This window comes from Enhydra lutris, unplaced genomic scaffold (genome assembly GCF_002288905.1).
Source record: "Enhydra lutris kenyoni isolate GAN:26980312 unplaced genomic scaffold, ASM228890v2 scaffoldscaffold2, whole genome shotgun sequence".
In the NCBI taxonomy this organism is placed as follows: domain Eukaryota; kingdom Metazoa; phylum Chordata; class Mammalia; order Carnivora; family Mustelidae; genus Enhydra; species Enhydra lutris.
Window position 1 is genome coordinate 22,936,829 of NW_019154086.1, and position 144,179 is coordinate 23,081,007.

Below are 144,179 nucleotides of genomic sequence, written 5' to 3' on the forward strand. Positions count from 1 at the left end.
GATCATGACCTGAACTGAAGGCAGATGCTTAACCAACAGCCACCCAGGCACCCATCAGAAGAGGCATTCTAAAAATGTTTTGATCAGTAGTTCTGTCATTGAAATTATGAGAGAGTGTCCCAAAGGAACAAAACCGAAGAACTACTTATTCGATTATGTAGACTTTGATGTTACAATAGCCTTCCATTTGGTTGCTCCTGTTCTGATGCCCTCCCTCCTCAAGTTTTTGAGCAAACCTTCTAAATTTATTTTCTGTTCTTTTATCTAAAACTTCCAGTGACTCTCATTATCTGGAGAATAAATTCCAAATACCTTAACTTTGCATTTAAAGCCACTTGTTTTTGGGCCTCAGCCTTATTTCCAAATGTATGCCTACTTTCCCCCCTCCATGTAAACCCACACATCAACCAAATGGAACCAGTTATTAGTCCCCATTCAAAAGCTGTTCTTTCTTATAGTGTGGAGTGTTCATCCCATCCATATCTTCTTCTTCTTTTTTTTTTTTTTTTTAGTGAGGGAGAGAGGGGGAGGGGCAGAGGATGAGAGAGAGCAAGAATCTTAAGCAGGCTCGATGCCCAGCATGGAGCCTATCCCGGCACTCCTTCTCACAACCTGAGATCATGACAACTGAAATCAAGAGTCAGACACAACCAACTGAGCCACCCCAGTGCCCCCTATATCTTCTTATATAAGCCCCCCTTCTCCTCAGAACTCCACTTTAAATGCTAGCCAGCTCGAATTTTTTCCTTTCTCTCACTTATTATATTATTACATCTTGTTTTATGGCCTTTATAATTTTTACCCTATTTTATGGCTTTTATATATAGTTTTTATACGCCCTTTTTGACTCTTTGCCATTTGAGCCAGAAAACAAATCTCCCTGGGCCTTGATTCCTTCATGTCTCTCAGCACAGTGCTTTGCATATAGCAGAGACTTAGTAAATATTAGTGGAAGTTGTGAATATGTAGTAACACATATATACACTAACAATATCAAATGGTAAAGAGTCTGGACTCTATGGTAATGCCTCATATTTCTTTGAGAACGTTCAGAATTTGGAAATTTTTATTGGTATAAAAATCCAGTAGTTGTGCATGTGATTCAGTAATTCAGCATTACAGAATAAATTATTATAGAAACATGAATAATTGGGATATTCAGGAAATAGGGTGTTCTGAATAATTTAATTTTCTGGTTAACTTGGAGTTGGGCGGAAAATCTTTTTTGTTTCATTTCTTGTTAAAAAATTCTTTCTAAATATGCTAATTTCTGGTCTTGGGCAAAGAGCATCATTAAAATTTTCTTTGATGAATGAGGATATTAGAATGCCTTTGGGTAGTTATTACATACCTTAATTCTCATTTTACATTGCCATATATGTACAAAAAAGTTTTGAGTTTGGATTGTATCTCAAAAGTTCTTTTCTTTTCCCTATATTTAGCTATGGATATTTGGATGGGAGCAAAACCTAATATGTATTTTTATACTCCTTACTATAGAAAGTGCCGGAGAATGTTCTTTGTCTTAAAGAGTGCATTCTTCACTTTCAATTGACTATTTCCATAGTCTTTTGCTATATAATTATTGATAAAATTTTAGTTCCATTAGATATGTTATATTTATAACTTTGTTAATATATAAATACTTATAAAATTTATATTTAGCATATATACATTTATTGTCTAACCTTTAATTCAGCTTTTTCCTTCATAATGATCTCTGTTTTTAAAACTTGCCTGAACTATATGTAGTTTTGAATTTGTAATTTATCAGCTTACTCAGGCATAATTCTTTTATCTGTTACTTTTCCAGAAGTTTTTGCAAATCACAATGATTTTTATTTACTATTAAGACAGTGAAAAAAAAAAAGACAGTGATCATGAACACCAAAGATTTTATAGTTTTTCCATGGGGAAAACCTGGAAATTCTGTAAAGCTGAAATACAAGTAAGTGTGTGTTTATTACTTAAATAGAAATAATTGTTAACATTTCTGTATGTTGTAATTTTAAGTATTCTTTTTATATGAGGCAGTTTAGACTTAAATTTGTGAATTATTATCTCCATTTTCTTTACCTTGGTGTATTTTTATCTATAAGAGAGTAGGTTTGACATATTATAAATCCACAATAGTTTTTAAAATAAGGACTAAAATTATGTCACAAAACTGAAGTGAGAAGTTATAAATAAAATCTGGGTTTGTTGACTATTAAAGCCTTCTAATAAAGTTATAAATAGTTTGTGACCCTTGTTCGGAATTAAAAGGAATCACCCCGAAGAAACTGAAAGACACTGAAATTTAGGGATGCTAATTGGGCCAAGAGATCTTAAACAGAGAAGGTACTAACTATCCCAGCACTTTGCCTACTAAGAGACAGTATATTAAATTCACCTTTCTTAGGTGGGGCACCTTCTGTCCTGGATTGCCTTGTGGATGCATTCAACTAAAACCAAGCCATTCTGGGTATCCTGGGAATTTCATAACATGGCAGGAATACTGGAAATGTCAATATACTGTTTCCCTTTGAGGTCATCTAGAGTCACAGGAAATTGCCAAGGCCTTCCTTTCAAGTATCAATAAGGGCCAGCTGGTTTGGATTCAGGACAGACTGTAGACTTTTAATTTTAGTTTTGAGTTCCATGGATGAGATCAATAGTCTTGTGGTTATTCAGTGTCTTCAGAGCCTTCCTAATTCTTCCTTCACTTTTGAGATACTATGTGTAAGAGCATGTGTAAGCTGGAAAATGTTACACAAATATATGGGATTCTCAGCACAGTTGACCCTTGAACAACACATGGTTTAGGGGCACTAACCCTAAATCACTAAAGTACATTAAAAAAATCCATGTATAACTTTTGACATCCCCAAAACTTAACTAATAGCCTAATGTTGACCGGAAACCTTATGGATAACATAAACAGTCAAATAACACATATTTTGTATGTTGCATGTTTTATATACTGTATTCTTTCAGTAAACTAAGCTAGTGAAAATAAAATATTATTAAGAAGATTGTAAGGAAAAGACAACAGTACTGTACTGTATTTGTAAAAAAAAAAAATTTTGTGTGGAAGTGGACCCATACAGTTCAAACCCCTTGGTTATCTGTATTAGTTTTACCATTTTTTGGTGGGAGGGGAGCTATCCAATTGCTACTATTACCAAATTTGCTTTTTTTGTGTAAAAAGAAAATAGGGCATACAAAATTTGATTTTGGTCATGTTTCCAGTCTGTGTTTATATACCTATAAACCATTTACCCAAACATTTATTAAGTGCATGCGTTCTATACACTGTGCTGAAGAATGGTGAATATGAAAGTAAGAAGACAAAACCTTCGCTCTCAGGTAGCTTGTAGAGGATGTGAATAGATAAAGTCATATTTATGAGATAGTGTGAAGTGTAGTGTGATGAGAAAGCACAGTGGGCTATGAGAACATGGTCAAAACTACTGGATTAGTGGGGAGGAGGTCTCCAAGGTTCCTCTGAATGATGCAGTTAGTTGGGTAGTTACTGGGAGAGACTTGGGCAAAGGCACAAAGACCATATTGTCTGGAAACTTTCAGACATATCCAGTGATGTATGGAACAGAGACTTATAGAGCAAAGTTGGAGAGAAGGGCAGGGTTGTACAGATAATAAATTAATTTGTGTGCCACACTAAGGAGTTTGGAATTTATTTTGGAGGTAAGGTGGGGGGGATCACTGTTCCATGGCCTGCAGGTCTTCTTGATCCATCCATGATCAATAACCTACAGAAGCTATGACAGGAACACCCACTCTATGGTAATTGCTCTGGAGATCCATTTGTTCCCCTTTCCTTATTCTCCTTGTCCCCCTATTTTCATTTGATACTGTCTTAATGATTATCTTAACCTTGTTTGATGTATTGGTGCTCTCCAACATTTGTCTTCCTCTTTCTCAGCCTCTAACTCATTTCAGCAGGTTGTTTCTGGCCCTTGGATTTGGTGGGTTGACCTGGTCTCTGAAGGATCAACCCTAGTTTTCCTCAGTGGTCCTGCCTGCCCCCTGGCTCTGAGTCTGAGGCTGTCTCCGGAAGGAACCCTTGTCTTGTTTCACAACCATAGCATCCCATCAACTTGACCACTTGGTCAGTAAGCCAGTCTTTTTTTTTTTTTTTTTTTTTAATTCTCATCCATTTCCTCTACCACAGTGGGGTCTTCAGAAACATTAAATGTTTTCTAAGTAAGTGAGTAACACAATCACATTTGTGTTCTTGAACCCTTTTTCTGGAAGCCATGTGAAAAGTGTTCTGGGCCATTGAGACTTTGGGCAGGGAGACCAGCTCAGGTATCAGTCCTGAACTGTGTCCCCATCCCATACCAAAGTGATCTAAGCATCATTATCCTTCTGGTTGCCAGAGTAAGAAACCTAGGATTATCTTAGATTCCTTCTTTGTACCTTCCCTGGTGAGTCAACTGCTTCTGGTCAGTCTCCAAGTCCAGTTAATTTTATTTCCTCATATTTCTCAAGTGCTCCCATTTTTCTCTCCACTGTCTCTATCCAGTCAGACCAGCGTCATCTCTCTATTATTAGGATTACCAAAATAGTCTACCAACTGGCTACCTTGCCTTGCTTTTGAGCCTTGCACCCTCTAATTTCCCATTCTGCAATCAGAGCGATCTTTCTAAATAAAATGCAAGTCTGATCAATTCTCTTAAAATCCTTTGGTGAGTCTCATCACTTGTAGAATACAAATCCTTGTCATGGTCTACATGGCTCTTCATGATCTGGCTATTCTCCACCTCAGCAGTTCCATTTCTTGCTACTTTTCCCATCCTGCACATAATGCCTGGTTACATGGAACCTCTTGCTTCTTGACCCACACGTCACCTGTATCCACTTGTGCTCACACTTTTCTTTCTTCCTGGAACACTGCTCTCACCATTTCTCTTTGACTGGCTAGGTCCTTTCATCCCTTAGGGCTCAGCTCAGACTTCTCTTTCTCCTGGAACTGCTCTTGTAGGCCCATTGGCTGGGTATGTGCCCTGTGCCCTTTCTGTGTGTTCAGGTACCTGCAGGTACATCTCCAGTGATAGCACCATTATAAGGTGTTTCAATTACCTTCAGGCATGCTGGAAGCTCTACTGGGTCTCATCCCCTTTCATGTACTGTCACATATCCTGTGCCTGTTTGTTTTGGGGGCTGAAATACTGCTTGTGGAGCAGATATAATGAAAATAGTGCCTCCCCCTCAGCATCTTTGACAGCTTCTCTGAACCCTCTGGCAGCCTTTGCCTCCTTTCACTTTCTGTTTATCTCCCTGGATAGTGTATACTTGGGCATGGATCTTTGGCCCCCTTGCTCCTTGGTGCCTGCTTTTATAAATTAGTTCCCTTTTCTGATTTTCATTATTCTTATTTTTCAACTACTCGCCATTAAATCCTTGGGGGTATGCACACTACCTGAATATGGACAAACACTAATGTAGTAATAAAGGAAGAGATTTAAACTCATGATAGATAATAAAAGCTAGAGAACTAGGTTGGCATAGGCCTATGGAAGACGGAGTCAGTGACTAATACTGACAAGAGATGAGAACTGTAAAATGAAGAAAATGGTTTGTGTCAAAAGTTTGATGAGCTTCAGATATTATTATCAAAATCTCTTGCACAGGAATCTATAAGATGGCTCCTCTCTTTCTTCAAAAAACTTCTTTTCTTATTGTTTTCCTTCAGAGGAAACAATAGGTGGTGTTGGCCCAGTTCCCATTCAGTCCTTTTGATGGCTCCTATATCAAGACCATCAATAGATGCCTTCTTCCTAATAGGCTCTGCTCTTTTTGTTTTTTCTTTGTATTGTACTTATACAATACAATAGAGGTAGAAATTTATTGAAGGTTTCTAAGATGGTCAGGTCAGCAAAAAATGCGTATTCTGTTTATGGAGAAAAAAAAATGGTTACTTTAAACCATATGCCTCAAACTATTTGAATTCTTTAGAGGAAAGACAGTATGAAAATTAGAACATATTTTTTCTTTTGCATTCTATTTGTATAGCATAGATATTTGTGCATATGTGAAGGCAAAGTTCATATGGAAAGTGAATTATGATTTGAAGCATCTAACACTGTAATAGGAAAAACAAAAATTTGAGATTTGAAGAGATGTATACATCAAGGAGAATGTTAATGGAAGTTATTGCTAACTTGAGAAACCATATTTCACAGAATGCAAAGGAAGTAATTAGAATACCTTATCACTTACTGTTCATAATTTTAATTAAAGGCAAAAGATGATATAAAATTATTTTGTCTTTGTTTGTTTACCACAAATGAACATTCTGCGTTTAACTCTTACTCAGAAATGCTCAGGAACTGAGGATGGAGAAGGTCCAGTTAGAACTGGAGAATCAACAGATGGAAAAGAAGCTACAGGAATTCCAATCAGCCCGGAGTAAAGAAAAGGAAGAAAGAGAGTAGGTGACATTTTTAGGGAATTTGAGAGGAATAAACTAACTTGGATAAAGAATTACGTCATATATTAATATATTGTTCCAAAAAAGATCTGCCCTGAATGAATAATTTCTGGCTTTTCCTGATGAACAAATAGTATTAAATTTCTCCTACTTTTTCTTTATGTCTTTTATGATGTAAGACATGTTGCTTTTGAGAATTACCATTACTTCTGTTTCCTTTGGACCTTATTTGGTCTTACACTTCCTTATTTCTCTTTTTACATGACTTGTGAACCATTAAAGTCTGGGATGTTTAGCACAGAAATGCAGAAGTTGGCCTTTGCTCTCATAAAGCTGCCATCCATAGGAGACTGTGTTTGTGTTTAAGGTCATTTTTACTTAAGAAAAGACTTTTTGGGGACAGGAGTTTACATGTTCATCTATAAGAACCATTCAAACCCTCAAGTATGTTTAAAATATTTTTAGACAAATATGTTTTAGCTGAAATTTTATTAATGAGCACTCTCTAATATTGTACTTTGTATCTATACTAATTTTACTGGGCATTTTCCTTTATTATAAAAGTGATAAGCGTAGATTATAAAAGTCAAACAGAGCTGATGGTTATGTAATGGAAATTATTTCTTCTTAGCTGTAGGCTGAGTCTCAGACCATTTGTAGCTCTGCTTTTAACAATTAAGTTTTTTTTCCCCACAAGTGTCTTATCTTTGTGTAAGTTTGTGTGTGTGTGTGTGTGTGTGTGTGTGTGTATTTGTATGAATGTGTATTTGTGTATTTCTCACATATCTTTTACATTTTTACAAGTGAGGTTATCTATAAAATGATTCATACCCTATTTTTTTTTTTTACTTAATACATCTTAGCACTCTTGCCACATCAGCATGCAATTGATCTCATTCTTTTAAAGGCCACATATTTCTTTGTGTATTTTTCAGATTTTTATTAAATTTTCTCAGTTTTGTAGCTGTAAGTGCTACTGTGAACATGCTTCTATGTATATTTTTGCTTACACATGCAAGAGTATCAAAGGGTTAAATTTTAGTTCAAAGTGTATGTGCAGTTTACATTTTGGTAGATACTAGGAATATTGTTTTTCAGATAGGCTTTAAAAATGTATAACTTTCTCCTATGAGGATAACAGTGCATGTCTCATGTGCTTTGGCTGGTACTAAATCTCACCAGGCTTTTTGTATATTAAATTTGCTTTTGTTTTGTCTTATCAGATATCCAAGTGATATTATCAAATACCCATGCAATACCTTCTGAACCATTAAATAAAATTCAAATGTTTACTGTAGCATCAGTAGTATTTATCTTTAGAATCTGATTCTTTGAAAAATATTCATGACATATGCACACACCTTTTCTAATAACAGATTAATCAAAGATCTCAATGTCATATGTCATCCCAGGTGATAAAGTATATTGCATATTTTGATGCTCCTCTTTTAATGATCCAATGAACTTAGTTTGCACTTCTCAATGGCTCATGAAATATTTGTGAATCAGAGTTCCTGAAATTAGCCTCAAGAGAGGGTTTTCATTAGCTGAGGAAACTTTTCTAGATGTTTTTAAAAATGTTCTAAAGCTTGACTGAGTTTTCAGAAGAGGTAAGTGTTCTTCTAAGGTCACATAGATAGTAAATGCCACTGCTAGAATGAGAACCTGCCACTCACTGATCAGGAAGATAGAAGTCTAATGTTCCGACCTTGACTTTATTATTTATTGTCTGTGTGACCTTGGGGAAGTTTTTGTCTCATTATTTTTTAAGTGAGAATTGGACTTCTGCCCTGCTGACTTCAGAAAATTTTGTGAGTTTCAAAAGTGCTTTGAAAACTGGATATTAAACAGTTTGCCTTCTTTCTCATCTCTGTTACTTTTCAACATGGGAACTGATTTGTAGTCTTATACATGGAATTCATCACTAGTAGATCTGCCAAATATTTTGAGTATTATTTTGCTTCCTTTTCCTCTTTACATTTGTAGACACTTAGGTTTTTAAAACTGTACAACAATCTGTAAAGTTTCCTATAAATCAGTAAAGCTATCTTTAATCATCACAAATGTCTAAAAAATGAAATTCTTCATCCGTGTTTGGACATTTTACTTTTATTCATTTCTTCTCAACAGTTCCAAATATGGTAGAGCTATATTTTGGAATTGCTGAGGATATCGTGGCATTATTGATATTTCATTTTCATTTTGTGGTGGTCTGTTACATGTTAATGATTGAATATCATTTCTTGAAACAGGGAAAATATATTTGTTTTCATTAAAAGGAGAAATGTATTTGGTAATTACATTTTGTCTTCTGTTTATATATATTAAAGGTCAAGTGGATATCACTGGAAATCTGGACGAGTGGGAAAATTGGATAATCAATCACACACGATGTCACAAAATAAAGGAAATATTATTAAGGTAAGAAAATACCATTGGGCTCTCAGGGAATTTACTCAGTGAAGAGATATAAGTTAATTTTTCAGAACTTGTATTCCCTTCTATACTTAAGAAACCTACTATTCTTATTTTAACAACTGCATATTATTGGATTTTGATTAATTCTTATGGGTTAATTTATAGCTTTCATTATTCAGATATATTTTGTTTTTCATCGACAAGATGATTTTCAAGAATTCACCTTGAATAGAATTTTTCTAGACTGATTTTTTTTTATACAGTTCAATCAGTTCTGGTTTCAAGCATGTGAGATACAACTATGTAGTTTTATATTAAGATGAAAACTAAGTTATTTGATGTAACAAAGGACAGACTTTTTTCTGTCTTCCTATAATCACATTTGTTTAATAGTATTCATGTTTTGCTTGAATAATTATTATTCATATACTATTGAGTTTATGTGTGAAGATACCCAAGGAAAAAATGTTTTCAGGTTTCCCAGCTGTAGAATTGCTTTAGCTTTACTGTGTATTATAAAATATAACATTACCTTATATTTAAGATTAAAACAAGATGAGTGACTTTATGTAAGGAAAGCTGTTTTGTTTCTGTATTGTTTAGTACAAGATCCGTGACTTCGTAAGTCTTAACTTATATAGCTTTTTCTCTTTTATATACCTATCATTAAACTTTCTTTGGACCAGTTGGCATCTATAAACATCTTACTTGATGCTTCTAACCTTTCTGGTTTCAAAAAAGCCTTTTATTCTTTAGTGTCATTCTCTTCTTGAGATACGTTTCTTTAATTTTTGGATTATAATCCACTTCCCATTTCTCATGATCTTTCTGAGATAGTGTTCCATGTTTTAGATGTTATTGAAATATAATATAATAAAAATGCTGACTCTGTGATTATTGACCTATTTATTCAATAACAATTATTAAGTGCCTCCTTTGTCACATAGTGATTATCCTTGTTCTCAAGGAGATCCTCATCTAATGTAAAAGATGACGTACATATGAGAATAGGAAAAGTCAGTATGTCATTTTTGTTATAACCATTTAGTGTATAAACCATCTGTGTTTGGGAAAAAATACTTTAGTTTTACAAATAGTTGAGAGTCTTCTAGATGTCTTTGTAAGGAAAAAATGAATAAATCATAATGCCGGGCCCCACAAACCTCATAATTGAGTCAGATGTGAAAGCAAGGGAGTTTAGGGAGCTCTGGAAGGTGGGGTTAGAAAGTGAGCTAGGGCAGGAGGGAATAACAGAGTTCAGAGTCTTGACTCTTTCACTGTGGGAATGGAATTCCCTGACAGCTTTTGAGCAGGAAGACAGCAGAATTAAGGTGATGATTTATGATGGTTGATTTTGTTTAAATATCCAGGGCATTAGGAGTTTATAAATAGAGGATAGAATAAGTCATATTGAAACTATTTTCATCATGTCCCACATCAATAAACAATGTATTTTGATCATGAACTTTTCTATACATGAACTTTTCATTTATTTATAAATAGAATTTATTTATAAATATGATAGTTTACTAATATATCATGTGTATTATAAAACAAATTGTGGACATTATTTAAGGATGACACAAACTTCATTTCTACCTTCTGGTCTTTTCCTGAGCTCCCTCAGGCATGCATACATGCTACTTTGGAGGCCACTAATATAGATAGTAGCCTCCGAAGTATAAATAGGCAGAGAAACTATTTAGAAGACTAGTAAAAGAATCTAGAGGTCAAATGAGAAGAGTCTAAATTAGAATGTAGCAGAAGAAATATGAAGGAAACCATGGAACCAAAAAAGCAATGAGAAAGGAAAGGTGGAAGTCAAATGTATAACTGATATCAGGATGATTGACAATGAGGTAGAATAAAGAAAGAAGCTGAAAAAAATTGGGATTTAGAAATCCCTTTCCCCCTTCTTCTTTCCTTCCTCCTTTCCTCCTGCCGTCCCTCCTTTCCTTCTTTCCTTTCTTCCTTCCTCTTCTTCTTTTCCCAGCTCTATTGAGGTAACTGACGATTACAATTTTAAGATATTTTAAAGTGTAACAGCATGATGATTTGATGTATGTATACATTGTGAAAAGATTTCACCCATAGCTATAATTAACCCATCCCTACCTCACATATTTACTCCTTCTCTTCTTTCTTTCATTTTACTTCCTTCCTTCCTTCCTTCCTTCCTTCCTTCCTTCCTTCCTTGTTTTTCTTTCTAGGACATTTAAGTTCTACCTAGCAGATTTTGAGGATTTAGAATTTTATTTGACTTCTAATATGTTAGTTGAAGCCAAGAGAGTAAATATGCTTCCTAAGAATTTATAAAAGGGAGAAGAAGGGTATAAAGGATAAAGCTCAGAAAGGGCAGGTATGAAGGATAAAGCTCAAGGAATATGGAGGTAAAAGAGAACTTTAATATTGATAATCACTATTTTATAGCAGTCAACAGTTCAGCTGCTTTTCCTGTTTTATCTCATTAAGTGCTTATATTGCTCTTGAGAGGCAGTTGTTATTTTTCTAATTCCAGATGAAGTAATTTAACATCAAAAAAGTTCACTTGCTCAAGGTCAAGCGTCAGGGCCAAGATTTGGAATGCAGGCTTTCAAGCTGGTGCTAAGGTGATTTGCCAGCTCTCCGGTAAAGGGAGCTTGAGAAGAGGAAGAATGGTAGAACCCAAGTAATGTATTTTCAGAGAAAATGAAAGTAAAGGAGGGTGTTTTGACTGTGATTTTAGACCAGTGTTTCTCAACAGGGGTTAGTTTTGCCCCCTAGGAGACATTCGGCAATGTCTGGAGACATTTTTAGTTATCACCACCAAGACGGTTTCAGGTTTTTGGTTAATGAATGTTAGTGGCTGTAGGCCAGGAGTGCTGGTATGCATCCTACAACGTACTGGACAGCCTCGCCACCAAAGGATTATTTGGCCTAAAGTGTCAATGGTATCAAGGTCAAGAAACCCTATGTTCATCCATACTGACTAAAATCCTGACTCATTTCATTAGCTCTGTGATTTTAGGTGAGTCACTTAACTTTTCTGAGCGTCTGTTATCATATTTGTAAACATACAATATTTGCTAACTACTTCACAGAGTTTTAAGCAATGTTAAGATTATGTGTGTGAAACCAATTGTAACATTGGCTGAAAATGTTTGTGGAGAATTAGAATTTTTAAAAAACATTGAATTTGATTTGATATTAGATGGAAAAATATCAGTTGGTTACAGGAAGAAAGGTGGGTGGCAGTGAATAAAGTCTAATGCTGCAGTGAGCATGAGAATGTTGGGTGACATCTCAAGGATTAAACGGGATCAAGGAAAGACTTTATTACAGTTGGCCCTTGAACAACATAGATTTGAACTGTTTAGGTCCACTTAATAAGCAGATTTTTTTCAATAGATGTATGTCAGTACTATAAGTGTATTTTTTCTTCCTTATGACTTTCTAAATACCATTTTCTTTTCTCTAGCTTACTTTATTGTAAGAATACAGCATATAAACATATAACATACAAAATATGTGTTGATCAACTGTTTATGTTCTCTGTAAGACTTCCAGTCAACAGTAGGCAGTTAAGTTTTGGGGGGGCCAAAAATTGGTGCCCCAACCCCCATATTGTTCAAGTGTCAACTGTATATTGTTTATTATAATCAGAAACATGTGAGCCAGTTTGTAGCTGAGGGATGGGACTCACTAGTGGGGGAAATGTAGAAGATGCAAATGAGGAAGGTGCCAGTTGCTGGGGTGTAGTCTTTGAAATGATGGTTCCTTAGGTAGGCCTTGGCCAGTGGAAGAAGGACACACTGCATCTGGTTAGAAAGACAGAAGACAAAACAGGTGGCAGTAAAGGTAATATTTTAGAGGTTGCATTTGACAGGAGGTGAGGCAGGAAGCTGTGGAAAGATTTTAATGGGAAAACCTCAACATTTGTAGTAAATTTGAAGGCAGGATCATCTGCTCACAAAAAGGAGGGGGAATGGGGTGAATGTGAGTCTTTCAGAATGGGGAACATTTGAGTCATGTGGGAGTCATGATTGAGGTTTAGCACAAAATGAATAAGTAGACTGCTGAAGAGCCGTAAGAGCATGGATTTGTAGGGGACCCAGTCAGGATTATTTCATCACAATGGTAGGTAGATAGAGTAGAGGTCTAAGAGGAAGGAGGTAGGGTGATCATGTTTAGCCCTGAATAGCTCTGAGTCTGGGCTTTTGAAGGTGTGGCCTTTCAGATTGCTGCTAGGTTTAAGGTTTGGTCATAATGGTCAGGTGGCTGAAGAGGCACTTAGATGTTCATAGTAGTCAGCATGGTGGAGGGTTTTCAGCATCAGAGTGTCAGGTGAACATGGACATTGAAATCTCTATGATCATCACTCAGAACTGTGATGGAGAAAAATACTGAGCAGATTACTCTAGTTCAGGTGGAAGAGGATTGTGGATATTAATGAAAGTGGTCCGTGGATGGTAAGGACCTTCAGTAGAGGCATCATTGCTGAACGATGAGATCAGAGCGATATTCTGGAAGCAGCACTCAGGACCAAACAGGGAGAAAGATTTTCTTCTCTCCTGGTGAGTACAAGGGAGTAGAAATGGAGCTAGTTCCTCTGGAGAGTTCTTTGGAGAAGGTTGTATCTGAAGCAAGGTGAGTCCCATTAATGGGAACTTTTGCAAGAGGTGTTTTTAGGAAAGGTTTAAGTCATAGGATAAATGACTATTTAATAAGGGCTCTATGGACTAGCGGGAAACCAGGATATAAGGACAAGCAGTAGAAAAATGGAAAAAAGTTATGTAGCTAATTGTATTAAGAATAAGAATATTTGAAAAAGTTGCTCATGGGAGGATGTGGGCCCAGCATGGCAGATTAGGGCATTGGTGGGAGTTTGGAGGCATTTGTCAATGCCAAGGAGGCTGATGATGACAGCATAGTCTGACTTCCAGGGCCCATATGATATGTCTGTATAGTACAGCCATTAAGCTTCCCTGACCCTCAGTGTACCCCTTCAGTATTCTCTGGTGGAGGCATAAGTGGGTTAATAAGGCATAGGCTTCAGGATATCAAATTACTGATGTTTTAGATATACATGTATGTACATATACATACATACGTGTACATATGTGTATATACATATAGATGTGTGTGTGTGTGAGATGTAATGTGTGTATCCCTGGTCCAACCCTACCTGACCCTAGACTCTTCCAAACAGATGAAAATCAGACTTAGGAGGAAATTCTAGCTGCCTAAAAATAACAGCCAGCAGTTTGTTCACTGAAGTATTTTTATGCAGTTTGAATCATTTCAAGTAAATGTGGCCATATTTATAGAGCTGAAAAATATTTACAATAATAAAAACAAATTATAAAATTTCCCTAATAATCGGTTCAATTTGTTTTGGCATAGCCATCCTGCCAAGGTTGCCTATAACCACCTTGACCATGTTGCAATTCAGATGTATCATTAAGGTAATAATAATGGATAATTTTGTTATGAAAAATGAGATTAAATTATCTGTAACTTGTAAAACATTTTCAGTTTAAAAATAAGAGTGTGATTCACATAAAAGTTGGTTATTTCAATCCCATTTTCTTTTCTGCTGTGTTTGGTACATAGCATCTGAGCAGCTACTTGAAGAATGTGAACAAAAAATGCCCTTTTGAAGCAAAACCACTAGATTCACTGAGAATAATTATGCCTAAATTTTCAAAGATGACTGCAGTTGGTACAGCCGTCGACATAGAGGCAACTGTTTTTCTCATATTCTCATGTACAAATTGGGCAATTGAGCATGCAAATTGAAAATTGAAAACTAGGCATGAATTGACAGGGTCCGTGTAAATGTGCGCCATTCCTCCATGCTCATTTGTGTACTTTGAATGTTGGTTTTAATAAGATCAAGGCAAGTATATACAGTTAGTGAGTCCATTTTATGTCTTAAAATCTTAAGATCCAAGGATTTTAAGTGACTATTTGAAACATCTAAAGGCGAAGCTTATTTACTCAATATTTTGTCTATAACTTCAGACTGTCAGGGATCACAGCTAATATATTGAAGGTTAAATCTATGATGCTTTAACATGTGGTTCTCCAAATTAGACAAATAAGATAATATTGGCTTCTACAGTTATGTAAGCAGAGTGGCTCAGTCAGAATTCAGTTTAGATTTAGTCTGTACAAATATTAGGCTTTGTGTGTTTCAGAAAGTTCAGAGATAGAAAAGGCTTACTGAGCCTTTACAGTGTTTGAATACTAGTGCTTTCCTAAAATAGTTTCCTGAGGATATATAATTATTTTTGTTCAAAACATAATTTATGGCATGTTTTTAAAAGTGGTTTAGATATTTCCCAAAGTTCCTTTTTTTGGGGGGGGTAATTTGCTCTTCCTTCAAAGTTTTATATAAGTTTTAATCATGATTTTCTATTAATTTTATATTATTCTCTCAAATGTTTGTTTTGCTCAAGATGCACTGAAATTTTATGGGTCTCTACCATTTTTGTTAGTAACTTAAACATTCTTTGAATAAGAGAATATATACCTGACAAATAATATCCATTTCATTAATACAGTTTTCTGCTGGAAAAGTGAAATTAAAATTACTGAAGGAGCAACTTCAAGGTAAACAGTTTACCACTGTGTTATTAGATGCTAAAGCTATAACTTTTCTTTTTCATTTGAAGTACATAGATAATTAAAATGCTAGAATTGTTTGTGCTATATAATGATTCTAAAACCCAAAATGATGACTCTCATGTGAGGTTTTGATATTCAAATCCGTTTTATTTATTTTTGGGGGAGGGCAGCCTTATTTTATGTTAAAAATGTCAACTTAAAATATGAATATAATAATAACATTTTCCAAACTGAGGACTTTGATAGTACTATTCTGTGATCTTACTTATATAATCTTTTAACCAGGAAGATAATTGAGCAGTATAAAATTATATATTGAAATTCTACTTAGGAATCTAAAAGAATATTGAAAATAGTTTTATATTTAATTAATTATTTCAAAATAGCAAAACCCAAAAATCAATTTTGAATTCACAGTAAATCCAAAAGAAGTAAATTTTTTATGAGGATAAGTACATTTAATTTGAATGGATAAGATAATTTGGTAGAACAAATTCTAGAAATACATGTAACATTTATTATAGAAGGTTGTTTTCTGTGAGCTTCATTTAATTTAATCCGGAGATGGGACAGAATGCCATAGGGATTCTATCAAGAGCATAGTTTTTGACATTCTGTAATTTCACTTATCTAATTCAAGTGAGTTTTAAGCAGGATGGGTATGGGCACTTATGTGGGCCCTGAGATCACAGAGAGCTATGGGGGAGGACTATGGTTTCCACAGTTTACTGGGAAGAGTAGACTTGCCTGCACTCCATTCTTACTGGGGAATTAATATTTAAATACTCTTTGAGAATTTAGAAATGTGCTTAAGTTCATTACTTTATCAGTCAGAAAACTAATTGGCCTGACATTTTTCTTTTCTTCCAGATCCAGTGAAACCACAAATTAATTATAAGATGGCCAATCCTTCTGAAAGTAAAAAATCCAAGATAAAAGGGAAGGTTTGTGGACAGTGTGAGAACAAAGCTGCTCTGCTGGTATGTGCACTATAAAAAGGTACTAGAACCTAACTTTCACATGGCCTCACTCACCTCTCCCAAGTTGACCTGCTTTGGGAGCCAGATACTTTTCCTTCGCTGCTGTTGCTAAAGGTGATGTGTGCATGCCGCCCCGTACAATGCACTGCATCTCATCCTCTCATTCCAGTTTAAGGATATCACCTTCCTCCTTTCCTCTCCCTCTTGGATCATGCCAATCAGCACACAAACATGTTGCAGTGCTTTCCAAAGCAAAACTACACCAAAAGTTCTTCTATGACCACCACATCTCCCTCTGCACCTTTGTTAGTAAAACTTCTAAGGAGGTGTGTACACTTGCTCTCATCATATTCTCTCTTCCTATTTTTTTTCTCTCTCTCTTTTTTACTGAGGTATAATGCACTTACTGTGAAATAGACCTTAAATGTACAATTAAAAGGCTTTTGACAAATGTTTACACCGCTGTCAATGTAAGAGAATACCCCTGAGAGTTCTCTTGTGCCTTTTCCAATTAATTTCCACTACAAAGCCAACTGCTCTTGTGATTTTTAGCCATACCTTTAGTGGCACCTATTCTTGAACTTTATGTAAATGGAATGATAGGGTATATATTTTTCTGTGTAAGGCTTCTCTTGTTCCACATAGGGATTGCCGATGTTATTACATTTATTAGTAATTTGTTCATTTAAATTACTGAGTAGTACTCCATTGTACAATATACCACAATCTGCTTATTCATTGACATACTGAATGACAGTTGGGTTGTGTCCAGTTTTTTACTACTGTGTTTAAGGCTGCCTTGGATATTTATGTGCAGGTCTTTTTATTTTTTCCTTCAAACAAATGATGTTTATTTTTTTCTCCTTAAAAGTTATGAAGTGAAATTGAAAAAAAGAAAAAAAAAAAAGCCCCCAAATGGTTTCCAACGGTTCTCTAACCTCTCATTGTTGCTGATTTCATGAACTTAAAAAAAAAAATTATGGCAAAATATGCCATAATTTAAAAGTTACCATTTTGGGCGCCTGGGTGGCTCAGTGGGTTAAAGCCTCTGCCTTCGGCTCAGGTCATGATCTCAGGGTCCTGGGATCGAGCCCCGCATCGGGCTCTCTGCTCTGCAGGGAGCCTGCTTCCTCCTCTCTCTCTGCCTACTTGTGATTTCTCTCTATCAAATAAATAAAATCTTAAAAAAAAAAAAAAGAATTAAAAGTTACCATTTTAGCCATTTTAAGAGTACAGTTCAGTGGTGTTAAGTACATTCATGTTGTTATTATGCCATCACCACCATCCATCCACAGAACTCTTTCCATCTTACGGAACTGAAACTCTGTACTAATTGAACAATAATTCACATTCCCCATTCCTGTCAGCCCCTGGTAACCATCCTTCTCCTTTCTCATTCTTCTTTCTGTCTAGGAATTTGACTATTCCAGGTGATTTGTATAAGTGGAAGCTACTATATTTGTCCTTCTGTGCCTGGCTTATTTCACTTAATGTCTTCAGGGCTCATCCATATGGTAGCATGTGTCAGATTTTCCTTTCTTTTCAAGGCTGAATAACATTCTATTGCATGTATATTCCACATTTTGTTCATCCATTCATCCATCAGGGGACACTTGGGTTGATTCCACTTTCTGACTATTGTGAATAATGCTGCAATGAACATGGGTATAAATATTTGTCCAAGTTTCTACTTTCAGTTCTTTTGAGTATAGGCCCAAAAGTGGAATTGCAAAATTCCCATTCTTTCTTGAACCCTGTGTATTCAGAATTGGGTCTATGTCCAGCAACTGCTGCTATCAAGTTCACCGATGACATCCATATTCTTAAATACAGTGGCCAATTCTGAGTTCTTATCTTAATCTATCAGTAATATTTGGTACAGTATTCCTCTTTTCTTTTGTGACTCTTCACTTGGCTTCCTCCAGGACATAATTCTCTCTTGGTTTCATTTTACTTTGCTAGCTGTCCCATCTCAGTCTTTTGTTGGTTTTCTGTATTCTAGACCCCTGAATGTTGGAGTGCCCCAGGACTTAGTCCTTAACCCCCTTCTCTAGTCCATCTATTTACCCTTTTTTTTTTAAGATTTTATTTATTTATTTGACAGAGATCACAAGTAGGCAGAGAAGCAGACAGAGAGAGAGGGGGAAGCAGGCTCCCTGCTGAGCAGAGAGCCTGATCAGGGCTTGATCCGAGGACCCTGGGATCATGACCTGAGCCGAAGGCAGAGGCTTTAACCCACTGAGCCACCCAGGCACCCCCATCTATTTACTTTTGATAGGTAATTTTGTCTACTCTCTTGGCTTTAAAGACCATCTCTACATGGATGGTATCCAAATTTACATCTCTTGAGGTGCCTGGGTGGCTCAGTGGGTTAAGCCTCTGCCATTCAGCTCAGATCATGATCTCAGGGTCCTGGGATGGAGCCCCACATCAGGTTCTCTGCTCAGCAGGGAGCCTGCTTCCCCCTCTCTTTCTCTGCCTGCCTCTCTGCCTACTTGTGATCTCTCTGTCTCTGTCAAATAAATAAATAAAATCTTTAAAAAAATATACATCTCTTATTCATCTCCTCCCCCTGAACTTTTCCAACTCAGACTGCTTACTCAACAGCTCTACTTGGTTGTCTAACAGTAATCACTAACTTAGTGTGTTCAAAATTGAACCTTTAGTATCTCTCCAACATATTTTCTTTTCCACAGTCTCCTCAGAAAAATGGTCAATTCAAATGTTCCCTGCCCCAGCAGCCCTTTGTAAGGGAGGAACAGCTGAGTAGCCCTGAATTTTTTGGAGCTTCTCCATGCAACCACATTACATTTATTACCTCTTAATATGTACTTATGTGTTTATTTTCCACCTACCTATGTCAAGTTCATGAAAGTAGGGATTTAGTTTTGTTCACTGTTGTATGCCCGCCACCTAGAATTATGGCTGCAATTTAGGAGGCACTCAACAAATATTTGTTGAAAGAATTCATTTTTTTTTCTGTAATAAAGACTTCAGATATATCTTCCTTTCAGTTGGTATTAAAAGTACTCCAATATCTGATGTAATTTAAAATATTATACGCCTTTGAGAAGCAGTTTCCCCCCCAATAATTTAATGATTATAACAAATATTTGTAGATGACTGTAATGATATTTGTTATAGGTTTTGGAGAATTTGGCCTTCATCATTTCTGATTTGAGACTCTGTTACTGTCCTTATTTCATGGCAGTTTTAATTGGTCTAAGAGAGTTAGAATGCTGTAAGTCTGATAAAGAGATAATAGCAATGTTAAATATAAAACCCTGGCTCTTGGTACAATGCTCTTACTATTACATCATGCTGTCTTCTTATTTGATGTAATGATGGACAATAATTTAAGAAATCTTTACAAATTGTATCTATCCAGAAATGTTTAAAAAATACAAACAATGTTAATATTCCTGAAGTTGGAAGTATGAAAGCTAAAAGGAACTTACTGGCTGAACTGAATTGTTGAGGCCCACTGTTCATGATCTGAGCAAAGTATTTATGTAGGAGCTGTCAATATTTCTTGTGAATCCTGTTCTGTGTTGAGCATTATTTAAAGACCATCAAATTTGAACAACATGACATACGTAGGTAGGTAAATTTGACCTGGAAATAAAGGATGTTTTTCCAAAGAGAAGGAAAAACAAGAAGAGGACATTCCAGACAAGATAAACGGCACATGCCTTGTCTGGAAAGCAGACGAGAGTGATGATGTATGCAGTGATTAAAAGGCTGATTTGCTTGAAAACCGTTAGAAATAGAAGCCATCATTTAAATCCTACACAGTCTTGAAGATTTTTGCTAAGATTTTAAGAAAATATGTTGGTTGATTTGAAGTGAAAGTAATGACCCATGATTATTTGTCAAGCACCACAATAAGTTATTTAAAAATTCAAGTTAGGCATATCTAATGAAATAGACCGTGGTGATGGTGAACTTAAGGTTATCTTGTATTCTTAGCATCCATCATTCTACATGGTAATGCTGGTGTGTAGTGAGATTAAACCTTCTAATAAATTATGATAGGGCCTGCATCAGGGTAAACTGTATATGGGAAGTAGAGGTTAAGAGCTTGCATTTTTGATCGTTTGAATCTTGACTTTACCTTTTATTAGCTATGTGATCTTTAGAAAATGGCCTAATTCCTCTGTATTTCTGTTTTCTAATTTGTTACAATGGGATAATAGAGGTAGTATAGTCTATACCTCAGAGTTACTGAGAATAATGGTTAATGCATATGAAGTAGTTAGCATTGTGCCTGGCACATTGAGAGGAGACAGTAAATTGTGTGTTTTGTTGTTGGCACGTTTTCATATCTCCTGATGCATTCACATACATTGATGGTAAAAATAAAATCCCAAACCTCCAGATTCCTTATTTTTAAAAGAAATTCCGTAGCTTTAGGCTGTTTGTACATGGCAAAAGTGAAATGGATCGTTAAAAATTACATATTAATTTGGCAAATGTAGATAATTTAATTAAACTCAAAGGGATTCTAAAGGCTTAGCACAACTGATCTAGGCTTGATCAAATTAAAAAGATATTTGCTAAAACTGCACTTGGGTATTCCATCATTGAAGAAGTGTCTTTGGCGGAATGGGGTCCTTATCTACATTTTTAGTACTTTCTGCCAGTTATACAAACTGCCTAAAAAGATTTTCCAGTTAGCGGTCATTTTAACCCAATTTAAATCCAAATATGCTTGTATAACAAAATATATAAGCTTACTCTGCAATTCCAGCTTTGATCTTCTAGTCTACAACATCCGTTTGGCTACTTTCATTAAAAATCTGTTGTTAACAAATACTTGGCTTAGAATTCTAAGTTCAAACTGATTTTCAGTATTCTATATTACATTGTAACGACAGTTCCAATATGTCTAAAAAGTTTATTAAACTATTAGCAGATATGTTAATAAAAATTATGCAGAATACATTTGGAAATATACATCAATACAATAGTACTGCCATGTGTATATATGAAATTACAGCTTTATATTTGGTTGTGCACTTAAAAATTATGGATCCAGATAATGTTTTAATCATCATTTCTGTAAGAGACTGTTGTTCTTCAAACATGAGTCGAAAGGGTGGGACTAGTTCTGCTATTAGGGATAGTGTTTATTTTTCCTTCACTTAAATAAAAAAATCAGTTCTGTATAGCTAATCACATTTGAAAACGATGCATTTGGATTATGATAAATACCTCCCAAGCAGTCATTTGTCACATTGGGTTTTATTTTATTGCAGATTTTATCAAGGTTTTTCAATAAATGATTAGTGTTATGATTAATGGTCAATGTGATTTTTAATAATTTGGGTCATGAGCAAGCTTGAGTTTTCAGCCAGACTGTGGGATTAAAATCCTGGCTCCATTAGCTGTGTGACTGGGCACATTCCCAATCATTATGTTCCTTTATTACTCCCTCTTCACAATGGAGATACAATGATCATGTTAATCTTCTAGGGTTGTTGGGAGGATTCAGTGATGAAACATATGAAACCGTTTGAACAGTGAGTTAGTGTTCCATAAATGTTGTGGATACTGTTATTGTTATGGGATTCTAGCCTTCCTTTTCAGTTTCATTAGTTTTATAAAATGTCTTACTCTTTTTACCTTTGGTGGTTGTTGTTGGTGTTGTCCTAATCATCTTATATTTAATAAATCTGGTCACATTATTGCAGGCAACTGTCATCATATGGAGACTTGTAATACAGTTTTTTTTTTTAAAAGTAATGGTCTCCTGTTGGGTTTTTAATAAGTGTTTACTTTTCTACACCCTGTACATTCTGGTGCCTGTTACTTGGTGCGTGGTCTACACACCAGCAGCTGCATGGACGTTACCTGGGTTCTTGTTAGAATGCAGGATCTAGGTCCCAATCTGGACTTCCTGAATCAGTCTTCACTGCAACAGGATCCCAGGTGATTCATATGTGCAAGAGGGGTCACTGTATTGCACATTTCAGCCAGCCACTCCCTAGTCTAGAGTAGAAGAGCTTGGTCAACCTCTCCCCAATCTGCCCTAGCTGCTTTCTGCGTAAGATCCCTTGACAGGAGAAGAGAGGGTGGAGGAGAAGAATGGCAGTGGGCATGCAAAGTGGAAGGAGAGGAAATGAAAAAGAATCAAAGGGAATGTGGGCTCTGTGACATAGACTTTCTGACATCATCTCTCCAGACCCTGTGCTTCCTTACTTATTTGTGCTGCTGGCATTCTTAACGTGGCCCAAACTCAAGAAAATTAGAGGTCTTAGCCATTTGGGCTGCTTTTTCTCATGTTGTATAGGCTCACATTGAAGTGGCTGTACAACTGCCTGTAGTACTTTCAGTCGCAGTAAAAATTCCATTTTTTTTTTCTTTTTACTCTCAGTCTTGCTCAGCACCATCATAGGTACAGGTATATCCCATCAATTTATTCATAAATTAAAAAAATTTCATTTTAACACCATAGAGAATTTGAAAGATAAATATAAAATTGTCCATAATCATTTTGCCAGTCATAAGAATTGCTGACATATTGATGGGGTTCTATCCTGTTCTTTTTCTTATACTTACTTTCCTTTGAGGAATCTTCTAAGCATACTTCTCAAACCATATTTTGAGAATCACCAGTGAATTAGTACCATTGAAAGAAGTGTGTGGGGATTTCTGAAGACAAACAGTATATGCATTGTGCCATGTAGATCAATAGAGAAAAATTAAGGAACTCATAAAAATGAAGTAGTTTTGACCCAGAGAGAATGCCTGCTTAGTTTTTACCAGGTCAAGAAGTTTGGTCCCAGGTTGCTGATGTTTTATGACTTACTTGGAATTGTATATACATATATACATCTAACACATATATCTAAAAGTTACTTGCAGCTATTATATTTATTTTCATATGACGGTAATTAGAGTTTACAAATTAGTTTTTTGGGTTAAATTGTTCCAGTTTCCTTGGGCTTCTCGATTCTGATGACATCTAGGCATGAAATTGGAGAAATAAAGATAAGAATAATGACTTCTTTATGCAAATGTTTTCTCAAGGTCATATTAATATAAGATTGTGTGATATTTTAATGTCTTTTAAGGTATGCCTTGAATGTGGAGAAGATTATTGTTTGGGTTGCTTTGCTAAAATTCACCAGAAGGGGGCACTAAAACTCCATAGAACAACTCTTTTGCAGGTATGACTTTTAAAAATGCTTTACTTGTACTGTATTTATAAAATGTTTCAACCAAAAGACATTTAAAACATGTTTAATTATCTAGAATTTAGGACGAATTATATTAATTTATAAAATTCTATTATGTACAGTTTTTTACTTATATCTTAAAATTATTTTACTGAGTGTTAATCTGGGTTCAATTTTGCTATTTAAACTGTGTTTTAATATAGTTCCTGAGACATGAGCTTGATTAGAGTTTTTAGATCATGCATTTTATCTGTGAACTTGACATTTAAAAATTAGACAGTATTTTTATCTATTGTGGTTTCAAATGAACACATGGTTTGCTTTAAGTATTATTTCTATATAGTTTATAAATAGAAATCTCTACTGTTTCCTTTTCATGTTTTTTTTAAATTAGTCTTGTATTTGTCCTCACCCATTATCATTTAAATAAGCTTATCTCTCAGGTTTCTACTTTTCCTCCTACATAATAGAAGCTTTTATTTTTCCTCATATAGGCATTGTTCTGTGAAATGCTCAAGTTCAAACCCTGTCAGATGGTTTAAAAATTCTAATACTTAAATAAGAAATATGGTTAAATATAGATAGGACATATTATACTGGTTACATTTCACAGTGCACTGATTTGTCATAGATTTCATTCATTATGCAGCAATTTATTCAACAAATATTTATTGACTATCTTTTAGAAAGCAAGGTCTGTGCTAGGCAGTACCTTACACAGATGAATGACACTAGGATTCTGCTCTTAAGGACCTAAGTGAGAACCAAGGACCTTGTGTAATGGGTTAAAGATTTTACTATCTTGTAGGCAAAAGGAAGGAGATGATCAGATCAATATTTAGAAAGAAACTGGTAGGTTTCAATTTTTACATGACACCTCAGCATAAATATTGACAACTCTCAAAGATGCTGATGACCCAAGTCATAATAATCACAAAACATAAAACAGACCTTATTCGTATCAGTATTTACCAAAGTTACTTACTTTTCAGTGACTACTCAGTATTTAGAGTTTCTTAGCAGAAATCATGAGAGAAAAACAAAACAAAAATAACCAACCACCTGTTACTCTCCTGTCTCAGGAAGGTTTATACAACTGGACAGTTATAGAATTGTAAATTAATGTCTATAAAAGTGAAACTAATTGTTAATATAGAACTAATGTAGAATTTAAAGACACTCCACTTTAAGGGTAGAGTCTAATTCCCTCGCCCACCAAGCGCATATTAGTAATATTTGCTGGTCTGGAAGATACAAAGAAGAATGAGACATGGATCGGAGGTATTCTCTCCTCTCCCTCCCTCCTTCCCCATCTCTATTCCTCTCTTTCATGTCTCTCTCCCTCTCGCTCCCTCTCTTTCTTTCATACACATCACACACACATATACACAATTTCAAAAGACAGACTGTGCTGTGATATGGCTTATTGTTATCTAGAGACAGATATAATATGGGTCAAATCATGCTTACTAAAAGCAATGCAATATAGTGTATGCTTTATAAACATTATGTCATTAAAATCTATGTCTTTTATGTCTTAAAAAGAAGAATGTCATCTTTCTAGATGGGATTCTCATGTAATTCTAGTGTGGAATTGATAGGGAAGAGAGAATTAATACTTATGAATATATACTTTGTATCATACACTGTTGTTATATCCTACCAGCATCACATTTTCTAGCTTTGATTGCAGGGGAAGAAAGGTTGGTGAGCCAGAAATAGTAAAATGGCATTTAAGTTCCTAGTGAATCTCAAGTTGTGGAAGACACATTCATCTCTAAAAGTTAACAGAAGTGAATTTTATGACAGGTGTGAATCAAAGAGCATAGCAAGTGACAACAAATCCTTGAGATGTCTCTTTAAACACAGGGGTTCCTTTATGTATGTATTTTAAAGTTAAATACCATAGAGAACTATGTATTTTCCATATTCATGTTAGTCCTCTGTGTTGCCCTACAGTCTGTGAAGACAAAAGTTGCTACTTGATGCTATTTCGAGGATAGTTCTTGGAAGTTCATTGCCTACTGGGGAAATCAAATTAGGAGGCTAAACTTAGAGAAAAGTATGGGGAGACTACGCATGTTGGGAGCTGAACATATATTGTTCCTCTTTTTATATAACAACATTTCACTTACCCAGATTGCTATGTAGTGAAATACCTTGAAGATTTTTTCCAAATAAATCAGGTAAATTTGACCTTTATTCATTGAACAAAAATTTAAATTAAAAAGAGATTTTTGTTTTAAGGAAGCTTTCAAAATGTATAACATACTCCCTCCCATCTTAGTAAAGATTACGGTGAATACAGTCTCACTGTATTTTGGTGACTCCTGCTCATTGTTTTGCCCACTAGCTGTTACAATAGTTTATTAGTTAATAAGAGGCCTTGGCCAGCAGATGTAGTAGGTGGAGCTATACCTTCCTTCTAAGAGGTTTGCTCTGATTAGTATTTCATTTTTCTTCTTTATCATGGTCTTACTAATTCTCTGCTATCACTTCTTGCTCTTAATCAATTGTCCCGTTAGCTATCTGGCATTTTCTTCCTCGTTCTGTTCTCTGTTTAGCCCTTTAATTTTTTTTTTTCCAGTCATCTTGTTTTTTTCTCCTTGTTTTCATCATTCTCCCTTGTTTTTTCCCATCAGTAAAGGTTCTTGCTGCTGTTGTTCCCTGGCCTGAGGATCATTGGTCAGCAGTGAATGGTGTCTCTCTCTGTTTAACTCTCATTAACCAGTCATATAGTATTTTTACCTTTCCACTAATTTGGCAACTGTCAAAGCCATGAGATTTTTTTGTTGAGTGTTGAATTCATGCCAAATTTGAGAAGTTAGAGCAGACATTTGATACTTGACTTTTAAGCATTACTATATAAAAAGCAAGCTTTCTAAGCTAATGGCTACTCTACTTTTATATTCTTTAACCTATGCTGACATTTCTGGTTATTTTAGAGCACAGCCAAATTTGATTGCTGTAAACTGTTTCAGCCCCCATCCTATAGCCCAGTGAGTCTTTATATAGTTCACAGTCAACAGGGACCATTTTGTACTGCATATATTCTTTTACTTAAGAGGTAAATCCTTGAAAAAATTGAAGGCAAACTATTACCATTTCCATGTTGACTGATATTGGAATTTCAAAGGGTCTTTCTTTTGATTTATGATTGATTTATACTTGGCAGTGATTCTAACACAAGTTTTTTTCTTTTTTCACCTCTCCAATCTCTGTTAAATAGTTAATTATCTGCAAAATAAAGTGCAAATGCATGAGGAGAATTACTAAGGATGAAAATCCTATTTCTACATTTAGAATGATTTGCAATACTTTAAGGATTGAAACAAAGTTTTTTCAGTGAGTAAGCCTCACATTGATGAAAAATAAGGTCTTAATCTATCAGGCATTTCTATTTCCTTTTACCAACATCCGATCAAACACAAGAGACAAGGTTAATCAGAGATAATAGAAGATAGGAGGGAAAGCAACCAAAAGGTATTCCATTATGAAATACTACATGCACAAAGGGAGGTTGGATTAGGTACATCACTAATAGATTCTGGTATGTGTGTTTTCTTAATCGGAATGGAGATTTTTCTTAGCTGGGAGGGAGAGATTTGGGAAGGGGGATGGTTATTAATGAGTGAAGAGATAATTGAGGTAGTATTTCCATGTTTTCTGGTATAAAGCATTTATATGCAGCCTCTTTACCTTTTTTTAATCTCCAAAGAAAGGTATGTCTATGTAGATATAATAGAGTTATATGTTTGCTTGAACATACTTGTAGGAAAGTAATCATCAGGTAGAACTTCAGTTATCATCAGAATGCTATTTATGGTAGTTTTTTCTTTTAGTTGACAGTGACCAGTATCAGCTTACAGGCTCACACTGTCATTGTTCTGTTAATGTTAGGAATAATACAGTGTTTTTAAATCATAGCTAGTCATTTGGACAATATCATTATTACTAAGATGATCTTAATGGACCCATTTTAAATGCTGTGTGTACACAGTATTTATAGATGCCATGGTGTGCTACTGAGATCCTCCTCTTCAGGATTGAGATACTCACTTCCTTAGCTACCTGGAGTAATTGCCTATAGGTGGATCATATTTGGGCCTCTTCTTGGGAACTGCTCTTGCCCAAAGAGAAGTGCCACTTCCAAGCTTACACTCCATTCCTTGAGGCAGTCATTTTCTGGTCCAATTTCTGGTCTACGTGAGGGTACAAGTTCCCAGGAGCAGACCCTTGCCTCAGTTGAGAATAGCTGATGGGCCATCATAGCTTCAACTGTCAATCGCATCAAATTCAGTTTTCCTCTTTCCCTAAATTTTCCTCTTTTGTCAATCATACTTGTTCTTTTCAAAGAATTTCCCACTAAAAGTTAGGCAGGCAGATCTCAGAATTTGTTTCCTGGGAGCCTGACCCATGACAATATCCAATTCAGAATGGAATTATAGAATTTTTAGCCCAACTTTAGAGTGCGCTGCAATTTTTGGAGGTCAACGTATAATATCTCTTTTTCTTCATTTTTCAGATTGTGAACCAAGTGAGAAATAGATATTAGAGTGAAGACATAGAAATCTAAATATCAATTTTATTATTGCTACAATTAAAATTACTGATTGCCACAGTCAGCTTCCCAATTCTTCCTGGAATTGAACATTTTTTTACCCCACTCCCAAGTGGTAGACATTTCCCTTTGCCAGGGCAGGATCTACCCAGTAAAACTTCTTAATGGTTATCTAGATTGCAATGTCTCCTTCTCCGGACAGGCAGAGCTCAGAGAGAAAACCCAGAAGGGGCAGCAGTGAACATGCTCCTTTCCTTCTCCAAAGTCTCAGCAATAAGATAGATACGTAGGGATGAAGAGTAAATATTCCCTTAAAAAAGAATTATCACAAATTCTTATGATTTTAAAGTTTAGGTAATGTAAATGTCTTGTATAAATTTGCTATTTATAAATATTAGTTAATATTACACTTAAGAAAAAACAAAATACCTAAAATATATATAAACAACTGAGCCATGGCATGTTTTTCTCCTATTTCTTAAGTATGAATAGTGTTATTAACAAAGATTCCTTATGCTACAAGTTTGCATTTATTACCCTTCTATATGATTATCACTTTGTACTTCCTCTATCAAAGGGTTTTTTAAAATTATATTCTTATCAACCATACACTCTTTTATAGCTTCTGATAAATTTCAAATCCTGTGAGGAAAGAGACTATTTCTATTTTGTTCATCACCGTATTCTCAGTGCTTAACATTATACCTGGCCCACATAAATCAAATTTTTGAATAAATGGCAACATGAATGAGTCCCCAATGATATGATCAAGCTCCTGAAATAATTTGAAACTGTATGTTAAGTAGCAAAATTTTATTATTCTCTGAATTTTGAAAACCAAAGATTGGGTAATTAAAGGAATTTATGGTATATTAATGTGTTCTGTGGGTGAAGGGCCAGCAAAAGCCTTTTAAGTCTGAGTGTTTGAACTTTAATTTCCTAGCTGTATCCCTGGGAAGAAGATAAAGGTAGTGATGTCAGCTGTGTTCCTAGACAACATATTTATGGTAAACATAACCCCTGATTGGCAGATTGCCTCCAAATGGGAGAACTATAAATACTTCAAGTAAGCCACAGCTCCCGGAGTGTGGTGAGCTTTGTATCTATGCCTTCTGCTGGGGGCCTCTGGAAGCCGTGCAGATGGGGATTGACTGGTGGAAAATAAAGCTCCTAAGCAGGTATCATCCTCACCTATTCAAGCTGTACTTGTGCGTGAATTTCTGCAAGACTCCCACCCACGAACAACTGGTGCTGTCCTATTAGTAAAGTGCTGTCCCTGTTCTTACCCTTCTCAGCGGACCGATGCCAAAACTGGTCAGATGACAGCCTTGTGAGCCTGAAAGTTTGGTTAACTCAGGCAGACTCCTTGGTGAGCATTACAGTTTCAAAAAACAAAATGGTGGAATGCCCAAAAGATAAATGAAGAACACTCGTGCAGCATTGTTGACAAGAATATTTTGAAAACAGCTTCCTTGAGATACAACTTGTTGTATCTCAAGGATGATGTTGTATCTCAAGGATTGATGAATTTATGAATTCATCAACTCAATTCAGTAGATTTTAGTATATTCACAGATAATGTATAACCATCAGCACAATTAATCGTAGAACATTTTCATCACCTCAAAAAGAAACCCCGTACGCTTTTGCTGCTACTCCCATCTCCCAATACCCTCCTTCCTCCAATCTCCTGGCAACCACTAATCTACTTTCTGTCTCTGTAGATTAGCCTATATTTCATATAAATTGAGTTGTATAATATGTGGTCTTTAATGACTGGCTTCTTTTACTCAGTAAAAATAAAAAGTTTTCAAGGTGCATCCACATTGTAGCATGTGTCAGTACTTCATTTATATTTAAGGCTAAATAACATTCCGTTGTATACATTGATATACCATATTTTGTTTACTCATTGTTTGATGGACATTTGTTGGTTACAACTTTTGGCTATTATGAATAATGCTGTTATGGACATTTACGTACAGGTTTTTATATGGACATATGTTTTTATTTCTCTTAGCTATTTCTCTACCAGTGAAATTGTTAGGCCACAGGGTAACTCTGTCTTTAATTGTTTGAGCAACTCCCAGAGGGTGTTCCAAAGTGGCTGCTCCATTCGACATTCCAGTCAACAGAATTTGAGAGTTCTGATCTCACTGTGTCCTAGCCAACACTTGTTTTTGTCTCCCCCCCTCTTTTTTTTCTAGCATACAGTGTTATATTGCAGGTGTACAATCTAGTACTTCAACAGTTCCATACATCCCCCTGGGCTCATCAAGACAAGTGCACTCCTTAGTCCCCGTCACCTATTTCCCCGTCCTCCCATCCCTCTCACCTCTGGTAACCATCAGGTAGTTCTTTGTAATTAAGAGGCTGTTTCTTGGTTTATCTCTTTTTTTCCTCTCTTATGTTTTCCCTTTGCTTGTTTTGTTTCTTAAATTCTACATATGAGTGAAATAAGGTATTTGTCTTTCTCCGACATTTCACTTAGCATTATACTTTCAAGCTCCATCTTTGTCTTTGCAGATGACAGTATTTCATCCCTTTTTTTCCCCCAAGTTCTTACATAAATTCCAGTAAGCTAATTCAGTGTAATATTAGTTTAGGTGTTGAATTTAGTGATTCACCACTTCCATACAACACCTGGTGCTCATCAGGACAAGTGCACTCCTTAAGGCCCATCACCTATTTCACCCATCCCTCCACCCCCTTCCCTTCTGGTAATCATGAGTTTGTTTTCTATAGTTAAGAGTCTGTTTCTGGGTTTTCCTCCCCCCCCCCACTTATGTTTGTTTGTTTTAGTTCTTAAATTCCACATATGAGTGAGATCATATGGTATTTGTCTTTCTCTGATTGACTGACTTTACTTAGCATTATACTCTCTAGCTACCCATGTTGCAAATGGCAAGATCTCATTCTTTTTATGGCTGAGTAATATTCCATTGTATATATATATAGCACATCTTCTTTATCCATTCATCAGTCAGTAGACACTTGCTCTTTCCTTATCTTGGCTATTGTAGATAATGCTGCTGTAAACATAGGGATGCATGTATCCCTTTGAATTGGTGTTCTTATATTCTGTGTATAAATAACCAGCAGTTTCATTGTTGGATCATAAGGTAGTTCTATTTTTAACTTTTGTTCTTTGGAGAAACACTGACAAGAAGTTTTCTCTTCATTTCTTAAAGATTTATTTATTTATTTGAGAGAGAGAGAGAGCACACACGGGGCTGGAGGGCCGGGGGAGAGAGAGTTTTGAGGAGACTTTGTGCTAGTGTAGAGACCTGTGTGGGGCTTGATCTCACAACCCTGAGCTCACCACCCTGAGATCACTCCTGAGCTGAAACCAAGAGCTGGAAGCTTAACCAACTGTGTCACCCAGGTGCCCCTACAAGTTTTGAGAAGACCTAGGGATGGACAGTTAATAGGCAACACTTCAGTGAAACCACATCTATGATGACTTGTTCAATGCTAGTATTAAGAAAAGCTAAAGAAGAGAAAAAGGTGACATTTGAAAGGGTATGGAAAAGGGAGAGTAGGGCTTCTGTTACTATCAGGGAGGAGTTGGAAGAACATAAGTGGTTTAGGGAGTATGTTACAAAATCAAATGACAGATGGAGTAACAGATACGGTGGAGAAGGATACAGTGCAAGGGTTTAATGCAGATGTGGTTCAAACTAATATCAAAGGGAAAGAAGGGTGTTTCTATAATATTTATACTACAGAACTCTTTAAGATAAAACTCATATATGTAAGCTCAGAAACTTGTAGGGTTGTTGTGAGGAACAAATTAAATGACAACAAATATAAAAGTATTCTGCTTATAGCAGGTGCTCCATATATTAGGTTTTATTAGTCAGGATGTAGTACTTGGAGAAATTCAGCACAGTTCCTACATTCTAAATTTAGAACCTGGAAAACAAATTATATTCATAGTAATGAATCTAAAGAATTAATGAAAAGGTTACCTTCGGTTTTAGGGTTATTTTTAAAATCATTATAGTAATATATATTTCGGGAGGCTCGTGAACAACCAGTGAAGTAAAGTTTTAGAGAAAAACAGACTTTCTCATTATCTGAATAGAGAATAATAGAATCTCAATTTTGGAGGGGACCATAAAAATTATTATTCTAACCACATGTCTGAACCTTTAATCAATCACATTGTTATTGAATATTTGAGGAGCCTTTATAATTTGCAGGTGCTAGTAATGTTCTTAAAATTTTTTTCATGGAATCTGACAAGTTTTACAGTATTTTATGTTCATTGGTCTTTATAGGATAAAAATGTTCAATTGTGATGTAATAGCACTACTATATGTAAAAACCAAATATGACAAATTATTGATTGTTATTTGTTAGGAAGCTTATTCTGCTATGCTAAAAAATCTATTATTCAGAGCACTGCATATAAAATCATTTCTTTCTCATGTAGCTCAATATGAGTAATTACTGAAAGCAGCTAACTCATCTGGATGCATTAGACATGTAATATTAGTTGAAAACAATAGTAAGCACTTGCCAAAATAATTAATATAGTGCATAATTATACGGCATCAAAACTGCAAATAGAAAGATTGCAGGTGTGAATTTCCTGTGTTATTTTTTTGTTGCTATTCTGTCTCACTTTTAAGATTGCTATCTAAGTAGAATTTTTAAATGTTAATAAAACTTGAAAAGCACAGTTATTTAGACCAAGATCCCATTTTATTATTTTTCTGGATATCAAGTGATTTAACAGTTTTCGACAATATGTTTTCTTTTATATACATATGCTTTATTGCCTTATTTTAAAATATTTTCCTGGATGAAGTGTGTTTTATTTCATGATTTTCATATCACTTTTGACACTATTAAATATTGAGTCTGGATTACTTTTATTTGACATTTACTATCCCTTGAATAGTAAACCACATTTTTTATTTTTTTAATTGAAATAAAATTGATGTGTAACATCATATTAGTTTCGGGTGTTCAAAATAATTCCATTTTTGTATACATTACAAAGTGATCACCTCAATAAGTTATCATCTGTCACCGTGCAGTTAACCACCTTCATCCATTTTATCCAACCCCCTTCCCTCTAATAGCCATGTATCTCTTCTCTGTATTTATGGGTTTTGTTTTGTTTGTCCATTTGTTTTGTTTTTTTAGATTCTGCATGTGAATGAAATCATGCAGTGTCTGTCTGTCTGACTTATTTTGCTTTGCATAAAACCCTCAAGGTCCATCCATATTTTCACAAGTGGCAAGATTCCCTCCTTCTTTGTGGCTGAGTAGTATTCCATTGTGTGTGTGTATAATATTATAAATACATACATACATACACATATACATATATGTATATATATACCACTTCTTCTTTATCCATTCATCTAGTAGTAGACACTTAGGTTTCCATATCTTGGCTATTGTATATACTGCTACAGTCAATGAAAGGGTGCGTATATATTTACAAATTAGTGTTTTTGTTTTCTGTAGGTAAATACCACAAAGTGGAATAGCTGGATCCTATGATAGTTCTCTTAGTAATTTTTAAGGAAACCTCCATACTGTTTTCCATGCTGGCTATACCAATTTACATTTCCAGCAACAGTATATGAGGGTTCCCTTTCTTCTACACCCTCGCCCACACTTGTTTCTTGTCTTTTTGGTAACAGCCATTGTAACAGATGTGAGGCCATACCTCATTGTGGTTTTGGTTTGCATTTTCCTGGTAGTGAATTTGAATATCTTTTCATGTGCCTATTAGCCATCTGTATGTCTTTGGAAAAATTTCTGTTTAGATCCTCTGCCCATTTCTTAATCAGATTCTTTAGGTTTTTGTTTTGCTTTTTGTTTGGTTTTGTTTTTTGCTCTTCAGTTGTTTGAATTCTTCATATATTTTAAATATTAATCCCTTATTGGTTATATGATTTGCAAATGTTCTCTTCCATTGAGAAGGTTGCTGTTTCATTTTGCTGATAGTCTCTTTTGATATGCGGAAGGTTTTTAGTTGGATGTAGTCCCACTTATATATTTTTGTCTTTGTTGCCTTTGCTTTTGGAGTCATATCCAAAAATTGAAAACCAAGCCTGATGTCTGGGAGTTTACTGTCTATTAGCAGTTTTATGGTTTCAGGTTTGATATTCAAGTACTTAATCTATGTTGAGTTAATTTTTGTGTGTGCTGTAAAATAATACTCTAGTTTCATTCTTTTGCATATGTCTGTCCAGTTTTCCCAACACCATTTATTAAAGAGACTGTCCTTACTCTCTCTGTTGTATATTCTTGACTCTGTATTATAAATTATTGACCATATATGTGTGGGTTTATTTCTGGGATCTCTCTTCTGTTTTATTTCATCTACAGGCCTGGTTTTATGCCAGTACTATACCAGTTTGATTACTTTAGCTTTGTAGTATAGTTTGAAGTCAGGGAGCCTGATATCTCCAACTTTGTTCTTCTTTCTTAAGATTGGTTTGATAAATCTCAAATCTTTGTTATTCACGGTCTTTTGTTGTTCCATATGAAGTTTAGAATAATTTGTTCTAATTCTGTGAAAAATATCATTGGTATTTTGATGGGGATTGCATTTAATCTGTAGATTGCTTTGGGTTGTATGGACATTTTGACAATATTAATTCTTTTAATACATGAGCACATAATATCTTTCCATTTATTTATGTCTTCAAATTCTTTCATCAGTGTTTTATAGTTTTCAGTGTATAGTTCATTTACTTCCTTGGTTAAATTTATTTCTAAGTTTTCTATTCAATTTCATGTAATTCTAAAAGGGATTGCTTTCTTAATTTCTCTTTCTGATAGTTTGCTATTAGTGTATAGAAAACAGATTTCTGTATATTGATTTTGTATCTTACTACTTTACTAATTTCATTTATTAATTCTGATAGATTTTTTTAGTGGAGTCATTAGGGTTTCCTATATATATAGTATTATGTCATCTATAAATAATGACCATTTTATTTCTTCCTTTCCAATTTGATTGCTTGTTTCTTTTTCTTTGCTATGTCTAGGATTTCCAATGATCTGTGAAACAAAAGTGGTGAGAATGGGCAGGTTTGTCTTGTTCCCAGTCTTAGAAGGAAAGCTTTCAGCTTTTTACCATTAAGTATGATGTTAATTTTGGGTTTGTCATATATGACCTTTATTGTTTTGAGATTCTTTCTTTCTTTCTTGTTGATAGTTTTTATTATAAAATTTCTTACTTGTCTTCCTTGTTGATAGTTTTTATTATGAATGGATGCTGAATTTGGTCAAGTGCTTTTTTTGGCATCTGGTAAGAAGACTGTGATTTTTATCCTTCATTTTGTTAATGCAGTGAATCATGTTGATTGATTTGCAGATGTTGAACCATTCTTGCATCGTTGGAATAAATCTCACTTGATCATAGCATATGATCCTATTAATGTGTTGTTGAGTTTGGTTTGTTAATATTTCGCTGAGAATTTTTAATCTATATGCATTAGGGATATTAGATTGTAAATTGTAATTTTCCTTTTTTGTGGTATCCTTGTCTGGTTTTGGTATCGGAGTAATGCTGACCTCATAAAATGAGTCTGGAGTATTCCTTCCTTTTCAGTAATTTAGCAGAGTTTGAGAAGTATTAAGTCTTTTTTTTTTTTTTTAATATTTGGTACAGTTTATCCGTGAATCAATCTGGTCATAGACTTTTGTTTGTTGAGAGTTTTTTGATTACTGATTCACTCTCCTTATTCTAGTAATCTATTTAGGTCTTCTGTTTCTTCATGATTAATTTTAGAAGATTATATGTTTCTAGGAATTTATCCATTTCTTCTAGGTTGTCCAATTTGATAGTGTAAATTGTTCCTAGTATTCTCTTATGATCTTTTATATTTCTGTGGGTAAGTTGTATCTTCTCTTTCATTTTTTATTTCATTTATTTGAGTCCTTTCTTTTTCCTTGATGATTCTAACTAAAGGTCTGCCATTTTGTTTATCTTTCAAAGAACCAGCTTTTAGTTTCATTGATCTTTTCATTTTTTTCCCTCTATTCATTTGTTTCTGTTCTGATCTTTATTATTTTCTCTATCCTACTAATTTGAGGCTTCTTTTGTTCTTTTTCTAGTTCCTTTGGGTGTAAAAGTTTGTTTATTTGTAATTTTTGTTTTTCTTGAGGTACACCTGCATCAATATGAACTTCCCTCTTCGGATATATTTGTGATTTTTTTCATGTAATTGATTTCTAATTTTATACCACTTAGTTGGGAAAAAAATGCTTGTTATGATTTCAGTGTTCTCAAATTTATTGAGACTTATTTTGTAGTCTAACATGTGATCTATCCTAGAGAAAGGTCCATGTGTACTTGAGAAAAATGTTTATTCTATTGCTGTTGGATGGAATGTTCTGTGTGTATCTATTTAGTATATCTAGTCTAATGTTTCATATAAGACTGATGTTTCCTTATTGATTTTCTATCTAGATGACCTATCCACTGGTGTAAGTGGGGCATTAGATTCCCCTAGTATTATTTTATCACTGTTAATTTCTTCCTTTAGGTCTGTTAATACCTATTTTATATTTAGGTGCTCCTATGTTGGGTTTACAAATATTTACAAATATTATCTTGTTGGATTTTCCTCTTTATTATTATATAATGCCTTTCTTTGTATTTTACTACAGTTTTTGTTTTAAAGTCTGTTTTGTCTGATGTAAGTATAGCTACACCAGCTTTTTTTTTTTTTCACTTCCATTTGCATGGAATATCTTTTTCTGTCCCTTCACTTTTAGTCTGTTCATGTTGTTATTTGTAAAGTGAGTCTCTTGTAGGCAACATATAGATGGGTCTCTTCTTAATACATTAAAATCATTTTATGTCTTTTGGCTGAAGGATTTAGTTCATTTACATTAAAGCGATTATTGATAAGTATGTGCTTATTGACATTTGGTAGTTCTTTGGCTGTTTTTGTGGTTTTTCTCTTTTCTTTTCTTCTTCTTTTATACCCTTCCTTCTCTTGTGTTTTGATTATGTGTTATGTTTGGATTCCTTTATCATTGTCTTTTGTATATCTACTATAGTTTTTGCTTTGTGCTTACGATGAGGTTCACATATAAGATTATATATGTATATATGAGCATGTATATCTACATATATGCATGCATATATATTTCATAGTATTTTTAAGTTGATAACAACTTGAGATTAAAAGCATTCTAAAAACTCTAAATTTTTATTTTCCTCCCATACCATTTTATATTTTTGATGCTATATTTTATATCTTTTTATTTTCTGTATCTCTAACTAATTATTGTAGTTCTAGTTAACTTTACTACTTTTGTCTTTTAACCTCTATGCTAACTTTATAAGTGGCTAGTTTGCTAAACTTTATTATATATTTGCTTTCTCCTGTAAGATTTTTGCTTTCATATGTTTTCTTATTATTTAGTTAGTGTCTTTTATTTTCAGCTTAAAGAAGTCTCTTTAGCATTTCTTGTAAGGCCAGTTTAGTAGTGATGGACTCCTTTGGCTTTTGCTTGCCTGGAAAACTCTCTCTCCTTCAATTCTGAATGATAGCCTTGCAGGTTAGAGTATTCTTGGTTGGAATTTTTTCCTTTGAGCACTTGGAATATATCATGACGCTATCTTCTAGCCTATAAAACTTCTGATAAAATGTAGTTGATAGTCTTTTGGGGGTTCCCTTGTACATAACAAGCTGTTTTTCTCTTGCTGCTTTTAAGATTCTCTCTATAACTTTTGACATTTTGATTATAGTATGTCTGGTGTAGGTTTTTTGATTTATATTTTTTGGAACTCTCTGTACTTCCTGGACCTAGATGTCTGTTTCCTTCACAGGTTAGGGAAGTTTTGAGATATTCTTTCTTCAAATAAGTTTTCTGCCATTTTATTTTCTTTCTCTTCTCCTTCAGAGACTCCAGCATATGACTGTTATTCTGCTTGGTGTGTATGTCCCATAAGTTATACTTTTCTAATTTGTTATTGTTACTCTTTTTGGGAGTTTTCCACTGCTCTGTCTTTCAGATTTCTGATCCATTCTTCTTTATCTAATCTGCTATTGAAATTTTCTATTATATTTTTCATTTCAGTTATTGTACTTTTCAGTTCTTCAGTTCTATTTGGTACTTTCTCATTTTTTAAAAAATTTTTGTTGAATTTTCCCTGTGTTCATCCACTCTTCTTCTGAATTTAGTGAGCATCTTTATGACTATTACTTTGAACTCTTTATCAGGTAAATTACATACTTATGTTCCATTGGGAGTTTTACTGTGACTTTATCTTGTTCTTTTTGTTTGGAACATATTCCTCTATTTCCTTGACTTGCTTCTTTCTCTGTGTTTGTTTCTGTGTATTAGGTGAAGCAGCTACCTCTCCCAGTCTTGCATGACCTTGTGTAGACGAGGAACATTATTGTTCAATCTTGCTTTAGTTCTTGGTTCTTTTGAACCATCATGATTATCTAAGCAATCTGATTTGTTCCTGATAAAACCTAGTTCTTGAGGTTGTTCCCAGCCCTGCCAGTGTTCCAAAGGGAGGTGTCTTAGCCAGGGAGTTTCAAGCCTACATGAATCCATACCCTCAGGCAGCAGCTTTTAAGTATGCAAATATATACAGTCCTTTGGAACCACAGTTGCAATCCTGCCAGCCTCCAGACCAGGCAATTCAGAGCCAGCCCCTTCATGGCAGTTGTAAAAATCAAGGCTTTAGATGAGATATGAGCTTCCTTCTAGGAGCTACTAGGTGAGCTGTAGCAAGGTCCAGGGAGAGTGCAAAGCTGGATCCCCCAGATACATTCCCTGAGAGCTTCTCCATAGTCTCTATATGTATGGTAAACTGATGCCTAGCCTTCAGGCTAAAGCTCCAGAACAAGTAAATAGGCCTTTTTTCACAAAAAGACCATTTCAGTCTGCTTTCTGTGCAATGCCTTCCGGTTGATAGCCTGCCAAGAACTTTCTCTTTGATTGTTTTAGTCCTTTGAGGCCCTGTAGCACAGATCCAAGCCACCAGAGCCAGGTGTTCAAGGGGCAGCCCTGTATGGACTGTGCATACCCACCCACTGGCTTCAGTGGGGCCATAGGAGAAGTTGGCACTAGTACAAGCTCACTGACTTCACTGGGGCCACAGGGAGCATGGAGCTAGGGCAAGCCGCCCAGCTCTAGGTGGGAAAGCTTGTGGGTGGAGCCTGCCTGCAGGATGTAGAGAGACCACAGGAGTGTAGGGGGTGGGCAGGCAAAGCCTGCCAGCTTTAGGGCAGAGGTCAGGAGAGGAGGAAGCCTGCTCATTTTAGCAGGGCTGTGGTGAGAGGGTGGAGCAAGCCCACCAGTGCCAACAAGATAGGAGCAGGTAGAGCACAGCAATGGTGCCTGCCATTACTTCCTTCCCCACAGAAAGTCCTACCAGATTACTGTGTCTTTAAGAGATACTTGAAGATTAGCTAATGAATCTTCACATATGGTCTAGGTGCTTTTCAAACCGTTGCTTTTACTTCTCAGGGTGAGTCTGCATGCAAACCCTTTGACAGTAGAGTTTCTGTTCCCTTAATCTTTTGGATCGCCTGGATATAAACTCCATTGTTTTTCGGAGCCAGACATTTTGGCGGGGGGATGGGGGGCGGGCAGCGGCTCTCATCTTTCTGGTATAGATCCCAAGGGCTGAGATGCCTGATGTAGGTATAATGCCGTACTTCTCAGGGAAAAATTCCATAGTTGTGAGATCCTTCCCAATTGTGGGTCAGCATGCCAGAGATGAGGATTTTGGCAACACTGTATCTCTGTCTCTCCTACCTGTCTTAACATGGTCCTTTTATCATTTGTTCAGCTAGTTTCCAGGTCTTCAGGTCTTTTGTAGAGGGAATTGGTCTATATGTAGCTATAGATTTGGTGTGTCCATGGGAGGAGGTGAGATCAGGATCTTCCTGTATGGCTGTCCTGAATTGCTCTCTCAGTAAACTGCATTTATAATCAGGAGCATGTGTCCAGGTCCTCATTTATTTTTATTATCTCTTTATGTGTAAAGGGAGAATACCAATACATAAATCTTTGATTAATAAAATCTGTGGTTTTCATTAAACTTTCAGAGAGAAGGTAAATCCAAGGGTCCTTTAAGTTCTACTTAAAGTTATACTTAAATGATGCTAGAATAAGCAATAAATTTTAGCCACATGAATTTTGCACTTCCAGAATTTGATTTTTATTTAGCTTGCAATAAGCAGGGTTTTTTTTATACCATTGATATTTTTGTACCCATCATGCAAATACTCACGTTTGTTTTTAGAAAGATGATGAGCAGAACTGTATTTAAAACATGATTCTGTTGTGAGTTGCCTCACTGCAACATTCTTTCATCCTGTAAATATTTAGTTTTCTCCTGTTTCTTCATGTATTTATATGGGAACTTTTACCCAAATTGTTTTTCTTTTCCAGTTTCTATTAGATGGAAATTCCCATCTTTGCTTCTCTGCCTTTCTAGTTGCTCTAAAGTTAACTCTTTTTCTCTTTCTTTTGATCCCCACAATAGATGAAACCTTTGATAAAATCATTTATGGATATTTCCTTCTTCAACTTTCATAGAAAATGCACAGTTGACTCTATGGTAAAGCCTATTTTTAGGGAACAAATTTGAACTAAGATAATCTGTAAAGATGGTTTCATCAGACAAGCAGGACAACAATTTTCTGTAGAAATAAAAGATATTTCCTTTATATATAAAGATATATATATCTTTTATTATATATTATTATAATACTTATATAATTATATAATTATATGTGTGTGTGTGTGTGTGTGTGTATGTGTGTGTGTGTGTATGTGTGTGTATATATATATATATATATATATATATATATATATATTCCCTTGAGCAACCCAGGTGCCCCAATGGACTTATTGCACTTTATCCTAGATCTTTGATAATTTGAGGAGTTTATCTTCTTGTTGTAATTACTAGTCCTTCTTTTCTACATATCTCCAAACTCAGATTTAATCTCATTTGTTAATTATTGATGGTAGTTAGCAGGATCCTTATACTGTCATCATGAATGTGTTCAATGCAATGTATAAAGAGAAAATATGCTGGCAAAATAATCTGTGGAAGTTTCTTTAGATAAATAAATCTTTTTTCTTAAAGATTTTATTTATTATTTGACAGAGAGAGAGAGAGATCACAAGTAGGCAGAGAGGCAGGCAGAGAGAAGAGGGGAAGCAGGCTCCCCCTTTCTGAGCAGAGAGCCTGACATGGGGCTCAATCCCAGGACACTGGGATCATGACCCAAACTGAAGGCAGAGGCTTTAACCCACTGAGCCATCCAGGCACCCCTGGATAATAAATCTTAAGCAAAAGTGTATATGATTTTTAATGAAAAGGTTTATTTTACTGTAAATATAGTTTTTTAGTGTACATGTGTTTCTGCCGTAACATGATATATGATTTCTGAAAAACTTCCAGTCTGGAAAATAGTAACCCTCCTAATAACTTCAGGAAAAATTAGGGGAAGGCCACTCAAATCCTATGGCACTTTGTAACCAGAGCCCTAACAAAAACAGTTAACAATCCTGCAATACCATTAATATACACACCTTGAGGACTTGTGCTTTCTTCTCTGTGATGTAGATCCTGGATAGAATTAACTGCTAACAGATCATTTTAATCAAAATGAAAAATTGGAATCAGACTGTTACTTCCTTTATGAATCCATTGTTTTAAATCAGCTTCTTTATCTACACTCACATTTTTTCCAGATAACTTAGTGGAATGGAAGGTTGTTAAAACCATTAAAATAGTTCTGCACAAAGGGGAAGATTTAATACAGATTTTCAGCTTTTTACTTAAGGTCTTCCTATATTGCTAAAGTTTGGGTTTTAATGGTGAAATAGCTTGCCCACAATTGTCTCAAAACAGTAATGTGTTGGAAAAGAGAAACTTAATAAAACTCCACGGTTCTACTGACATCATTCCCCTATTTACCATTTGCATTTGAGGTAATTCACATCAAAGAAACCAGAGAAGCTTTATGTGGGAAAATATTTTCAATATTGGAGGAAAGTGTTTTCTCAAAATCCAGGCCAAAAAATTTATATATAAATATATATATGAAATATAGCATATAACATATGTATTTTTTAAATTCCCCTTGGTGTGTAATTTGGTCTTTCTGAAATAATTTTATAGTTAACAGCTATCCAAGTTCTACCTATATTCAACAGTCAGTGCAACCTATGAATTCATAATGGTTCTTAAGTTCTGCTTAACACAGTTTTTCTTGTATTTATATGTGTGTATCTGTATCTATTTGCCTACCAATACAAATGAAATAACAGGTTTTATTAAAAGCCTATGGTTGCAATAAATCTCTTCTAAAATCTTGCAACTGGAAAATCAATGGAAATTAACACCATGAAAAGAGACATTTCAGCATTTTTTTTCTTCCAAATTTAGGAAATAACATAGGTTTAAATTACGTGTGATCTTCTTTGAGCTGAAACTTCTGGATCACCTAAGAGGCATGGCTATGTCAACAGGATTATTAATATTTATTGCTGGATAGCCAGGGTTTGGGATAATGATGGTACTTAGAGTTTTGAAGCACTGACACTACCATAAAGCATATCGTTTTTCTAACTAAACTAAAACTTTTACTCTTGGACCTAAACTTCTACAAGGCGCCATCCACTCCAAAGTGCTATAAAATATCAACTCTCTTTACTTTTGATTAATGATACATTGTCAGAGTGATGAATTATTCTAGAGTGTAATTTGAAAGATAATATCATTCTAGGGAGAAAAAAGTTCAGGTAAGAATTTAGAACAGTTACCAGATGAAATCCTACCATCACACAGTATAGTGAAGGATTGGGGGGGGAATCTGGAAATACTGGCAGTAAATCACATTCTTTGGCTTTAGTTTAAGCTTCTATCCCACAGTGAGATATATGATTTACTATTGCCCTGAAGGCTGTTTTGGTTTGATTTTTAAACATTTTTAACATGTAGAAAAGTTGCACAAGTAATTTTATTCATTTTCGGTCCCCCCATTTTCTCTTGCTACCTATTAGTACTGTTATGTATAAATTTTCATATTTAGCAGATGGAAATATAATTATCTTTGAGTTTTTAATTTTGATAATACCTTAATAGATAAGGTACAGTATTTGATACTTAATATGCATAGTTAACTATTTTGTTTTGTAACAACCTTAACATTCTTGTTCATTGGTTACTTACTACTTAAGATGATAGTTGGTGTATTATTAAGTGAAAGATAATGTATTTTGTGTTGCAAATCTAGGTGTGTCCATCTAAGCAAAGACAAAAGACTGCAGGTGGTTACCCCTGTGAAATACCACTCATTAATTGGAAGGAATGTCTATTTGTTACTTTTTAATATGGTGGTATTATGACTTATTTTTACTGGGTTTCTGTAATTTTTAAGAAAAAATATTGCTAATTGAAGGCTAGGTCTATGTTAAGTGTTTCTGGATGAGGATGCTCTTGAGTATTTTGGGCAGGAATGTTTTTCTTGAGCTACACCATTCCTCAGATTTCAGAATACTCATTAAACCTGGTTATCACCCATTAAATATCAGTAATACTCTACAATGAGTGTGAAAACCCAAAACACCTTCCCACACTTTGAAATTTCCTTGCTCCAGTTAGGAAGTACTGATCCATATATTAATTAGGTCTCTTTGCAGTAGTTTGGGACCAAGACTTGTTTCTTTTTTTTTTTTTTTAATTTTTTTTTTAATTTTTTTTTTTAATAAACATATAATATATTTTTATCCCCAGGGGTACAGGTCTGTGAATCGCCAGGTTTACACACTTCACAGCACTCACCATAGCACATACCCTCCCCAATGTCCATAATTCCACACCCCCCCCAAGCCCCCTCCCCCCATCAACCCTCAGTTTGTTTTGTGAGATTAAGAGTCACTTATGGTTTGTCTCCCTCCCAATCCCATCTTGTTTAATTTACTCTTCTCCTACCCCCTTAACCCCCCATGTTGCATCTCCTCTCCCTCATATCAGGGAGATCATATGATAGTTGTCTTTCTCTGATTGACTTATTTCGCTAAGCATGATACCCTCTAGTTCCATCCACGTCGTCGCAAATGGCAAGATTTCATTTCTTTTGATGGCTGCATAGTATTCCATTGTGTATATATACCACATCTTCTTTATCCATTCGTCTGTTGATGGACATCTAGGTTCTTTCCATAGTTTGGCTATTGTAGACATTGCTGCTATAAACATTCGGGTGCACGTGCCCCTTCGGATCACTACGTTTGTATCTTTAGGGTAAATACCCAGCAGTACAATTGCTGGGTCATAGGGTAGTTCTATTTTCAACTTTTTGAGGAACCTCCATGCTGTTTTCCATAGTGGTTGCACCAGCTTGCATTCCCACCAACAGTGTAGGAGGGTTCCCCTTTCTCCGCATCCTCGCCAGCATCTGTCATTTCCTGACTTGTTAATTTTAGCCATTCTGACTGGTGTGAGATGATATCTCATTGTGGTTTTGATTTGTATTTCCCTGATGCCGAGCGATGTGGAGCACTTTTTCATGTGTCTGTTGGCCATCTGGATGTCTTCTTTGCAGAAATGTCTGTTCATGTCCTCTGCCCATTTCTTGATTGGATTATTTGTTCTTTGGGTGTTGAATTGGATAAGTTCTTTATAGATTTTGGACACTAGCCCTTTATCTGATATGTCCTTTGCAAATATCTTCTCCCATTCTGTCAGTTGTCTTTTGGTTTTGTTAACTGTTTCCTTTGCTGTGCAAAAGCTTTTGATCTTGATAAAATCCCAATAGTTCATTTTTGCCCTTGCTTCCCTTGCCTTTGGCGATGTTCCTAGGAAGAAGTTGCTGCAGCGGAGGTCGAAGAGGTTGCAGCCTGTGTTCTCCTCAAGGATTTTGATGGATTCCTTTCTCATATTGAGGTCCTTCATCCATTTTGAGTCTATTTTCGTGTGTGGTGTAAGGAAATGATCCAATTTCATTTTTCTGCATGTGGCTGTCCAATTTTCCCAACATCATTTATTGAAGAGGCTGTCTTTTTTCCATTGGACATTCTTTCCTGCTTTGTCGAAGATTAGTTGACCATAGAGTTGAGGGTCTATTTCTGGGCTCTCTATTCTGTTCCATTGATCTATGTGTCTGTTTTTGTGCCAGTACCATGCTGTCTTGATGATGACAGCTTTGTAATAGAGCTTGAAGTCCAGAATTGTGATGCCACCAACTTTGGCTTTCTTTTTCAATATTGCTTTGGCTATTCGAGGTCTTTTCTGGTTCCATATAAAGTTTAGGATTATTTGTTCCATTTCTTTGAAAAAAATGGATGGTACTTTGATAGGAATTGCATTAAATGTGTAGATTGCTTTAGGTAGCATAGACATTTTCACAATATTTATTCTTCCAATCCAGGAGCATGGAACATTTTCCCATTTCTTTGTGTCTTCCTCAATTTCTTTCATGAGTACTTTATAGTTTTCTGTGTATAGATTCTTAGTCTCTTTGGTTAGGTTTATTCCTAGGTATCTTATAGTTTTGGGTGCAATTGTAAATGGGATGGACTCCTTAATTTCTCTTTCTTCTTTCTTGTTGTTGGTGTAGAGAAATGCAACTGATTTCTGTGCATTGATTTTATATCTTGACACTTTACTGAATTCCTGTACAAGTTCTAGCAGTTTTGGAGTGCAGTCTTTTGGGTTTTTCCACATATAGTATCATATCATCTGCAAAGAGTGATAGTTTGACTTCTTCTTTGCCGATTTGGATGCCTTTAATTTCCTTTTGTTGTCTGATTGCTGAGGCTAGGACTTCTAATACTATGTTGAATAGCAGTGGTGATAACGGACATCCCTGCCGTGTTCCTGACCTTAGCGGAAAAGCTTTCAGTTTTTCTCCATTGAGAAAGATATTTGCGGTGGGTTTTTCATAGATGGCTTTGATAATATTGAGCCAAGACTTGTTTCTTAATTGCTAAAGGCCTCATTGATGTCTCTCATTGTATGGGGCTAAGGATGATGCAGCTGAGTTATATTCAGAACCAGAACTGGAAATTGCAAAGCTATTGAGATACATGTCAGACTTCTTCTTCCACTTTCAACTTTATTTTTTCTTTGTCTATCTACTTTATTCTTTTCTTTTAATGAATAAATTATGAATTAGATTATAGAACATCAGTGACAGAGAGAACATATATTGCTTTCTTGATTCCAAATCTAAGTTCTCATGAATTCAATGAAGACTAGATGCTTACTTATTGTCCAATGAGCCATGGTCCAGAGGATAGAAATATGTTAAGTGATTGTGTCTCACATGGTGGGGTTGGTGCAGAGGAGCACTGCTGTGGATCAGGGAGAAATCACATAGAATGGGACATTACTGGAAACTAAGTATTCACCTTAATACAATTCTCCACTACAGTGAATCACCCAGTGATTCAGGAAGCTACTTGTCTATTGATTTATTTTTTAGTCCAGACTCTTTTTATTGAGTTTTAATTTATACACTCTGAAATTCACATTGTAAGTGTACAATTCAATGATTTTTTTAAGGTAAATTTACAAACCTGTGCAACAATCTTGCAGTTGAGTTTTAGAATATTTCTATCACAATAAAAAACTTCCTGGTACATTTGTGCAATCGACCGTTGCTCCTACTTCTAGTTGCTCTAGGCAGCTACTGGTCTGCTTCTGTTGGTATAGATTTATCATTTCTAGAAATTTCATATAAGTGGAATCATTCCTATGTGATCCTTTGTGTCTAACTTCTTTCACTTATCATAACATTCTTCCACATTGAGAACATTCTTCCACATGTTTGTTGTAGGAGTTCATTCATAACATATTTGTTAGCTTTTCAAGGAGATACCAAACTGTTTCCTAATATATCTGTAACATTTTACATTTCCCACCAACAATGTATGAGGGTTTCATTTTTCTCCATATCTTTGCCAAAACTTAGTATTGTCAAATGTGTTTTGCATTATAGCTATTCTGTATGCGTGATGATATCTCGTTGGAGTTCTAATTGCATTTCTTTAATGACTAATGATGTTGAACATCTTTTCATTTGCTTATTAGCCATCTGTATGTCTTTGTGGAAATGTTGATTTAATTTTTTTGGCCATTTTTAAAGTCGCATGGTTTGTGTTTGTTTGTATTAGTGAGGTTTAAGGGTACTTTATACATTCTGGATGTAGGTCCTTTTCAGATATATGATTATCAAATATTTTCTCCTAATCTAGATATCTTGATTTTTAAAATGAAATTTAAAAAAATACTAATTCTGGATTTTTTGCATTTCCATATACATTTTAGAATAAGGCTGTAAATTCTAGGATAAGATTGTCAATTACTATAGAAACCCCAAACAAATGCAAAACCTGATGGAATTTTGTTATAGAACATATGGCATCCACAGATCATTTGTTTTTACAAAGCCTTAATTTATCAATTGATTCTTTTATGGATCATGTTTATGATCATTTTGTTTGTGTATTCATACATTGATGGATGCTTGGGTTACTTCTACCTCTTGGCTATTGTGAATAGTTCTTCTATGAGTATGAGTATGTAGATACTTCTTTGAGACCCCACTTTCAATTATTTTGAATATGTATGTAGAAAGGGAATTGGTATATCATGTTAAGTCCATTTTTAATTTTTTGAGGAATTCCTTTTTTTTTTTTTTTTTAACTACAGCTGAACTATTTTACAATCCCATTAATAGGACACAAGAGTCATGCACCTGGGTGGCTCAGTTACGTGTCTGCCTTCAGCTCATGTCATGATCCCAGAGTTCCAGGATAGAGTCCCACATAGGGCTCCCTGCTCAAGTCTGTTTCTCCCTTTCCCCTTTACCTTTCTTGTACTCTCTCTAGTTCTCTGTCTCTCAAATAAATAAGTCTTAAAAAAAAAATAATGCACAAGGGTTCTAATTTCTCCCCCTGCTCACCAACACTTGTTATCCTTTGTTTTTTTGATAATAGCCAACCTAATGGGTGTGAGATAACATCTCATTGTTCCATATACATAATACATAAAAGCTTGTCAATTGTTACAAAGCAATATCCTGATGGGATTTTGATAAAGATTTTGTGTAGTACACGGATTGATTTGGGGGAAAATTGCCTTCTTAACAATATTGAGTCTTTCAGTCTCTGACATGATTTTGTTCCATTTATTTATTTATTTATTTAAAAAAATTTTTTTAAAGATTTTATTTATTTATTTGACACAGAGAGATCACAAGTAGGCAGAGAGGCAGGTGGGGGGTGGTGGGCAAGCAGGTCCCCACTGAGCAGAGAGCCCGATGCCGGGCTCGATCCCAGGACACTGAGATCATGACCTGAGCTGAAGGCAGAGGCTTACACACTGAGCCACCCAGGTGCCCCTTATTCCATTTATTTAGATCTTATATAATTTCTTTCATCAATGTTTTATACTTTTTAGTGTTAAATCCATATACTTTTTTGTTAAATGTTTTTGTAAGTATTTTGTTCTTTTTCATGTTACTGTGGATACTTCTTAATTTTATTTTTGGGTTGTTTATTGCATATATATATATAATTGATTTTGAGTATTGATCTTGAGTCTTGTGAGCTTGGTAAATTCACTTATTATAGTAGCTGGCTTTGTTTGTTTGTTTGTTTGTTTGAGATACCTTAGGATTTTCTACATGCAGGATCATATCCTTTATAAGTAAAAAATAGTTTTACTTCTTCCTTTTTAATCTAGATGGTTTTAATTTTTTTTCTTGTTTTGTGTTAACTAGAGCCATCAGTAAAATGTTACATTGAAGTGGCAAGTGTTTACATCCTGATGTTGTTCCTGATTAAGGGCTTAACATTTACTCTTTTTTACCAATAGTTGTGATGTTTGCTATAGGTTTTTCATAGGTGCTTTTACCATGAGGAAGTCTCTTTGTATTTCTTGCTTCTTGTTCCCTATTTTTATTGAAATGCTCATGTTGTTTGGTCTTCTATTAATATGCTTTTTTCTACAATACTTGATTTTTAGATGTCCAGTTAAGGAGGTGTTACTGGATATAAATTCACTTGGTCATGACTCATAATTTATGTATTGGTGGAACAGATTCGCTAATATTTTGTGAAGGAATTTTGCATGTAAGTTCATGTGGGATATTAGTCTGTAGTTTTATTTTCCTGGAATGTGCTTGTCTACCTTGGTATTAGAGTTGTATTGGCCTCATAAAATGAATTTAGAAATATTTCTTTCTCTTTTTCCTGAAAGTATTTGTGTTAGATTGGTATAATTCCTTACTTAAATATTGGGTAGATTTTACCAGTGAAACAATCTGAGTCTGGGATTTTTTCATGGAAAGATTTTGAATTATTAGTTCAGTTTCTTTACCTTATTGTTCTATTCTAATTTTCTATTAGTTATGAGTAAGTTTTGGTGATTTGTGTTTTTTGTTTAATTTATCCATTCAATCTAAGTTGTCTGATTTATTGGCATAAGTTTTTTTTTTTTAAGATTTTATTTATTTATTTGACAGAGATCACAGGTAGGCAGAGAGGCAGGCAGAGAGAGGTGGGGAAGCAGGATCCCCGCTGAGCAGAGAAACCGATGGGGGCTCGATCCCAGGACCCTGAGATCATGACCCGAGCTGAAGGCAGAGGTTAAACCCACTGAGCCACCCAAGCACCCCACCTGGCACAAGTTTTTCAATTCCTTTATAATCTTATAATATCTGTAAGTCTATATTGATCTTCTTTCTTTCATCACTGGTTTTGTTAATTTGTATTTTACTCATTTTGGGGCAGTTTAGCTAAAGGTTTATAAATTTTCAAGTCTTTTTAAAAATGTGATTTTAGTTTTATTGATTTTTTAAAATTTTTGTTTTATTTCATTGATTCTGATCTTTATTTTCTGGTTCTGACCGGCTTTTGGACTTTTTTTCATTGATTTTTTTCCCCCTACTTTTTTGAGTGAGGGTCAGGTTAGGTTATTGGTTTTAGATATTCTTCCTTTCCAAAGCAACCATTTAAAACTATAAATTTCAGTCTAACCACTGCTTTAACTGCATTTTATGTATTTTGATCTGTTATGCTTCCTTTCTAATCAATTCAAGATTATTTACTAACATACCTTGTGATTTGTTTTTTTATCCGAAGGTTATTTAGAAACAAGTTGTTCAATTTCTAAATATCTTGTGATTTTCCAAAATTATTTGTTGCTGATTTCTAATTTTTTTTTGTTGTTGAGGTCAGAGAACATATTTTCTATGTTCTATTTTCTAGAACATGTTTTCTACTTCAAACCCTACAAATTTATTAATACTTTTTTTATGTGGAGCATATGGTCTAGCTAAAGAATGTTCCATATGAGCTTGAGAAACATTCATATTCTGTTGTGAGGTCTAGGGTTTCTGGCGATCTATCTTTCTTTTGGTAGAATTTAATTAATTAATTTATTTATACGATTTTATTTATTTATTTGACAGAGAACACAAGCAGGAGGGACCACAGGCAGAGGCAGAGGGGAGAAGCAAGGCTACCTATCAGTCAGGGAGCCGGTGGGAGGCTCAATCCTGGAATCAGGACCCAAACGGGAGGCAGATGCTTAACAGACTGAGCCACCCAGGCGCCCCCTTCTGATGGACTTAATACCTTTCATCTTTACCACCTTTTCTTTTAGTGTTTCTTGTTAGGGTGGATCTGCTAGTAATGAATTATCTCTTAATTAGTCTATTTGAGAGTAATCTTTATGTTTGCTTTCGTTTTTGAAGGACAGTTATCCTAATATAGAATTATTTTTGGCAGTTTTTCCTTTTAGCACTTTGTGTTATTCTATGGCTTTTGATCTCCATTTTTTTTTCCCAGATACAAAATCAATTTGTTATTCATATTTATGTGTTCTTATATGTGATGAGTAATTTTTCTCATCTATTTCAAGATTTTCTGTTTATCTTTGACTTTTAGTAGTTTGGTTATGAGTTGTCTTGGTATGGATCTCTTATATTTATCTTTCTTGGGGCTTGTTGAGCTTCTTGGATTTTTAAAGTAATAATTTTTAAGTTTGGGACCATCATTTTTTCATATATATTTTTCTTCTCATTTCTCTCTGATACTCTCATTAAATGTGTGTGGGATTCTTGATGTGGTCTTGTAGGTCTGTAAGGCTGTTTTCATTTTCTTTAAACTTTTACTTTTTACTCTTCAAATTAGATAATTTATCTCTAACTTTAAGTACACTGAATTTTTTTCCTTTTAAAATATTTCATACTCTAGGTCATAATCAAGAATTTTCATTTGGTTCTTTTTTATGATTTCCATTTTTAAATAGCTCCTCTATAACTCTCTCAGAAATTTTCAGAATCATCCCATTAAATGTTTGAGTAGTCCACTGCTCACCTTAATTGGGACCAAAGCCTCGGGCTGTCAGAGCTGTGGGTTTTTCCCCATTCGTTTATAGTCAAATTTGCTAGTTCACTCATAATGCCACTATAATTTTAAGATTCTGCCCTCTGCCAGGAATCAAACACACTCCTTGTTCAGTCTTTCCCTAGTAACATTGGCCAACTTGGGAAGGGAGATACAAGAAACAGCCATAGATTTTTGCTGAGTTATATCATAGTAGTTTTTCTTGAGTAAATATTTCTCAACTTTTTGTTAGCTTTTGGTTGATTTCAGAGTCCTGAAATAGTTTTTTTTTTTTTTTTAAAGATTTTATTTATTTATTTGAGAGAGAGACAGTGAGAGGAAGCATGAGCAAGGAGAAGGTCAGAGGGAGAAGCAGACTCCCCATGGAGCTGGGAGCCAGATGTGGGACTCGATCCCGGGACTCCGGGATCATGACCTGAGCCGAAGGCAGTCGTCCAACCAAATGAGCCACCCAGGCGTCCCCAGAGTCCTGAAATAGTTTTAAAAAATTTATCCAGTATAACATTTGTTTTATGGGGATAGAATTATTTGCTGACCTCTTCATTATACCATAGTCAGGTGTTCTATCTTTCTCTATTGAATTGAATAAGAATTCTATTTTTGGGGTATTTGAACTATTTCTCTTACTTACAGGGAAGTATTATATTGTGATCTAGATAAAATGGTAGCAATCATTTGGATGCACTATTTTGTGTCATCACTCTGGTAGGTGATTTTCATACAGGATGTATACTTTTCACAACAGCTTTGTAAGGTACATAATGTCTTCATCTTATAGGCTTAGAAAGATAAGTGATTTCCCCCTTTATGCTATTATTAACAATGCCTTTGATTTTGTCTGTGTTGACACTGACTTAGATAGCTTCAGTATAGGGGAGGAATGTTCAAATAGAATATTTAGTCATTTTTATCTCAGTAAGTCAGTGAAATTTGATTCAACCAACATTTCTCAAGTACTTAACCAGTGTCAAGCAATGTTCTAGTTGCAAAGTGTGAAGGATGAAGCTGCAGGGAGGAAAGGCAAAAGAAGGTGATATAAAGCATGGATAAGTTAGAATAAGACATGGTCCCCTCTCTCAAGGAATTCATAATCATGAAAGGGAAGACAGATGTATTCAACCAATTGTAACTCAACCGAATGGTATAATGCATGATTCTTAAACTTAGTGAACATTCAAATTACATGGTAAGGCACAGATTCTGTTGCAGTGGTTCTGAGCGGGACCTGAGATTTTGTATTTTTAGCAAGTTTCCAGTTGATGGTGATGCTGCTGGTACATAGATGACACACCGAGGAACAAAGCTCTAGTACTGATGTGAGCAAGGATCTATAAGGGCCCTTAGAAAATACATAAGTTTTGCTGCAGTTAGTTGAAGAAGAAAACTCATTTCAGAGAAATTAAATAATTTGCCCTTCTGAACTATTTTTTATAATGCCATTGAGATACATTGGAACTGGGTAATACTTGATCTGGGCCTAAAATGATAAACAGAATTATAGCAGGAAAGCTAGCCATTAGAAAGGAAAACTTTGGCAAGACGTAGAAGTAATATGTTCATGTGTGTTTTTAATAGGAAACACATTTAAAACATCCCCCCCTCCCCGGTGAAACAGAATACCCAGTTAGGAGTAGTTCCAAATATGAGGCTATATATTGGTGGAATCCTTGCTGAAGTAGAAGAACCCCCAAATCTCAGTAGCTTAAAACAGTAAAAGTTTAATTTTTACTTACCTAAATCTCAACATGGATGTTCCTAAGACATCTCATTTTAAACCTCTCCCTCCCTCTTGATTTAGGGACTTTAATGTGTAGCACCACCATCTTAGATATGTTATTTCCAAGGTAACTATACATCCATCTAGCTGGCTTGTTGAACAGGAAAAAGGGTAGTTTCTTACCACCTTGCCAGTAGAAGTAATATTCATTACTACCTCTCACATTCTGTTAAGCTATCATAAACTCCACCTAGATTATATATTCTTCTCTGGAATAAGTGGGGAAGATTGGATTTGGAGAACAGGAAATTGCAAATCATTAACACATAAATGATATATTTTTCACATACCTAGGAACTTAAAAGTATTGTAAAATAGTATGTTATAGCAGTATGGTAAATTTCTAATCTTAATAATTTTGTTAAATCTTATACCTCTTAATTAAGAGATAGATATTTTAAGTGTGTTCTATAATTCTACTCTTATAGGATACGTCTAATTTTGTTTTTTGGAAGTTTTGTTTTTGCAAAGTTCATATGCCTCCCCAACCTGACATTGCAGATAGTAGATGAGACAAGTAAAAGAAGAATCTGTTTCTCCCTTCAATTTTCTAGTGCTTAGTCAAACATGAAAATAAGAATAAGTTAGAAACAAAAACTAAACAATGTAATTCCCACATCAGCAATTATATACATAATTACAATTTTTTTGTAAAGGAAGGAAAAATGTTCATATCTATGGAGATAAAATCTAATATATTTTAAGTCTTAGGAAATAAAAAAAGTAAAACACATTATCTGTATTAGTGTAATTCAGTAGGGTAAAGAAATTAGGCTGAAAGAAGGAAGATCTTGGTTCTAACTCAAGCTGCAATATTTTGTATTCATTTGGCTTTGACATAAGCTTTATGAGCTTGAATTTCCTTGTCTATGTAATGGGGATCATAGTATCTGTCTCTTCCCCTGCATGCTTATTTTAAGAGTAAGAAAAATGTATATACACTTACAACTGAAAAAAGTAGTATTTATTTTTTAAATTAAAAACATTTTTAAGAAAAGTAATATTTAAATATAAGATGTTCTAAGAAAGAAAATCCCTGTAAAATTAATAGTTGTTTTTACTACTTTTAAGAATGTGTAAAATGACAAGTAGACCTTCTAATCACCTTTGAAATCAATAGATCTCTACTCTAGGAAATTTAAAATCAGGCTTATATTGGATTACTCTGTTTTAAAAATACTTGTTTTGGTAAAGCATTACCATTGGCTTGAATTTCTTTTAAAAATGATTATATAAGTCTGTATAGGCTTTTTGATGATCACTGGGAAAATTTAGATCAAATATCACTGATATCTCTGCATAAAATATGTATATATAAATATGCATATATCACATTAGTCATTTTTCATAGATAATCCATTAATTCAGCATGAAATAACACTAAATAATTTGATCTTCATTGGTTTATTCTAGAATGAGTTTGCAGTGAATCTTAACAGATCTGTAAAAGGTCATAACAGGAAAGATTCAGTATAATCTTAGTCATTTAAATAGGTAACTAGATAAAAATGTAAAAATAGGAATATTTCCATGAGAAAGTACAAATAATTATTTCTAATCCCTGCTGAAGTTACTCTCTGTCTTGAGGACATTTGCTAAAGGAGTACGACCTATTGTTTGTCTTTCTAATACCAGGTTTTCAGAGTTTCACCCTGTAGTTTGCTTGGTTCAAGGTCACATGCAACCCAGAATCTGCAGAATCCTAGGGCAGATCAGAGTAGTTGCTGATAGGAGACCTCTCAGAGAACAGGGACTTTCTAGGAGTTGCCCATTCCTTTTTAGCTACACTGAAGGCATGGGGAGAGGTTTTTGAAGTCTTTTTCTCAGTCATTTATTTTAATTCTGCAGTTCTTCTTTCCCCCTCCCCTTATTTTTACCATATGTTATATGCCAGGCACTGTGGTGCCTGAAAGATTTAAGAAGACAAGATTTTTTCCTTCTTTGAACTTATATGGTATGATGGAATAGATAGACACCAAAAGGGAATGTACAGTCAATATTGTATGGGTTACTAGAGATCTACTTTGGGTCTGAAGAAGGTACAGAGGATGGGCACCTCACACAGCTAGAGTGAGGAGGACAAAGAAAGGTTCCTAGACCTGTGGGAGTCATTTGGGATGAATCTAGAGGGAGAAGTAGGTGTCTGCCAGGCAAAGAAGATGGTAGAGGAGGGAAATCCTTTCTGGTTAGTGAAACTCATGGGCAAAGATACTAAATGAGGAACAACTTGGAGTTTACTAGGAACCTTCAGGTAGAGGCACTTCCTGATGTGCACTTTTGAATAGTTAATACTTTCCAAAGATGTTTTATCACCAAGGGATACTCATTACTGCTTATTCAGGCTCCTACTAGATTAGCTATATTTAGTTCTTTAGCTATGTTGTACAAAAATAACACATCTATCTATTTGGGGTTGACATAGTAGAAAGGCTGTGAGTCAGAATTAAACACACCTGGGGTCATTTCCCAGCTCTGCCACCCACTCACCATGTGACCAGGCCTAAGTTATTTAAACTATAGGAGCTTTCATTTCTTTATTCTTAAAACAGAGACAAAAATAGTAATGTTTTAGAGTTGACTTGAAGATTAAATGATATGTTTTTAAGATACTTGGGATAGTATGAGACCAAACTAGCTCCTTAGTAGATGGCAGCCGTCACTATTATATTGGTTGATATAAATGTCAATTTGTATTTTGAAATATTAAATAAAATGTGTTAGATTTTAGTAATCATAGAATAATAAAAAATGCAATTTAATGTATCTAATTTACTTAGACTGACGTATTAGTCTTTTTAGTCCTATTTCGTTTCTTTTTTAACAGGCAAAATCTCAAATATTATCCACTGTATTGGATGCTGCCCATCGGTTTATCAAGGAAGTTAATCCAGATGAACCCAAAGGGAATAATCATTCTCCAGAAGAGATTAATAAAAGTGAGAACAAGCCCAAATCTCTTCTACAGGGGATCCACTCTGGGGTAAGCTAAAGAAAATAGAGTAGACATTTTCTGTCATACATGATCATGGAGACTGTCATTCGTAGACTTAACTAGAGGCATACAGTTTTGTGGATTATTCCATCACGTTGTTTAATATTTGAATTTTTTTAAGACTCAAAAACATCTTGACTGTAAAAATCCTTTCTTTAAGGAGACTTCTTTGATTCCACTGAAGACTGTTTTTTTTTATGAATGATTGTTTGACATGTTGCTTTCTAGTCATTGGGGCCATTTAAGGAAATGAATGAGTATTTGAGAGAAACATGAAAAAAAATAACACAATGAAATATAACAATTTTATTTTAGTTAGGATTTCAGAGAGGCTAAAAATACAAAACCTTGCCAAGTTTGTTTTGTTTTGTTTTTGTTTTTGTTTTTTTTTTTTTTTTTTTTTTTTTAGGTGATGGGCAATTTTACAATTATTTAAAATTGGACTTACACTAAATTCTGGTCATTATTCAGATTGACTACTGATCCCATGATGTTCTAGATAAGCTTTCATCAGTTCATGTCTATATTTTGTAATGGACATGTAATGATTCTTTAGCAAGAAACAAACTTCCTTGAATTTTGATCTATGTTATAATCCTCATCCTTTTAGATGCCACTCACCTTTCCACTACAGTTCAGAAATAGTAACAAACATGGCCAGTCACACAACTTCTTACTTGGTGACAGGGTCAAGCTTGAACTTCAGTCTCTTGAGTTCTTAACCCATGCTCATGGAACAAAGAAGAAAACATGCTTTATGCGTATAGGACCTCTTTCCAGCAAAGAAACTGTGCTTGAATTGTCCAGGAATGTCAGTGTTTTTACATGGATTTCACTTTCTAATAGAGCTGTCAATGGTGATTGTGAAGAATCCCTGAATGAGTTATGGCCTTGTTATCATAATAGTGATGCGTTGAAAATGGACTCTGTGCCAGACATGGTCCTACATATTTTACAAGTATTATCTCTTTCTGTCCTCTCTTAATTTTTCCCTACTTTTTCCAGATGAGAAAATTAGTGACAAAGATCAGTTTTTATAAATTGCCCAAGGTATAAACGAAACTTAGATTTAAACCTAGACTTTATGACTCCAAATTATTTGCTTTTAGCCGCTACACAGAGGCTGTGGCATTAAGGGTTTCTCCTTCCTGCATGCCATTTTATGTAATTTACCTAATTGTTAAAAATAGTGATAGATCAACAGCTAACATTTGTTAAACACCTAACACTAGGCATTGTGCTTAATCCTTTCATTGCCTTATCTTATCCAATAATCACAACAACCATATAAGTTTTGCATTTTTTATTACTCTATTTAACAGATGACAAAGGCAGAGAGGAACTTAGTAACTAGCCCTACTAGAAAGCTTATGCCTTTGCCTGTGCTTTTAATCCCTACAATAATGCTGCCTCTTGTCCCCATAGGTGACTGTATATGCTAGATAGACCCTCTCTACTTCTCCTCCTAACTTAAAAACTACTAATTCAGTGGTTTCATCCAGGAGTGCACATCAGAACCAACTGGAAAACCATTAAAGGAACACACACATGATCAAATTCTGCCTCTCTTTGGGTGGGTCCACAGGTGTGATTTTAACAACTGCTCAGTCATGGTGGTGTAAGTATTCCAGTTGGACATCACTGCTATCAGCCCTTAAGTGAGCACCTGTACTCAGTGCCAAAGAGCAGTGGCTCTCTAGCTGTAATACATAAAATATCAGAAGCACTGAGTGAGTTTGCTAAAATGTGACTTTTCTTCTAGAAAGTGGGGATATTAAACCACATCTTGCAAGGATACCATGTGGCTTAGAAGGATAATGAATATTATCCACTGAATTCCATATGCTCTTTCAAATTTCCTATTCCCTTCAGAATTGGGTAGAATCATGTTAGGTTTTGAGTTGGAAGTGGCATATGAGAGAGTTCTGGGCTCAAACATTTGAAAGCCGATGTCTAGTCCTCTGATTTTTCCTATCCTGCCATTGCTGTGAGGAAGCCAAGTATTCCAAAAAACATAGCTATAAAAAGCGGAATTCTTATATCTCTGACTCATTGGTTGGAAAGGAGCTGCTCTGGACACCTGCTGTAATCCCTGCATACTTAAACCATTTTGTATTAAGCACTGAGTTTCCAGTGCTTCTTCATTAGTGCAGCATACATACATATGTGCAGTCACACTGTTTACTGGATACCTATAAATACCTCCCACAAACTTGGCACTTCTTTTCTTTCTTTTTTCCCTCCCTTCAACCCTCCCTCCATCCCCCCTCCCTCCCTCCCTCCGTCCCTCCCTCTGTCCCTCCATTTCTTTCTTCCTCCTTTTTTTAGAGATAGAGAGTGTGAGTGGAGGGGGTAAGGACAAAGGGAGAGGGAGAGAGAAAATCTTAAGCAGACTCCATACCCAGTGTAGAGCCCAACATAGGGTTTGATTCCATGACCCTGAGATCATGACCTGAGCCAAAATCAAGAGTTGGCCACTTACCAACAGAGCCACGCAGGTGACCCTAAAACTCAGTACTTTCAAACCAAATTTACCTCTCCTCCAAAACCTATAGGTGTCACTGTTGATGACAGCCTATCTTCTTGCTTTTCAGGTGAGCCAAGAACCATCATTTTCTGTAGTCCTTTCTCTTCTTCCTCTGCACATCCAATTGGCTACCATGTCTCATGCAGTCTACTGTCTAAAAACTCACTTGAATACTTGGGCCCTTCTGTCCTTACTGATCTTCCAAATATGGAAATTAGCTTTTTCTTGAAGTACAAAATGTTCACTACATGGAACCTGGATTTCATTCTCTCCCTTTCTAGAAGCCAATAGTAATTCCCATTTTGTATGTATGTATTTCTTTTCACAACTAATAATATGCTGCTCTGCAAATATGCTTTTTATAAAATGTTTTGATATTCACATAAGTACATTCTATAGCCTTCTCATTCTATGGTGGTTATAAAACACCCTATTTATTAGATAAAAATGACTTTAAAATGTAAGTTTAAATTTTAAAATTTCCACTGACTAGCATTTACATTATTTTGATCTTTTGCCAATTCAAAGTAGAATATAAAGAGTGATTTTGAAAAATATTTTTGCATATATATATGCAATATACTTTGTGCATGTATATATATGTATATATATATATACATATATATATACATGTTTGTGTATATATACATGTCATGTGTTTGTAATGTTGATAGATATTACCAATTAGCTGTAATATTTTAACTGGTTTGGTTTCTTTGCATCCAAACTCACTATTCCTTAATTTCTCTTTCTCCCAAACTACTGTGTAGAAGTCTACAGTGACTTTGACTTTCCATTATGTGTAAGTTTAACTTCCTCTGTATGCAGGCAGGATCCTTCATGATTGGACACAGATTATATTTTCTCTTATCCTACTTTTTACTACTTCAGTGTAAACTACTAATGGCTCCATGCCACTGTGCTGTTTGACTCCATGTTTTGGCATATATACCGTCCCCTCTCTCTGGAATACTGTCCCTACCACTTTTTACCCATACAACTCTTGCTTATCTGAGTTAAATAACCTGTTTCTTGCACTTGTTTCTGTTGTGGACTTTTAAACCCATGTTTCTGTGGCCAGCAGCTGGCACAGTGACTTAAGATTCCCAAATGCCTTTTGTTTATATTCAAAAATTTGGACACATATTTAATGCTCTTTTCTCAATTATACTCTAACAGTCTGCCTGTTTATTTTGTAATCAAGGGGTGAACATAGAGAACTCACTTTTGTATCTAGAATGTACACAATGGAGATTTAGCAATTTGATCAGTGTAGGTAAATCCACAATGCTAATTCAGCATTGGTGTGGACTTTATTTTGCCTTATTTTCCTAATTTGGCCGTTTTCTCTGATCCTGTGTGTAACTACCAAATCCTACCTTTATTTTCTTCTGTGCATTCACAGTGAGTCTATATTTTGTGCTGAATTCATCCTTTCCTCTTATCATTATGCCAAGAAGCATGTGATGCTTCATATGTATTAATTAATTTGTTCATTCTTTCAACTAACTTTTAATGAGCACCTACTTTGTGCCAGGCACTGCTCTTGGCACTGAGAAAAAGAAAAAATCCCTGATCTCATTACATTCTAATGGGGAGAGATAGGCAATAAACAAACAAACATGTAGACTAAATTCACACAGAGATGTTTTTCAGAGAAAAAGAGAGCAGGTAAGGGAATGGAAGGTGGGGGTAAAGGAGCTATATTTGTAGGGTCATCATTTGAACACAGACCAACTGTAATGAGTGGAATGGCTATGTGAAAATATGGAGGGAGGGTCACTCCAGGTATTGGATGTGGCTAGTGCAGGGCCCTTGAGTGAGAATGTGTTTAATGGGCTCAGCACTAAGAATGTAAACATTCTTGATGAATGAAGAGGGGAATTGAAGGAAGTATAGTAAAAAGGCAGGGAAGTACATGGTCTGCAGAGCCTTGTAGGTCCTATTAGGAACTGGGGGTTTCAAAGAATCATTGGAAGGTTTTGAATATAGGAATGACATGATCAGATTCACATATTAAAAAAAAAAATCTGCTCTCTCTGCCATGGGAAGTTTGCTGGTAGCAGATTGAAGTAGGGGGATTAGGTTCATGGCTATTGCCACTCCCCATGGGGAACACTGGTGAATAACATGATGATAAATCCTCAGTCATGCAGGCTCTAGTTTTAATAATTTTTGAAGGGACCATTTCTAATTGTCCATACTGTTTTAAAGAAATCAGTAAAGCATATGTGTAAGTACAACTTAAAAAATTCCATTTTAAAGTTAAAAAGCAGTGTATGATTCAAAATGCCTAATAATTAATGCTACCTATATTTTAAGATAGGGAAATTTTAAAAAAGCACACTTAGATGCACTTTTAATTGGTTTAGGTAGAAGTTCCAACCACAAAAAGAGCAGAATGTTCACATCCAAAAGATAGGCTCCTCTGTGAAGGGTCATCTGATGAAGAAGCTTCTGCCCAGTCCTTTCCGGAAACTTTAAATCAGTGGAGAACTGGACATCAAGATGACAACGAGAAACAGAACTCACCTGCAGCAAAAGCAGGTACAGCTACTTTTATCAAATGAATGTTATAAAATAAAGTTGGATTTATCTTATTTATCTCCATTCTCTGTGAATATAAATGCAGTGTTTAAAAACTGTTAGCATTAGGATAACAGTTTAATATAACTCCTCAAAGGAGCATTCACTGTACAACCAAGGGTAAGTGGTTTAATATTTATAGAACCCTGACTTGAGCACTGGGGAGATTTGTGTTTGTTTCCTATGTAAATTCAGACTGCCAAATGAATGCAGAATTGGATGCTTTCAGCTCCCCCACTCCTGGCAGAATGTTTTTGTCAGGACAACTGTTCCTTTATTGAACTGTAGTTAAATATAAAACAAGAGGATCTGTGAGATAGAGAAGTAAAGAATTTTTTGTATGTGTCTTGAAAAAATATAGTTCAAGGACCGCGGTGAACTTAAGGGGGAGAATTGATTTATCTTTTTTTCCCCTCCTGTCCAAAGGAATATTTTTTGTTTATATTTTTCCTTGATGATTTTGCACCCATATTCTAGACATTGAAGATTGGGTGACTGAGGCACATACTGTTTCTGTTTTATGATATGAGGGAGAGGAGATGCAACATGGGGGGTTAAGGGGGTAGGATAAATGTTTTCCAGAATCTTTTGAGAGATATCATACTTCTCAAACTGTTTGATTAATTAATTTTATTTCTCAGAATCTTATAGAGACTTCCAGTTGCTTTTCACTGAAAATAAAATGTGAGACAATAAATTTCAATCATGTATCTTTATTGACAGGATCCAATTTATTATTTTTACTTCATTTTTTTCCTGTGCAGGAATTCTCCTGATTACTCATTTTTTATATTTTTATTCATTTTTAAACATTTTTTATAATTCCTGACATCAAGGTATCACATACCATTTTCCAATTAGAACTGGAATTTTTTCTAAATAATTTTCTCTTTGAAATATTTCCCTACCCTTGTTCATGCTGCATCAGTTTCATTAATACTTCCAAGATTTTATTTGTATACTCTCTTTGTAGCATATATCTTAATATAATTCTCATTGATTGTGTTATTTTATGTTTTTTTATTTGAACTTTCAAGTTTTGATGTATTTTTTACTTTTTAGCTCTGAAAGGGAAAAGTCTTCTATACAAATATCTTTTGATTGTCTACTTTGAAAGACTTAAAATAATAAAGGGACAGATATGATAAATCAGATAAGATCAGAGAAGAAAAAACTTTGTTTTTCATAGTGGTGATAACTATATTATAAGAATAACATAATGATTATTTTGCATGATTTTATTATTACAAAAAGTTAACCAAAAAGAAAATGAGAATAACCTAATTCAACCATCTAATCAATGTTAACATGTTGGTATGTTTTTCAATAGACACAGTTGCACCATCACACACAAGTATAAATGGGGTGACACTATTAATGCTATTTGCAACTTTTTTGCTTAGATTCTATCATCGACAATGTTACATATAAATACAGTTATATGTCATCATTTGTAACTGTTGCATAATACTCTGTATGCCAAGATTTACTTAATCAGGATTTTATTGATGGATATTTTGTTTCTAATGCTCACTATGGTAAAAATAAGTTATAATGACCATCTTAGCTCTTTGTGTACTGGTACGATTACTTTAAAATAAATTTTTAAATGTAGAAATACTGCGTCAGTGATTGCTGAAGAGAAATCATTAAGATGAGGACTTCTGTTGATATGATATGTGATTTTTCTTGCCCCGGAGTATTGTATATATGACTGTGTGTATACCATATGTATATGTTTGTCAATATTTTTCTTTTCCTGACATATTAAGTATATAGAAAAGAACATTTACAAAATTTGTGTAGATTCTGGAGAAAAACAAAGCAGTAAGCACCTGTTCTCTCTCTTCTTTCCTCTTCTCTAAGAGATTGTCACTAACTTAGATTCTGTATTTTTCATTTAAAGAAAAATTTCCTTGTAGTTTACTGTATTTTGTGTATCTCTAAATAATATGTTAAATTTGCATGTATTTGAATATTACGTAAGTGGAAAGCTAGTGTATATATTCTTTTGCAGCCTGTTTCACTCACTATTATTTACTGAACTTTACCCACGAAGATGTGCATAGTTGTATTTTATTCATTTTTACTGCTTAATATTCTTCTGTTATAGGAAGTTACCACCATTTACCTGTTTAAATGTTGATGGGTTTGGGGGTTGATTCCTATTTTGCCATTATAAACAATGCCGGTCTGAATATCTTTGTATAGGTCTCCTGGTACACATGCACACGTTTCTAGGATGTCTTTTCCTAGAAGTGGAATAATTGGGTCATAGGCTGCATATGTCTTTGACTATACTAGATAAAACTGAATTATTTACCAAAGTATTTGTATCAGTTTATACTCCCACCAGTAGATAAGCAGTTTGGTTACCTCCCATTATCACCAATGTTTTGTCAGATTTTTAAATTTTTGCTGCTCTGATAGAGATGAAATGGCATATTTACTTTGTGTAACTCATTACAAGTGATACTTTTTATATGCTTCTTGGCCATTTAACTTAGTAACATGCTTTGAATTTTCAAGTTTTCTAGTTATTTGTTATTGACTTTAAAAAAATATATTTATTTTGTATTTGACAGAGAGTATGAGCCAGGGGAGGGGCAAAGGGAGAGGTAGAGGGAGAAGAAGACTCCCCACTGAGGAGGGAGCATGACTTGTGGGGCTAGTTCCCAGGACCCTGGAATCATGACCTGAGCTGAAGGCAGATGCTTAACCAGCTGAGCCACCTCGGTTCCCTTCTGTTACTGATTTCTAACTTCATTTCATTTTAAGTGAACTCCAAAGTCTTATCTCCTTCAGTGTGAAAGGCACGTACTTAAAATGGCCTAGAAGTTTCAATGTAATCTCAAGTCTGTTATCTCTGTGATCCTGTTACTAGGCTTGTTCTGTTTCAGCTACACTGGCTGTCTGACTGTTCCTCCAACACCTACTCCAACACATCAAAACATATGTTTACCTTAAGACTTTGGCACTGTCTATTGAGAAAAACACCCACCATCCCATCAGTATGAATACTGGGGCATCTCACACAAATTCTCTCACAAAAGGTAGCCAGAGACACATGAAAAAATGCCATCAAACTAAAACCCAAGTTATGTAGCTTATGTGGCACTTTTCAGAGAGACATGTTTCATAGAACCATGTGTCCTAGAATTGTTTTCTGTAAGCAATTCTAAACAAGGGCTATCCTGTTAAATGCATTAAACAGGTAAGAGTGTGCTTCCATTAATATCACTAATCTATTTGCCAGTAGGTTCAGTTATTAACATATTCACAAGCAAATTAACTCAGGTTACCCACTGACTTTATTTCCAGGGGATGTACCTTTGGTAATGGGAGAAGAGTGAATCACAGGCCAGATGCTTTATCCCCTTCCTCCTCATCAGCTGATAGATCTGGGAGTTATCTCTCAGATAAGTGGCTCCTCTTTATGCCTAGTCAGAGAAAAAAGTGAGTCCTCATTTTTAGTTTCAGATTTCCTATCAAGACATATTTTGTTTGGCACTGGAAAGGAGGACCCGTAGTGGAGGGATCTCCTTTTGCTCACAGGTTAGTGCATTCTGGAGTGTTTCTCAGAACTTCCTCCAATTACTTTCTTTGACAAAGCTCCACTTTTAGGGGAAGAATATGGGTAGTGTGGCTTGAATTCTTTTGGTTCTTTCTATTGCTGGCATTTGGCTGTTCTGGAAGCTAATCTTTAAAGGCTGTGGGGTATGAATTTGGAACAATTCTTTAGTTTCAGTCTTCGAAACTAATTTTTCTCTTCCTTACTACTTCCCTTTCTTCTCCTTCAGAAGTTTTTCTTCTCCTCTTATGGTCAGTTTGGAGAGAGGGATGGTATCCAAGAAGGTGGAGAGACTGGTAATCCTGGATTTACACTGCTTTCTTTCCCAGAAATCTCCATCAGTTTTAAATATCTCTGAATAGTGGTTTTAATTTAGTAGTACTTCAGAAACATCTTAAGCATCTGGAAGTGAATTGCCGTGTAGATATAAATTCATGAAGACAGTTGTCTCCTCCAAGTGCCATTCTGAGTTATTTATTTTCTGTTTCCCATAATGTGTAAATATTATTGTCAGTGGCTATGATACATACCTTTATGTGTCTTTGCATTTATAGAATATATAATGAATCTGTTCATATTTATCATTGAAGAGAATTGGTTCCTTTTAAAAACCTTATGAATCATAAGATTCTTTCATTTCAAGGGATTATTGAAGAAAACTGTCTATACAGTCATTTAATAAATCACTAATAGTTAACATTTTGCATTAATTAAGCCTAGAACTATTGACTACAAGCATATTTGCTTCAAAAATGGTGAGTTTTTTATCTTGAGAGATTTAATTTATAGATTAGTTTACATTAATTTTGTACATTATATTTATTTTTATAGACTCATTGGAAGAATGTGAAGTACAAACTAATCTGAAAATTTGGAGAGAACCACTCAATATTGAATTTAAAGAAGACAGTCTATCCTATATGGAAAAGTTATGGCTTAAAAAACACAGGAGGTATTTTCTGAAGCTTTGTATTATTAATAAGAAACATAAATGCTATTTATGTTCCTGGCTTGTGTGACATGCTTTTTTGTAGCAATTATATATGTGTGCTTCACATTTGCGTAAATAATTTTAAATTTTTTTTTTAATTTTTTTTTTTTTTAAGATTTTATTTATTTGTCAGAGCGAGAGAGGGAGAGAGAGCGAGCACAGGCAGACAGAATGGCAGGCAGAGGCAGAGGGAGAAGCAGGCTCCCTGCCAAGCAAGGAGTCTGATGTGGGACTTGATCCCAGGACGCTGGGATCATGACCTGGGCCGAAGGCAGCTGCTCAACCAACTGAGCCACCCAGGCGTCCCTGCGTAAATAATTTTAAAACAATATTAAATCCCTGTGAAGCTTCTTCTATTCTAATAAGAATTTAAATTTTATTTATGTATGTTATGCACCATTAATTTAGAGTTTGCTAGGAGAAATGCAAATATGTATGTGAAAAAAAGGTACAAATATGGTATAGAATTTAAAAATGATAGCAAAAATAATGTGTAATGAATGATTATTTTGAAAAGGTATTACTCTCATTTTTTTACATTAGCATAAACTTTTGAGGCTCTACTTTTTAGAATCTACTTTTAAGTTAATTAGGCCTTTAATATTATAGCTTTATTAATAGTATTCAGTTATTTTATTCAAAGACTATGTCATTAGATGTGCCATTTCATCAATTGTTCAACAGTTAAATTGTTAAATCTCAGACCAGAATTATGACTGAGTACATGCTAGAGTCATTCACATTTTTATGATCAAATAAGATCCATATTGGGAGGTACCTTTAAAGTCTCACTTTTTCCTATAGCAGGGCTGCTCACACTTTATTGTGCCTGTGAATCACGGGCAGACTGGTAAAATACAGATTCTTCTTCAGTAGGTCTGGGTGGGACCTGACGCTCTGCATTTCTGAATTTCTAACAGCTCCCAGCTGGTACTAGTGTGGGTAATTCTGGTCTCTGAACTGCATTTTGAGGACCAATGCGTTGGAGTGCCAATATGTTGAAGGTACCTGAGGAACGGTCATCAAGCTCTTGCTTCACCATCAATCATATAAAACTCTCCCCTGAGAAAGCACATTCCATCGTTGGAACTTTCTGCCTGCTGTAGGATCTCCTAGTGAGCTGTAATTTGTGTCTGACTGGTTTCGAAACATGGTCTCAACTTTACCAGTTAAGCCAGTATAGAGCAAATTGAATTCTTCCTTTCCATGGCATTCCTTTGGATTTTTGAAATCAACCCTCATATCTTCCTTGAAGCTTCTGTTTGATGACAGGTTACTATCTACTTCCATGTCCCTTTAACTGTTTTTCATGTGACATATTTAAATTTTTTTTTTTTTTAATTTTGAAATAAGGCATACCAAGGAGTTGTAAAGCAGTATTAAGATTTCCCACATATCATTCCTTCAGCTTTCCATAATGGCAACATCTTAGATAACCATAGTGCATGTATCAAAACCAAGAAATTAACTTTGATACAATATTATTAATCAAACTACAGACTTTATTTGGATTTCACCAGTTTTTCCATCGTCATCCTTATTCCTCTTATTCCTGTATCCAATGCAGGATCCACATTGCCTTTTTTTTTTTCTTTCTTAATCATAGCTCCTTATCCATTACACTTCCTTAGTCTTTCCTTGTTTTTCCAGACCCTGATATTTTCCAAGAGTATTTGCCAGGTGTTTCATAGGATATACTCAATTTGGATATGTCTGTTTTTTTTTTTTTTTCATAATTAGATTGAGGTTGTGCATTTTGAGGAAGGTTAACACAGAGAGGATATGCCCTTCTTAGTGTGTGGTATCACAGAATCATACTGTCAGTGTATTTTACTACCAGCATGTTAACTTTGAGCCCGTGGTTAATGTGGTGCTCACCGAGTTCCTCCACTGCATACTCACTCTTTTCACTTTGTAAATAATGTCTTGGGTTGTTACACAGAGTAACAGGTAGCCTATGAACACAAACATTCACATTTCAGTTTTTAATGATGGAAAGTCCAGGAAAAAGGTGCCAGCAGATTCGGTGTCTGGAGAGAGCCAGCTTCTTGATTCACAGATGGCCGCCTTCTCACTGTATCCTCCTGTGACAGAAAGGGCAAGGGAGCACTCTCAGGTCTCTTTTATAAGGGCTTTAATCTCATTCATGAGAGCTCTATCCTCATGAACCCATCACCTCTGAAAGGCCCACATCCTAATATTATCACTTTGGGGTTAGGATTGCAACATATGAACCATTCTGAACATAGCTCAGCCCTGCTCCCTGCAAGGTTCATCAGCCCTCTCACATGCAAAATATATTCATTCCATCCTAAGAGCTCCCAAAGTTTTACTTCTTCTAGCATCAACTCAAGTCTAAAGTCCAAAGTCTCATCTAAATATCATCTAAATCAGATATAGATAAGATTCAATGTGTGAGTCATTCTGAGGCAAATTGCTAACCGTGAACCTATGAAATCAAACACATTATACGCTTCTAAAATATAATGGTGGGACAGGCATTGGATAAATATTTCCATTCCAAAAAAAGAGAAATAGGGTATAAGAAAGGAGTAGCAGGTTCTAAGCAAGCCTGAAATCCAACAGGGCAAATTCTATAAAACCTTAAGTCTTGAGAATTATCCTCTTCATTGGTGTTCTGTACTCCAAGGCCCATTGGGGTGAAGGTCCCACCATTCAGACACACTAGAATGGGGGTCCTGCCTTCCAGACACACTAAGGAGTGCCCCCATAGCTATGCTGTGCTGGGGCTGGGACTCCCAAGACATTGGGTGTCTCTGCCTCCATGGTTTTGGGTGGTCCCATTCCTATGATGGCCCTGTGTGGGGTCACATCTTGTGGCTCCCTTGGGCTAGAATCATGTGGCATTTCTAGTTCGGAGTTATAGGGGCTTTCTTACCCTCATAGTTCACCGGGCATTGCCCCAACAGATGTTCTTGGCTGTGTGGCCTGGAGCTTTCTGTGCCTGCAATTGAAGGGATAGCCCTGATGATTTTTGAATTGCCTTTGGAGGTCATTTTTCCATTGTCTCTGATGAAAGTCACAACTTCTATCTGGGTGATTCTGATTAATCTCCATTTCAGATGGCCCTTTGGCCATTTACTTCTTGTTATCACCTGAATAGGCCCTCTCATTCTTTTTCAATATATATATTTTGAGAATATTCTAAATATTTAAGTTTGCTTATCTTTTGGTTAATAATTCTGTCTTTAAGTCATTTCTTCCTTCTTACTTTTTACTATGAGCAGTCAAGAGAAACCAAGCCTCTTCTTCAACACTTTGTTTAGAAATCGCCTCAGCCACAGAACCAATTTCATCACTCATGAGTTCTACTTTAAATAAAACACCAGGACAAATACATAGTTTAGCCAAGTTCTTTGCTACTTTATTAATGAAAATTGCCTTTCCTCCAGCATCCAATAATATGTTCCTTATTTCCATTTGGTATCTCAGTAAAATGGCACTTACCATCCATATTTCTACAGACACTTTGTTCAGGATTCCTTAGGTATTCTGTAGGGAGAGTGAGGCTTTTCCTCTGTTCTCCTCATTTTGAGTCCTCACCAAAATTGTCTTTAAAGTGCTTTCATAACACTATAGTTTTTTTTTCTAGTATGAACTTTAAACCTCTTTCAGCCTCTACCCATCAGTGAGTTCCAAGGCTGCTTTTACATTTTTTTAGCAACATCCAACTTCTGGTACCAATTTCTGTCTTTGTGCATTTGGGATGTTGAAACAGAATATCATAAACTGAGGTGCCTTAAAAAAAAACCATTATTTCTCAGAGTTCTGGAGGTTCGAAGTCCACGATCAAGATACTGGCAGACTCAGGGACACCTGGGTGGCTGTTGGCTAGGGATTGGCCTTCCGTTCAGGTCATGATCCCAGGGTCCTGGGATTCAGTCCCACATGGGGCTCCCTGCTCAGCAGGGAGCTTGCTTCTCCCTCTGCCTGCCACTCCCCCTGCATGTGCAGGTACATACTCTCTCTCTTTTTCTCTCACAAATAAATAAAATAAAATCAATTAAAAAAAAAGATACTTGCAGACTCAGAGTCTAGCGATGGCTTGCCTTGTGGCTCATAGGCTCTTTTTGCTGTGTCCCCACATTGCTCTTTTGGACCTCTTCTATAAGGGCATCAGTCCCATGTGGGGGCTGTACTTTCATAACTTACTCACCTCCCAAAGAACCCACCTTTTAGTGCCACCACATTGATGTTAGGATGTCAGCATATGAATTTTGGGAGGGGGCACATTCACATCATAATAACTAATACGGGTTTTAGGGGAGATACCGTGAGATGATATAAAATGCTGTTTTTCCTTAAACTTTCCTCTACTAATTTTAGTATATCAGTGGATTTTGCCGGAAGCAGAATATCTGGGGATTTTCTATTTCCTTCATTTCTTCTATATTTACTAATTAGAATCCTTCAAGGAAGAATATTCCTTCCCCCTTCCATTTATTTATTCTGTTTATTTGTGTAGACTCCGGATATGTGTTTTATTTTTTGGATTAATATCCCATACTATTGTTATTTATTTTGTGACTCAAATGGTTCTTGTCTTGACCACTGAGAGCTGATTTAGTTTGACTCCTCTCTGCTTTCAACGTGGTCTCATCCTTTTTTGTTTGTTGGTTGGCTTGCTTGTAACATCTCTTTATTTTTCTGACACTCAAGATACATTTCTGTGCCCTAGGCCAGAAATAATTTTTCCAAATAATCTTGATTCTTTTTTTTTTTTTTTGAAAATGGATTCAGAAACCAAGATCTGGATTATAGGTATGCTCATGGCTACAAAGGTACCACAGAGCCTAGGTCTTCTCAGAGAACATCTAGGAAATATATGTAGGTATACTTACCTACTATAAACATAGAGCCAAATTTATTTCTGTATCTATCTACCTGAGTATTTATTAAAGTAAATGTGAGTGTACTCATATCTCTGACTCAAAACCAGCATCACATTCTCCCTTTGCTTATTTGTAGTTTCTTTCACCTACAGTAAGAATCCTGGCTTTCATTATCTATGATATATTTATTCATTTATCATCCTGTGTGTGTGTATATAAATATGTATATAGTATACTACTATATATGTGTGTGTATGTATATACATATATATTACACTACGACACACTCTTTGTGCAGTGCTTTTTATCTTTAGCCCACAGTATACAGTCCAAATCTTTTCCTTCAAAGTTGCTGAGGCCATGGCCCTCATTTCTTTCTCACCTCCTTTAGAGTAGTTCTGCCATTCACTCAGTTATGTCCAAATGCTGAGTACTTTTTAAAATTTGAATAGCATAAACTTGTATATGATTCTGTGGGTTTTTACAAATGCCTGGAGTCAAGTGTTCACCATAGTATCAAATAGCACAGTTCCATTGCCCCCAAATTTCCTTTTGCTTCCCCTTTGTACTCAACCCTTCTTCCCCAACACATGGCAACTTGCCTTTTTCTGAATGTCATGTAAATGAGAGCACACAATATGTAGCCTTTTGTGTCCTTTACTTGGCAAAATGCATTTAAGAGTCATCTGTGTTCTTCAGTGAATCAAAATCCTCCCCCGTAATTGGGGGAGAATTTCATCATCCTGATGTACAGTTTATCCATTAATCTGTTGAAGAACATCCTGCTGATTTCTAGTTTTTGGCAATTATGACCAAATCTGTTAGAAACATTTACAAATAAGCTTTTGTTTGAATATAAGTTTTTAATTCCCTGGGTAAATACCTGTGACTAGGATGGCTAGATCATATGGTAAGTGCATGTTTATCTTTATGAGAAACTGTCAGACCATTTCTGCAAAGCACAATTTGTGTCCTTTCCCACAATGTGTGAATTCTGGTCGCTCTCCATCTTTGCCAGTGCCTGGTAATTTCAGGGTTGTTTGCTTGTTTTATCGTTTGTTTGGTGGTGGTCATTTTCATAGGTGTATAGTTGTATCCCCTTGTGGTTTATGTGGCAGGGTATTTAAGTTCATTCATATACTCTTCTGATTATTCCTGTACAACTGCTGTCCAAGCTGTCTATATCTCTTATAAAGTGTAATGCCCATAATAGTCTTTTTGGTATGAAACTCAGTAGTGTGTACCTGTCATTTAGTCAGTCTTCAATAAATATCTATTTAAATTTTGAGGAAAATCTGGTGAGGTAGTCTTATTTTAAAAGATGTTTACCGTTGGGGTGCCTGGGTGGCTCAGTGGGTTAAAGCCTCTGCCATCAGCTCAGGTCATGATCCCAGGGTCCTGGGATCGAGTCTTGCATTGGGCTCTCTGCTCAGCAGGGAGCCTGTTTCCCCCCTCCCTCTCTCTGCCTGCCTCTCTGCCTACTTGTGATCTCTGTCTGTCAAATAAATAATAAATAAAATCTTTAAAAAAAAAGATGCTTACCCTTTATTTATGTGGCATGATCTTTCAAACAAGCATTGGTGCCAGTGTCCCAATATCCAGACCTAGGTCACCTAGGTCACTGACTACCTAGTTGTTTGTTCATGGGCAAATCTGATAAAATATTTTGGTCCACATTTTTCATCTTCAAAATTTCGAGTCTAGAATAAAGAATCAATAGTTCCAATACTCTGTTGTCTAGGTTCTATAAGCCTTTGGTTCAGGGTTTTGCTCATTAAATAAGGTAAATTTTTACTTTAAAAGGAGTCCTGGATAATTGTACATTCATGTGCATTTGTGATTGAGTTTTTTGTATAGTATATTTGTGTCAGACTGGAAAGAGGTTTCTGGTGGCCAGGTGCCAGTTTGTTTTGACCTTTACTCTTTAATATTTTCCATCACTTAATTAAATTATAGATGTAAGATGTCATGCCCATCAAATTTGTTAAGACACAAAGCTGAATAATATAAATATTTAAATAATATAAATATTTTGGAGTGTTCTGATATGTACATTACATATATTGCCCATAATAGTCTAAAATGCACTTAGCCATAGACTGCCGGATTATCAAATTTTATTGCCTTTGCAAATTAGGAGAAAGGTTATATAAAGTAGTGGTTAAGAACATTGACTTAGGGAGGTGGACTCCTTGGGTTCAAATTCCTCTTCTGCTTTTACTACCTGAATGACTTTGAACACTTTGATTTACTTCTTTGTGCCTCAGTTTTCTCATCTGTAAAATTAAGATAATACTGGTACCTACTTAATATTACCTATTAATATTTTAATACCCCAACTTAGTTAGAATAGAGCCTGGTAAATTTTAAGCTTTGTATCAGTGCTACACAGAATTATCATTAAGAGGGCCCTGACTTTTACATGAGGACTCCTTGAACTGGCATGGTCTGGAAGGGCTGTAGCTACTTACATTCTTGATTGAAAAGTACCACCTTCCTGATAATTTGGGAATACCCTCTGGAATTAGATGCATAATCTTGACCTCTGAGAATTCCTGTGTTTTGTTGCCTTCTATATGAGATGGCCACATCAGATCTCGTTAACTGGGTGATAAATGTGACAGCCAGAACATATTGCATTCACATTGTGGAAGCAGATTTTATCATCCTACTGGCTTGGTGAAAGTTTAGAAGAATATCTTTAGGTTCCCTTAGTACCTATCAACATGTTATGGAGGCTGTGATACAACACACATTCGTAAATTAGTGTTTTTTAAAAAAGATTTATTTGAGAGAGAGAGAGAGAGAAAGAGAGAGAGAGAAACATGAGAGGGCAAGGGATAAAGCAGATTTCCCACTAAGCATGGAGCCTGATGGAGGGCTTGATCCCAGAACCCTGAGATCATGACCTGAGCTGAAACCAAGAGTTGGCCACTTAACCAAGTGAGTCACCCAGGGGCCCCCATAAATTAGCTTTTTAAATAGTGTAGTATGTTTCATGGGCTCCATGTGGCTTCTGCAAGAATGCTGACTTCTATCATAACTTTGATTTTCACCCTAAATGAATAATAGTAGGACAAGCAATTGAGAAATCTTGTGTGGGGGTTCCTGGGTGGTTCAGTTGATTAAGTATCTGCCTTTGGCTTAGGTCCTGGTCGAGCCCCATATCCATTTGCTTGCTCAGCGAGGAGTCTGCTTCTCCTTCTCCCTGTGTTCCTTCCCCTGCTTATGCTCTCTCTCTCTCTCTCTCTCTCTCAAAAAATAAATACATTTTGAAAAAAAAAGAAAAATCTTGTGTGATCTTAATTTAATTTATAAAATTATTTTAGTAGATTAAGATTCTGTTATACAATCATACTTCTGTGAATTAGAGGCATAGCTTTGCTTTCATCATTAATTTTGTATACTCACTTGTTTGTGAAATAAATCAAGATCTCATCTGGGAAAATTTCACATAATAGATTTTAATCTTACAATTGCTTCTTTCTTGTTTTGTAGAACTCCACAGGAGCAACTTCGAAACATGCTACCAGATACATTCATACCTCAATGTAAAACAGTGAGTGAGGCACAGTGTTCCCAGAATGAAAGTGATGAAAATAGTGATGGTTAGTTCAGACTTGTTTGATATTCTCTAATTTATCATTTCAAATTTTACACACTAAGCATTAGTCAGCATCCGCATTTATTTATTTATTTATTTATTGCTGTATTATCTTCAGTTGGACTATGCACCCTTTGTCTCTAGATCAGAATCAAGCACACTCCTCTTCCCATTCCATAGATTTACTTTGCCTTAATTATATCATTTTATTTATTTAAACATTGAATGTTAAGAAAATGTGTATTTTAACTTGAGGTGGGGAAATTGATAACATTTACATATTAGTGTAGATGCACAAGAGAACATTATTCTTTTATTGTTGACTATATAACATAGTCAACTATTTGAAGATAGGGAATTATCAGGTAAAGTATATTCTTTAAGATATTATTTCCTAATCTTATATCCTAGTTGAGGAGACCAAAGTACAATACCCAGCGCCTTTTCTGCCAGTAGAAGAACTAAACATAGAGAGACCTGGGCCATCTCTAAAAATAGTTGAACTGGATGATGTAAGTGCATAATGACTACTCTGTTACCTAACAAGAAATTCAAAACACGTAATTACAACTATGTATTATATTTAAGAAGACTTTACTCATAATTCAACATTGTTTGGAAGGAAGTTTATAAGAGTTTGAATTAAATATGTTGAAAGGAGTAAAACAGTATTATTTTTAGTGTAGGCAGTACATTTCTGAGCTGTACTGATACTGTGCCATTTTTGGAAGTGTGTAGTGTGGGAAATGTACTACTTTTAACTTATATAAATGTAGTTTAGTGTTTGTTTTGCTTAGATATTTATGTTATCAATCTTTTTAAACAAAAATTAGTCTCCTAATATCGTATCTATTTAATATAACTTGTATACATGTTGTTTCTTGAAGCCATCTAATATTATTTTCTATTTAAAGGAAAAATAGTACTAAGATTTAAGGGATTTAGTATAATAATAACTTGCATACAAACCTCTAGAAGACACAAAGTAAAATCAACTGGAGCTTCAGCCAATCAGGGGTAGAGCTTATGTGGAAGGTTTAAGTTTTGACAAAACTTAATGTGTCAGCACATTTCTGACTTTCTAGTTATCTGGTAGCTGAATGTACAACTTGTCCTCAATATTTCTCTCCCTGTGGTTCTCATAGAAAAAGACTAGAAGAAAAGAAGTATCTATTTAAGGACCACTTTCTTCTTTAGGTTAATAACTTCTGCTCTTTTTGCATGTATGCCTAGAAACATTTTAATTCTCTTGGATAAATTTAAGATATAGAATAAATAAACACATATGCTTATATATATATGTGTGTGTGCTTGTCATTATTTTGTTGATGCACAGAGTAAGCTTATAACACGCTGTTCAGAGAACTAAAAACACTTCAGTCACTAGCCTACTTGGCACTTAGTAGTTACATAATAAAACAGCTGTTAGTGTTATTTCTAGGTGTGGTAGTAGGGATAAAATGGCTGACACAGCAAATGCTCTCAACAAATAGTTGTTGTATTTGTTTAGTTCTTCTAGAACTCATGTTCTATGGCACATAGCCAGAAAGCTAATGACATTATTTGTAGGAAGAAAATTCTCTAAATACTACATACTAGTTAGCTGGTTAATGTATAATACATTTATTGAATATATTGATATTTTACTACATGTATTTAATAAGACTTATGAAGAGGAATTTGAAGAACCAGGAGACACAGTGCCCTACAAAGTTGAGTTAGCAGATGCAGACAGTCAACAAAGGTAAGATCTTGCTAACTCACTTTTGATGCTTATTAAAAACCTACTCTCAAAATCAACTATCTCTTTAAATGAGAAATTCATGATGTAAAAAACATGTGACTTCAATGTTAGAATATATTTTACTAAAGCCATGTTTAAATTTGTGTACAATATTGCTAATATTTGCCAACATTCAATAGTAAGCAACATGGCTATAATGATATGTTTATATTCTTACCTAGTATCTGCATTATTTAATAAATACTTCTGATTTTAGCATTATTATTTGAAGTAACTTACCAAGGATGATGAGTGTCATATGAGCTTTCTTCTTTTCTCCAAAGATACTCTTTGAATTGTTCTTATTTTAGTTTGCTATGAGCCCTAAATAAAAAGTTACATTAATGATTAGTTTGAGAGACAAAAGAGCTCCCAAACTATAGATTAGTTACTAGGTAGATTTTACTATGTGATAAATAAGAATAGTATAGTATAGTATAACAGCTCACTTTGTAACTTTTTTTTAGAATTTTGTCATTTCCAAGTGAAAAATAATAGCTGTATCTGTTAGTAATGATAAAAGGACTATGGGTCTTCTTTGCTGTTAAAACTTTAGCCAGGGTTTCATGTGTTTTGATTACAAAGTATTAAGTTGGGTAAAGAGCAGAGTGAGAGTCCTGTTAAGTAGCTCCTATGCCAATTTTTTGCTTATACGTTCACATCAACGTAAGCCCTATCTATCAGCATTTTGGAATAGCAGTGGGCCTAAGGGATATCCTTGGACCTGTCCCTTTCTTAAGGGAAAAGACCCATGTTTGGACACATAGACCCAGATGTCTAGCAGCCAATGTGCTTTTGGCAGGAGATAACCTTTTAGTCAGTAGATAAAAGATTTGTATGAACTACTGTATTCCTAAGAAAATGAATGACATATCTGCTCTCTAATTTGGTTCTTTTATATGTCTTATCGCAAGTCCTGCTTTGACTTCCACGTAGGGTATTACAGAAGGCAGAGAAAGTTACTGATCATGGTTTGGCAATGGTTTTGTCTCTTGGGTATGGAGGTGCCTGTAGAGTTTCTTCCCTTTAAAAAAAAAAAAAAAGATTTTATTTGTCAAAGAGAGAAAGAAAAGGGGAGCACAAACAGGGGAGTGGCAAGCAGAGCAGGCAGAGGGAGAAGCAGGCTCTCCACTGAGCAAGGAGCCCGATGTGGGACTTGATCCCAGGACTGAGCCTGAGGTGGGAGTCAATCCCAGGACCCTGGGATCATGACCTGAGTGGAAGGCAGACACTTAACCACCTGAGCCACCCAGGCATCCTAAGTTTCTTCCTTTCTAAGGAGAACCATAAAGAATCATAAGTGACACAGTAGCATAATCCAGTTTTTATGGTGGTACTACATAAAGCTTGCATATTGGATATTATTAAATATTAGATTCAATTCATAGAAAGTGTTGTTTGAATTGTACATATTCAAGTATATAGTAGCCATCATTAAAAATTGAAAATAAATATCACGTATTGCTTTTTAACGCACTGAGCCACCCAGGCACCCCCCTCCCTTTTTTTTTTTTTTTTTTTTTATTTGACAGACAGAGATCACAAGTAGGCAGAGAGGCAGGCAGAGAGAAAGGAGGAAGCAGGCTCCCTGCCGAGCAGAGAGCCTTATGTGGGGCTCGATCCCAGGACCCTGGGATCATGACCTGAGCCGAAGGCAGAGGCCTTAACCCACTGAGCCACCCAGGTGCCCCCCCTCCCTTTTTAAAAAAGATTTTATTTATTTACTTGATAGAGATTACAAGTAATCAGAGAGGCAGGCAGAGAGAGAGGAGGAAGCAGGCTCCCTGCCGAGCAGAGAGCCCGATGCGGGGCTCGATTCCAGTACCCTGAGATCACAACCTGAGCCGAAGGCAGAGGCTTTAACCCACCATGTATTGCTTTTTGACTCTGATAGTTCATTGATAAACAAATAAAAAGTTTATTTAAGTAATAAAACCCTAATTTTACCAGATTTCAATGCACTAGTAGGTAACTCTCCATTTTTAGAAGAAAGAATATAAAGAACAAACTTATTTCAGAATATTTTTTAAAAGAGGTTTTCAATTGACATTGTTCAATTAAATCAGATCTGACCAGTTACCTCTTTCTTTAAATTCCATAATACTATTTAGTTACTTGTGGTTTAGAATGTGTCCACAGTAAGGTTAAAAAAATATTAAATTAATGTGAATAAGCCTATTCCCTGAAGGTTTTACTGTAATTTTAATAAGATGGGCCTTTTTACTTTCTTTTCTATATCATTTATTTCAATTCTTCTCTTTTGCTTACCCTGAAACATGAAAGTTGCACATTTCATGATTATCAGAATACTTTTCTGTATGAAACTGACATCCATCAACATCACGTTTCCACCAAGGGAAAAACAGACCTCTTACATCTTCATCTGAACAACAGCTCTTCTTACTGTAAAAATAACTCAAAAGGTAACTTTTTTCCTTGTAGATTAATATTATTAACAATAAATGTTGGCAAGTTAATAAAACCAGTAGGTATTGCAGTGTGTAAAAGCTTTCCTTATTATGCTGTTTATTTTAAGCCCCCAAAATTTAGTACTTAGAAACACTTGGTTGAATATATAGTTTTCTAGCAAATACTCTCTTCAGTCAATGGGGAACGGTGTCTGTAATCAGAAGAAAAGCAGGCAATGTTGGCTGGTCTGTCTAAAAGTTATTGTGGACTGAGCTAGCATTTAAAAGGTTACATGGGCGGGCTTTTAGTGAAGAAAATCTAATTGACACCTTGTTGCCTGCCTTACATTAAATCTCCCAAAATATTCAAATTTGATGTAAAGTTTCACATAATTGATAAAACTAAACCAAACCAATCATCGTGTTTATATATCTACATTGTTATTACTAGTAAGTTCCTTAGAATTTATAGATTAGAATGCTGGGTGTAAACGTCTGGTTTCAATTTCCAGATGGTGAGAGCACCATTTAAAGACAGTCACAATAAATTATCTTAGTCTGGAAGTCAAATTTCATTTCCATTTCTGTCTTAAATCATTGTGTGACCTTGAACATGTCACTTGCTTTCTTAGATTGCATTTTCCTAAACTAAAACATAGGAACTAGATTATTTCTAATCTGCCTTTCAAATATAATTTTATTCTATTTAGAATTTTCAGAAAAACTAATAATATGTCTTATATGAAAGTTTTGAGAGATACTTGACAGCATTATTTAAAATAACTAGTTATAAAACTGATGATTACTTTTGATTGGGTAATAGATGGTAGAGCCATGATTTGTGATAATCCTGCTGGTTTTGACATCTTCAACTAATAAGCCTCTAAATTATTATGACCAACTATGAACTATATCCACATGGGAATTTAGGACTTCACAGGGCTCCAAAAAGATATTTTCTTACCTACCTGGAGCATGGTGTTCCAGTTGTCTTTGAGGAAATGCTGAATATAAGTATCCATTAAGTGTTACTTTACAAGATACTTGATTTATGTAAATAGACTTGATTTTTTAAAGCAGTTTTAGGTTCATAGCAAAACTGAGCAGGATATACAGATCGTTCCCTTATACAATCTGCATTCACAGACTCAGAGCTTCTGCTACCATCAGCATCCCAAACCAGAGTAGTACATTTTTTACAATCAACAAACATATATTGACACACTATTATCACCCAACATCCATGGTTCACATTAGGGTTCACTCTTGGTATTGTACATTCTGTGGGTTTGGACAACTTTATAATGACATGTATTCACCATTATAGTATCATAAAACATCATTATAGTGCCCTGCTTTTTTATGTTACCTCCCTGCCTCCTAACTCCTGGCAACCACTGATCTTTTTACTTTATAGTTTAACCTTTTCCAGAATGTCATGTATGTATGTCAAGCTGGAATGATACGATGTGCAATCTTTTCATATTGGCTTTTTTCACCTAGATATATGCACTTAAAGGTGCCTCCATGTCTTTTCATGGCTTGATAGCTCTTTTTTTTTAGTACTGAATAATAATTCATTATCTGGATGTATCACAATTTATTTATACATTCACTTATTGAAGGACAACATGTTGATTCTGGGTTTTGGCAATTATGAATAAAGCTCCTATAAACATCCATGTATATTTGAAGATAATTTTTCATCCCACTTGGGTAAATACCAAGGATTGCAATTGTTAGATCACATAGTAATAATATGTTTAGTTTTGTAAAAAATCACCAAACTGTCTTCCAAAGTAGTTGTACCATTTGCATTCCCAAAGCAATGAATGAGACTTCCTGTCCTCTACATCCTTGCCAGCATTTGGTATTGTCAGTGTTTTGGATTTTTGTCATTCCAAAAATTGTGGGGTGGATTTCATTCTTGTTTTAACTTGCAATTCCCTAATAGCATATGATGTTGAGCACCTTTTCATATGCTTATTTGCCATCTATATATCTTCTTTGATGAAGGTCTATTAAGGTGTTTGGCCCATTTTTAAATTGAGCTCTCCATTTTCTTACTGTTGAGATTTTAGATTTTTTAATATTTTGGATAACAGTACTTCATGAGATATGTGTTTTGCAGATATTTTCCCTAAGTCTTTGGCTTGTCTTCTCATTCTCTTGACACCATCTTTTACAGAACAGATTTTTAATTTTAATGAGGGTCAGCTTATCAATTATTTCTTTCATGGATCCTGGTCTTGGTGTGTGTCTTAAAATGTCATCATCATACCCAAGATCATCTAGATTTTTATGTTCTAAGGGTTTTATAGTTTTGCATTTCACATTTAGGTGTATCATTCTTTCGAGTTAATTTTTGTGAAGGGTGGAAGGTCTGTGTCTAGATTATTTTGGAGGCATGTGGATGTCCAACTCTAGCACCACTTGTTGTAAAGAGTGTCTTTTTTCCATTATTTTGTCTTTATTGTTTGATAAAGATCAATTGACTATATTATGGGGGACTATCTATAGATTCTCTGTTATGTTCCATTGATATATTTTTCTATACTTTTACCCATACCACATTGTCTTTGTTACTACAATTGTTTAGTAATTTTTGAAGTTTTGTAGTGTCTGTCCTGTGACATTGTTCTTCTCCTTCCATTTGTGTTGGCTTTTCTGGGTCTTTTGCCTCTCTATATAAACTTTAGAATCAGTTTATCAATATCCACAAAATAACTTGCTGGGATTTTTAATTGGGATTGAATGAATCTATAGATTAAGTTGGGAGGAAGTGACATTTTGGCAATATCGAGTCTTCCTATCTGTGAACATGGACTATCTCTCCATTTATTTAGTTCCTTGATTTCTTTCATGAGAGATTTTTAGTTTTCCTCATATAAATCTTTTACATATTTTGTTAGGTTCGTTCTTAAGTGTTTCATTTTTTGAGTTCTAATGGCATTGTGTTGTTAATTTCAAATTCTACTTATTCATGTTGTTGTATGGGAAAGTGATTGACTTTTGTATCTTGATCTCGTATCCTGCAACCTTGCAATCATCACTAATCAGTTCCAGGAGTTTTTCGGTTGATACTTTCAGATTTTGTACATAAACAATCATGCCATCTGTGAACAAAATTAGATTTATTTCTTCCTTCCTAATCTGTATACTTATTTCCTTTTCTTGTTTTATTGCATTAGCTCGGACTTGTACAGTGTTGGAAAGGTGTTGTAAGAGGGGACATCCTTGATTTTTTTTTGATGGTAGGGTTAAATCATCTAGTTTATCGTTAAGTATGATGTTAACTCTAGGGCTCTTTATAGATAGTCTTTATCAAGTTGAGGAAGTTCCTTTTTGTTTCTGGTTTGCATCTATTGATATGATCTTGTGATTTTTCTTCTTTAGCCTCTTGATGTGACATTTTCGATTAATTGATTTTCAAATGTTGAACCAAGACATCTGATTTTTATGGCTTAATGGGCCTTCCACTGAATAGACTAAATTAAATCATACCTATACTTTCTTCATCACATTTTTAAAGATCATTAAAAGGCAGTTTTGTCACCTCTTCAGCAACATTTGATCCTAATAATAGAATTTTGCAATCTTGCAAAAAATATTGCAGAGGTTAGTTGTAGATATTTACATAGAAGAAATAGCATCTTTTTGTACCAAAAAATCAATTAATTTCTATTGAGGTTTAGGAGGAAAATGCAGCATTATTATGGAAGTTTCCTTAAATTGAACAGTTTTTATAAAGTTATGCTTGTAAAAATATTTCTCTGATATACAAGTTACTGTATTTCTCATAGTACTCGTGTGATTTAAGAGGTGGTAGTTGTTGGAAATGGAGGTTCTAAATACTATGTATAATTTCTAAGCTATACAAACATTTGATTGCAACAAGTAGGTCTTTTGGGCAGCAAGGCAGAATTTACATCACTGGAGAGTATTTTAGTCATAGCCTTTACTATTTTATACCATCTATTTATAGAGATAAGATATTTATATTGGAAAGAGCATAGGGATAATCAGATGAAGCTATATTCAATCTGGATAATGATAAACATACTGTTATTTAAAATGAATGCAGTATGGTGTAAAAATTGTTAAAGAATTTTTATTCTTCTTAAAATTAAGACCAATGTTTCACAACCCTGGCTGCACATTATAATCACCGAGAGAACTTTGTGGAGGGAGGTGGAAGAAGCAGTGCTTGAATCCCACTCCCAGTGTCTGATTTAATTGGTTTGGGGTCAGGCTCATACACTGACAATTTTAAAGAGTACTTTCAGATGATTCCATTGTGCACCCAGGTTGTAAACCAATGATCTAAAGCAACTCATTTATTTAAAGCAGACATAATGAGGTGGTGACTAATATAATCTTGCTCATTTTGTAGCTTTCCAGAAGCAGGTGTCCCAGCTGAAACATTTTCTGTGCCCCTAACTGGTACTGCTCTTTCATCTGCAGATTTCCCCTTGCCCTCACCTCATCACTAGGCATGTTAAGGAAAAGACGCAAAATGTGGAAATAGGGTTCTCTCTGCATTATTTTTCATAAATTGCCAATATAAAACTGGAGTGGGAGAAGATGTAGGAAAGTGGGAATTGAACCACAGGCTGAAGTAAAAATGTGCATCAATTTTGACATTTCATTACAAAATAAAATCTTGCCCCCTTCCTTTAGTCTGGTTCATTAAGGTTTGAATATATCAGTAAATTATGATTATCATTTATAAACATTAACAGAGTAAATGTATTTTAACACTGAGATCTCAGTAAAGAAATGCTGATAAAATAGTGCTTATTGACAAAGGTTTACACCACAAAAGTTTTGGTTTATTAACAGTTTAGTTAATTTATTTAATTTTTGTAAATAATTGTTTTCAACAGCAGGAACTTCAAATACAGAATTTGACATCATTGTGGATCCTGACATTTATTCTCCTGCCATTGAGAAAATAGGGGAAAGCAGCTTTTCTGAAAGAAATTTCAAGGAGAAAATGATAGATACAGAGAGTAATCAAAAGTCTGGTGATTCCTGTGTATCACTTGAGAGCAAGGCTTCTTTGCCAAGCATAGATTTAAAAAAACCTTCCATTAAGGAGCAGTTATCTCAGGACATCAAAGAAGCCTTGGAATTTAGCAATCTGCATGAGAGGCCAAACTTTGAAGATTCTAAAGCTACCAAGTCACCACTGGTAAATCTCTATTATGTTTATTACATTAAAAATTTTATATGAAATGTCATAAGAAAATTTTATATTGACATCATATATTCTTAAACATTACTACCTATTGAAGTTAAAATGTGCTACCTTATATTGTCATGAGACAGTTGAAGAATGACTCATATGGGAAAGAATGTTAATGACCTATAGGACAAATTCTAATATGGTAAATACCATTATAGCAAACGGTTTTATGTGACAACACTTTAAGGCCCACCTCATGCACCATAGTAAGAGAGCTGTTACTTTTCTAAATGAAATTTATTATTAGGAATAATTTAGCATAATAAATCCTTTCTAGCTTTTTACCGTATAGTCACTGTTAAAATGAAATAAATGCAGATATGTAGATAGAACTAGTCTTTGTGGCTTAATGTAAGTACAAGGTTTTAAAGGTGGTTCCTTCAGAAAAATGGCTAATAAATAAGTAGGGGTATACTTTTCATTTCATCTTAGAGGAAAAAGTAAAGTAGCTTGTCATTGCATTAATGCCAAGTTTTGAAACTATATTTGAATCTCTGTTCTATATATTAAAAATCTTAGGCAATCATGATTACCTAATACAATTTTTGGAAATTAGGCAAGTCACATGTTTTAACAACCCTTCAAAGTCATATGAAATGAATGTCCATGATGCCTAAAGTGAAGGTGGGGCCAAAACCATAGAAGAATGACTATGGAGTTGCTGTCCCTTCTGCTTAGGGGATTGGATTTTGGGGCCCACCTTGTGATGGGTCTTCTTCCTTTTTGAAATGCAAAATTGGAACTGAGACCTTTGCAAAAACTTTTGATCCGTAGAAGTCTTCTCAGTCACTGGAGGAATACCCTGGGAGACATACTCACAGATGCAACAAGATGAAGAGAAACTGATTTCTGCAGAGGAGCTGGGACAGATCAATAAAATACCTTCCCTGAAAGATGGAAATCTTGGGCTTTCATTTAACATAGGTTTACAGTTTAAATATATATTTCTTGCTCAGGAGCCCCAAGCCAACAAATTCACATTAATTTTAATCCATTTCTATTGATACCTTAATGTGTTTGCCAGAAGAAATCCAATCCCTTCTAGAAGACATTCTCACAATTAAGCTGATAATAGATCTCAAAAACAAAGCCTCATTGCAGAGGAGCTTTTCTTCCTCCTCCCCCAGTGAAGAAAGCAATCAGACTGAATTTCTGCAAACAGAACTCTAATTTTCCAATTTCTACATGGCCTCATGAAGAGGGCTAAGTGACAACCTACACATGCATTGTCTTGTGTTACGGGAGAGGAATCCTAGAGCATAAGGACCCCAATTCTTTTATAACTGGGGCAAGCCTGCCTGACCTGTGCCCTAGGGGGAGACATTCTTTGCTGTAACCTAATAAAAGACATTTGGCCAAAGCTCACAGATGTGTAATCTGTGGTAATCTGTATAATGGAAAGCAATCTAGCAGTTAAAATGAATGACATAGGACTATTTTTATTTATATGGATCCATCTAAAAAAATATGGCATTAAAATTTAAATGTAAAGGACACGTAGAGATAAGTCAGTATTTTTGGAAACATTTTAAGACAATTATAACTTTTTATGGATACATTCAGATGTAGTAATAGTCAAAAACATGCATTGGAATTAAGTATGTCTACTTCAATGCAATAATACAATTAGCTCTAAAGACTAATTTTTTGGCATGGATATCTGAAGCAAATATTTTTTTTTTTTTAAGATTTTAAAATCTTTATATGTATTTGAGAGGGTGGAGGAGAGGCAGAGAATCTGAAGAAGACTCCCCGCTGGGCGTGGAGCCTGATACGGGGCTTGATCCCACTAATGTGAGATCATGACATGAACGAAACCAAGAGTCAGACATTCAACTGACTGAGCCACCCAGGCACCCAGGAAATGAATATTTTAAATTACGGATATTAAATTGTGTGAGCGAGTCATGTTATATATGATACATATCTACATACTTAAAGTATTTCATAATTAGAATTGAAGTGTTACAGAGCTACTAACCGTATTTTGATTACTTATACTATTGTTATAAAAAAAAAGTGGTAAATGATTATGTCACAGAAAACAGTGCTTTATATATAGTGATAGAATCTACTTTGTTTTCATCTGTGATGACTAGACATGAATTGTTTTTATTCTCTTCCTGCTGTGGTAGAAGCTATTCCTTGAGCAGAGACTACTTAAAAATCTATGTTGCCGCAGTAGAAAATTAAAGGTTGAGCAGTAGGGGCAATTTTTAGCAGTAGTATTACTTGACTTGCACTGGAGTGCATGATCATTCATTTTGCACTTCAGTTTTCAGAAACTGAGTCCTTCGTGAAGGTGGAAACTATGGAATTCAGTACCAAGTTGTAGAGCAGCAGCAGTGGAATAGGTCCGGGTGCCCGGAAGAACATGGACTAGTTAGGGGCTCTTGGTTCTGGTTTTGACACCATCAGTAGTTAACTTTGTGAGTCTGGGAAACAAACCAACCCACTTTCTTTGTTCTTATCTCTCAACTGATGCTTTACAAAAACGTTCCAGATTTGCAGTTGTCTAATACAAATAAGAGCTGCACTAGAGCTGAAGGGTTGCTATGAATTGAAAATCAGTGTCTGGGACAACCAGGGAAGATGCCATGAGTAGAGCCAACTTAGATTTGTCTTCGAAGGAGGTGCTTTATTGGTCATTAGCTTTATTTTGTAATGTTTTATCATTTATATGACTTATAAATTTGAATCGAGTTATCATAATTTTTTGTGTTGTTTACTACCTGGAAACAGACTGCATTTGGGCCTTAATTATATCCATTAGGGAACTGTTAAATACTGAAAGCACTCATTATGCTTTAAGCCCATCTAGAGCTCTCACATCTGAATCTCTAATCTGTTTCTTACTAGAATCATGTATGTTTTAATCCCACTAATATTCTTCCGTAGGATGAAAGCATATCACAAAATGAATTCATAGGGTGAGAAAATAAGCCTATGCTTCACATCAGCCAAACCTAGGTCTGCTAGATTCTAATTGTATGACCTTCTCAAATAACTTAGCTCGCTCTTGCCTCTGTTTACTACATCAATGTTTGTTTCATAATGAGTATTTTGTTAACTTGGATTTTGTCGATGACAAGTTTTATTCCCTTTGGTATTCTACTTTCATCTTTGAAATTAGTTTATATATAGACAAAGATACTAATTCAAAAGCACAGCATATGAGGAAGAATCTGTTTTCCAGAGTAACTCAGGCACGAAGACACTAAGGGAAGAAAATAAAAGGAGGGAGAAAGGAGACCTTTTCTTTTGTGATCTTCTGTCCTTCTTGGATTGATGACAACTTTCAGATAATTATGATAATTGCGGTTTATATATTTTTCAGGACTTACTATATATAAATGTTGTGTTGTTTTCTGTCTTCATTACAAGAACCTAAATCTAATGAGGGGAGAATTTGTGCCAAGAACATAGTAGGTGCTCAATGAATGAATGTGCTGCTTTGTGTTGATGAGATAAAATAAACTTAATTTTGTTGAATATTTTGTTTCCTAGTTGTTACAAGAAATAGCCCTCAGAAGTAAGCCTATAACTGAACAATATCAAGGACTTGAAAGATTCTTTGTTTTTGATAAAAATGAAAGACTCAACTTACTTCCTTCTCATAGCTTAGAATGCAACTATTCCAGTACTAGGATTACAACTGCAGGTAAATTCAGACATGAAATCAGATGGCCTGTGGACCAACCTAACAATTTCCTGACATTTTTTTTTAAAACAGCTCATCCTCATTTTAGGAAATACTGGGCAATTCTGTTCAATGAATAAAGTCATTTTCTTCTTCTCCAGCTGAAATTATTAACCCTCTGTGAGTTGCCACATATTTATATTTGAGGCTACTCTCAGAATGTGAGAGAACATAAGCATAATGAGACTGAGGAGAGATTATTTTTAGAATTTAGAAATGTAGCCTTCACTAAATTGTGAAATAGAAATTCTTTGAATCAGTTAATTAGCTGCTAAGTATTGTATGGTGATTCTTTTTTTTTTTTTTTTTTTTTTAGATTTTATTTATTTGTCAGAGAGGGAGAGAGAGCGAGCGAGCACAGGCAGACAGAATGGCAGGCAGAGGCAGAGGGAGAAGCAGGCTCCCCACCGAGCAAGGAGCCCGATGTGGGACTCGATCCCAGGACGCTAGGATCATGACCTGAGCTGAAGGCAGCTGCTTAACCAACTGAGCCACCCAGGCGTCCCTGTATGGTGATTCTTAAATACCATCCTAAAAACAAAGATCAAAATCTCAGGATTTGTAGGAATTTTTGAAACATAGCTGGAATTTCCTTCTGCAAGTTCTAGTATCACCTATATTCTTAGGTTTCCCATGTATTCAGATATGTTTATTCATGTACTATTATGCTTTATGTTATATTGTTATATACTTAAAGTATTTGTTTTTATTATATATTAAGTATATTGTTATATACTTAAGTATTTGTTTTTATTCAAATGTGTGTGTGATATCTTTGCAATTTACAGTTTATTTCTTTTTATTATGCTATGCAAATCTAATGTTTTTATTATGTATTTATGAGATTTCTGTCTTTTATAATATATCCCTCACTGTTATCAAAGTTCCTTATTTAACCAAAGATTATCCAGTAAGATGATAAATAAAATAAAGCCATAATATGGATTTCTCTGCTTTTTAAGATTTAAATTAGCTTACAATTTTTCCATTTTAGGAGACAGAGAGTGGATCCCAGACCGTAGCATAAGTACATATGCTGATAATGCAGTTGCCTTGGGTGTTCTGCAGAGTGCCCAGAACCCGTCAACGAGTAGAACACAACGAAAAATAGGTAAGATCAGCTGGAAGGCCACAGTGCCATACTGATGACTCACTGTGTTTTTTAATTTCTCTGAGCAGTTTACTAGGTACCTGAAAATTAGTTTTTGCAGTTTCATAATGTGAACTTATTCATTTTACTGGCTGCCTTACATTTTTCTTCCAAAACCGAAAAAGCAAGACTTGTCATATTCTTCTCAACAACATGAGTTCAGTCTTAGTTATTTTTGCTACAATGTATTAGTAAATAGTATTTTTTAAATGTAGCTCAGGGTATGGTGTGTATTTTAAACAATCCTTATAAAATACATACTCAGTTTTATTACACTCTTGGATACAGTGTATTTGTTCTAGATTTTGCATATCATACACTTGGTTCACATTATGATCAGACATAGCCATTTGTGAAAGGAATGGTTTAGGTTAAGATTGCTTTCTGTAGCCATGGTTGAGACATCTCTGTTCTACATCTTGTGCTGAATATGTTAACCCTGGAATCTTGATTTAAGTTCATTGACTCCATTCACTAACCAAAATAGTTTTAAGATTGTCTATACGATAACTCTTTTGAATGTTGAATCTCACTGTAATATTTTCCTAGAGAATGTATGCAGAGAATTTTGACATCATTAAAATCAGTAGTTTTATTATGTCATTATTATTATTATCCAAGAACACCTGTTGCAGTAAATTTGCTTTATGCTGAATTTCATGTGAAGTTGCTGTTGATGACTGATGAATTAGGGCAATTCAACAGACATGTGTTGAGTATGTTGGCCTGATGCTGGGCCCTGAGGAAAAAGGGATGCGTAAGTTATGTTCCCTGATCTCCAGGAGCTCACAGGTTTAGGAAGAACGCTTGACAAGGGGGTTATTTGCCTTCATCTGAGTGCCATCTTCAAGCCAGAGATTTAATTACAGATGATTTGTCCAAATAGGCAAAATTTATATGTCTTTCTTGCCCTAAATCCTATGATTCAAACTCTGGCTAGCTTAGATCACTTTCATATGCATTTATGTTGATAATCTGTCAGATTTAAAATGTTTTTTTTTCTTTTTTTTTGTGGAAAAACCATCCATTTATTATAAATGTTTTTTTGCTCTATAATTAGGTACCTGTTCTCACATCAAAGTCTCAAGCAGCTTCAAAACTTCTGGTAGCTTCATTTGGAGGCAGCCAAAGGAACTGTTTTAAGTTACCACATATTGCTGAAAACAAATTCATATGCATGCTATGAGAAATTTGTTAGGACAAATCTTTATAGATAAGAAGCCAAATGCCTTTAAGTCTTGATTTGCAGTGATCAGTTGAAATCAGTAATTTACTATAAGAAACATTTGTGGAAGCATTTACTGTAAGCCAGGCACTGCAGACACTGGTGAGACAAAATCAGCCCTCATCCCTGAGCTTAGTCTAAGGCAGAAGTTCTAGAATGTTAGCGTGAGCATAACCACCTGGGAAACCTGTTGTAGTGTGGATTTCACCACCTCATTCTTAATATTCTGATTTATTAAAGTTGAGATAGGATCTAGAAATTTGCACTTATTTTATCAATAATTTCATGTTATGCTGATATAGACAGTCCAAAAATCATACTTAGGGAAAACTGCTATATAGATACATAAACACATAAATGACCCCATATAAAATACAAATTTTGTAAGAGGACTTTGAGTAACATACTTTTGGAGACTGACAGGTAAATGATAATCATAGTACATGTGATCAGTTATAGTAAAGGTAGGTACATGTGCAGTCTTTAGGAATGGAGATGGTAAAATGATTGCTTTGCAGTTAAAAGGTGTAGACCACCAAGGTGTTAGAGACCAGGTGACATTTCAGCTGAGTCTTAAGGAATTAATAAATGTACTAGTTAGGGGCAGAGGGAAATGACTTTCTGAACAGAAGCAGTATCCTGAAATAAAAATTAAATTTTTCTGGCTAAGCCACAAGTTATCAAAATCTTATGTTCTGAACTGATGCTAGTGTATAAAGGAATTCTTCTGTAAGATTTTTAAGTCTGTGAATGTAGAAACACAATAGCTATGAAATACAGCAGCAAGCCCGTTGATCTCCCCAACTCCTGCCAAAACCTCCTGCTCACCCACCCCATTTTGCTGTCTCTGTCTACAAAACCATATAAACATTGGTAAGATGGTCAGGAGCCTTCTTGTCTCTCTCTTACCCTCTACAGCTGAGTCATCCCTAGACTCTGTTGATTTCAGCTCTAATACTGATCCCAAATCTGACTACTTCTACCTTTATTCCAAGATGAACCCAAGCCAGTTGTCCATTATCTCTCATTTATCTCTCAATTTCACTTTTTGCCTTTCTTGAAAACAAGTTTCAGTAAGTAATTTCTATCAAATTGTACTGTTTATAGTCAGTGAGTGAATTGTTTATAGCCATAAAATTGTTTATAGTTTATAGGGAGCTAATATCATTTTCTGTAAACTTAAGACATAAATTGTATCTTGTCATTCTCCTGCTTAAAAGCATTTTATAGCTTCTTATAGAAGACAGAAAAAAAAAACCCAAAAACCCACGACATCTCTTACCAGACATCACACAGCAGTACTGAGTTGGCCTTGCCCAACTCTGCTAACAGTGTCCTCTCTCACAGTGCAGCTACACTGGCTGGCTTCTTTTTGTTTTCATACAGGCCACTCTCTGTCTTGCTCCTTAGCTTTAGAATTAGTCTTCCATCTAACCTGGAATGGTCTGTAGCCTCTTTCTCACTCTGCACACCGTTTTTCAAATGATCATTTCTTTTCCATTTTTCTATCTCAGCCCAGATGCTTCTCCTTAGAGAAGCCTTCTGAAACCGCCTTAACTAATGCCAGCCTCTTGAGACCCCCATCGCACTTACCTTCTTTTGTCCTTCTCCAAAAACTAGTAATAGTTTCTAAGAATAGATGTAATTATTGTACTTGTTTACTTGTTTACTAGTAATAGATGAAATTATTTTACTTATTTATTTTCTGCTCATCCTACGCTTGGTTGGAAAGAAAGCGAGGACCTAGCCTGTCCTTTTCTTCGTTGCGTCCTCAGTGATGGAACACAGCCTGGCATATTGTCAGCACTTAGCAAACGTGTCTGAGGAGGGAAGCAGGAGAGCAAGACTGTGTGTTAGTTTGGAGTACAACTTGAGGGTACAGGCAATGTCTCATTCACTTTTGAGTACCCTGAACCTGACACATTGCCTGGCAATTTCAGGATTTGACAAATGATTTTATAATTTAATTGAATTGGGTATTAATTCATAGGCTCTCAGAGTTGGAGAGGATTTGAGATATTCTGTCCCAACTCCCAAGTTACTCCTAACTTTTGTAGGTTGAAATATATTTGCATGCCTTAGGTCACAAGATAATTTCTAATTCAGTGAGAATGGACAAGTGCTTCCCACTTTAGCCTTCTTTCTACTAACCCATACTGCTAAATAAACGTCCATCTAATATAGTACATCTGTATTTCTAAGAGTCAAGAACTCTTAGAAAATACATTTTTATGTTTTAAAGTATAAATTCTTAGTAATTTACACAGAAGAACAAGAATGTCAAAAGGCAATGATGTTTTACAACCTTTATTCAGAAATAAAATAGTGGCTTCTTTGATCAGATGTTATTTGTTATTGAGACACTGCACAAAAAGCATGTTGCTCTATTGATATTTCATCCAGTTCTAATGTTTTTATTTAGACTGGCAATAACAGTTATTGTACTAAATACCATTCACTGAGTAATTCAGACTTTCATATTCTTGTCAGCATTCTTATGCCCATTAATAAAGTCCAAAACGCTCTTCTCTTTTATCTTACCAATAGCAAGCATAGTCTCATTAGTAGTCATGGAGCATATTTTCTTTAGCTAATACCAAGAACAGTTTTTTAAGTTATTTTCAGAGTATAACTGTGGTCACTGGTAATCTATAATTTTGTAAGATTACATTGCCAGCAATGGCACAAGTTACTCTAAAAAGAACTTCTTATGTTCCTAATCTACAGGCTGAACTTAAAAAAAAAATTATGGAGTGCTCCCTTCCATCATGGCACTTTTCATTAGTGTCAGTCTTAACGGTGTTTCAAATTTTAGTCCCAGTGGTAACATTAATAAGCTTCTACATTAATAAGCCTGTACAGAGAACAATATACTCCTCTAAATAAACAAAATAAATAAATAAAATCAAGGACCAGATTGAAGCTTCTGCTGTCTCTTTCTATGTTTTGGGGATTTTAAATTACTCTTTAAACATATTTTCCACAAAAAGATGGTCTGTTTGCTGCATGCTAAGCTTTAGTCTATCCCACCCTCAGTGTACTTGTTTTCTCAACTGGGATCAATTAACTTCTAATACTGTGGCAACCAGATGTTGTCACAACAGTTCGGCAAGTGTTTGTGTTCTTCGGAATCTTCTGAAGGACATCCATATTATGCTAAATTTTTCTCGACTCATATTTGCCTGTGTTGGCAGAAGTCTGGTTCTTCCTCATAACATCTTCCACTTGTTTTATTTTAGTCAGAGTTCTGCATTCCTCTGAATTTTACTTGACTGGGACAGACCACAATACAAATAGAAGGGTATCATTTTCTCCATAGATGCAGAACTTTCAATTCATATAGTTGAATTATTGTTATACTCACATTTCCACGTTAGCTGTTCTTGCTCTGGCTTTGCTATGTAGGAATGGCAAGGTTGCTTTTTGTGTGTCATGTATTCTTATGTATTTGTTTATTTTATATATGATGTACTCCTGTGTATTACAAGTAAAAGGGGAAATTATTTCTAAATTCTAGCCTTTAAAGTAATCCATAAGGATATTTACATTTGTATGTCCTCAAACATAGATACATTTTTGTCAATAATTTTTCTTCATAATTATCTCTGTGCACATAGACAAAAAGGTCAGAATCTTATTTTAATTTATTCATAATTTCATTCCAACAAAAAATGTTTTCAAAATTGATTTCTGAAATGTTCATTAAAATTGGTGCCCTTTGGGACTTACCTTAGTCAGTTTTAATTGCTTAAATAATTACGTATTACATTAGGATGCTTCTTGGAGTACTAGCTACATTCAAAGTAGATTTTTAAGTTTAAAAAAAAGACAAACTCAGTAGTTTTTAAATGTTTAATGCATGACAACTACCTGTAGTTGTTCTTCTGAATCTTACATTTTCCTTCGAATTGAGTAGGCATAATGTTATAATGGTGTATGTTCATTCAAATAATGATTTTCATGATATTGAAAGTAGTGCTTCTTTAAATAATTCAACATTTTACACAAAGCCAATTCTCATTAAGGGGATACAAGGTTATCTTATAAAGTATTTATATTTAATATAAAAATATTAATCTAAATAAGAACAGTGATTTAGTACATATAAACATATACCTACACTCTGAATTTCTAAATTTGTACTTTGAATATTCCCTTGACCTTCATTAAAGAATTTTGTGAGCAGTATCAAAAGATAGATATACGTATCTATCAATAGATAGATGGATATATGAATATAGAGAAAGAGAGAGAGATAGTTATTTTATGTTAGTGTAAGATTTGAAGGGTTCTCTTTTCTGCTATGAAAGAAACACAAACGTTAAAGAAACCAACTAAACGAAGTCAAAACGAAGTTGTGGCCGCCATAGTGGAACAAAGTAATAACCCGAGTTAGATCTGTGTTTTTGGAACTTTTCCACTAAAATGCCCTCTATAGCAGCAGAAAGTGAACTTATATTTAGGAAAATTTGAAATAGAATCTCAATTTCTTTAAAGCCTGTGTTTTTCTAGAAAATTTCGCATACTATTATTTTGTCTCCATATCTGTCTTAATAGAATAATGTTACACACCACCAAATAAAATTCATAGGGAAGTGGTCCCATGTCTATTCTATGGGTTTTTTTCTTTTACAAGGCACAGTGTGGTGTCATCCTAGAATTTAAGAAACATAACATAGTTTGGGATGTTTAGGGAATAGATTATAAGATTGGAAATTGGAAAAAAAGAAGATTAGATACTGAATTGTTCTGGAATTAACTTGGTTTACAGATTTCTTGCTTTAGTTAAAATTAGCTTGTCTTTTTCTGAATGTAGAAAAGAAAGGGAAAAATAACTCAGAAGTGTTCTTTATGACATAGGGAAAGTAATTTGGGATTAAAACATTGTGGTAAACCAGAATGCATGATAATTTAAAGTACACTTTCTCTTAAACTCTGTTGTATGACCTTAACTGTTCTAGATTTAGGGGGCTAGTATTTTATACCTTTAAGCATTCATTCAGAATTTTTTAAAAAGTTGATATAAAAATTTTTTATTTTTCATTTTAGGCCAGATATCCCAGAGACCTTCAACAGCAAATTTATCCCTTTCCAACTCTGTTAAAAAAAGCTCCAGCTGCCTTGTCTCCTCCCATCCTCGGTCAAGAAGTGTAGCTGCTCGACCATTATCTAGAGCCGCTTCTGAAATTTCAGAAATTGAATATATTGATACTACTCACCACACCGAGCCATTCTTAGATGGCACTGCTGATCAGCAAACCTTAGACAATTTGGAAAAAGAATTAAATGTCCTGAGAAATCTTGCAGGTAATGCTATTTTTTTCCCCTATAGACAATGTTAACTCTGTCTTCTGCTTGATTCCTCCTATCACACTCCAAGGAAACAAGGTTTCCCCTCTCCCTTATTCAACCACCAACCTTTGTATTTGTTTCCTTGGGTGTCCCATGACATCACCCTGAGAATGTTATAAAACATATGGATGCCCACCTAGAGATGTCTCCTTCACTTATGTAATACACAGTCAAAATATAGCATAAGGAACTTCGTGTGGACAACAAAGTAATTTTTTTCTTCTTTCTACAAACCCCACTGAGTGGTTAATCTCTGTAGCTTCCTGAAAGCCACCGCCCAACACCCTTGTTGGAGATTTGAGCTGTTAGATCTTTTAAAGCAGTATTTTTCAAATTTCAGTGTGTATACAAATGCCCTGGGGATCTTGTTACAATGCAGATTCTGGGGTTGGGCCGGGATTCTGCACATCTGACAAGTACCCAATTGATGTCGATGCTAGTTGGCGGACCAGTTTAAGGGGAAACTATACTTGTGCATTCTCCTTCCTAAACCTTGGTGTCTGCAGTCTAGCAAATCATAACCATATCCTTGAAAGAAATACAAAAAAATACTAAAAAGGAAGCCAAAATCCCCACAAAATCTTATTCTCCCAAAAACAACCGTATTATGCTCTAAAAGTTTATAAATAATTTTGTATATACCCTGTTTCACAAAAGAGAAATTGAAATGAAACTAAAGGAAATTGTCCATTTCAGAGAAGTATTTTTTCATTACAAAAATATGAAGTTGACATATATGAAACTGCCATTTTGTACACAAGAAACAGTGGGATATTGGCAATTTTATATAGTCTATCCCATAACTTTTTATAAATATCCCTTTAAAAATTAAGGAAAAGGGAAAAAGGAAACATTAAGCTATGAAGGCCATTTATAACTATATATGACTTAGTTTTAGACAATAACGATTAAGTCCCTATAATAAGAGGACTCAATTGTTCTTTTTTTTTTTTCTAAAGATTTATCCATTTATTTGAGAGAGAGAGTGGGAGAGAGAGCGAGCGCACACAAGGGGAGGGAAGAGGGAGAGAGAAACTTGAGCAGATTCCTGCTAAGCCGATAAACACAGGGTGGGGCTCGATCTTATATCCCTGAGATCGGAACCTGAGCAGAAACCAAATGTAGGATTCTCAGCGGCCTGCACCACCTGGTGCCCTGTTCTTTTTTTTTTAAGCCACATGCGGTTATAACTGTATTTTATATAAAAATTATATATACAAATATATATATTTTTATATATTATATTTCTAATAGAATGTATTGCTATTTTAATTTTATTTTCCATTTTTTAAGGTTTCCTTTTTCTTTTTCTTAGTGAAAATTCGTATTAGACTAAATGATCAGTACTAGCATTTTTATTATGACTTTCCAATTCTGAGCCTTTTATTTTGATTCATCTCTAGAAGGTCTGATTGTGGAATTCTTCAGAATGCCTGTTTCGACTTTATGGTCAATTGGCAAGTTAGCTAGATTAATTTAGGGAATGACAAGTTTTTTCCTCTGCACTGAGTAGACATTTCTCCACTGTCTTCTGTCCCTGATTATTGATGCTAGTTAGTTTAGTGTAGTTTTTCTTTTTAACTTTTGTTTGGTTAAATTTAATTGTCAAATAGTTTTCCTCCCAGGTAGGGCTCATGGTAGCTCTACCACTTGAGTTCTTTCATGTTTGGGAATGTGTGCTTCCTTTATATTTCAATGGCATATCAGTGGAGGGTAAGTTCCTTGGGTCATTTTACTTGTAAACCTTGTACATACTGATTCTTTGTTTTCTGGGTCTGAATTCTGTTATGACGTAGTCTCAGGTTACCCTGATTTCTTTCTTCACTCTCTCTCTTCCATGTGACAGGCTTCTTTCCAGACTAGATATTTGAAGAATTTTTTTCTTTATCTTTGAAATTCAATAACTGGACCAGGAATGTGTTTCAATATCGATAATTGAGCATTTCTTAAAGCACAGGGCTCTTTTTCTTTTTGTAGAATAAACTTCTCCTTATTTTCAGAGAAATTTTCTGCTGTTGTGTGTTTGAATTGCTTTTCTGTTCCATTTGGCTTTCTCCTGCTGACAAACCTATTTTGTCAATGTTGGATCTTCTTTGTACAATGTATTTAATTATATTTTCTTCAACTATTTTAACCAGTTTTTATTTTCCTTTGCATTTATTACTTTATCTTAAGCTTGTGTTCTATGTTGGAAGTTTAATTTTCAGCTATAATTATAGAATATTCTTTATTAATTGATTTAACAAATAATGGGTTGATTTGTTAAATTAGCTCTCTAAAGGTATTGCTTTGATTTTTTTGGTAAATTTTTACTTTGATAAATTTCAAATTTATAGAAAATTTGCAAAAATGCAAGAAAATACAAACTCTTATATACTCCTGTATGCTCTTTATCCAGTTCATTACCTAGTATCTGTCTTTTGCCCTGCTTAGCTATGCACACAAACACACACACACACACACACACACACACACACACACACTGTCCTTTCTTGTGAGCATTTGAGAGAAAATCATAAAGATTATGACACTTGATCAAAGAAATACTTCAATGTGTATTACCCAGGAACAAGGACATTCTCTTAAGGACCATAATATAATTAATCAAAATCAGGAATTTTAATATTGATATAATGTGATTGTCTAATCCACAGTACATATCGAATTTTTAAAATTTGTCTCAATGGTGTTCATTATACTTGTTTTTTTCTGGTACAGAATTCAATCCAGGAATAGGTGACTATTGAAAAAAAAATTTTTTTTTTGATGTCTGACATGCTATTGTTTGATCTTTAGGATTAGTTTTACTCTTTTTAATTAATTTTTTATTGAAGTATAATTGACATACGATATCTTATTAATTTCAGGAGTACATAAGAGTGATTAATGTGTTTATACATTATGAAATAATCCCCATGGAAAGTCTGCTTACCATCTATCACCACACACAATTATTACAGTATCATTGACTGTATCCCCTGTGCAGTATATTACATCCCCATTACTTATTTATTTTATAACTGGAAGCTTGTAGCTCTCAATCCCCTTTATCTGTTTTGCTCACCCCCCCACTCCTTAGCACTCCAGTAACCAAGAGTTTGTTTCCTATATTTATGAAACTTTTCTGTTCTGTTTTATACACTTGTTTGTTTTGTTTTTGTTTTTGTTTTTTTGCTTAGATTCCACATATAAGTGAAATCATATATTTTTTTTTTCTCAGTCTGACTTATTTCACTCAGCATATCTTCTAGATTCATCCAGGTTGTTTCAAATGGCAAGATTTCATTCTCTTTTTATGGCTGAATAATATTCTGGTGTGTGTATCTGTGTGTGTGTATGTGTGTGTGTGTGTATATCTCATCTTTATCCATTCATATATTGATGAACACTCAGGTTGCTTCTATATCCTGGCTATTGTAAATAATGCTGCCATGAACATAGAGGTGCAGGTGTTTCTTTGAATTGATATTTTCATTTTATTCAGATAATCTAGAAATGGAATTGCTGGATTGTGAGGTAGTTCTATTTTTAATTTTTTGAGGAACTTCCATATTGTTTTCCATAGTAGTTGTACTGATTTACATTCCTACCAACAGTGTACAAGGGTTCCCTTTTTTTTTCACATCCTCACTAACACTGGTTATTTTTTTTATCTTTTTGATAATAGCTTTCCTGACAGGGGTGAGGTGGTGATTTTGGTTTGCATTTACGTGACGATTATGATCTTATAGAGCACATTTTAATGTGCCCGTTGGCTGTCTGTATGTCTTCTTTGGAAAAATGTCTATTTAGGTCCTCTGCCCAATTTTTGATTACATTGTTTTTTGATACTGAGTTGTGTTTTGAACACGAACTCATGATTTGCTATAAAATTTGCAAATAGTCTTCTCCCATTCAGTAGGTTACCTTTCCTTTTTGTTGATGGTTTCCTTTGCCGTGCAAAATCTTATTAGTTTGCTATAATCCCATTTGTTTATTTTAGCTTTTGCTACTCTTGCCTGAGAATACTAGTCCAAAAATATTTAATAATATATATTGCTTAGACCAATCTCATAGACTTTACTGCCTATGGTTTCTTCTAGTAGTTTTATGGTTTTCGGTGTTTAAAGACTTTCAGGTCTTTAATATATTTTGAATTTATTTTTATAAATGGTATAAGATAGTGATACAGTTTCATTCTTCTGTATGTAGCTGTCAGTTTTCCCAACACCATTTATTGAAGAGACTGGGCTCTTTTGTGGTTCCATACAAATTTTAAGATTCTTGGGTCTAGATTTATAAAATATGCCACTGGTATTTTGATGGAATTTGCATTGAATCTTTTGATTGCTTTGGGTAGAATGGACATTTAAACAATATATTTTCTTCTAGTCTAGGAGCACACTGTATCTTTATTTTTGTTGTTTCTATTTCTTACATCACTATCTTGTAGTTTACAGAGTACAGGTCTTTCACCTCTTTAAATTTATTTCTAGATATTTTATTCTTTTTGATGCAGTTGTAAATGGGATTGTTTTCTTGATTTCTCTTTTTAATACCTTGTTACTAGTGTATAGAAATGCAATTGATTTCTGTATGTTAATTTTGTTTGTATCCTGTGACTTTATTGAATTCATTTGTTAGTTCTTACAGCTTTTTGGTGGAGTCTCTGTTTTTCTGTACACAGTATCATGCCATCTGTAAATAGGGACCATTTTACTTCTTCCTTTCCAATTTGGATGCCTTTTTTTCCTTTTTCTATCCTAATTGCTCTAGCTAGGACTTCCAATGTTGAATATGTTGAATAAAACAAGGAAGTCCTATAAAAGTGATGAAAGTGAGCACCCTTGTCTTGTTCCTGATTTTAGAGGAAAAGCTTTCAGCTTTTCATGGTTGAGTATAATGTTCGCTTTGTATTTCCCATGTATGGGTCTTTCTTATGTTGAGGCGCATCCCTTCTGTACCCAGGAGTGGGATTGGCACAGGATGCAACATGCTGGGGGTTTGTCTTAGAGAAATGGCTGGAACTTTTCTAAGCTAAGGGCCTGGGGCTTGTCAGGTCAGCCCCATCAGGCCAACTACAGTACCTGGATCCTGCTTTTCTGTCTGTGCTATCAAGGAGCAGGGGGAACATAAAAAATGACACTTGCCAGTGCTTCCAATCCTGGAGTGATTTCTAGTAGTTTCTCAGCATTTGGTAGGTGCTCTATGACTAGTAAATAAATTTCCTTCACTTATCATTCGATTTCCCTTTAAACCGCTATTTTTTCTTTGTGTCCCAGGGTGAGGGAGTATGCACATGCACACATTCTTCACTTCAGGTTGCCACACTGGGGATGGGGTTCCCTTCATTACCGTGTCTCCGTCTCTTACCCTTCCCTGTGTGGTCCCTCTCTCGTTTATTGTGCAAGAGCCATTCATTCAGCCTTGAGTTCCTCTTCAGGAAGAATTGCTCTATAAGTAGGTGTAGACGCAGTGTGTCTGTGGGAGGAGTGAATTCAGGGTCTTCTATACCACCATGTTGGACTGGCTCCTCACAGTGTTACATTTTTAAAAAATGTCATTTTCATCACTTCTCTTGTAACCAAAGGACTCATGGGAAATTTTCTGATCTTGATCTGTTTTCTACCAGATTGATCTTTTATTTAATCATTCTTTTCATGCTATGAAATCTTAGATTCTAGTTTGTTTGTCTGCAAAGCTAGTTGCTGCCTATTCTTTGTATCTTCCCTGTTTATATTTATTGTGGGTTACTTTGCTCATATGCTCTGTCTTTTCTAATATAGTGAGATGACAGTTTCCCTAAAGTGCTGTTCACCTGATATGTGTCATTCTTATCTTTGGAGCTACTATTGGTGGGTTGGTTATTGCATTGCTTTCATGTCTTGCCAGCTCAGAAGCATGGGAGGATAGAGGAAGGAATGGGGAGTTCATCCTCCTTTGTTGGAGGACCTGGACTCTCTAGTCTTCTTCTTGTTACATTAAACTTCATTACACCTGGTTTCAAGTGTATTCTGTCCCTATGGGGACACTGGTAGGTTTGTAATTTGGTTGCCTCTGCCAGGATCTTACAGTGGGTACTTAGGGGCTTTAAAAATATTTCTTCTTCTTACTTCCCGTTCATCTACTTTTCTCCAAATTGGTATGGTATTGGTGAGACTTGTACTTTAGATGACTCTCCTTTTCCTGTTACTGGTTTGATGTGCTTATTGGCTGGGGAGGAAAATGGGTGGACAGTGGTAGCACCCAGTTGTACCTCAACAAATCTTCTGTTTTTCTTTGGTTGCCCCTTGTCCTAGTTTATTATGTGGACTTGTATCCCTTCCTTTTTTGACTCCTTTTGTGATTTGATTTGATTTTAATTTTTTTCTGCTTTTTCTATTCATTTCATTATGGGGTGGAGAATGAGAGTCTATGATCCATCTGTATATACTGTTCATTTGCCTTACTCTGAAATACTAAAAATCAAATGCAAATCTTCTTGGGAGGTTATTCTCACATTAAAGATCAAGTCTAAAATGAAGCCTGACAGATTTGAACTGGATCTAAAAAGGATAATCATACAATTTTTATTCAGAAAATGAAGGGTTTCTTATTTTGATAAATTGGTAAATTCTATTTACAAATAAAACAAAGCACTTAACAAGCAGTAGTCTCTTGTGGTTGTTTCTAACCACTTAGCTTTTCTTATTTCCTTTATCACTTTTGTTCTTACATATTTCACTTTTTCTCTGGGCCACTCCTTTTCTCATATGCCAACACCAGTATTTTCACTAGGATATATAACTTTTCATATACAAAAGCAAGCACACACTGTGTAGCCTGTGAACCACCAGGGCTTTTCTGATGTCCCAGGAGCAGAACAAAATCACTTACACACACTTGACCCACGAACAGCTCTCTTTCTATTTGGGAAGATTGGCTCTGGATGAGTGCACAGCTTTGGAGACATTCACCTGGAGCTGAGGAAGGAAGAGGGTGGCCCATCAGCTGAATCAACCCAACAGTCACTGAGGTGACAGATGCTGTGGTATAATAAGCTGCTCTTCCAGAAAAATCACTGTTTCTGTACGAGACTTTTGTATTCTGTTTAGCATCAATGGGTAGAAAAATTCCACCCACATTTCACTACTCATGGCGCAACCTGGAAAAACTCCGCATGAGGTTTGGTTCCACAGAAGCACAGCTACACAATTTGACTCTTATACAAATGTAAATCTGTTCATATCCCTGTGAAAGCCAAATTTTTGAGAGCAGCAAACCTGACTTGTTTTCTGTTAGCTCTAGGGTGCATCCACTTCCCTTCCTCTGAGTTCTGTGGAAAACACCTGTGTCAAGGAGGTAGGAGAAGAAAAGACAGAAAATAACTATATTAAGTGAAGTGTTTTCCCGTTTCATTCAGCTTGCTGTGGCTGATATTAGAGCCTTTTCAGAGGCAGGCAGGTGGGGCAGGTGGGCGGGGACAGGAGATGTGTGTGCAGGTTGCAGACACAACTTTCTGCTGAGGTGGAAGGTAGGGGGAAGCAAAACGTGGTAGTTGGGAGCCAGGCTCAGCGGCTAGGAGCCTGGTTTTGAAATTTGAAACCACTCCTTACTAGCTTCATGACTTTAGGCAAATTACTTTCTTAAACTGATTTTGCATCAGTTTCTGTGTATGAAACCTGGGTAGGAATAGGCCCTATCATAAAATTGTTCAATGACTGAATTAAATTATATATTAAATACTATATTTGTGAAGATTTCTTTCATGCTCTCTCTCTCTACACACATACACACTCTCTCTCAAGAGTTAATTGCCTAGCACATAGTAAGTCCTGAAAAAATCTGTTAAATTATGTAAGGAACCAGTGAGTGGTATTTTCCACATATAGTCAGGTAAGATTCTCTTGGTAAGTCTAATTTCTAGTCAAAAACATCTAAAAGCTGTTTTTTATTCTAAAACCATGTTTTCTTCGGGGCCACTTTGAGGATATAGTTAGCTATAATTCATGCCATATAATTATTTCCTCTATGAATATCTCTGTAAATGATGTTATAGTCACTTCCTTTAATGGGCTCAACATTACAGTATAACTTATTTACCAAGTCACTTTGTCGATTTTTGAATATTGTTATAGCCTGAAGAAATTTGGGAAATATCAGAAGATATGTATTATGAAAAAGTATCAATAATAATGCATGTTAAAGCATTCACATTTTTGTTAGTTATAAACGATTCAGTTGTTCAAATTCATTCTGACTTGTGGTTTAAGGCTTAAATTCCCATGGCAATCCTATGTTTTAAAAGTCCACAGGTAGTTAACTGAGCCAAGTAATTAAAGGATAAATTAGGGATAAATTAAAAGATTAAGGGATAGAAAAGGTTTAATTTCAATCCGTTCTTCAAAAGTCCATTTTCTTGACAGGTATAAAGTAAATTTATAACAGCTGAATTTCCAATATAAATGTCAATCCAGTCTTCCCTGGTCTTATATTAGAAAAAGGTTTATGTACAATTGATCTTTTAGATTTAACACTAACCCACAATAGGGTTTTTATAAGCAGTTTTATTTTCCACTGCTTTGAAAATCAAGTGATGTCATCTTTGCCCCTATTAACTTCAAAAGGTATTTTGAAATATAATTTTGAGAATGTACAATTATACAAAAATAGACACATTCTGTTTGCACCATCTGAATTAGCTCCGTGCTAATTAGGACTCAAATACCTAACAGCGGTTGAATACTTCTCCTTCTGGTGTTCTTTAGATCTAAGAGCCCCTATTAGGTTTCAGTACTATAGTGTTACCAATTCCAAATCCTGAATTGATTGCTTTCTCACCAGTAACACTCCCTATCATTGGGGCAAGTAAAGGTATCTTGCATACCGGTCTTATTCCTTGTGGAAAAAAAGGGGAGAAAATAAAAGCCTCAGCTAAAGAATTAGATTCTGGAACATAGTGATTGATGATATTGGTGAGCTAGAAGAGCTTAGAGCTAGTTCCAGTTCTTTTCCTCTGGTGTGAGACTTCTAAGTTACCAATGCCTTGGGGACCCACAATTTCTAATCTCCAACAGCTGGGGATGCGACAAAAATTCTAGCTGAGGATCTTTTGTTTTTCTCAAAATTAGTCTTATATACAGAACCCCAAATTTAAATGAGACCCAGTGAAAGCTGTCTTGATTGCTTTGGGGTGGTGGGAGCAAGAGCAATATCCTCAAGCCTTCTGAACTTCACCATGTATCATAATTTGAAAGTCACTGGCCTAAATAATTTTAAGGACACTGCCAGTTGTATATATATTGAGGTCTATCTTGCTGCAGGAATGATTTGAAGTTTCTTCCAGCAGGGGAATCTCTGCTTGCTCAAAAATTTCTGGTAAGTGCTATCCTCCGAGAAATAATAATAATACTAAAATAATTCTCTCTGTCAAATGCATAATACACGTAGTTTGGTGTGTGGTCCTTCAGATCAGGAGGATATTTGCTTGACACTTTCATAGGAGTTGGAAGTGTCCAACTCCCCGATCCAGTATTTTTAATAATTTTAAAATTCATCCTAGTATAACCTTAGGTACAAGTTAGATTGGCCCTTAAAACTTTATCAAAGATGAAAAGAAGGCTTTCTTTTATATATTTCTAATATATAAATATAATATGGTCTTTCTAATATAATAATCATATTTATTTCTATGCTTGACTTTTTGGTAGTTTATATAAAATGTTTGCTTGTCCATTGGCTTATTTAACTTGCACTATTTGTCCTTACCTGAGCTAAATCATAGGGCAACTTCATGTAAAAGGAGAAGATTTAAGGCTTCTCCCCTTTCACATACAAATGGTTATTTATCTACCCAAACAAAGCAAGGAAGCAGAAAAAGAAAGGGTAGCTTTGCTAAGACTAATCTTTGCCTCAGACTGTGTGGGGGTAAAACTTTTATTTCTTAGAAGACAAAAATAAACAATAAAGCAGTTAACATTCAGGCAAATTGAGGTGTCACCTAATATTCTAGTTTTAAAAAGGATCCCATGATACTCTTTGAGATATTATAAATTTTCAGGACAACTGACACTTTAAGTATAATATATATTTAAAAATCAATATGGTTAGGTGAAATTAGTCACAAAGACAAAGACAAGTACTATATAATATCACTTATGTATGGAATCTAAAAAAGCCAAACTCATAGAGACAGAGACTAGAATAGTGGTTACCATGGACTTAGGGGGTGGAGGAAATGGGGAAATATTGGCCAAAGAATATAAACTTCCCATTAGAAGATGAATAACTTCTGGGATGTAACGTACAGCATGGTGATTATAGTTAATAATATTATATACGTGAAGGTTAATAAGAAAGTAGATCTTAATTGTTCTCACCACAAACAAATAAAAAAAGAGGTAATTATATGACATGATGGATGTGTTAGCTAACACTATGGTATTAATCATTTTGCAATATATGTATTCCAATCAACATATTGTACACCTTAAACTCATACAATGTCACATGTCCATTATATTTCCATAGAGATGGAAAAAAATTGGGGAATTCGCTAAAAGCAAAGTCAATATGATTGAAGTGACTTGGTACCAATGCCCTAATTTTGAGGGTCAGATCGAACTTCATATTCTGCCCACCCCACAAATACTAGAAAATTGAGGTGATTAAAAATCTGTACTGACCTTCTTTGTACTGCCTATAGTTTACACTGGGTAAACTTTCAGTACCATATGCTGCGCGTTTATGTCTTGAATTTATGTGTTGACAGTGCATGAAATAAAATGTTTCAGATCCTTCAGAAAAGCTTTACAGCCTAACCTCAGAAGAGTTACCAGCCTTCAACAACCATTCGCTGAACATAAGTCAGACTACCCTAGATTTCTGTAAGATCTCAAGTGCAAGAGGCCTCCGTGCAGTTGAGGAATGGAGGTAGGTTAAGGCTGCAGCCCACATGTAAAGATAGTGCATAGTGAAATTTTTGATAAGCCCCGAATAGTTATCTTTACTATGTAAAGAGAGATTGTCCTCATGTGTATACTTTATATGGCCATTCTCTATAAAATGTTTGGGTCCTTAGTTGACCTATTATCAGGATTTCGTAGAAGTCTTATGAAGAAGTTACTTTAATGTGAAGAGATAATTCTCTGCTGCACAATGTGTGTCAGCAAAATGAAAATATATTTGGAATTTTATAATCCTTCAGCCTTTCTTCTTATGTTGAAAAACAGTTGCTTTACTTGGATTAATTAACTTAATAAATCTCACTAGTTTACAGTAATAGGATCTTACTTAATGTGAATAAGGTTTTTAGAGTATTAAGAAGATTCTTTCTTAAAATTAAGTCAAGGTTGTTAATGATAGCATATTTTAAATTGTATCACTTCATTCTTTCTGCACATGAAAAACATTTTTGGATGATCAGTCTGTAAAGAATATAGGTTATATTAATAAATGCTTCAAAAAGTAGTTTATCATGTTGGTCTATTATTGACATGCTGGAATTTCTTGAAAAGGAGGATGGATTTTTCTAGAAGGATTAAGATAAATGTAAAATAAAAGTCCCTTGAATTATAAATTCCTTTGTTTGGTTTGAAGTCTAATATTGCAGTGAAAAGGAATCAAGAGTCCATTACTCTGTCTTTATAAAGGAGAAAATCGTTTAGCTGTGGTCCTTGGATTTTTGCATTTCTAACACTTATGTTTTTAAAAAGAGGAATCAATATAAAGTTGCTATTTTTTTTCCTAAAAAGCTCTTTTAAAACAAAGTAACTAAACCATGTACTCTCGGTATCATTTCACGAAAGAAAGGACATTTCATACTAAAAATATAAGGGGAATAAACGGAATAAAGCAAAGTTCTTTTAAATTAAAAATGTCATGAAAAAGTCATTACCTTGTTGTTATTTTTTCTTCTTAGACCAGTGGAAATTTTTATCTCAGTCAGATCTGCCCTGGTCCATAGATCAGAGTTTAGGAACTGCTGATTTAGCCTCTGTTGGGCTTATAAAAAGGGATCTAAAAAATATCCATCACAGGATGAAATATTTATATTATTTAGTAGCATACACAGGCTGAAATTCTAGATAAGTTGGACAAGAAAAAAAAAATCTGAATTGTACAAATTCCTTTCTGTTCCCCCACACTACCTCCTTTCCTAAACCTGACACCTATATACTAGAGTTTCTACCAGTTCCTTTCCACAATAAAATGTAACAAAATAAAACAACTAAATAATTGCTGACATTAATTTTGATTTTGGCATATCTTGACTGGCTATCCACATAGTCCTAATTTACTGTACACAAAAGAGGTGATTTATCTGGCAGTCTATTCATTGGGATTCTATTAAACAGCCAATGTAATGATGAATGTTCTTAATGATGACCCTGAGGCTCTGCAAGTTTCTGAAGAGCCTTCTGAATCATCAATGAAAGACACAACCGGAGACCATACAATCTCCCCTTGGTTCCACTGTGCCTTTATTTCTTGGGAGAGGGAGAATGATGAGAATTTCTCATTAAAAGGAGGCTTCATATATTGGGCACATTGAAAATTATGGCCAGGGTCTGAGACAGCCTCCTCACATCTGCCTGCCTCCAATGACTTCAATTCATGTAGTATTGATCAGAAGATAAATGAAGAGTTGAAACCTGGTTCTGTATATTGTGTATTGATCTTTTAATGTATTTCCAGCTCTTCTGAAAGAGATACTGAAGTTCAGTCTTTGCTGACACTTTCTGAAAGCAGCACAGATGAGGAGGAAGAGGATTTTCTTGATAAGCAACATGTCATCATGCTACCGTGGTCATAGAGTGCCTCATGATAATGATCATTTGTTCATTACTTTTTTGATTTTGTACCCAAAGTAAAGCAAACAGCTGAAAAAAGTGACCAAGTGATTACCTGTCCAGGTGCTGGGGATTTTGATTATTAATGTTTCTGATATTTCAAGGTTTGTAAACTAATAAAAGTTAGTGAAGTTATAAGGGCTTTTTCTTCCAAATGATTTATTGTATGTCAAATGCTAATCTATATTGCAGATCATATTTGGAAAATTTGGTGAATTTGTAAAAATAACATTTATATTGTGTGTCTAGAAACTACTATAGGTTAGAACATGATTGTATTTAAAGTAATATTTAATTGCTGAATTATATTTGAATAATGATGTCATCATAAGAGTATATATTCAATGGCCAACTCATACTTGGCAGTAGCGTTAATTGAGCCTAGAATCCTTATTTTACTTTGGTAACTACTGTTTGGTTTTGATTTGATTCTGTTAGGGTTTTTGACATTTAGAAAAGTTCTGGTAACTTCAAACATTGCTGCAAGAAGAGAAAAAGAGGACCCAAAATAAAGCAGACATAATACTTGTCATTCTAATATGACACAAAGACATAAACTAGAAAACACAGAAACTCCCCCTCAAGCATCTTACTTTGGGAGGGTCATGTGATGGTTAATTTTATGTCAACTTGGCTAGGCTATGATACCCAGATATATGGTGAAACTGTATACTAGATGTTTCTATGAAGGTATTTTTTAGATGAGATTAACATTTAAATCAATAGACTTTGAGTAAAGCTGATCACCCTAAATGGTATGTGTGGGTCTCATCTAATCAGTTTGAAAGTCTTAAGAGAAAAAAGAACCGGGTCCTCCAAAGAGAGGGGACTGCTGCCTCCAGATCACCTTTGGCCTGAAACTGCAGCATCTACTCTTCCTTGCATCTCCAGCCTTCTGGCCTGCCTTATAGATTTTGGATTTGCTAGCTGTCACAATGGTTCTGTTTCCCTGGAGAACACTGACTAATAAAAATATAGTTTCTAGATTGTTGTGACAGTGAAAGAAATGAGCACACATAGAGGTATTCTGCTGGTTTCGAGTAGTAGGAGATTTGGGGTTCAATTCTTTACATGATCTTATAATTCAAGGGTTTAACAAAAGAACAGAAAAAGACATGCCCAAGGAAACTTTATGGTTGTCACTTGGTGACATTTTAGGACAGTTTCCTCTTAAGGAGTTTATTGACATCAGGAAAACATACCTGTAGGTTAGTTATGCCATCATCAGAGCACAGCCATAGCTAAAGGATCAAACTCTTTTTCTTCCCTCTGATTCTGGGTAATAACCCCTTGTATAAGCCTGATGATTATTTAGCGTAATTTATCTTTGATATATTTTCCATGGGATCAATACATCGTACTGGTATTCACACAGGTCACCTACTATCAGGATAAAAAAATGATGAAGACACCTATTTCTATGGTCTAAAAATAGTTAGGTCTATATGTCTAGAGATGCCCTTTAATTGTGCCTAAAAATGCCCTTCATTAAAAGTAACATAAATGAACAATTTTTAATAGGTCTAAAAATGTCCTTCATTAAAAGTGAGTAACATATGAACTATAAGCAATAAGGAAATCTAATTGTACTATCAAAATAGAATTTCTGAAAAGAAACAAATATCTTAAAGAGTGTAACTCCTCCGAAGTTTTCACTGTCCTCTTAGCACTTCCTCTGTCACCATGTCAGAAAGATAACAGTGAGTCACCCTCAAATCCTCATCATTTATGTCAAAGGCCCTTCTGGCATCTTGTCCTGAGGCTGATAGCTTTCTGAATTTTAGAATTTATAGTTAAAATGGAGATTGCCTTTTCATCAGTTAAAATAGAAAGAAAATACATTATTTTTGTTTTTAGCATGTCTTCTCAGATTTAAAGTTTTTTGACTCTCTCTACGCTCCTTTGCTGTAAGACAGTATCTTCCTTTTTCCTTCTGATGAAGAAGAAAATTGCTCCCTAGTGACAATTTATACAACTCCACTGTTTTTCTCCAAGTGGAAGGAGGTGTCCTATTCTCGTTAAGGAAGAAGGACCACTACTATTCCTTTTGTGTATCCAGGCATAGCTTGAGTCTTTTATGAACTAGCTCAGAAAGAGATTTTATAAGATGCTATTACCTTTTACAATAAAAGAATTTTAAAATAAAAATAAATCTGAGAATTAGTTGTCATTAGTGCATTTCTGGCCAGGACCTGAGATAAGGCATGTATCATTGACTTTGCCATTTGACTTCCAATATGACATTGAAATTAAATATGAGGGTCCTCTGTGGCAGAGCAGACCCCCTTCTGCCTTTATTTGCTTCCCATAACCACACATTTAGAAAAGTTCTTTCATTCCTTTTCCATTAGTCTAATGAGGAAATAAAAACTAAATAAGATTAGAGCCTTTGCCTGAAGCAGTTTCAGTGTGTTCTCTCATTTCGAAGCTCAAGTTTAAAATCACTGTTAAAGGCATGCACCTAATTCTGACTGTGGAATTGAGAGAGTTACAGACATTCCAGAAGAATCACAACCATGTTCCGAGTGCTGCAGTTACCACAGTGTGCCTCTAGCAACCACTGGACAAGTGATCCCATGGTTTTATATGCATGTTGGGATTTAGTAGTTTATACTCAGACTTGCTTAGTGGTGTAATAGTCATATGAAATTCTATAATTTTGCAGCTCTGGACATACACATAATGGAAATGAATTGACATTAAATTATATCTGATAACTTGAATATGTTGTTTGATATTTATTGAAGTCATTCACATCCAATGCACTCTGAGTGTGTCACACTGTGACACATATGTGCCATATATGTGAAGTGCACAGAAAACCTTTCTTGAACAAAAGAATGTTACAAAATGGCTCCATATCTGTAATAGGGCCTCAGATATTTTAGATAATGTCTTGATTCAGAATAAAACAGTTCTCTCTGTCCCTATGATTCAGTGGTTGGAAAGATCTTGAGCAATGTTTACCTCATTTTGGTTTTGGCTACATGATATTTCTCATCTCTAAAGTCTCAAAATGTACCTTCTGAATGAGACTTTCCATTTCTGTTGAAATTAATTCCCTATGTTCCTTTTTCTCTTCTTTCTCATGGCATCCTACTTTTCTCTCCTTTCTCTCTTATCTCATGGCCTATTAATTTATTGGTGTAATTTTTGAATGTATGTCAGACAATACGTTTCAACTGACTGGATTATGTCTACTTTGTTCACCACTGTACACTTAGCCCCTAGCATATGACTAGCTCACATTGCTGGTCATCAGTAATGAATGAATGAATGAATGAATGAATGAATGAATAAAGTGTACAGGATCCAATGATAAGTCATCTCCGTCCCTAATTTTTCCCAAGAGGAGACAGTAAGATATATAAAATGAGAAACACAGGATTTCAGGATACACTATTTACTAGGTGGCAAATAACTTATCTGAATGTGTTTCTTCATCATGAAATGGAAAAAAAAGTCACCAGCTTTTCTTAGAGGAATGTTGTGGGAATCCAAAGCAGTAGAGAATGTGGAAACACTTTGAGAATTGAAAAGCTCTCTTCCATGCTTATTATCATCACTTTTCAAGAGTTTATGCTACAGTCATTGAATATACAGACAAATTATGGATGGATCAATTAGTGAACTCAGGATTGAGTTAATAAATGATAAAAATCACTCAATATCTAGAGTGGAGAATGCTTCCAGTGAGTTGGACAGTTAGACTGAATGATGTATAAAGTTGTTTATGTTGAAAGCTAAATATCTAAATTTATTTTATTAAAATTATTTTTGAAACATTATTTCCTATGTTTAGCTTTCTTCTATCATGTATAAATTCAGAATTTTTAAATATCAAGATTGCACTGGTACTTTTATAAACACTTTGTGCGTCATACTTTCAGAGAGGAGAAATTTTAAAAACATACTACTTATATCTACCCAAATCTGTTTTTATGGGATATTTTGTTTCATCATAATTTTCATTGCTGGTTATTTATTACTAGCCACATTTTCATGAAAACAATCTTTATTTCCTCAGAGTTCATCTGTGCCTGTAGTTTATCCTCCACCTAAAGTCATAATTCTCTGTTAGTGATACCCTGATTTTTTGCTGGGTAAATGATTATGATGTTGCAAACAGGATTATGACTTTAGCTGGGGAATAACCAGCAGGCATAGATGAACTCTAAGGAAATAAAATCCTCCCTTTTTAATGCAAATATCTTCCATAGTTAAAGAAAAGGAGATGATATTTTTAATGTTTTCCATGAGGTGACAGTTATGTTTAAAATGAAAAGAGTTAATTGATTGATGGGGTTAGCTTGTGTTTCTTCTTTTCAACCACATGTAACATGCAATAACATTTATGGAAACAGTTCTAAGCATCTCTGTGCTCTTATTTCTGCCAGAAGGAAGCACTATGTGTATCGCCTTCTATCCAGAAGACAAATATACATTATTCTAGATACAAATGTTTAGGAAGACTTCCAAGAGGGGAAATGTACTTCATCCTATTTTACAATTAAACCTTATATATTCAGCATAAGTTAAATATGAAAGAAATGTTTTAGGGTAAATTTTGATATTTCACATTTTTTAGAATTGTCTTATTTTTATAGTATAACATTTTTTTGTTTATTCAAGCAATGGTAGAATTTGTAAACAGCTTCTGCACTTAAAAAAATGAAAGCTGAGGGACGCCTGGGTGGCTCAGTGGGTTAAGCCTCTGTCTTCTACTCAGGTCATGATCCCAGGGTCCTGGGATCCAGACCCACATTGGGCTCTCTGCTCTGCGGGGAGCCTGCTTCCTCCTCTCTCTCTGCCTGCCTCTCTGCCTGCTTGTGATCTCTCTGTCAAATAAATAAATAAAATCTTTAAAAAAATGAAAGCTGCAAGTGCAGACAGAAGATGAACAGATGCACATTTGATTTTTCAAAAGTAATCACCCTACATTTACTTTCTCCTCTGACCTATACCACACCACAGCCCTGGAAGAATACTGTGTAAGTTAGACCGTTGAACCAATAAGGTTTTGATTTAATTTTATATCACAGGAAATACCAAATAACAGCGGACTAACATTGAAGATTCTCTTGTAAGTTGAGTCCGGGAGTAGGCAGTGTGAAGTTGGCGCAGCAACTACATCTTACTGTATTGTTTCTCTCTTCAAGGTGACATTGTCATTCAAGACAGGGATGGATCTCCAGCCTGCAGAATCTGAGTTCAAGGTGTCAAGAAGGGGGACGGTGGGGAGAGCAAAGTAGACACCTCCTAACTGAGGTAACTTCTTTTAAGCAGTGTTCTGGGATATCTCATGCAACACTTCTGTTACGTATTATTGGCTGGAATTTAGTCACATCTAGATGCAAGAGGATTTGGAAATGTAGTCACTGAAGAGGGCACATTGCTGCTCAGAATAAAAGTGGGGTTGTTACACAGGGGAAGTTGGGGAGAGTGGATACCGAAGGCACCTGTCATGTCTGTCACAGCCTCTAATGTTACCTTCATTAATGATCTACTGCAGCTTGCTTTCAGCATATAGGCATTTTGCAGTTAATGTGGTTTGCAATATGTGGCAGAAACCAACCTTTTGAGATTTGGGATAAATTTAAGAGACACTCCTATATTTGGATCACTCAAATTCATATATAAACCATACCTCTCTTTTAATCTGAAAGACATGCTTTTGTTACACAAAAAGAGACTTCATCACTATTCAGTTTCAGGTTTTCACCTTAGGACTTCTTAAAACACATTCCACATCTCTTTAAAGTTCAGTCTTTGGGCTGATGCCCAAATCCAATCTGCTTTGGCAAGGACTTTGAATGCATTCTGTTAAAAATACTGTGATATGAAATATTTGTCTCAAATAAAGTTTCCAATATTAAGATATTTTGAAACCTATGATGGAAATTTTCACAAGAATACACAGAGAACAAATATAAAATAGTTTCTTCTATTAGGAATATGGGATATTGGCATAGGAGAGCCAGAGATTACAGATGGTTCCAGAGATAAAGTCTCATGGTTATGTGCTCATTTAGCAGTGCTTTAATCCTTTGTAGTTCACATATCAAATGAGAGATTAAATGTTTTCAAACCAAGTTCTGGGGACCCATAGGGTTTCTTGATTTCAGGGAGGAGTATGAAGGAGGACTGAGTTGTTCAACAAAAGCATTTCTGCTTGTTTTTTTTTTTTTTTTTTTTAATGTATAAAGGGATTCTTTGTGAGATTGAAGAAAGAATTTTACCACAAAAGCTAGAGATATGTGGCCTAGAGTCCTAGATCTCTGTGCCCCTGTCAGGCTGGTTTTCTGGGATTTATACTGTCACAGAATGTGATAGGTTGTTAGGATGTTTTACTGGATTTACATCTCTTGCTGTAAGAGCAGACTCCAGAGAACAATGAAGGAAGATAGTTTCTTCTCCGCAATCCATTGAAATCTCTTCAAAAATTATCCAGCTTTAGGCAGACATCTACATTGCTAACTGACTTCTAGTTAGATATCTTTTTCTTCAAGTACAGAAACCCAATCAAGGCACTGAAAATAAAGTGGGTTTATTTTAGTGAGAAGTGAAATGGTATGAAAATCCAAGAACAGGAGCTGTAGAAAAGTTGGTATGACAGGATTTTACAGTTCCTGGACCTGAGATAATTCTGTCTTTGGATGGTCTTGACCACTAATGGGTTTTTGCTTTTGGGGGGCACATTAGCTCTATGTTCCCTACTGACTGGCTTCTTATGTTCACTCAAACTTCGTGCTTATGCCCAAGGATGCAACTTGTTCTTCACCCAGGCCTCTGCCTAATGGCTTCTCTCTCTCTGCTCTCCCTACATCACTATTTCAGTCCCTTGAATTGGTTTTCAATTCTAGATTCAGAGAGAGACATTGGATTGGTTCAGTTTATATTTTCAAGACAGGCAACATGATTGCCTAAGGAAGGTTCAGGCCTGGGTCTGAACTTATCAGCAAATAAGTGTTGCCAGGCTATGGTGAGAGGGAATGGAGAGGAGAAAGGACAATTTGTTTTAAAAATAGCCTCTCAATTCAGCAGGCCAGGAGCTGTGATTTCAAAAGTGAAGTGGGTTTCATATGCCATGGACTTCTCAGAAAAACCCTCAGGGGGAGGAATTGAGTGTCAAAGGGAGGCTTGTAGGACAGAATTGTGAATATTGCAGTAGGTGTGAAGAGGGGGACAGAAAAGGAAAGGGTATTAAGGGCTGATGCTACCACAGGATCACCCTAACTGTATGGGAACCATGCTGGTGTTCTCTCAGTTTCAAACAGCACCAACCTGAAGTGTGGGCACTCTTACTAGACCTCCTTAGGGCCATCCTTTCACCTGTGACTTGAGTGTCAATATTACTCTATCCTCAAAGGGCCAATGCTGGAATCAGTAGCCTGGAGCTTCATTCTAATTATGTTCTCTAATGTCCTTATCATAGACACTTTTTCATTTTCAGGACTGATCTACTTGACAACTATGAAGTGAGATTTCACACCGAATTCCCCTTGGGGCAGAGTGTTCTTTGGAAGTCTCAACAGACTTTAAAAAGCAATATGACAAATGTGGCAGGTGTCTTTCCTTGTCTTGTCTGGCATCCAGGGCCAGATGATTCTGACGGGAGCTCAAGCCTTTCTCACAGATTCCCCTTTATTGATTCTTGAAATGGCCCCATTTTCTTCTTTATAGAGGAGGAACTAAACCTCAACCAGATGCTTGTGATTAAAATAAGAGATAATGATAATAGAACTTTTACCAAGGATATGTCTCCTCCTGCTATAGATAAATGCCAAGGTGAAAACAAGCCATTTATCTGCAAATAAACCTTGCCCTGGGGGTAAATAGTTTATTTTCTAAGTTTGAAACAATTATACTTTGACAGCATCACTCTCCCATCCAGATTTTAGTTTTATTATAACATCATTAAAAACACATTTATTTGGCATTAGTGAAACACAGTTCACAGCACTGTTATATAAAAGACAATTTTGACATAAAGCTGGTCAAAAACAGTCTCAATTTAATTTTCCATATTTCTAAAAAAATTCTTTATCTTTTCATGAATTAAAGTATCTGATTTACTGATACTTCTTTGAATGGATGAAATTTTGTTTTCTCTTTCTATAAACAAAAATGATAGACTACGGTCATACAAAAATGGTCAATTTTTCATTTTGTGCTATTTCCTATTCTAAAATATAGAAATAGAAATGCTTCAGCATTTAAGGTTAGATTTAGAGATATTATTCTACTTGATTCTACAACACTAGTCAGCATAACTGCTACCTCAGAAGAAGAAAAGTGTTTTGCATTTTCTTTATGGAATCCCAACTGTACAAAGTTCAAATTCAGATTAAGCATCTAATTTCTTGGAATGAATAAACTTTGGAATGCCCAACACAAATTTGGTGGAATATTTGTTTACAAAGGAGTGAGAATTCCCATTCTCTGCTCAACCCAAAAAGTTCCTCTTAGAGAAGGGACAGCGAGCGTTATCTCCCCTTGAAAAATAGATTTCTCTGAACCCATACCGTCTTCATTCCCCTCACAGTAATTTTTGCACCATCTATGGTAAAATTCCTCAAAAGAGATTACTATACACCACTTTTATTTCCTGTGTCCTCTTTGACCCATAAGATTAGGCTCTTGTTTTTACCATTTGACCATAATGTTCTTGTCAATAGTGACCTCCATATTTCTCAGAGATCATCATTGCTTCTCAGCTTCATTTGATGTGGTTGACTACTCCACCATCCTTGAAACTGCTGTTCACATGTTTAGGGATACCTCACACTCACGATTTCCTTTTTGTCTGTTACTTCATAGTATTATATGGAATTCCTTCTTTTCCCAGCTTCTGAAATGTCAATGTGTTCAAGGCACAATCTTTTGAACTCTTACATATTTACGCTCTCACTGAGTGATCCCATCCAACCTGAAAAACGTAATTTCACATTAAAAGTCACCCCTTAGGGGCGCCTGGGTGGCTCAGTGGGTTAAGCCGCTGCCTTTGGCTCAGGTCATGATCTCTGGGTCCTGGGATCGAGTTCCACATCGGGCTCTCTGCTTAGCCGGGATCCTGCTTCCCTCTCTCTCTCTCTCTCTGTCTGCCTCTCCGTCTACTTGTGATTTCTCTCTGTCAAATAAATAAATAAAAAATCTTAAAAAAAACAAAAGTCACCCCTTAACTCCAAATTAGGACCCTGATGTGACCAAAACAGAATTGTGGATTTTTCTTTACAAACTCTTCTTTGGTCTTCTTTATTTTGTAAATGGCAGCACTGTTCACATAACTCCTTGGGCCAAGGACACTGGGAGTCTCCTTTGAAACTTTCCTTTACTCACAGGCTCATACCCATTCTGCAGTAAGTGCTGTTAGCTCTATCTTAAAATATACCCTGAACAAGGTATCCCCCTTCTAGAGGTTCGGGTCTCACATCAAATATATCTCAGAGCAGTTTCATTGGCCACTGTACCTGAAGGAACCATATACCTCTTCAGTCTATCCTCTTGTACCTTTTTTTTTTCCCTCATTGAAACTACAGAAAGCACTTATTCACTTTTTTTTTTTTTTTTTTTTACTAGTATCCTCCATTAGAATATAAGTCTCTTGAAAGCATAGGCTATCCCCTTCCTATGTTACCAGCAAGTGCCTGGCACAGAGAACATTCATTAGTGAGTATCTTATTCATTCATGCGTATTGATTGAGTGAAAAACTGCTTTTTGTTGTTGTTGTTGTTTTTTGCAAGGTATGACGTAGGCAGTTGATGGAAAAAACTTTCTATAGTAACTTCCTAACATATACTGAGCATCTTTCATGCACTGTAAACATTTCTCATCATCTCACAGCAACCCCATGTTACAACTACTAATATTAGTCCTCACTTTACATATGAAGAAACAATGGCACAAAAGGGTTAAATAATGTGCCTAAGGTTACTGGGCTAGTAAATAAGGGTGCCAGATTACAAACATAGGCTTCCAATTCCAGTGTATAAATTTACCAACATGTACAGTACTTCCTTTCCACTTCTTTCCCTTTCAGTGAAATTTAAAAAGATAGTGTACTATTGATTCATGGAACAAATTTTAACTTTAGGTGCCAAGATTGGATCTGAGGTTTCCTTAGTAAAATAGCTGGATTTAGCTTTATTATAAGTAAGTCATAATTTAATTCTTCTTTCCAAAGATTTCATTTATTTATTTGAGAGAGAGAGAGAATGCACAGAGTGGGGTAGAAGGGAGGCAGATGCAGACTCCCAGTTGAGCAGGGAACCTAGATGCCAGACTCTGTGGCTTGATCAGGGAACTCCAGGGATCATGACCATAGCTGAAGGCAGACACTTTAGTGACTGAATCACCCAGGCACCCCAGACATAATTTAGTTCTTAAAAATGTGTTTTCTTGAAAAGATTTTTAAAAAATCTTCTATATTGTACTTAGTAGACTTTCAATCAGTCTTGGTTGAATAAAATATCAAAAGTAAATCTAGACATGTGATAAAGTTATAGTCTTAGAATTACAGGGCTCATTTTTCTTCCATAGTTGTATAGTTTGTGATAAACAGGGGGTGGTGGTAGGGAAGTTAAATTTAGTGTGTGTCCTTTATGTCCTTGGCTATAGAGTCAGTTACCCCTTGGATCATAGTATTTTCTAAGTATGCCTACCCACAAAACAATTCTGTGAGGTATCTCATTTATATCAATAGTCAGTATTGATATAATACTGATACTATATATAATACTGATACAATCCATTATGTGCTAAGCCCTGAAGTAGGCTTTGGGGCATAAATGAATAAAGTATGAATCCTGCCTGAAGGAATTTATGGTCTGATAGGGAGGATAGACACACAAGTAATTGCACTAATGAATGTAGATTGACCTCACCTCTTTGAGATTTGCATTAAGGAAGACTTCACAGAAGTGATATTTAATTTGGATGTTGAGAATTAGTTATCTCAAGCAGGATAGTTGGGTTGGGGGATGAAAGGTATTCCTGATAAAACTTATGTGGCAGAAATAGCCCACATATAGAGAGAAACAATTGTCTTTTGAGGTCTCTCATTAATAAGTTCATCAGTTATTTTTCAGTTCTCTATTCTGGCAATTTGTAGCCTGAAAATGGAAAATTCTGAATTACCACATGCCAAAGTTATCTTAAGGTTTTACATTAGGAAACAGTATATTTTTCTAAGCTCTAAAGACTTAGTTTTCTGTCCTAAGAGGACAGGAAGCAATAGAGTCTATTTTTCAAGTTATATATTAAGTAATGATGACAAGACAGAAAAAGAACAAGGGAGATTCCCGCTAATACATAGGGACAAGCTGAAGCCAGCTATACATGGTAGGAGTTATGTTATTCAGTACAACAGTATGCGCTTATTTGCCTTCTCAAATTCCTGGAAAAATTGTCATCACCATGGACCTCTAGCAAAATGAGTGATGGGGTCATGAGCTGTCATCTTTTGATTTAGTGGAAGATGGGAAGGATTATCTGCACTGTTTGTTGAGGTATTTTTCTCCTGCATTGTCCTATGCAGCTTAGAGATATTTTTATATCAATGTGCTTCAAACTCTGCTACAAGGAGCCTTGGTGGTTTCAAGAAGACCCCTGAGAGCAGAGGGCATCAGGGGGCAGGATTGTTGTGACCCCTACCCTAGTTGCAGCAATATCCTTTTTGTGTAAGATTTTTCTCCACCAAAGACTTCTCATCTAAAATGTTTAAATAGTACTGTTCTATTCTAAGTGCTCTATAATGAGAAATGAGCCTTTCTTATGACTATTTTAATTGAGTGGAATAGTACTGTGTACATGCTTAGTGCAGCATAATGCTCAAATCTATAAGATAGACTGCAGAGCACTTTGTTTTGGAAAAACTCAGCTTGACTCAGAAGCTGAGTCATTGTTCTGATGATGCACTTTAATTTTACCAATTTAAGAAGCACTTTAAATCTGTAGACCTAGTTCAGCTGAAGAGAGTTTGAGGAAACCCCTTAATGTGTGAAGTGACTCTACAACCTGTTTTCAGTCAGTTGTAAGAATAATTTAAGAAATACTCAATATCAGAGGCTTTTTTTCTACTTTTAGAGTGTTTGAAGATGTTTTTGGGGTGGAACTGTAGAAAGCAGGAGAGTAGGACCTAAATGGAAGACATATTTCCCTGATGGCACAAGCATTGTAGCTGACAGAAGGGCCACCATCCAGCAATAGGCAAGCTTTACAGAGGACATCCTGGAAATAAAAGGGAGTAGCAGTTAGCTGAGCTCCTGCCTGGTATTGAGAAAAGAAAATGAGAGTAAGATCAAGGCAGGACCTCAGCAAGAGAAGATCAAGAGTCAAGATCGTCAAAGTAGGGCTCAGAAACAATGAGATACATGGGGACTTTGTCAGAGAATTAGGTTGAAGTCTATTTCTTAGCCTGAGGTCTCTAGAATATGGGGGAATAGGTCCCTAAAGAAACTCCAGGGAATTTTTGAATCCTATAAAATTGTAAACTTGCATGATTTTGTACTATGGAAAGAACCCATGGCTTGATCCAGAATTTTGAAAGGAGTCCACATATGAAAAAGTTCAGGATTATTAGATTGGATTTAGGCCAAGTGGACTCAGTGCTGAGATACCTGAATAACAAACTACTTCCTAAAGAAATATGGGAAAGAATGCCAGACTGTGTGCAAGAGTTAGCCTACCAGAAGAATTAGCTGGCCCCTACTTTGGGGAGAGTTAGAGGAAATTACACGAAGTGTAACTTTGTCCTTCCTGAAGACTTCTCTCTAGAGCTAGAGTTTGGACAATTAACAAAAAGTACCACTCCCAGATTCATCAGTGGACATCTGTAAGCTTCTCTTCCAGTGAGTATACTGACCTGAATCCCCTCCTATATTCATCAAATGCTTACTTAGCACCTACAATGTATTTGACCTTGTGTAGGCATGTAATGGATTCTAGCTCTCATGAAACTTACATTTTAGTAGGGTAGTCTAACTGTAGAGAACATAATAGGTAACTATAAATTGTGCTTAGAGATAAAAAAGAAATAAGTTCTGAGATTGTATTAGGACTGACTGTGTTATGCTTCAGCAACAAATACTTCACTAAAATTAGTAGGGTAATACAAGTTACACCATGTATCCATGGCTGGTTCACTGAGGCTTTGTTCCACATCACTGTCATTCAAATATGTAGTCTGATGAAATCTTACTGTGGCATAAGGAAAGAGAATGGGATAGTCATATGCTTCCTCTTTAAACTTCTGACCAGAAGTGATGCATGCCACTTCCATTTATATTTCTTTGGTTAAAGAAAGATAAAAAAAAAAAAAAATGACTGAGCAGCTATTTTAGGTAGTCAAGAAAGTCCTTTATGAAGAGATAATATCTGAGTTGAGATCTAAAAAGAAAAAAAAAGCAGGCCATGTGAATAAGGGAATGAAAGGAGGAGGGGAAGAAGCTTCTAGTCAGAACAACATACATGAACAAGAGTGAACTTGGAATTTTCTAGAAACATTGTTTCTAGACAATGTTTTCTAGAAACAATGTTTCTAGAACATTTGTGTCACCTGACAATAATGGAAAGTGGAGGAGATTGGTTGAAAATGAGACCAAAAAGATAGGCTAGTATTTGTGTTTTAAGTGCAATAGTTGACCATTGAGGGGTTTTAAGGATGCAGGTGATAAGACTGAATTTATGGTTCAAGCAGTTCATTCCTGCTTCTTTGTGGAGAATGGATTATTGTGGAGCAAGACTGTTACTGGGAAGATTGGTTTCAAGTCTGTATGTCTATGATAGTCTCAGAAAAAGGGACTTTGCCAGATCTCCACTAAAAAGGAGTTGGGCTACACTGTTTATTTAAGACTTTATGAAATCTTGCCATTTGCAACGACCTGGATGGAACTAGAGGGTACTATGCTGAGCGAAATAAGTCAGAGAAAGGCAGTTATCATAAGATCTCTCTGATATGAGGAATTTTGAGAGGCATGACAGGGGGTTGTGGGGGGTAGGGAAGGAAAAAATGAAAAAAGATGGGATTGGGAGGGAGACAAACCATAAGAAACTCTTAATCTCACAAAAGGAACTGAGGGTTGTCAGGGGTTGGGGGTGGATAGGATGGTTGGGTTATGGACACTGGGGAGGTACAGGCTATAGTGAGTGCTGTGAATTGTCTAAGACTGATGATTCACAGACCTGTACCCCTGGGGCAAATAATACGTTGTATGTTAATAAAAATAATAAAAAAAAAAAAAGCTGTTCACATTTAACCAAAGCTGGAGGGCGGGGGGCGGGGAGTGGGGGGAAAAGACTTTATGGCCTTTGGTTAAATCCACGAATGGCTGCAATGATCTGTCTAGATAACCATTTCTAAACCCTGGCAGGCCTGGATTCCCAGTTCCTAGACAAAAATCTATCTTTAATCCGACTTTCTCAGATACTTCCCCTTGGAGTAACTTCCAGAGGAGTTGTTCCTGGGATTAACTGTTTTTGTATTAATTGCCAATAAAGAAGAAGAACTAGAAGTAAGGGGGTTTTCTCTATGGAATATGGGGTGGGTAGGCTATGATAATCCTATCACCTCTATTTTGTTGTTTTTGCTATTGTTGTTTACTTTAAATTACACCATGGCTCTTATTAATTTATTATTCATTCACTCATTTACCCATGATGTTCTGAATGCCTAAGATGTCTGAGGCACTATGCTGGAACAGATAATCAAAGATAAAGAAAACCACTTTGCTTTCTTCAAGGATCCTAGAATCTATATGTGTATGTGTGTGTGTGTGTGTGAGAGAGAGAGAGAGAGAGAGAGAGGAAGGAAATAGATGACATGTAGTGCAAGATGAAATCCATTGTTCTCAACTTGTTTTCTAATAATTTGGCAAGAGATTATGGGTGGTAAATGTTAGGTCTGCCTGATGGTCTTCACCAGTAGGGTGTAACAATGGTGCAACTTTCCTTGGGTCACCTGGGTCTCAGGAGAAGAACTTTGTTATGACTTTACAGATTACCCTTTGCCTACTAATCGTGGGAGACACATTATGTCATCACTTGATTATTCATGAGAGTTCAGAAGAATGCTATGATGGCATTTTACTAGCATGTAAGAATAAAAAGGTATATATGTGAAGATTCCAAATAATATATATATCCAGATCTGGGCTCAGTCATAATGCTGTTACAGAAGGGCATCTCACATTGAAAACTCAGGAAGCCCTTGAAAACCTGGCTCCAATTTTTATGATGGTGATTATGATTATTATTTATCAATTCTTGACCCCTCCAGTGGGTTTTTTACCAAGTTCCCTGGCAGGGTTGTTATAGATGATTGTGCAGTTTATGCCAGATCAATGCGATGAATATGGAACAAAATCTACCTTCCACTGTGCTTGACAAGTCCTATGCCCTTATGAGGTATCTGCATCAACCTGGATATCTTTTATTTTTTAATTTTTTTTATTTTTATTTTTTATAAACATATAATATATTTTTATCCCCAGGGGTACAGGTCTGTGAATCGCCAGGTTTACACACTTCACAGCACTCACCCCAGCACATACCCTCCCCAATGTCCATAACCCCCCCCCCCCCAACCCCCCTCCCCCCAGCAACCCTCAGTTTGTTTTGTGAGACTTATGGTTTGTCTCCCTCCCAATCCCATCTTGTTTCATTTATTCTTCTCCTACCCCCTTAACCCCCCATGAAAGGTGTCCTATAGGTAACTAGGATTCTGTTCCCTTAAACTCAGACAACACTACCACCCTGTCTTTATAACAAAGCATGCAAAAAACTCTGGTGTACAAATCCCCTATGTGTTTTTTGGAACCTCATTTCTTGGAAGATGATCCCAGCTGATGAGGTACCATGGTGACATAGAGGGTTCTGTTCACATGGGTTGCAAAACTGAAGAGACTGCCTGATACATTGAGGAAAGTAATCTTGTTGGAAGCTATTGTTTGAGTAGGAAGATGCATGGTGCAGAGAGAGACAAAAGACATTTTGAGTCCCCTTGATAGTCAAACAGTCTTGATGACCAGTGGTGTGTTAGGGTCCAAGCCAGATTAATCTCCACTTATCTATTACATAGTCAGGGCTTAGTTTCTGTGTTAGTCAGCACTTACAAAAAAAGTGTGAGCCCATTAGCAAGGAGCTTCAATATCTTTATTAGAACTGGAGGCAGGGAATATGTTGGAGCCATCTTATTCTCACTTTTTCTTCTTTTTTTTTTTTTTATCCTATATGTAATATAAGGAGAGTTATTCCTATCATTTGTGAGGATGGTGAAGATAAGAGACAATATTTGCATAGTGTTTTGCAACATGTTCAATATGTAGCAGGCATTAAAAAACGAAGCAGGGATAGTACTAGCAATGCAGAGGCCAAGATCAGTAATGGCAGCAGCAATAACAGCATGAAACTCAGTGTTCAGCGGGATCCTGTGGTCCTCTGAGATCTGCTTTAAGTTCGTCTAAAACCCCATTCCCTTCTTGCTATAAGAGTCCATAGTTTCTTGAGTTACCTGAAGTGTACTGCTTTGTCTCCTCCTTCTCTGTGCCTAGTCTCTGTCAGCACATGTGGTTTCAGTTCTCTGTGCTCAGCTGTAACCGTGGAAGAACCACAATGCTTTCCACAAGGGGAGCGTCCAGATGTATCTTGAATGTTACCATTTTGCTGAAAAATTTTGGGGGAGGAAAGAAAGATGTAAGTTTTGTGGAGGATATCACATCTCTGGTGGTGGACAGAATGTTATAACAAGTGACAGGCTTTAAAAGGAACACTTTATATGATTTAAAAAAAATTATTTTCATTAACATATAATAGATTATTTGCCCCAGGGGTACAGCTCTGTGAATCATCAAGCTTACATATTTCACAGCACTCACCATAGCACAGACCCTTCCCAATGTCCATAACCCAACCACTCGTTCCCTATCTCCCTGAAACCCAGCAACCCTCAGTTTGTTTTGTGAGATTAAGAGTCTCTTAAGGCTTGTCTCCCTGCCAACCCCATCTTGTTTCATTTTTTTCCTTCCCTAACCCCCAAACTCTCCACCCTGCCTCTCAAATAATGTCCTTTTTTTTTTTTTAAGATTTTATTTACTTATTTTGACATAGAGAGTGCACGTGCACAAGCAGGGGGAGGGGCAGAGGGAGAAGAAGAATTCCCACTGGACAGGGAGCCCAAGGTGGGGATTCCACCCCAGGACTCTGGGATCATGACCTGAGCCGAAGGCAGACACTTAACTTGATTATGTATTTAATGCCATAATATTTCCCAAATATATTTTTGCAAGGGTTCAAATTACATATTACCTCCATCAACAGTGATTTTTAACTTTTATTATTATTAACTATGAAATGAGGTTAAACTAAAATTCATACTGTTTTCTTCTGTGGTTCGGTATCATTCAGAAGTGATGTATGTCATATCTGTACAGCAAGACCTTTAAGTATGCTGATTTATCAAAAATACATGGAATTAAGCAAATATAGATCAATGTACTTATGAGAAATCTGAAAATAATACAGTAAAATATATTTAATTGATTTGCATTGGAATGTGATGGCTGGTTAACTCAGAGGCTTATTGAGAAACCAATCTAGCCCTGATATGGAGATAATGGCCTGTTAATTGCCCTGCATTTGAGCCTGTTAATATCTTGTTTCCCATCCGCTTTGTTCCCTCCTGTTGGCATGTCTGCCAAGCAGATCGACCTGAGCTGTTGGATAAGGTTAAAGTGCTAAAGGCATTAACATCTCCAGTCATTTCACTCTCATCTACTGCTATTTTTCTTTTAGTGTTTCAGAAATGGTGGAACAATTAGCCATCATAGAGAAATCATTCTCTTTTAATGTCACATAGTTTATATGTGGAGCCATTAGTAATAAGGACATATAAGTTGAATCACAGGGCTAAGAACATATGTAGCAAGAATATATTAGAAAAGAAGTTATTAATTCCCAAGAACTGTAAATATCTGAACTTGGACCAAGAAAAACATAAAATAATGATTTTAAGGCAGATATTTTGCCTGAATTTCCAAGTAGACCAATGGGTTATAAGGGTTGTCTGTTCATTAATCAAACTTATGACAGAGGAGAAACAATGTTAATAGAAGGTTAAGAACTAGAATTGACCTGAAAGATCAGTTTAATCCAAACCAATGATTTTATAGGGGAAACTTGAGGGCCAGAAATGTTAAGCGACTTGCCCAACATTATTGAGCTCGTTATAGTCGGACAAAAACTAAATTTCAGTTCAGAATTTTCACACAAAATCACTTCCAGGATGTGTGACTTATTTTCCAAGTATGTCACCGACAAGAAAAATTGATCTGGTTCTTTTTACCCTTATTGAATTTTTGTTTTTTTCTTGAAGACCTACTGTATACCTAGCAGTTTGCTAGGCATTTTGGACTTGGGAAACAAAAAGCTCTTGGCTTTAAGGGACTTAACACACAGGTGGAGAAGGCAGGGCTAGCATTTGATAGAGATGAAAACCAGAATGTCAGGTATGGCTATGGGGTAAGAAGCATGAGGGGAAAGTAGAGAGAGCTTGGGGTTAGAGAAGGACTCTCTAATGATGAAAAGATGCTGGTTAGGTCAAGAGAGAGAGGAAGCAGGATCCACCGTTGACTACAAGCACTTTTGTGTGAGATTTACAAAGGTGTCCCCTTTGGTAGCTATAGCCCAATGGGCACATGGCTTGGATAATGGATTTCAACTCCAGTCACTTCCTGTTCCCAAATTCTGATGTGAAGCACAATCTCCGTGACATAAGCAGAAGGATATTTCAAGCTGAGAGGCCATCCTAGGAAAACCTATTTGACCTTACACCTGTGAGGTCATTACTAAGGGAGGTGGAACAATTCCTATATACTTCTCCCACTCTTTTTCTTCCTAACTGGGACTGCCCCATCTGTCTAAATGCTAGACAGGCAACTTATATTGCTTACAATATAGTTTAATTTACATAAATTATTATATTAGTCTGGCTTATAATAGTGTAGTCATTATAGGTCTTGAATCCTGACTCCACCAATTACACATTAGCTATATAATGAGGGCGGGTTGTTTCTCCTATCCTATAAAATGCAGACAAAACATGCAGTGGGAACCTTATGACATTGTGAGGGGCAAAAGAATAAAAATATCTAGAGCACTTCCGAAAGTGTTTAACATATAGTAAGTCCTGTATAAATGCCAGCTGTGATTATCTCATTCAATTGATACAGTAAATCTATAAAATCAACAGTAGTACCTAATGATCCCATTTAACATATGATCTACACATCACTTGAGATCTCAAAACCACTTAAGATTTTATAAAATTGATCTAGGATCATGGAAGTCCAAAATCCTTCTTAAAGTTTTTTTTTTGTTTTTTTTTTTTTGCAAGTTTTTCTTGGATTATATTCTCGTGGTTGCCTCAGTTCTTTCACTCTACTCCAGAGATGGATTTGCCCTCTCTCTTGAGTCACCCCTTCTCCCTCCACATCCCCTACTGTTTACCATCAACAAGAGAAAGCCCTACAGTGTAATAGAATTACACTTTATAGAGCAGACCACTTAAAATTGGATATTAAACTTTTCTTCTGCTTGTCACAGGGATTTCTAATGCTTGCAATATCTCACATTTCCTCCATACCCTCACCATCTTGCTGTCATCTTTCTTGTTCTCCTTCTGTTTCTTCTTTGAATTCCTCTTTTCAGCGCCTCTTCAATAGTAAGAACCAAAGAACCAAATTTATCTCATTTTCTTGTACAAATAAACTAAGCTTTTCTTTTTCTTCCTTTTTTTCCCCTTGTCTTAGCTCCTGTTCTCAAGATCTTATCTTTTATCCCAAGTGTCTTATCACAGACCTTTTCTAAACAAAGGAAATCCTCTCGCTGGACCTAGACTAGCTAAGAAAATTGATTTTTCCTCTTCATTACCAACACATAAGGAAACCAAAGCACAGAGAACTTGTGTGGATTTCTGAGAGATACCCATGTGATATTCAGCAGAACAAGTGCTTGAACAAAATTGCTTTGACTCAAATCTGGTATACTTTCTGTTATCTTCTTATTTAAAGAATAGCTATGAGATACTTGAATGTCTTGTCTTTTGACGTATTTATTGAGTATGGATTCAGTTGAAGGCACTAGTCTAGGGACTAAAATTTTCAAAGATGAATAAGATTTAGTCTACGCCCTCAAAGTACTTAAAAATTTACTGTGGACAACAGACTTCTTTATAGTTTACAAAGAAAATGATCTTGCATCAACTAGAGTACTTCTGTTTTTGCCAATATAATGTCTTGAGCTTGTGCCAAAGACTTTTGTTGAAGAAATAGTTTATAGTTAAAAAAAAAAGGAAATGAAAGAAAAAAAGAAAGATAATCACGGATATAGATAGGTTAATGTAGAAGTCCTTTGGTTTACCATTACAATACTTCTTTAATCAGATGTCCTGTTATTTTTAATGATTCATTTATAATTGATTAAAATAGCAAATTGATTTATTCTTCTTTAAATAAACCTGCATTGTTTTATAATTCAGAAGACTATAAAGATGAAAATAAAATTAACCTTGCCCTACTCAATTAATTATGTTAACTTTTTGCCATATTTCCATTGTTTTTATCATAAAATACATAGACATATAGCCAGAGAAAAATCTTTCTATATGTAACAGGTGTTATGGACTAAATTATGTCCCCTCAAAATTGATGTGGTGAAGTCTCAACGCTTAGTTCCTCAGAATGTGATCTTATTTGGAGAAAAAGTCTTTAAAGATATGATTAAGTTAAAATGAGGCTGTTAGAATGGGGCTCTAATTCGATATGCCTGGTGTCCTTGTAAGCAGAGAAAGAGACAACAGGTATGAGCACGCACAGAGGAGAAGCCATATGAAGACACAGCAAGAAGGTAGTCATCTGCAGGCCTGGAAAAAAGGCCTTAAAGAAGTCAAACCTCCTGATGTCTGGATCTTGACTTCTAGCCTCCAGAACTGTGAGAAAATTAATTTCTGTTGTTTAAGCCACCCAGTCTGTGGTGTTCTGCTATGGCAGCCTTATCAAACTAATTCAATTAGTATCATGTTTTTTTTCCCCCCATAGTTAATATTAGATCATGAGCATTTTCCCTTGTCAATAAAAATTCTTCATGAGATAATATGCCAATATAAAGAAACATCATAATTTAATTAACTATTCCCTATTGTTAGAAATTCAGTTTTTGTTCCTGTTTGCTAAAGCACTTTCAAAGGTGAGAATTAATGAAGCCATAGGTCCCTTAAGATGGTCTGAATAAGAAGCTATTGGGTTGATTATCTGGAGTGTAATAACATGAATAGTTTATTTCAAGTAAGAATGGTAAAATATGCATCACACTTTTCACTGCAAACACTGTTACTTGACGGCAGTAGTACCTTGTTATTGCTATGATGGTTAAAAGCCTGTCCTATGACCCTCCATTTTCACAATCTTAAAACATAGCTATTAAGAGTTGATTTGAAATAAAACTCTGCAGAATCAATTTTCATATTTTCCTTTTTAAATCCTTCATTTCTGAATGTTCGTCATGATTTGGCTTGAATTTCATTAAAACGATAAAGGGGATTACTAGTAGGGGCTTACTAGTTTTGGATTTTATCTTTGGATTCTTTAACAGCTGTGCTTTAAAATAGAATTTCATGGACCATTACTTGATCATATTGATTAGTTCAGCTTACTAAATTATTTTAAAACAAAACCACAGCGATATTAAATCCTAATAATGGTTGCATATCCTCCATAACTGCTTCTCAGCTATTTAACCCACATCCAATACTACTTCTCACAAATAAGAAAACCCAATAATACTTCTCACAAACTGAAGGAAATAGAACAATTGCCTTTTCTCAGCTCGACACATTATTTCCATGAGGATAAGCTTTCCCTGAGGTAATTTGGAACTTCATAGAGTGATAGGAAGACAAACGGACTGTTAATCAGGATTGCAAATCAGATTCAAGCCACGCTTCTCTCACTAAGTCTTATAACATTGGATACCTCCAGTGACATTCTTAAACCTCAGACTGGTTCCCTGTATGGTAGAGGTAACACTAACAGTAGCCCCTATCCCTCTCCGTCCATCACAACTATTAGGGACCAAAAGCAACAGGACAGGCCCCTGTGTTTCATAAATGGCAAATATTAGTTATTATTACCTGGTATATAGATGAGAAGTACACCGACCTTTTCAAACAGCTAATACATTCTTGGTGTTCTGCTTACAAGGTGATGCATGGCATGAAAATGTTATGAGGCCTTCCTAAAATCAAGAGAACAAGAAATTTTCTAGTTACAGACCTTCAGCATTTTCATGTTGTCAGGGAACATTGCTCTGAAAGTTCACATTCCTATGTGTATATTTGCATATTTTGTCTTTTTTGAGGAGTAAGTTTTTTCTTCCTAAACATTATTTGAAATGCAGAAACACAACAAGCAACAGTCTGCATTTCCTGGAGTTTGAATCACACTGTTATTTTTAGGTCTTTACACTTATTTTTAGATACTTTCTTTTTTTGGTAGTCTACTTGAAAAGTTAGCCAGTTCCACTATTTTGATGCAATTTACCTCATGTGCTCCTGACTCGTTTATATCAGTAAGCTAAAATAAATAACCAATTAGCACAGTTTTGTTCATGTTTTAGAACTGAGAACATTCAGTCTTCTTCATTTTATGATACTAATTAGAATCCATCAGTAATAGGGCTTTTACAAATTAGTTTGGAGTGGGAATTATTCTCTGACTTTTTAACTGTTTAATGGGAAAGGAGTAATGGGAATTTTTTTTTAATATTTGTGAAAAGAAGGAAAGAAGGGACTTGTATTAGTGAGAAATCTTCTTGGCTATAAAATTCTCAGGTCACTGAGTATATCTAAAAATAACTTGTGTTATAGAAATACAAAATAGATTTCCTCTCTCAATCTACTCCTATCAAACCTGACCCTAATTTACCACATTGACCTTGGACTATAATGTGAACCAAATATAAACTTAGGTTGCATTTGAAATATTGCCCATTTGGGTCTTTATTATACTTCACAATTCCTAGGGGATTTTTTTAATTTTTTTTTTTTAAATGAACCATCCTGGACCTACTGAATCAGTACCCTTTGGATTAAAACTGTAGGAATTAAGAATATTGGAGAACCTGACAGACAATAAACTTTAGGAACCACTGAATTAAATAACTTATTTATCCTTAAACAGATTCCTATGTTTTGTCTCTAACTACATAGGATATTCTGTCCCATCAAACTTCGCATTTATGCCCTATTGATCTTCTAAGTTTTGATTCCAAAGTTCTCTGTCCATGAAATCTGATGTGAACTTTCTAGAGTGGGTGGGGTAACAATTAATTGAGGTTCCTTCCACTTTGCTCATACTCCTTTGGTAGCACATAGTCTGTCTTCCTGTAGTTTGGGAGATGACTTTCTCATCACTAGAATTAACTTGTAAGTTCTCAGGGGGCAGGAGGTGCATGTTCTCTTTCTACCATCTGACTGTGTGCCCACTCATTATTCACACATATTTAAAAAAGTATTTTATTTATTTATTTGTCAGACAGACAGACAGACAGACGGCACAAGCGGGGGGGTAAAACAGGCAGAAGGAGAAGCAGACTTCCAACTGAGCAAGCAGCCTGATGTGGGACTTGATCCCAGGACCCGAGGATCATGACCTGAATCAAAGGCAGACGCTTAACCAATTGACCTACCCAGGTATCCCACACATATTCTTATGTATTGTGAATAACTTAGTAAATACTTAAAAAGTGGAATTCATCTAGACTTTTGATTCCAGGAGAAAATGGGGCAAAAAACAAAGAACACTAATCCATATACTTCTATAATTATTTAGAGAAAGTGGATTAGACTTCAAGCCTCAGGGAAAGCTGAGACTCTTTGCTACTTTTTCTTAATTTCAAGCTCCAGTTTCAGAAACAGTCTGTTTAAAGGGCATATAAAAAATGAGGTAATGCTGAAACATCTGAATACTCATTAGGAGTAAGTTTTCCAGATAAAAATGAAAAACATCAAATTAAAATTTAAATTTAAGTAAGCAATAATTTTTTAAAGTATAAGTATGTCCCATGCATTATTTGGGGACAATTTACATTGTTTATCTGAACTCAAATGCAATGGGGTATACTGAGTTGAATTATGTCTCTTCAAATTTCATGCCACCTGGAACCTGTGAATGTGACGTTATTTGGAAATAGGCTCTTTGCTGATGTAGTCAAGTTAAGATGAGGTCTTCTATGAAGGTGAGCCTTAAATCCAATCACTGTTGTCCTTATAAGAAGAAACACAGACAGAGAGATACAGAGGGGAGAAGATCATAAGCTGGAGGCAGAGATTGGAATGATGCATCTACAAGCTAAGGAACACCAAAGATTTCCACCAACTCATAGAAGCTGGAAGAATCAAAGAAGAATCCTTCCCAGAACCTGCAGAGACACCTGGATTTCAAACTTTCAGTCTTCAGAACTGTGAGAGAATAAATTTTTGTTTTAAGGCACCCAATTTGTGCCACTTTGATTTAATAGCCCAGGAAATGAATACACTTGAGTGTTCTGTAGTTTTTTTGATTCTGTTTTTTAAGATTTTGTTATTTTTTCTTTATTTGAGAGAGGGAGGGGCTGAGGGGGAAGGTTAGGGATAGAGAATCCTAGCCAGACCTTGTGCTGAGGATGGAGCTTATACAAGTCTTGATGCTACAACCCTGAGATCACGATCCAAGCTGAAACCAAGAGTCGGCCATTCAACAGACCCAGCCACCCAGGTATCCCTGTCCTTTAGTTTTTATTTCCCAAATTTGGTAACTTTGTGGATATTCTCTTCAATTTCCTAAGATTATCCATTTGATCATATTATCAGGCATCACATGATAGCAGGATGTGTTGTGATTATAGCTATAGGTTTATAAAACAGATTATTTAATAGACCACAATTTCAGTAGAAATTTGAATTGATTGTAGGAAGAAACAGCTTTTTGATAGAACCTAATATTAAACAAAAATCTACTGGCTTATTACATAATATGCATGTGAACATAACAAAACCATTTAGAAATTCTACTAGCATTCATCTACTCACTGTGAGAGACATAACAGAAGAATAAATTTTTGCATGGATTTCCTGGGTCAAAGGGCATAGAGACAGCATCAGTGCCCTACTCATGTCTTCTTCGCCTACCCAGGAGGCCATCTGCTCACAATTCCCAGTGTGATGGTATCCTGACTTGATGGCCTGAGAGCTGTCTCTTGTTGTGGTAACTAGCCTACTGGTATCATAGGGCCAGATGAATCAGAGAGTTTGTCCTTGGAGTGACCCTCAATCTACAAAGAATGAGAGATGGTGGGGTAAATCTGCCAACTTCATGAATTCTCAGTGGTACAACTGTGAGATACATTTCAGTCTCTCAGATGGGCCCCAGTGAGATTGGGCCCCAGTTGCCCACAGAGGTAGGCTGCTAATCAACACACTCTTTGTTGGACTTCCCTTGCTTCCCTGTCTCACTTCCTCACCCTCTTGTGTGCCTCTTGAAATCGCATACTGAACAAACTGTTTGTATCTAAAACTTTATCTCGGTATTTTTTTTTTTTTCTTCATTTGGGAAAACCCAAACAAAAACAGAGTGAACACACATAAGCTTTATGTTTTAAAGTAAATTCCATTAAATTGCTTTCCAGAAAGATTAAATCTGCATGCACTCCTACTAAATTATCTTTACTTTCATTTATTTAACCAAATTAAAGACTTGCCCAAACTCTGAATCCTGTGTGATGGAGATAACCCTTGGCAGCCTGATAGGTGTAGAGCTTTTTTGAAGGTACGTTTTGTCATTAATAATTCCAGTAGCTGTAGTTTTAATGAATTGCTCAAAATACGTAACTCGAAATCCAGTGGTGCTTTTGCCTAGTGGTTGTTAAAGCTTTGTGTTTCCATTCAAATCTGCTAAGTATTTTTATTTCTATGATTTGGCTGGAAACCTAACGTAATTTTAAATGGGACCATTTAGACAAGACTCTTTTCATTTAATCTTCTAATTCCTAAAACATAGCCTCTGCTATTTTATGACTTTCATTTTCTTAACATTCCTCAAAGTCCCAGGATCTAATGTGAACAAATTTTTAATTGACGTTTAGAAGAGAAATCACCTTCAAATCTTTTTTTTTCCCAGCTTCAAATCTAGTAAGTAAAACTGCCGTTGATTTTCTTGTCTCCACCTTCACTAAGTATTTCAAGAATGTTATAAGTTAAAGTTTTACATTATCATATTAGGATATTCATGTGTCTGTAACAATAATACAGACAAGGACTAGGAGGTCTCTTTAGGATTAATAAAGACCTCTACCAACTCTACTCACATTCACTGAAGCATGTAAAAAAATAATAGAGCAAACCAAAAGGGAAAGCACAGGGATGATTCTGAAAATTTGTTTTTATCATGCTAGATACATTACCAGGACACTCCTCTTCAAGTAACTAAGATGCCTGGAAAGGGTTATTATGTTTTCCTTCCCTTTTGGGTGTTGGTTAATTCTCAAATAATGTCATAGAAAAATCAGTGTCAATTTTCTAGAAAAGATCCTTCCATTGGTTCTGTTTTTATTAAGCAATGAATCCTGGGAATAATTCCTTCATGGTTGATTAACAAGGTTTTTCTAAAATAGCTCATAAGTACACTGGTACTTACATGGTTCTTTCAGATTGTGCTGCAAGACTTGTACCATAGATATAGACATTTATCTTGTCCAGATCCAACAGTCCTAGAGAACCAGAAAAGATTAACTTTTTTGGTAAAAATGGTTATGATAGGAGGTAGAGACAGAAACATCTAGATTATTTGTTTGTGTTTGTGTATGTGTGCATGTGTGTGTGTACATGCATGTACATACATGTTTATACATGTCTTCTAAGGCCAGTCAGTCTGAGTAAAGATGATTGAGAAAAATATTGAGGTATCACTGGATTAGTAACTCAGTAGTAGTGATTAGGAGAATTGGTCAAAGAATGACGTATTGAGAGATGGGGAAATGATAATTTTTATTACTTATTTCATTCAACAATGTGCCTTGTCTTCTTAGGCTGCTTTAGGTAAATGAATGTTGATGGTGATAGTGAGATAATGGTCCATGACCAAGAAAATGAAATTAACTATAATATATTTGCCTATACATACACTAAAAAATAATGATTTCATAGGTAAGGCTGAGAGACATCTGAAAATGATAATTTTTACTAAAGAATAGAAAAATTTTACTGATATTACTTGATTCCCTTGCTCAACATGTCTGTCAAAAAAATAGCAAAAAAAGTTTTTCTTTGATAAGTTCCTCCAAAACTAATATGAGTAAATAACCAAGGCTCTTTACCTATTTTCTATTAGAGGCAGAAACTTTGTAACTTGTTATAACACATATCTGGATACTTATTTTAGTCCTTACGTGTCAATATTATTTTCCATAATTTTCATGCAAATAATATTAGAATATAATGCTCATAGTACAGAATGATCTGATGACCATTATCATTAATAATAACTTAATTTTTTCCCCAAAGATTTAATTTATTTATGAGAGAGAAAGAGAGAGAGCAAGCAGAGGGAGAAGCAAAGAGAGAGGGACAAGCAGAGCCTGTCGTAGAACTTGATCTCCTAATCCTGAGATCATGACCCTGGGTCAAAACCAGGAATCAGATGCTTAACCAGCTGGGCTACCCATGTGCCCCAACACTTAATTTTTGAAATAAAATAATCTTTTTTGGGGAAATATGATTCATTTTGACAGCTTGTCAATAGCACAAAATTCTTTGGAATTTGTGTGTAATCTCATAGATACCTGTCAATCTACGATTCTATGCAGCTAACTACGTAATTTAATAGGCTGAAAGTGATGAATTAGAACTCCCAAGAAAGTTGCCACATCGTGATCTAGAAATAACCAGATGATAGAAGAGTCAGGATCCAATATTAGAGACTGTTCTTCCAAGTATGAGGAGGAGCATGTGGTCATAAATGTGGGACAGGAAACTCCGGCAAGTATAGGTAGTGAAATAATTATGGTAATTAGGCTTATTATGGGAGTCATTTTGTCAACTATAAAAATACTGAATCACTGAGATGTACATCTGAAACTAATAGGTTCCTGCAGATGATTCATGTTTCAACAATAATAAAAATATTGGAAATAAATCACAAAAAGCTTTATATTTATACTGATTTGAATGTCTGAATTGTGGCTCTGACAGTGGACATTCTTAACTCCTTAACAAAGAGCGCTCCTGTCCATTTTGTATTTTTAAATACTGTAGATAGCGTTTTTCTTGAGTAGTATACGCTAGTGCCATTAGGCAATCTTGGGCTGAATGCTTTGTCCCACGAGGAAAGCATCACAGTAAAAAAGAGCGCATTGCATTCATTTCAGTATGACAGCTGTTTTTGCTCTTATACTCTATGTCAATACCTGCTTCATGTTTTGTCATTTTCCTATAATGTCAACAGCCAGTGAAACTGCTTTGCTGTGGTCGTCTTGAAAGGAACAAAGTAGTGATACAAAGTGTGTAAACTTAGGAAGGGTTGGCTATTCTTATTCTGGAGCTATTTTGCCAGAGATTCTTTTCACCGTGTGAATCCAATAGTATTGATTTGTTAGCTTCTGAAAGTGATACTGAAAGGTACAATTTCCTATTAAAAAACAAAATGTAGGGGCACCTGGGTGGCTCAGTGGGTTAAGCCGCTGCCTTCGGCTCAGGTCATGATCTCAGGGTCCTGGGATCGAGTCCCGCATCGGGCTCCCTGCTCAGCAGGGAGCCTGCTTCCCTCTCTCTCTCTCTGCCTGCCTCTCTGCCTACTTGTGATCTGTCCCTGTCAAATAAATAAATAAAATCTTTAAAAAAAAATGTAGGTACCCAAGCACAACTTCTTTAAGTTTTAAATAAGTTTGAAGTAAGTTTCCCTTCTGATAAGCTGCTGATTAAACTATTCCAGGGGTGCCTGGGTGGCTCAGCCAATTAAGCACAACTGATTCTTGATTTCACCTCAGGTCATATTAGGGTTGTGAGATCCAGGCCTGGGCTGGGCTCCCCTCTGGGCATGGAGTCCGCTTGGGATTTTCTCTCTACCTATCCCTCCGTCCCTATCCACCCCCCACACTCGGGTGTGCTCTCTTTCCCTCTCTCTCTCATAAAATAAAATAATACAACACAATATAATACAATATTGTAGCATAAACTGGAATCCTAATACTCTAAGAGCTTCTACTGTCAACAGTATCAGCATATAGGTGATGCTAAAATTGAATTGTTATTGAATGAATGAGAGTTGTTTTACTATCATGACATAGCAACCATAGTAATTATCAATTGTTGATAAGCTTGCGCTGTAGGTAAGGGTCCATTTAAGTTATATATTTACTTTTGAGTCTCCTGCTTAAATCAGAAACATAGGGGATATAAATCCGAAGCACCTATTTTATTAAAAGCTTTGCAGGTTATTTTAAATACAGCCAGGTTGAAATCCTGGCTGAGTAGTGTCTCTAACACTAGTAAACTGATGTGGTATGTTGAACTATTTACACAGTAAAAGGAGTTTTTATAAAATGCTTAGACTTATTTTAAATTTTCTCCTTGCTCCAAAAATTACATTCATGGCTTCCACCATCACTGTAATATCTGAATCTTGATGAAATAGAATTGAGTCACTGTGTTAGTTCCCAGATTCTTATCTAGAACTTTAGCAAACAGTTTTCCCATTTGCTCTTATAAGCTATTCTCTTGGTCATACCACAGATAAAAGGGGTATTTGCAATGGCTGAAGAAACTGCCCACGGAAAGGCGACACTCATCGTGATGGTTTTAGTGACATCTCTGTGTGATCAGTGTTAAACAGAAGAATGCGTAGCAACCATAGTAACTAACAACTATTGGGATGAAATAATATTTGGGAATGGCTTCATTAATATCAGACATACCATAACTGTTGCAGCATGCATGTATCAGTTTTTACTAATTGCATACACTATGAAATCCCAAAATTAGTTAATCTAGAGAGAATGAAACTCCTGAACTTTGGTGTTAAGTGAAGATTTGGAGTATGTGATGCCAGATGGTATAGACACTCCTGTGACAGCTCTTGATTAGTTTATATTGGGAACAACTGCTTTAGACTTTTTGGCATATAGAGATGGCTTGGGGCTTTCTTTAGGCAATGATAAACATTAAATTTGATGCATTTAAAGGCTACCATTGTGGCTTCAATTTTAACAGCATATCTGGTGATTTTGTAAATATGTTCTCTAAGAAATCCCCAAAATGATGTTGTTACAACAGATGGTGTGACTCTGCGATATAAGAATTACTACATGTGCCAGGAAGAAAATTTATTTTATCAAATTTCAGTCTGATTAGAATTGATGCTGATTAAATGTATACTTTTGACAGAGCCACACGTCTTGAATTTCTATGTAAAATATTATTTGGGAAAGAGTAAGTTTGGCATATGTTTCCGAGTTATGAAGAATATCCAGGATTTTGGGATTCTTCATATTATTTTCTTCTAGATAGAAAGGGAGCCTCAGTTCGTAGTTATTCAAAAGCAGAATGACCAACATCAATCTCTTATTGACAGGGTCCAAGTTAATTTGAATGATTAATCTAAGAGTTAATAATAAATTTACATTCAATGATATTGATCAACTTTATTCTTAAACAGTTTTCTTTTCTCATTCGGAAAATAATGCTGTTTTAGTAGAAATAGACCTAAGAGAATAAAGAGTCATCAAATTGTCCCATAGCACAGGGAAATCTACTCTAATTTAATCCATCCTAAGATTACACAATTTCAGGCAGAATTCAAAGACAAAATTACAAAGGAGGAAAAATATCTGCCTAAAAGTCTCTGACTTTACATAACAACTACTATCTGGGAATTTAATGATATATTTTTGGGATCTAGCTGATATATATCCTTGCATGGCAGGTTAAAAATGGCTACAAATCCTTTGTCACTCTTTCCATTGAAAGGTTGACTTGATTGTCCCTTCCAAGCTGGCCTGTGAGTGCTTTAATTAATAGAATATGGTAGAATTGATGCTGTGCCAGTTATAGGCCTAGGATTTATGAGGACTTGAAGTCTCTGCTTTTTCTATCCTGAAATGACACTCTTGAAACATTTTTTACACTCTGGACACCACACTGTGAGAACCCAGAGCCCATGGAGAGCCCATTTGTGTGGCCTGGTTGATAGGCCAAGTGGACTACTTGTTTGTGCTGGGCTCCAGCATCAACTGCCAGCCATGCGATGAGCCATCTCGGATGGTCCAGCCTAACCAAGCCCTCAGATGACTATAGCCCAACCCACGTTTCACGGCACAGAAGCAATCCCCCAACTGAGCACAGTAAACCCACAGAAATGTTGAAGATGAGATTGTTCTTGTTTTAAGTCACTAATCACTGAGCAGCTTATTACACAGCAATAGAGAAACAAAACACTCTTTCATGCCTGAAAAGAAAGTCCTGATATTTGTGTCTGAACAGAAGTGCAGAGAGTGAGACCTGAAATTAGATTTATTCCTAAAATGAGTACCAGGTGACAAACTCAGCAAGAGCTAGAAACAAGTCCAGTTGCTGGCCAACGCCTGGCATCTGAAGCACAAGCTATAGCAATATAAGAATTGTTAACATAAAATAATAGGTGCTTCAAATGGTTGGCATTTACATTTACCTAACATGTTATCCAGAGACAGTTATACGCCAAGGGTCCCAGGTTCATATCCAAAGAAAGTTGTCAGTTTTTAATGATGATGTAGGGAAATAAATAGTAAGAATAGATTAACAAGCCGTGAATCATCTGGTATCAGAGGTTAACTTTATAATTAATTCTGAACAAAGGTAGATGCAGATTTTATGAGGGTCAAAAGTTTATTCAATTTTTGAAGGCTTCCTTAACAATGCAAATTTGTGAACTTAGAATTTGATTGGAAAATGAAAAATTGTAAGAATGAAAAAGAGAAATCAAAACACATACAAATTTTGAAAAGCTGACAACACAACTGTCAAATCCAGGAAATTGAAATACTTACTAACTTATTTATTAACTGCTTGGTACATCTCAATTTATTGTATGTTATTGTATGTTTATTATATATAACTTATTATTGAAGTATAGTTTGGCATGCAATGTTATATTAGTTATTAATTTCATGTACACAACATAGTGATTTGACAATTCTATACACAATGTTTATTATTTTTTACACTATTCGGCATACTCCGTGATTGCCTCATCATATGACATTGACATGAATATTGTTTTCAATATTGCAATAGAAAGGAAATTTATGATAACTTGATTAATCAAAATGTGTTTATTATCATTTTTACAACGCATTATTGGTAACCCTAAATCTGTCACTTCTGTAGTTTGTTGCTTTCAGGTTTCTTATGCAGGGCAAGCCCTCAGAGAACTCCAGGCCTTCATCCTTCCTTGGAAGGATCTCTGATGCTATAGCTAGTCCAGCTCAGTCATGTCTCCACTGTCTTTGGTAAGCTCTCAGCACCATCACCTCCCCATCTTGAGCCATTCCTTAGGAAGGAGGTTGCCATGGAGTAATCAGCATCTAATTCACATTTTCCCTCTTACAGTCAAAGACAGAATCTGGTTGCTCCAAGAGATCTGCAATGGTAACCTGTTGCTGGGACTGATTAAAGATAGCGCTCAAAGTTGGCTGACCCTTCATGTTGCCTGGGACCTTAAAGGGTAATCCCCAGGAAAGCAGGAGTGTCTAATACTTCTGGTGCTGGGCCAGGGTCATAGCTTCTTCCCAGTGTTTCAGAAAGCGAATGCACTGGGCCTTGGGAAATACTTCTGCAAGGGAAGGACCTAAAGCTTGACCTTCAGCTCCCTGGTAAAACTGCCTCTAATCCTAAGGGTTAGGTTCAGGTTCCTGTAAAAGCTTCCCACCCAAGATAAAGATAAGTCCTGGTAGCCCCGCAGAGCCCACACCAGCAGTTTGGAGAGTAAAAAAATTCCACCTGAAGAAAATGAGGCTAAAGGCTACAGTGGAAGCCAGTCAAGTCTGATGATGAAGTCGCTACTTTTTTCTGCTTTAGCCTAAGCAATTTTGGTTATTGGCAGTTCTGACTGCTCTTTGCCACATCTTTTGAATATGTTCTGTTTCACACATCTCTCAGTCACAAATTCTGAACCAGTTGAAAAATAAACACAGGAGTCCAAGACATCCCAAACACCAGTTTTATTCTGCCAAATAGTTTGGGAAATCAACCATGGACTTGAGATCAAATTGGATCCTACTTCCTTTTCCATGACTTGATTCATTCACCCAGTCATAGGCAGAGAAGCCAGAGAGCTTAGGTCTCCCTTCCACCCCTGCACAGGCTACTTACAGTATAGAAGAGTAAGCAAAATATGTGGTCTGTGGGAAGGCTGGATCCCAAGAGTAGGTGCATGTACACTGGGCTTTGATAGCTCTGTGCTCCATGAACCAGTTTTACAGAAGAGAAAATTGCTCCTTCCTTCTTGGGAAGAAAATTGGGGCTTCACAAGATCACAAGATCTCTTTCTAATATTTCTGAAATGGAAGAAAAAAAAAAGAGTTGAGTGTGATGATGAAGAGGGAAAGGTTCCTTCTAGAGTGGCAGAGCCCATGAAGTATCCCAATTTTGGAATTTTCTGTCTCATCTGCAATGAACCACACACATTGCCTGAACTAGTATGTGTGTGCCCTTGTCAGCAAAGATAGACTATTTCTCTTGATTCTTTGGAAAATGGATGTGACCAAACCTTTATGAGATTTCCCTAATTCTGACTGAGAGACAGTCCTAGACATCTAGAATAAGTTTCTTCTTTGATAATTTAGTTCAAATAGGAAAAGGTTTGTAGGCTCTGCAATACTTCTGCTCCTTTAGGGTTTGTCACAATGGAGCCACTATATCTACTTGGCAACTGCTGCTTCCATGACAGTGCTGGAGGCCTTTGGTTCCTCCTGTTGTCTACCGTGCTTTCAGACTGAGCCAAGCCTTCATGAAGAGAAGCACGGACTCTAATTTCTACTAGAAATTAGTTGAAATTTCTACTTTCTAATTCCTAAAACTAATTTAGGAACCCCCAGTAGACTCTTTGCATAAGATGCTCTGAAGTTTACTTCAAAGACTGTTCAGTTTCCTGGCAGCCTCCTTTCCACCCTGTTTCCCTCATTCTGTGGACCCACCCCAGCCATTCTTGGTGTAAATTTCAGTTCATAACCCTGCTTCCAAGAAATGGTAACAACTGACCAAGTTGATAATCTTGCAATTGCACATAACCTCTAACAATAAAAGCAGGTACATTACTTTCAGTTTTAAAAATAAATTTTATATATTTTATGTCATTCCATCTTCACAGTCTTATAAAGGGATTATTATTACCACCAATTTATTGATAATGGAACTATGGTTCTACTTGGCAAAAACTGTTAAACTTGCAAATGATGTAACTATAATTGAAAGAAAATATTTTATGGTTTCAAATACCATGATCTTTTCTCTGTACTACCCTGACATTACGCACATGATCTCCAGAATTTTGTATGAAATAGCAATATATGTGAGCAAGAATGTTTATTATACCTTTGTTTGTGATTAAAAAAATAGACAAAAAACCAAATGTCTATCAATAAAGGATTTCAAAATAAATTAAAATACACAACCAGAAAGTAAAGTAGGTCTACCTGGCCCTATTTAGACCTATGCTCTATAAAGTCTCTTTTTAAAAAAGTCCATACCTGTATCAAATGGGCAATATTGTGAAAATATATGCACCTATTTACAGTTGTTACTCTGAGATGCAGAATTCAGAAGGATTCAGTGTGTGTGCGTGTGTGTGTGTGTGTGTGTGCATGTGTGTGTGTGCATGTGTGTGTGTTTGGAATTCACTTTTTTTTTTTTAAAGATCTTATTTATTTGACAGAGAGAGATCACAAGCAGGCAGAGAGAGAGGAGGAAGCAGGCCCCCCGCCGAGCAGAGAGCCCGATGCGGGGCTCGATCCCAGGACCCCGAGATCATGACCTGAGCCGAATGCAGCGGCCTAACCCACTGAGCCACCCAGGCGCCCCTGGAATTCACTTTTTAGTTTACTTTGAAATTGTGATGAAGTAATGGGTGATTTTTGTTTTTTAAAATGTTTTATTTTTGAAAGCATTGAAGAGTAGGACACAATCCTCATTGATATACTTTAGTTTGAAAGACACATATTTTCCTATTAACTATGGTGAGTATAAGGAAGAGAGTCTGGGTGCTAACATGTAGAGAGAAATTTTCTCAAGTGGCTATGCTGTGTTTAGAACACAGGAATCTGTTTTCTCTTCTAAAACCTGAGGCTTTTCTATGACTTTCAGTCTTCTAGAACTATGGAATCTGAGCTTTAGGGAACAGAAATTTTGTCCTGCCAGAATTTTTGGCAATTTAATTGGAGTCGCAACATGACACTTGCATATCACATGATATCCTATGCTAAACATAACTAAAAAAGAGGCATTCTCAAATATCTTATGATTTTTCAAATTGTAGTAATTTTCCCAGTTCACTACCATTTCTTTAATACATCTCTCGACCCCCAAAATGTTCCAATCATCTTTACAAGGCTGAGAGAATAAAATACGAAAATCATCGATAGCCCTAGTCTAGAAAATTCTTTTTTTTGGTGTTTATAATTTCAAGGGTTTCCCAACACACTTCTTTGGAGACTTTTACCAAAAATCAGCAGCCCTGACCTTACATTCCTGAATGCGAGAAGCAGACATGCTTTGCCTTTCCCGCTAGGGTCTCGTTTATCTGTCAGCTCTAACCTGGTCCAGGGTCAAGAATCAGACTTGTTCCTTCAGGTCTTCTAAATGAAACAGCTGGGCAGTAAATGAGTAAATCTATTGTGTTGTTGAAAGGTCAATCAAAGCTCAGGCCTTCAGAGCCAGCAAAAGGAAGAGGAAATGTTTGTGTTCTTATAATTTTTGT

At 35.5% G+C, this 144,179-nt stretch overlaps 1 protein-coding gene across 2 annotated transcripts; it reads left to right on the forward strand.

Annotated features, from left to right (window-relative positions):
- The first annotated feature begins 1,880 nt into the window (after window positions 1-1,880).
- LOC111150874 (zinc finger B-box domain containing) lies at window positions 1,881-108,257 on the forward strand. 2 transcript variants are annotated; one of them, XM_022508540.1, is made up of 19 exons: window positions 1,881-1,948; window positions 6,323-6,436; window positions 8,767-8,857; window positions 15,400-15,448; window positions 16,334-16,443; window positions 23,520-23,615; window positions 56,175-56,330; window positions 61,242-61,416; window positions 65,858-65,978; window positions 74,369-74,478; window positions 74,886-74,986; window positions 76,139-76,218; window positions 78,541-78,680; window positions 83,552-83,859; window positions 87,421-87,574; window positions 88,608-88,724; window positions 95,038-95,295; window positions 106,092-106,230; window positions 107,995-108,257. In XM_022508540.1, the coding sequence occupies exons 1-19, from the start codon at window positions 1,881-1,883 to the stop codon at window positions 108,110-108,112; spliced, it is 2,505 nt and encodes an 834-aa protein (XP_022364248.1). In that variant the 3' UTR covers window positions 108,113-108,257. The 2 variants fall into 2 exon arrangements, with proteins under 2 accessions (XP_022364248.1, XP_022364257.1); XM_022508549.1 differs by lacking the exon at window positions 88,608-88,724.
- The last annotated feature ends 35,922 nt before the right edge of the window (window positions 108,258-144,179 follow it).

What these genes read in the sequence shown, in the direction of transcription:
- LOC111150874 (XM_022508540.1), top strand. Translation starts at nt 1,881, where the DNA reads ATGAACACCAAAGATTTTATAGTTTTTCCATGGGGAAAACCTGGAAAT. An exon ending in TCTGTAAAGCTGAAATACAA is followed by an intron (nt 1,949 to 6,322) that starts GTAAGTGTGTGT and finishes ACTCTTACTCAG; the next exon opens with AAATGCTCAGGAACTGAGGA. An exon ending in TGGCTTAAAAAACACAGGAG is followed by an intron (nt 65,979 to 74,368) that starts GTATTTTCTGAA and finishes CTTGTTTTGTAG; the next exon opens with AACTCCACAGGAGCAACTTC.